This window comes from Cryptomeria japonica, chromosome 6, assembly GCF_030272615.1.
Source record: "Cryptomeria japonica chromosome 6, Sugi_1.0, whole genome shotgun sequence".
Lineage (NCBI taxonomy): Eukaryota > Viridiplantae > Streptophyta > Pinopsida > Cupressales > Cupressaceae > Cryptomeria > Cryptomeria japonica.
In genome coordinates this window covers 64,191,341-64,335,519 of record NC_081410.1, presented here as the reverse complement: position 1 = coordinate 64,335,519, position 144,179 = coordinate 64,191,341, and the positions used below count along the sequence as shown (strand labels likewise).

Below are 144,179 nucleotides of genomic sequence, written 5' to 3'. Positions count from 1 at the left end.
ACTTGTCTTTTAATACCATGATCATTGCAAAATAGGTTGAACTCATCAGATGTGAACTCTCCTCCTCTATCTGATCTAAGACATTTCAGTTGTCTTCCTATTTCATTTTCAACTCTAGCCTTGTACCATTTAAACATTTGAAAAGCTTCTGATTTTTCTTTTAAAAACATTACTGACATCATCCTTGAATAATCATCCACAAATAATATGAAATACTTATCACCATAATAACTTTGAACTTTCATAGGACCACAAAGATCAATGTGTACAAGATCTAAAATTCCCTTAGAAGTGTAGGACTTACTTGTAAAGCTGGATCTTGTCATCTTGCCCATTTGGCATCCTCGGCACATAGCATTCTCAGGTTTTTCAAGACTCGGTAGACCTCTTACTTTGTGCCTCTTACTTATCTTGATCAGATTATCAAAATTAACATGACAAAACCTTTTATGTCATTACCAGGTGTTATCAATCTTTTCATGCAAGCACTTGTTGTGAGTAGAGTCAAGGTGAAATGTATTACCCTTTGTTTGTATCCCGGTAGCAGCTAACTTTCCATTTTTGTCATGAACTTTGACAATTCCTTTCTGAAATTCTATTCGGTAACCTGTGTTGTTTAGCTGTGCTACACTCAAAAAATTATATTTCAAACCTTCAACCCAATAAACATCATTGCATCTTGCTTTATCAAGAAGTGTTATGGATCCTTTACCTCTTACTGGACATGGTGCATCATTACCAAATCTAACATAGCCTCCATCATAATCTTCTAACATAACAAACTTGTGTTTATCTCCTATCATATGATGTGAGCATCCACTATCTATAATCCAAGAATCATTTGTGTTTATGTGAGATATTAGGGCTTTTTCTTAATACCTTTCTTCATCTGATCCAACCTTTATAGCCACATAAACAACTTCCTCTATATCAGTCTCATCTGATTTATCATCTTCAGATTCCTCATCAGCAATTAAGCAGGTCTTTCTATCTCTTCTTCTGAAGTCTCGGTGACCTCTATAATGATTATCTTTCTGTCTGTCTTCTCAGTAATCTCTCTTTTCAGTGAAATCTTTGTCAGGACAGTTAGAAGCCATATGTCCAATCTTATCACAATTGAAACATTTCAAGGGTAGTTTTCCTTTATACTTACCTTTGCCTCTTGGTAATCTTTTGGCCAATAGTGCTTCAAACTCTTCTTGCTTTCTGATTTCTTCATACAGTTTGTGTACCTCCTCCATGTTCTTCCAAAATCATTCACTTGCTCCAGTATGATCTCCTCCAGAGTACTTATAATTTCTTTCATTGTAATCATTAGATTCATTCAGATGAAAAGAACTAAATGCAAATTCAATTTTATTTACCGATGACCCACTATTATCAAAATTACTTAACTCAAATGCATGTAGCTTACCAATAGTATCATCCAAGGAAACTGGCATATTAGGTATAGACCTCAATTCATTGATTGTAGAGACTCAGATTGCATAGGCAGGTAGAAGGGTTCTTAACAACTTACTTGTCACATCCTTTTCTTCAATAGTTCCTCCTGCTTCCTTGATTTGATTTACAATCTCCTTTAATCGCGTAATGTACTGGGTTATGTTCTCACCTTCATTCATCCTCATAGATTCAAGTTGTCCTCTTAGACTATCAACTTTTTCTCTTTGAACATGTTCATCTCCTCCATATACAAATATGAGCTTAGTCCACATAGCCTTCGCATCATTGCAGCCTTCTAGATCATTAAACTCAGAATCGGTCAATGCAAATGTTATTTCAATCATTTCTTGAATGCGTTCTTGCTTTGCCTTTATCTCTTCCATAGTCAAAGGATAGGTGCTCGGTGTAACAAAATCATTCTCCATATAGTATATAGCATATTCTCCAACTCTTGATAGATGTAGCTTCATCCTTTTCTACCATGTAGAGAAACTTGACTTATTCAGCTTAGGTGCATCCCTCTTATACATCTTTGGATCTTTAGCTCAAGTGCCTTTAAACTTTCCTTTCGGAGTCCAATGCTTTGATACCAATTGATAGTTCTGATACTTAATATAAGTATAGATCCAATAGCCAACAAGATGAGAGGGGGGGGCTGAATCATACAAACTTAATCATCAATGAAAACATCAGATTCAACCTTGGTAACATATATCAGTCATAGAATAAAAACTGTCAAACATGCAAACTCAAAAGCATATGAACAATATAAACCTCATAACACCAGATGTAACGTGGAAACCCAAATAGGGAAAAACCACTGTGGGATTTTGGACCCACTAAGAAATATACTCTTCTAGAGTATGCTTGGTTAAAAGCCAATCCTATTAAAGATTACAAAACACATTGTTAGATGTGACCTGGTTAAGGGATTTCCCTCAGATCTGTTAGGATCTTCACTTTGTTAGAAGTGACCTTGTCAAAGGATTTCAAACTCTCATTTAGAATGTCACTTTGTTAGAGGATTTACTTATAAGACTGTTAAGTCCACTCGGTTAAGAAATTTCTTGTTACTTTCACAAGCTAACAGTAATACAATCTATCTGCAACTTTACATCTAAAATGCTAAAGCGGATTCTTATTTGTTCAACACAATCTAGACATAGAACTATTCTTGTCTATCTGTTGGGCATCAATATTCTATTTTTTCAATAGGTCTTCAAGCTTCTGTGCTCGGTGATCACTATGTAGCATCCCTATGCTTACACTTGCCCGCATACACTGTTTATCAACAGTTCCTTATTTATAAACAATCATCTAACCGCTTAATCTCCTTGATCACATTTCCCATGATCAATCATAGCCATCAGATCTTCAATCTTGTCCAAGTTCATTGTATCTTACGATCTGAAAAATGTTTTACCCTACCTCAGAACTTGCACAATCATCTTGGAACTTGTGTTAGGGTAATACGGTTCAATCTGAGTTGTAGATCTTCTTGCCAACTTTCCATTGCCTTAGATTTATTAACAAACTTCTTCCATGGCTTGCTAATCATTGATCTGCTCCAGATCATCAGCTTCTTTCATTAAATATCACATGTAAACATTTAATGCATTATGTTATAGCTCGGTGAATACTAAACTTTACTCAGTAGACATTCTATCTTCATTAACCGACTACAATAACCTTAGGGTTTACCGACTAGGTTCCTTAGGGTTTACCAACTAGGTTCTTTACCTGATAACATAGTGTAGTATTAACCTTTACATTTTACAGCATATGTATGATGTTAAAACAATCTAAAACATCAAGATCTCATCATTGTCTGACTCGGTAGAGTTGCCCATTGAATAACTTATCCCTTTATTCATCATATTCTTTCCTGTGTCTTTACCGACTTCTTTATAATCTTCATATCATGTTTCTTAAGATATGGCAACATCATACTGAATTAGAAAATCAATTCCTTGACATCAATGACAAAATAATAATATCAAGACAGTAAAACATCTTTAATCAGTTATGTCCATAATCATCAACAACCTTCTCAATATCCTTGTTATATTGCCAACATCAACATATTCATACTCACTATCAGAAGCATTAGGAGTTGTATTGCCATCATGAATAACATTTTCATCCATTCCTTAATCAAAATTTAGAGAAAGAGGATCTAGAACACAAATAGGAGTAAATCCATCATATGTTTTCTGCAACATGATTTGGAGATGTAGGTTGAACATCTTGCTTAGGAGAAAAGGGAATCATGTCAACTGTCGGAGTCTAAGGAGATTGAGTATTTTGAGGGATAGCTTCACGAGCTTGAACATGACATCTTTGTTGGTGTTCTCTCACACAAATGATTTTGCCAAGTCTTAGTGGAAGGCTAAGAAAGAGGAGGAACACTTGAAAAAGTAGGAATGTTTCTCTCCTTGATAGTTGAAGGTTTAGGTTGAACAAGAGGATAAGTGGGCCTCTTCTCTCGATAAGAGGAAGGAGGTGGAACTGCACCATATAAAGGAGGAATATTAGGTGTAGGAAGGTGACCAGGTCCATCATGAGGAGGAGGTATAGTTCTAACCTTAGGAAGAATAATCTCGTTCTTCTTAAGAGAAGGTATAGTCACATCCATAGGAATAGGTTCATGATCTTCCTTAGGAGGGAGATTAGTTCTATTTATGAGGGGAAGAACCTCATCTTGAAAAATAATAGGAATGTCAAGTGTTGGGGATCTAGGTTGAATTAAGGATAAGATCATATCTTTCTTCCATTTTTGATAAGATTGAAACAAAGCATCACTCCTTGATTGAAGAGATTGAAATTGTTTAAGCCAAAAGAAATCACTAGGAACACCGGGGCTTCTTTCCGATGGACGAAATAAGCTATGGTTCATAGTTATGATTTCTCCATTGTGCTGAAATTTCAGATACTTATAGATTGAGAAGCAATAGTTTTCATGGAAGATAGCCAAGGATAGCCCAGCTTCACACGAAATTTCTAAGAAGAGGGTATGATAACAAATTCAACATCCATGGATTTAGTATGAAATTCAATAGGAAGGGTGATAGATCCAATGGTAGGACAAGAGAATCCATCAAATAACTTTACAACCACATTAGAATCATCATATATTGGTTTATGCAATCGTAAACTGAAAAGATACTCCTCAGTGATGACATTAACCATGCGAGAGGGATCAATAAGGGCACCACAGCAAGGGATATCCTGAACCTTTGCAACTATGTATAAAGGTCCATCGGGTGCTCTAATGGTCTCGCTAGGGTCAAATGTAATACAAGGATCCTTAGGCGTATCTTGTTTTTCTACCATATTTACCAAGTTCGGAGCCATAGAGGTGAATTCCTCAGAAGAGAAAGAATTAGGCACAATCTCAATAACGTTAAAGGTATGAGAAGGTAAAGGATCAGTGAAAATCTTAAGATTTTGATTAGGAGGAGCTACTCATTTATTCCCTTTATCATTCACACCTGCCACAGATATAGTATTGTTATCAATCAAATCTTGAATCTTATTTTTCAATGCGAAACATTTCTTAGTATTATGACCAGGCTGACGATGAAATTGAAAAAATGAATTGTTATCAAAACAAGGGGATGCAAGTTTAGAAAGATCAACTTGTTTCATAGGAGGAAGTTTGATAAAAAAAAATTCCAACAACTGAGACATAATACTATGTAAAGATTCATTCAAATGAGTAAATTGTCTTTCTCTTTGGAAAAATTTAGAAATAGGAGGCACACCTGTTGTAGCATTCACATTGTTATTGTTGATTGTATCATTGAACTTGATGAATCTTTTTGTTGGTTTGAACTTCACAAATGGTTCTTGAACACTCTCCCCCTTATCACTCGGAGCCATAGGAGAGGATTTCTCCATTTGACTCACAGCCAGTCTATAATTATAGAGTGTTGCGCACAACTACGGAAAGGAAGTAAACTCGGACAAAAGAATCTTTTCCCTGATATATTTTTGTAAATTAGAAATTAAAATTATTTGAATATCATTATCAGGTACATGAAAATAAATTCGAGCACACAAATGCTTATATCTACCAATGAAATTGGTCACTTTTTCTTTAACACCTTGTTTACAATGCATTAAATCGGTCAAACTGATTTTAGGAGCAATGTTGTTTTGAAATTGTTGGATGAAAGCATTTGCGAGTTGTTGAAAGGAAGTGATAGAATAAGAAGGCAAATAGAAATACCATTGCAAAGCCTTATCTCTTAGTTTCTTGTAAACATTTTTGCAAGCAATTTTTGATCATAAGCAAAATCGGTACATAAGGTTTGAAATGTTTTGGCATGCATAAGAGGATCACCTTTTCCATTATAGAGTTCTAATTGAGGGATCTCAACATGTTTAGGTGGCATGGCTTTAACAATATCAAGAGAAAGTGGGCTCGCAACATCAAAGGTGTGCATATTGAACTTGGATTGACTCATAGAAGCATTTTGTTGTTGTAAGGAAGACATGGTTTCAGCAAGATTGTTAATTGTCACTTCAATAGAAGAATGGATGTTATACATAGTTGAATAAGAAGGTGGTGTGATATTATTGAAAGAAGGCATGGACTAAGAATAAGGTGGTGGGACATTATGATACATAGGCATAGGTGATGATTGGGTAGGAAAAGGGACACTTAAGGGAGGAACAAAGTTGTTGAAGGAATTTCCCCCTTGTGTCACATTGATTGGTTGAGGAATAATAGAAATACTTATGGAAGACAAAGGTAAAGATGGAGGATTAAATAAAGAGGGATTTCCCCCATGACCAATGGTTGTAGGAATGACATTTTAAGTTGACGTAGCCATGATGTTGGAGGTAAAAGTAGGAATACTAGTCATAAGAGTAGTTAGAGGAATTGAAGGAATGACTTGTGTTGAAGGTTGTGAATAACCTAGGGTTTTGGCACAACTCTTGATAGGCATGACATTAGAATCAACAATATGTGCAATTCCATGCACTATATCAATTCCATTCTTATCACTTTGAATCATGCACTTAAGGCCTTCAATTAACGGAAGAGCTTCACTATTAGGGTATTATTGGGACATCCATTGTTGAAAGTTATCAAATTGATTGTCCAATGTGGAAAGTTGATCTATAGAGACCCTAGTTAAAGTTTCTTCTTCATCATGGGTTTCATCAATGGGGTGAATAGGCACATGATTAAGATGGGAACGTTAGGTCCCGGAGACAACTGAGAGGGGGGGGGTTGAATCAGTTGTCAAATAAATTCAAACCAAAAACAACTTAACCAACTTACTGCTTAATACTAGTTCGATATGCCAGTAGACAATTTTAACAGTTAATTGTTATACCGGTAAGGATTAGTGCATGCAACATAAAGACAAAGTCATCCACAACACATAACACCAATATTTGTAGGTGGAAACCCTGTAAGGGGAAAAACCACGGTGGGAAACCTTACCCACAATCAGATGATACTACTGCAAATAGTAAGTGTACATAAATGGTGTTTGCACATGCAGAAAGGCCAAGCGCCTAGAGCTCACTGCTCAATCACAAAATGGGAGTCACACTGACTACAATTGGATAGTTCAATCCAATAAGAATGTACTGCACAAAATAGCATCTACATATGTTGGATTCAGTACCAGTGTAGTTCTGATTATGTTCTCAAAAACCCTCCTTCAATCTTTAAATGATGTCTGCATGTATAGCTCTTCTTATTCTCGCATATACCTTCACACAATCCTTTTTCGCATTCCACACTTGATCTTACATCTATACCATACCCTAAGAACAATTTTAGTAGGTCGGCTCTACAAGATATTATAATAAAATTAATTTACATATCAATTAATACGCAATGCAATAACCAATTAAATATGTTAGCTTAATGCATTTACAACAATAATAAGTCATCTCCATAGCATGCCATGCTGATCTGGAAAAGATAAACCTGTCGGTGTAACTTGGACCTATTTGCCAGTAACAACAAATATGCAAATGATAATGTACCAATAAACAAAACTCCAAGACAAAGTGTCCACACAATGTCTTCGACATAACCAAGTTTTTTTCATATCATTCCAAGTGTCGGTGATCATTATATCTTGCTGGTGTACCAGATACCAGTGATTATGCATGAGTCGCTTGCTTGCTAGTGAATGTTGCTGATTCTCCAAAGTGCGAGAGTTGATAAGTGTTTAGTAGGTATTGACATCAATGACAAAACCATACCAAAATACCAACAATCTCTCCCTTTGGCATTGATAGCAACACAAGATGGAAAAACCATCAAAGTGCCATAATAGAAATGCCAAATACTGAAAACCAATAATCTCTGAAAAGATATCATAATCAGAAATCAAAATACAGATATAGAGAGTAATAATCTCTCCCAAACAACAATCTCTCCCCCTGGGAGCAACATGTGTTTTCCTTGTGTTTTTCCATACCAATCTCTCCCCCTTTAACATCAAATGCCAAAGTTCTTACCAAGCCAAGTTCATATACAAAATACCAATCAATTTAGTATACCAACTACTCCCCCTGAGAAGTAGCTTCCCATCAAAGCTAGAATAAAAGATTTCTCTGTTAATTCTGCCAGTTGATGACAATCATCAACTTCCTAAGTCTCTACCGGTGGGGGTATGACCCCAAGTTAATTTCTAAGATATTCAAAATTCTCCTTAGGCAGAGGTTTAGTAAAGATATCTGCAATCTGCTCTTTAGTATTCACATAAACTAGTTTTATTTCCTTTGCTTCAACATTTTCCCTTAGAAAATTCAGTTTGATAGAAACATGTTTGGTTTTGGAATATAATACCGGATTCTTAGATATATCAATTGATGTAGTGTTATCATAATAGATAGTAATAGGTTCCTTACATTTTACCTTTATGTCTTTCAACATTTGCTTGAGCCATAGTACCTGTGTACAATACGTTGCTGCTGCAACATATTCTAATTCTGCTATTGATAAAGATGTACAACTTTGTTTCTTACTTAACCAAGAAACTAGTCTGTTTCCAAGAAAGAATGCTCCACCGGTGGTGCTTTTTTCTATCATCCACATCTCCTACCCAATTTGCATCTATGTATGCACATAATTCAAAGTTTTCATCTCTAGGATACCATAATCCAAGATTTATAGTACCTTGTAAGTACTGAAAAATCCTTTTTACTATTGATTCATGATTTTCTCTAGGATTACTTTGAAATTTGGAAACAATACATACTGCATTCATAATATCAAGTCTGGTTTGTGTCAAATATAGTAAATCTCCTATCATAGATTTGTATCTAGTTGGATTAACAGGTGTAGATTCATCCCTTAGTGATAATTTGACATGTGTGGTCATAGGTGTGCTTACCGGTTTACAGTTCTCCATCCCATATTTCTTTAGTAACTCTTTTAAGTACTTGGATTGACTCAAGAATATACCACTATTAGTCTATGAAATCTGCAATCCTAAAAAGAATTTTATTTCTCCAATCATAGACATTTCAAATTCTTGCTGCATTTTAATAGAAAATTCTTTACATAATCCATCTTCTCCTCCAAAGATTATATCATCAACAAATACTTCCGTAACCAGGATGTCATCATTAGTCACTTTATAGTATAAATTTTTGTCTGCATTACCTTTAGAAAAAACAATCTTCAAAAGATACTTATCCAATCTTGCATACCAAGCTCTTGGAGCTTGCTTCAATCCATACAAAGTTTTTCTTAACCTGCAAACCATATCTTTGTTATCTGTCAAAGAAAATCCATTAGGTTGTTCAATGTAAACTTCTTCTTCAAGATCTCCATTCAAAAATGCACATTTAATATCCATTTGATATACTTTGCAGTTCTTATGTGCTCCAAAAGCCAAAAATAATCTGACTACCTCAATTATAGCTATCGGTGCAAAGGTTTCATTGTAATCAATTCCTTCTTTTTGAGAATATCCCTTACACACTAGTATTTCTTTATTTCTGATAACCTTACCATCTTCATTAAGTTTGTTTCTGAATACCCATTTGGTTCCAATTACATTTTTATCTTTAGGTCGGGGAACTAATGTCCAAGTGTTATTTTTCTCAATTTGTTCTAATTCTTCTTCCATAGCTTTAATCCAAAATTCATCTTCACATGCCTCATTAACCGATGATGGTTCAATTTGAGAAATAAGACATACATCTTCATTTGACAATCTTCCTCTTGTCATAACTCCTTTAAACTTGTTTCCAATTATCTGATCTTCAGAGTGATTCAATCTTACATACCAGGGTGTCTTTGTTTGCTAATGTTCCTCAGTTATTGTGGAATTCTCAGATGATACCGAGGTAACTGGATCTTCATTCTATACCAGTGGATTCAGAGTAGGTTTATTTGTCAAAATTTATGTTCCCTATTCAGAGTCTATATACCTTGAAGTTCCTCTGAATTGTTCATCAATCTTTACATTTGTACTTTCAACAATTTTCTGCAATATTTTGTTAAAACATCTATATGCCTTGCTTTTAGATGAATAACCAAGAAATATCCTTCATCACTTCTAGGATCAAATTTGCCAATATACTCATCTCTTCTGATATAACATTTACTTCCAAAAATTATGAAATATTTAAGAGTAGGAGTAATACCAAACGATAGTTCATGAGGGGTCTTACCGGTTTCACCTTTGATGTGAACTATGTTGAATGTATAAACCGTTGTACTGACTACCTCTCTCCAATCTACATGTGGTACGTTTTCTTCTGATAACATACTTCTTGTTGCATCCAAGATAGTTATATTTTTCCTTTCAACAACTTCATTTTGTTGTGGTGTCTGAGGTGCTGATAGATGTCTTCTGATTCCATTTACTTCATAGAATGTATTAAATTCCTTAGATGTAAATTCTCCTCCTTGATCTGATCTTAGACATTTGATTTTCTTACCGATTTCATTTTCTACCATTCCTTTGAACAGTTTGAACTTTCCCAGTGCTTCTAATTTTTCTCTGAGAAAAGTAACCCAACACATTCTAGAATAGTCATCAATGATTAGCATGAAATATCTATCACCTTGTAAGCTTTTAGTTCTAGTTGGACCACATAAATCAGTGTGAATTAAATCAAGAGCATTATTGGATTTTTCTGGAATACTTTTGAAACTAGCTCTAACTTGTTTTCCAAATTGGCATTCCTTACATACCGTATTATGAGGTTTGACAATTTTAGGTAAATCTCGAACTCCCTTAATAGTACTGATTTTCACCATTCAATCAAAGTTTACATGACAGAGTCTCTTATGCCATAACCAACTTTCATCAATATGTGCAATTAAGAATGTCTTTTCATTGTTATTCAAGTGAAAGATATTACCTCTAGTTTGATTACCGGTTGCAATTTCTAAACCAGTTCTATTCATGATTTTGCATTTTCCATTTTTGAATTGTAACTGAAATCCTTTCTCAACTAATTGACCAACACTCAAAAGATTATGCTTTAATCCTTCAACATAGTAAACATTGTCAATGTTATGCTTACCATCAAGAGATATTGTACCCTTGCCTTTGATCAAACAAGCTTTGTCATCTCCAAATCTCACTAAGCCTCCATTGTATTCTTGAAAGTTCAAGAATTTACCTTTGTCTCTTGTCATATGATGTGAGCATCCTAAATCAATGATCCATTCATCCTTTACTTCAACTTTAGCTGCCAAGGCCTGTTCTACTGGTTGAGCAGTAGGTGCCAGTTCATCTTCTGTTATAGCAACAAAAACCCATCCATTGTCTATCGGATCCTCATCAAAATCATCAGTCACACCTTCATCAGCAATGTAACAAGATTTGTCTTTATTTTTCTTAAATCTGTATCTGTGATATTCAGGGTTAGGCTTGTATGTTCTTCTAGCTTCTTCTCTTAGTCTAGCATGTGTATCAGGGCATCTTCAAGCCATATGACCGATCTTATTGTAGTTAAAACATTTAAAGGGTGCTTTACCTTCATACTTACTTCCAACTGGACCTTTAGGCACTTTCCTTGCAAATAGTGGTTCAAGTTCTTCAAGTTCTTCATTTTCTTTCCTGCTTTCTTCAGGTTCTCTTGCATAAAAGGATTTCCAATCAGATTTGTCAAATGATGGAGCAGATGATGTTGATGCTTTAAAGGGCAAATCTATCTTTATAGTAGCAACAGGACCAAATTCTTCAATTTCAAAAGCTGAAAGTTTTCCAATCAATGTATCCCTAGTTACTGATGTATTAGGCATTGTTCTTAACTCATTTATAGCAGTGACTTTCATTTTATATGTCGGTGGAAATCCTCTTAAAACTTTTGAAACAATTTCATCTTCACTTAAGGTTCCTCCACAACATTTAATACCCAAAACAATCTCATTTACTCTTTCCATAAAAGTAGAAATCCTTTCATCTTCTTCCATTTTCAGATGTTCATACCTGACCTGGAAGCTTTCAAGTTTTGCAATTTTGACTATGGAATCTCCTTCCTTCAGTGTTTCCAAATGATCCCAAATAGCTTTAGCAGTAGACCTATCTGATAGTCCCATAATTTGTTGATCAGATAATGCGCTCAAAAGAGCTTCTCTTGCTTTGCAATCATTTTCCTCATCTTTAGTCAAGTTGGGTGGATTGGGCTGACACTGAGTAGGAGCAGTATAACCATTCTTTGTAACATCCCAGATGTCCTTTCCAATGCAATTTAGATGTGTCTCCATTCCAATCTTCCATATGCCATAGTTGGTTGCATCAAGTTTAGGATTGTCCTTCCTGAAATAGTTAGTAGACATTGGATATCCTCAAGTTGTTAAACTTCTACAAAAGAGGACTAGGCTCTGATACCAATTGTTAGGTCCCAGAGACAACTGAGAGGGGGGGGTGAATCAGTTGTCAAATAAATTCAAACCAAAAACAACTTAACCAACTTAATGCTTAATACCAATAAACTAGTTCAATATGACGGTAGACAGTTTTAACAATTAATTGCTATAGCGGTAAGGATTAGTGCATGAAACATAAAGACAAAGTCATCCACAACACATAACACCAATATTTGTAGGTGGAAACCTTGTAAGGGGAAAAACCACAGTGCGAAACCTTACCCACAATCAGATGATACTACTGTAGATAGTAAGTGTACATAAATGGGGCCTTCACATGCAGAAAGGCCAAGCGCCTAGAGCTCACTGCTCAATCACAAAATGGGAGTCACACTGACTACAATTGGATAGTTAAATCCAATAAGAATGTACTGTATAAAATAGCATCTTCATATGATGGATTTAGTACCGGTGTAGTTCTGATTGTCTTCTCAAAAACCCTCCTTCAATCTTCAAATGATGTCTACGTGTATAGCTCTGCTTATTCTTGCATATGCCTTCACACAATCCTTTTTTGCATTCCCCACTTGATCTTACAAATAAGATCTTACATTTATACCATACCCTAAGACCAATTTTAGTAGGTCGGCTCTACAAGATATTACAATAAAATTAATTTACATATCAATTAATACCCGATGCAATAATCGATTCAATATGTCGGCTTAATGCATTTACAACAATAATAAGTCATCTCCATAGTGTTCCATGCTGATCTGGAAAAGATAAACCTATTGGCGTAACCTGGACCTATTTGTCGGTAACAGCAAATATGCAAATGTTAATGTACCAATTAACAAAACTCCAAGACAAAGTGTCCACACAATGTCTTCGACATAACCAAGTGTTTTCCATATCATTCCAAGTGTCAATGATCATAATATCTTGTCAGTGTACCGGATACCAGTGACTATGCATGAGTCACTTGCTTGCCAGTGAATGTTGTTGATTCTCCAAAGTGCCAGAGTTGATAAGTGTTTAGTAGGTGTTGACATCAATGACAAAACCATACCAAAATACCAACAGGGAAGAATTAGCATGATCCTCATTAAAGAAGTCACCCAAATTAGGCTCCATCTCCTTGGTAATTAAACCCTCGGAGGCCTTAATTATAATGCTTCATCTAATAGGGATAGTGTAGGTAGGACTAATAGTGGTAAAACTCATCCACTAGAGGGAAAATTTGAATTTTGAATTTTGGAATTTTGAAGTATAGGAACAAAGCTTACAAAATTGAGTAATGCAAAATTTAAGAAAAATAATGATTACACAATTTGAACTTTGTTGGAAGAAGAGGATGACACAATTTCCAAAAATGAAAGGAAATTTGAATTTTAAAATTAGGCCCAAGGGAATACCACTTAATTTTAAAATCAAAATTTTTAAAATCGGGGCAGACTATAATTAACCTCTCAATTTTAAAAAATTTCTTGAAATTTGAAATGTTGAATTTTGGAGGTATTTTTGATTCTAGAGGGATCAAAAATCAACAAAATCAGCCAATCTTTTGAATTTAGGCTATTAAATACAGTCATAACAGTCTCCTAAAATTTTAGGAAAAAAATCAAGGACTGTGGCAGGAATGCACATTGTCCGACCAAATTTTTTTTAAATTTTCAGGGATGAATATTACGATGATTTCAAAGCTAACCCCAAAAAAATGATGAATTTTACGATTTCTAGATGGACGAAATGTAGGTTCAAATGTAAAAATAGGACCTTATTAGGGTTTTGAAGAAAAAGAGGAATTGAATTACAAATTTGAAAAATGTCGAACCTAATGGATAGGGACGACTTGAAAAATGCTTAGAAATCTGAATTGGAATGAAGTTGATTGAAATTCACACAAAATCCAATTAAATTTGAAAATTAGGGTTTTATTACCTAACCACTTAATTGTGAAATTTGAATTTTGGGAAAAAGGAGCGAAATTGAAATTTTGAATTGTAGAAATGAAAACAAGTCTGAGAATAATCTGAAATCTGAAAATTAAATGAAAATCCAATTTTTGCACAAGTTCAAGATGATTTTTGAAAATTAGGGTTATAACAAGTAACCTCTTAATTTTGTAAATTTGATTTGCAAAATGAATAAGACAATGAGGAAATTCAATTTGACAAACAAAACAATTTTCAAATCTAAGATAACCACAAGCAATTTTTACAAATCACAAGTTCAATTTTAATTTTTAAAACTAGGGTTTTTAATTATTTAACCACTAAGTTTGCAGAAAATTTAAACTTGCAAATGAAAAATATGCAATTTTGTTCAAAGGAAAGCATGCAAGACGTCGGTTTCACCAAAATGTATTAGTGGGTGAAAGATGTGTGAATGAGAGATCAAGAGGAAAACTACCCTTTCCCTCCAAGGAGAGATGAGAGTTTCACTATTGATTTCCCTTCAAACACTTTTCACCTATTTCATTGGAAGAGGAGAGGAAAATTCACTAGATTCAACCTCCAAAGAAGAAGATATAATTCTAAATGAAATGGGAATGATAAGTAGATCCCCTATTCCTATTTGAAATGGAAAGGAATTGATCGAATTATGTAGAGAAACTAAGTGCAAAAGTGACAAAGAACTGATTATAACTTGAGATCGAAATATGGGATGAAGTTGTGCACCTGAATCTAGTAGTAATATTTTGAGACAAAGTCGCCCTACAAATTTGAGGAAAACTTGCTCAGAACGTGGCAGGAATGTACACAGTCCTCTGAAAACTCCACAAAATGAAAAGGGTTTTTTTGCCTCTGCAAATGGAGTCCAAATCTGAAAGTACGGTTGTGCACTTGCAACATACACACAGAAAAGAGAGGGAAATGGGTTGGGATTGGGGATTTGCCTTCATGTCAAACCCCAATTTTGGAATTAATGAAGTAAAGAAAAGAAAGTACTTGCAAGTAGATGTAAATGAAAGACTGAAATGTAAATCACCTCAAGGGAGGTTGTGATAGAAATGTTGATAGAAATGCTTGTGTGGAATCAAATGTTGGAATCAATCTCCTCTTCAATGGTTGAATACTTTACTTAAATGTAACACCTAGCCTTAAAGGGAGACTTGAGAATTCTCAATGCTGGAAAGGAATGATTGAATGCTTGAATGCTCTTGAATGCTTGATCTCATGTAAACTTCCCACTCATCCAACTTATCCAACTTCTTCCACCTTATCCAAATGAGAGGGAAAATAAAACTTAAATTCATGTCAATTAGGGTTAATGAAACTGATTTTTGTTACAAGATGACATCGGGGAAGTTTCCCGCTCACTGCAAAACCTACAATGCATGCTCAGGAAAGGAACCTGCCCCAAAATAGGGCAGGGATAGGGGCACCATGCCCCTATCCTGGGAGGACAAGGGTGCCACACCTTTGTCCTAGGGGGGATAGGGGTGAAATGCCCCTATCCTACCCCTTTCTCCAGGGTAGAGTGCAAATAGTGTGGTGCGGAGGCCAAGGGAGAAGCAAATTTCAAGGGTTGAGCAGTCTCTGGTCTCTGATCAAGCTAGGGGATTCGATCTCACATGCGTGAGGACCCTAATGCAATCAAAAATTGCTAGGGTCATAGTTTTATGACACTACAGTAAGGTTTTGTCCCCAATTCCCATACACTAATTAGTAATTCTTCTTGGAACATCTTGATAAGGATACGGGTAGGAAGTACTGGCCTTTGGTAATTGTCTTTTGAGAGCTATGAAATCATTCATTAATCTTTGTATTACAGGGTTGGGGGAGGTCAAGGAATGTGCACTAGAAACTTGAACCTCTCTTTTCCACTTCTCGGCAGTAATTAGGTCATCTTCTAGCTCAACAGCCAGTGTTTTAGCATCCACCAGAGTTGCTACCCTTTGTCTACGGATTAAGAAGCTTATTTCTGAGGGCATGGAATTAATGAAGAAATATTTCAAGTTATCATCTGAAGGCTTCTGATTTGTGGGAATTTAATGGACAATTTTATCAAACTTAGCCATTAAATCTCTCAGAGATTCAGGGATTTCTTTCTACAGTTGGGCCAACTGGGCTAAAAGGGAATGTTCATCTTCAGCCAACTTAAATCTAGCCTCAAACCTAGTTTCCAAATCCTTCCAATTTGTCATTACACCATTTGGTAGATGGTAGAACCATTATGTTGTTGTCTCATTTAATGTCTGCACAAATAGTCTTACTATCACATCTTCATGTTGGATGGCTAATATTCCACATTCATCATTGAATGAATTTAAATGCTCATCAGTTGAGACCTTCCCATCACCACTGAACTTGGGCAAATGATCCCTTGCTCCTTTAGGTAAAGCATTTACATTAGCACCAAGATTTAATGGTCCCATTGCAGGTCCCCAAGGATTATTAGCAGCCATCGAAAGAATGATATTTAGGAGTGGGGGATTGATTACACTAGGTAAAGCAACACCGTCTAATATTAGGTCTTGATAAATTGAAGATATAGGTGATGGAGAAGAGGGGGAAGGAGGTCTACTTTTGGCTCATCTTCTAGGTGTAAATGAAGCTTGAAAGTTTAGAGTTTGTAACTCTTGGAAGACTAGGTCAAATACTCCCTCAGGCCTCTATGACCTAGTGTATCTTGTTGGTTCCAATCTGTTCACAATTCACAATTTCTGTAAAGCAGAACAAAACATAATAATCCACAAGACAGCCCTAAATATCTTATGAGAAGGCAACCTATCTTTATATTCAACTCCCCAACAGAGTCACCAAAAATCTGTTGATTAACATATTTGTCCTTTGGATAAAATAAGAATGGAAATTTAATTAACTTTGTCCCCCTTTAAAGAACTTCATCTGCAACCAATCAGTTGGGTAAACTTAATTAAGTTCCCCTCTGAATTGTATTAGGTACATCTCCCCACTTGAACTGTATCAGGTATAGCTCTGAATTGTATCAGGTATAGCTCCACAATCCATGAAAACTTTGGTAATCATCCTGTATTTCTGAATCTACTCAAGAACCCTCTAGTTTGTCGGTGACTTAGGATCAAAGGAGGATGGTATTTGGGAAAGAGGTTATGGATTTGAACTATTGATTGCCTATATGTATTCTGCCATATGTCCCAATGTCTCCTTTAGCTCTTACTTATCTTTCTCGTCCTTCTAGGTCCGAGTGACAACTCTTTTGGTTGATGCCTCCAGATGGTAGACATTTGTTGCCCTCGTACCAGCACCTAGGATCACATTTTCAATGGAAAAGCCCTTTTATGAAGGACTCTGTGTAGTTGTATCTATATTAGGGTGAGCAATTTCTACTGTCCAATTCTTGGTATCTTCATCAAAGTCTATTTTAGAGATGGTCTTTAGCCTCTTAGCCTTTGGATTCTTCCCAGGAATCTTGTTGACCATATCGTCTATTGGTACTGAAACAGGAACTATGTTCCTCTTTTTGCTAAAAAAGGTAGTGTCCAACCAATAAGGATGTTTAGTACTGGCTCTTTTTTCACTTTGATCCTTCACTAAGTCAAAAGCAAGTACCATCATGTAGCCTGACATATCAGTCTCCTATGCCCCTAGGCCCTCATTATTACTTGTTTCCATATCAGTTATTTTGGGCTCCTTCTCTCCCATTATGTTTTCAAGGTTAGGAGGCAAGTCCAAATCCACAATCACCTTAGGCTCCTTGCTTTTTCCCCTAGTTCTAGATCTTGTAACCCTGGGTGATGGTTTCTCTTTCGATGAGACTTTGGCACTACCAGCTTCTAACTTAACCTATGAGCCACCTGTAAGACAAAGCCCAATATGTTGTTTAGATGAAACTTTTGGGGCTATAACAGGGTTTCCTTTGATGGTTAATTTTCCAATCCTCTATTGCCTTAACCATTGTTCAGTCTTGCATATGACTGGGAAGGACTTGACCCTTGTCTGATCTTGTTCATCTTGATTCTAATCAATTTCCATAATCGAGGTCCCTTGTACAGTCTGTGTATACTAAGGGTCTACCAAATCTTCTCCTTTGTCTTTGATTTCTGAGGTGTTCATCTGCAACCCAAAAGAACCTATCTGATGAATAGTGAACCAAGAAAACATTCTCTTACGTACTTCAAATTCATCGGCACAATCCACCCAGAAGTCCTCTAGTTCAGGTACATGACTAAACCCATCTCTAAGAACCAAATGCTCTTGTGCATATCCCTTGCTATCAATTTTTTGTCGGAGGACATAGTATTTGAGATTCAACTTTTTAAAATCAACTTCTAGGTTCAGTGCATCTGACATAGATTTGCAAATGTAATGGCCTAGCTCCACTAGGAATGCAATTCTAGAATTTTCCTTTCCCATAGTCTTTTTGTCATTATGGGCTAATTGCTGGCAGATTTCTATCAACACGAACCGGTCCAATGCATTCTTGGGAAGTCTCATAGGTTCACCTTCAAAGCTTTCGACCCTAATATATGTGAACAAGGGAAATTGAATGAAATAACTCGCATAGGAACTAACCAATTATTTTGCTTCCTCATACATTTGTTGGTTCACATTCCTCTGCAACTTAGCAATCAATCTGCCAACAAAAATATCATGAACTCATATGTAATAAAGTCACCTTGATAAGCAGTACAAGGTTACTCTTCCGGATCAATATATTATGCCCCATATTTTGCAGCTTCAAGAAAGAGTTCTTGTTGGTAAGTTTTGGAAATCATCTCCTTCATCTGATGATTTATTATCATGGGCCAAGAAAGGTTGGAAAGGGGTTAAGTAAATTTTCTATATTGATAATGGATCAGTGTTTTTTATTGCAATATTTCATTCTAAACACTTTAGGGATACGGCCCATAAGCATAAGGATTGGTTTTGTGAGGGGTTTCATCTTTTCACTATCCCATGGGTACCAAACTTCAAGATGGACTCTGCAATCTGTAAATTTTCCCCCTTCTAGATCTCCATTCCATCCTTGCCTTTGGAATATAGAGATTTAGAGATGATTGAGCTATTTGCAAACCAAAGTGGAATTTTCATCAAGCATGATCTAATTCCTTTTGAATTTACTCATCTTCCAGTTCGAGTATGCTTGCTTCTGGACATGTCAAAATTGCTACTAGATAACTTATCAGTTGTTTTCAAATTTGGTACTTGGAAACAAACTATCATTCTAGAAGAACCTGAAATGGTGGTTTCTCATTCAAATGCTTTGGGACATTTTAATGTCCAATGTCAACAAGATTTGCATCAAACAATCAAAGTTTGTGATGATCATTCTACATATCCATCCCTTTGTTTATTTGCCTCTAGTCTAGGTGTGGATTTGCATGACAGTCCTATTTCCATTCAACACATCCAAACTGATAACAACCATATCAATCATGCTAGGACAACTTCTTCTGAGCATTTGAACCAGTCCCCAAATAAGGAAATGCATATATTGGCTTCTGAAAGGGTAAATACACCCAATATATCTTCAAATTGGAATTGGTTAGTATCTGCACTAAAAAAAATTAATCAAAAAGAGAAAGGATTGAATTTCACCATCTTCGTATGCTCGTATGCCCCATTTGAAATTGGTAAAACTTTCGTGGCCAAAATGTTATCTCCCTCCCGAAATCTTAAGGGCATGGGTTTTTCTTCTCTGTACTCTCCCAAGAAGGTGAATGATTCCTTCTCAAAAATATCTAGTAAAAAAAATATGTTGGTTTCTAGATTGCCTACATCTAGTCAATTTGTGGAATTATTGGATGCCTCTAAGGAAGATAGTTGTAATCATGTCACATGTTACAAGAGGCTACTATAAGGACATGAGAAGTTGGATGTGCAGAGATCAGCAGATATCCTAGGCCAAGTAACCAATATCTGGCTATGTCCAACTAGGGCTACTCAAAGGTTTGAGGACCCTAAGGTGCAAATATCTTTAGTCAATTGGTTAATACATGCACTTCAATTCTCCAACTAGAACAATCAAGTTTTGACTTTCACCAATTCCTTATACTTGCATGCATCAGCTGAAATTGGTAAAACTTTTGTGTCCAGAATGATAATAGCAATTTTTTCTCATGTCCAAAGAGGTTAATACAATGGCATGAGAAACTAGATGTGCAGAGACTGCTAGATAATCTAGATCAATTAGACAATGATTGGCTATGCTCAGTTTGGCCAGTTTAGTGGTATGAGGAACCCAAGGCTCAAAAATCATTAGATAACTTAGATCAAATTTCCAATGAAATGTTATATTCAATGGGCTCCCAATTGTTTGATGAAATTATTGAAGAGGTTTTAAACAAGGATGATCAATTGCTTTCAGATCACCTTATAGTTATGTCTACAGGCTCTTAAGACTCTCATTTTGACATTCTGCCTAGTATTATGGATGTAGAGGGCAACACTCACCAACAAGATTGTGAAAGCCAACAAGATCCTCCATATGATTTTTCACAATCTATGTCAATCTCCCAATCTCCTACATGCTTCTCTCTAATATCTAATTCACCAAAACCTAGAGGGAGAAAACCAAAATCAGCCAAATTGAAAGAGGAAATAGCAGTTGGCATCCAGTCCACTTTAGATGGTAAATTCATTGTCACTAAAAGACCGAGGAGGGCATGTTGCAGCCTCCTCATCTTCAATGAGAATCATTTCATGGAATGTAAGAGGCATTAATGCCTTTGACAAAAGAAATTGAATTAAGCTCTAGCTTGATTTGTCAGTAGCTGATATCATTATGTTACAAGAAACCAAAACTTCTTAGGATACATTCCAAAACACTATTAACAAGTGGGCAAAATGGAAATCATTACATGTCCCAACCCAGGAAGCTTCAGAAGGGCTTATAGTTCTGTGGAACCCTAAAATAGTAAATGTAGAAATAGTAACCACAAGGAACAATTGGCAGATATTGAATATTCAAAACTTTGATCCGTCTTTCATGTTATTTAATGTTTATGGACCCATTAGTACACTTAACAAAAAGAGGCTCTGGAATACAATAGCAGTAGCTATCAATCAGTTTGTAGATCACAACATTATTTTGGGAGGCGACTCCAATGCTATTATCTCCCTCCAAGAGAAAAGAGGGGGTATTTATCCTCCAATAAGGACTATTGAATATTTTGTGGGTTTTATCTTTGATAATGCATTGACAGATATAGTGCCAAAAAGGGGTTTTTTTACATGGACAAATAGAAAAAGAAATTTTCACAAATAGCTGAGAGATTGGATAGATTTCTCATTTCTCAACAAAGGTTGGTACAGAATTTCCAATTTGAATAAGAGATTCTCCCTCTTATCTGCTCAGACCACTTTGCCATTTCACTGAATATCTCTCCCAAGAGTTTACCTTGTGGTCATCGGCCTTCATTCAAATTCGAAAGGATGTGGTTCAAACATCCTCATTTTCTCCCCCTACTTCGTCAATGGTGGGTGAGTGTACCATTTCATAATGGAAATAAAATGCTTCAATTCTACACGAAAATGCAGTATGTTAAATCTCAAATTAAAGTATTGAATGCTACAGTTTTTAAGAATATTTTCCAGGAAAAAGATAAGGTGGCAAAAGAGCTAATAGAATTTCAGGATCATATCATTATGCAGGGCATGGATAATGCCACTTATGACAAGAAAAAACATCTACAGACAGCATGGGAAGAGCTATGTAAGAGAGAGGAAGTCTATTGGAGGCAGAAGTCTAGGGAACTCTGGTTGAAAGAAGGAGATAGAAATACAAAATTCTTTCATCTGTTAGCTAAAGCAAAAAGAGTGGCCTCCTCAATATTTGAGATTAATGATGCTATTTTAGGTACTAAGTTGACAAAACCTCAGGAAATTCAAGACGAAGGAGTGAAATTTTTTAAAAGTTTGCTTGCTCCTCCCCTTAGTAACACGCAGTCAACTTCTAATGAACAAGAAGTCTTAGGTTTTATCCCAAATATCATCTCCCAATGCGACAATGAGAATCTCATGAAACCTTTCACTCTTGAAGAAGTTCATGGAGTGGTGTTTTCACTTGCCCTGAATAAAGCCTTGGGCCCTAAGGGGTATATGGCCCATTTCTTTCAAAAATGTTGGGATGTCATAGGTTTTGATTTGTTGGTAGCACTTGAAGAGTCAAGAAGAAGTGCTTCAATGCTGAAGATGTTAATTGTTACCAATGTAGCAATTCTGCCCAAAGTTAGAGCACCAAAAAAATTTGCAGATTTTAGGCCTATATCCTTGTGTAATACCATTTATAAAATCCTCACTAAGGCCATTTATAGAAGATTGCAAAAACTCATTCCAAAACTTATATCACTTGAAAAAGGGGGCTTTGTCCTTGGGAGAGAAGCTATGGAAGGAGCATTAGTTGCACATGAAGTTCTCCACTCTGTCCAGACTGCCCAACTACCATCTTTTATTGCTAAGCTTAATATGATGAAGGCCTATGATAGGGTAAATTGGAATTTCCTCTTAAAAGTTCTCCACAAATCTAGATTCTCTGATAAATGGTGTAGATGGATTAGAGCATGTATTTTGGGAGCATTCTTCTCAATCATTATCAATGGGACACCTTCAGGTTTCTTTGTAGCCACTCAAGGTGTTAGGCAAGGAGACCCACTATCCCCTTTCTTGTTCATCAGCATGGTAGAAGCGCTTAGTAGATTGATCAAAATTAATAATGAAAAGGGCACTTGGTAGGGTATCCTCATTCCCAATACTCCCATTTTAGTCACACACACACTCTTTGTGGATGACACTCTTCTATATGGAAAATCCAATATAGTAGAGGCTACTCAAATAAAGAAAGTTTTGGAATCCTACACATCAGTTTCAGGTCAGCATATTAATGTTCAAAAATCAAAGGTATTTATCTTCAACACAAAACCTACAATTAGCAGAAAGATCATCAAAATTTTGGGATTCAAACTAGAAGATTTACCTTGCTTGTACCTGGGTATTCCTTTCTTCATGGGAGCTAATAAATCATCTTATTGCAAAAATATTCTTGAAAGGATTAAATCAAGAATTTCAGCTTGGCAAGTCAGATGGTTGTCTCTCTCAGGCTACATCCTCCTTATCAAAATTATTTTGGCCTCCATACCTAATTACTACATCTCTGTCCTTAAGGCTCCAAAATCAGTTGACATGAAGATCCAAAAAATCATCAGAAAATTTTTATGGAAGGGTAATCTTTTACAAGAAAAGAAAATTCCATTAATTTCACTCACCAATATGTCACATGGAAAGGCAGTGGGAGGAGTAGGATTGCATGATCTCACCAAATGGAATAAAGCATTTGGAGGTAAATTGGTATGGAAAATGTACTCCAAGCCTAATGAAAAATGGTGTCAAATCATGCAAGTGAAGTATCTAGACTCTTCAAACCCATTGAGAATCCTCACCATTACTAATCCTCCAAAGGGATCTACAATGTGAAACTTTATGGTGTCCTCCAGAGAATTGGTAACCACTTATATTTCTTGGCAAGTTAATAATGGGGCGTCAATTCATTTCTGGAATGACTCATGGAATGGACACCCTCCATTAGCACAATGTCAACATCTGCAAGAAATAATTCCTATTCTCACTCATGTATGGGTTGAGAAACTCATTGACTATATCAATGGAATTGAACTACATTCAAGAAAAGCCATCTTGAAAGATTTTTTGCATATTATCACTGATATTAATCAAGAGAAAATGTTACAAAACATTTTGGATCAGAGGATTGTATTCCTTTCAGATAAATCTGATAAATTTTTTTGGGCTCCTTCCAAACAAGGTGTATTTTTAGTTAAAAATGGATGTGCAGCTTTACAACATATGATGGAACAACAACAGAACCAAAGAGCTTTTAAATTCCATTGGAATAACAAGGTTTTGCCTAAAGCAGGTTGCTTCTCTTGGTTGGCAATTCAAAACAAAATCTTAACTAGTGATAGACTAGTCAAACTGCAAATTTTGCAACCATTTCTCTGTATTCTGTGTAATAAGGAAAGTGAAATAGTTGACCATTTGTTTGTTCAGTGTCCATTTGTTCAACAGTGTTGGTTATTCATTTTGAATAGATTGCAAATTTCATTGCCTCTACCAAACACAATTTGGGATTTGTTTCAGTCCTAGCCTACTCTGTTTACCTCCTCCACCTTTTCTTATATTTGGCACATCATTCCAGCATCAGTCATTTGGTCCATCTGGTGGGAAAGAAATAAAAGAGTTTTTAGGAAAGTGTCTTTCTCTGTTGATAATTTTTTGGAAGTCATTGAAAAATTTGTTTCAGACCTAGTTAATGTTCATGTTCATGTTCATTCCCATTTTAACATTTCTTCATTATTTTCGTCTTGGGATTCTTCCATTATCAGGAATTGGTAGCACATTTTATCACCATCTAACTCCAACTTGTCTTCTTCTAATAAATTGAAATAAGGTTGATAGATCTAACATTTCATGGCAACCCCCTCATCAAGATTTTGTCAAAATTAACTTCAAAGGTTCATCAAGAGGGAATCCAGGTGACTCAGGGGCTAGAGTTTGTATTAGGGATCATATGGGAAATTTAAAAGCATTCAAATCTTTTGTATTGCCTCTAGGAACTAATAATATGGCAGAGGTGCAAGCATTATTGGAAGGAGTGATCCTCGCAAAGAAATTGGGTTACCTAAAAGCTCATGTTGAAGGGGACTCCTCTCTAATTATTAATGCTTGCATACAGAGGAAAACTTTAAATTGGAGGATCAGCTATGTTCTCGAACAAATTTGGTCTCTGCTAGATTCATTCCAAGCATTTCATATTTTGCACACTTATAGAGAAGGTAATAAGATGGTGGATATACTTGCAAATATGAGTTGTGATGGTCTTCAAGTTGAATCGATCAAGGACGAGCATGAGTTAAAGGGTTTTTCGCAATTAAAAAAATTATGTGGGATGAGACAGGGTAACCATCATGGTTAATCACTTAAATGCCATTTAACTTCACTTGCAGGAATGACTTTGAATAAAGGTGAATTAATCTCTTAGCATGGCCACATGTGAAAAATGTATTAAATTAGTCACTCGTCATCTTTGCATACATGACTACATCCTTGGCACGTGTGAGGTGTAATCCGATAAAACCTCGTTCATGATTTAGTAAAGTTGTCACATGTGAATTCTTGCAAGCAGGAAGAGTTCATAATTACAATATAGACAGTCAGGCCAGCTATTAAACATCACTTCCTCCACCTAAAAGGTATTCTTCCCTCGCAAGGTAAACTGGTTTGTGCATAACACGGGTTTTGAAGAGGGAAAACAGACAGAACTTTAGATTAAGGCTCGCTGACTTTAACAAAAGGAAGTGTTCACAAATGCACACTCCAATGAGAAATTGTAGGTGATTGAAGGTATTTTCATTGATGGCAACCTTACAATCCTATGGCATTGGCACACACTGACACAGGCACAGATACCGGCACCGGCATCGGCAAAGATGTTTACCGGCACCTTGGCCGATTAGATTTTGTTTATTGTATTTTGTATTTAATTGTAAAATCTTTTTGTAAGCCGACAAGGCAAATTGTATTAGGACTCATATAAGTATGAGATCTTGTAAATCATTTGTAAAGAGAAAAATATATGGAAGGAATGTAATAGGAAGATGCAAATATTAAGGCAGACCTTGGAATAGGGTTTTGAAAGTTGTATAAACTTAAATCGGTACTGAACCTGGCATACCAGATGCTGAATTGAAGTAGTACATGACATTGGATTTACATAATCCACTTTTGTAAGTCAATGAGACTTCCCTTTTTGTATTTAAGTAGTGAGCTTTAGGTAGTTGGCCTTCCTGCATGTGCAGGCCCCTATTCTATCAGTAATATTCACTTATTGGCTAGTGAGAAAATATTGTGGCTCACAAATCCCACCGAGGTTTTTCCCACACCAGGTTTCCTCGTTAAAAATATTGTGTTATGGTGTTCTTTCTATGTTGTGTTTACTGATCTTATTTACTACATTATTTTTGGTTTACCGGTACATTGTTTTGGCATGCAATTCATTTAATAAGTTTAGAAAATCCATTAATCGGTTAGATACTGATTCACCCCACCCCCCTCTCGGTATCTTTGGGAATCCTAACAATTGGTATCAAAGCCTGGTCCTCTATTTTCAAAAGCCTAATAGCTTGAGGAAGATTGTGACACCGGTACAGATGGAAAACTTGAGAAAGCAATTGGAAATGGCTCTTGCAGATTATGATGCAGAAAAATTGAAGAATATGAAACTTGAAGATGGTCTGAAGGCTGCACAGGAAATCATTCAAGGACTTCAGAAAAATCTCACTATTGCTAGGAACAAAAGAAGAGAACTTCATGAGAAGATACAGAGTGATGATGATGAAAAAGAAACTCTTAATAATCCCTTAAGCAAGATGAAGCAGGATAACATGGCCTTGAGGAATGAGACGCAAGATATGACTATGAGGTTTTGTAAAGACAATGAAGACCGAAAGACGAATGAAGATGAATTGGCTAGGAGAATCAATGATGCTGGAAATGAAAATATAAGATTCAATCATGAAAATGATATGTTGAAGACAGATATAATTCACTTGGAGCATGATAACACTGAACTCATGAGACAGAAAGATTTCTTAGAAAATGAGTTGGCTACTGCAAATCAACACAAGGAGAAATTCAAGAAAAGTTCAAAAGAACTTGATGACATGTTGAAAAATCATAAACCTAATGGCGATACTAATGGCCTTGGCTTTGAAGTTGGTGAAAGATTTGGTACTGCAAACAATCATGATCACAGCAAACCGGTAAGACAACCTAATGCCTACAAACTCAATGAAAAATGCTTTAACTGTAACAAGTATGGTCATAGAGAAAATTAGTGTAGATCTAGAAACTATCAGAACACCAATGCACCCACAGGTAAAATGTTCTAAATGCAACAAAGTTGGACATAATTCAGAAAACTACAGAATGAATGTAAGATGTTATGTTATGTTTGTGGAAGATTTGGACACTTATGTAATCAATGCAGAACACATACCGGCATAGGATATGGAAAAGCTATTCAGAAAAACAATGTGACTTGTTATGCTTGTAAAAAGATTGGACATATTGCAAAATTTTGTAGAAGTAAGGCATCACTGGCAAATAACAAAGGACCCTGTTTGAAAAGTAAAGAGAAGGTTGAAGAAGTGAAGCAAGAATTTTCAAAACAATGGATCAGAAAGTCAGATATGAATGTTAATGAAGCTATTCCTTCATCAGTAGAACGGAGTATCACTCCACTGGTAGGAGATTCTTCATCTAACTGAAAAGAAACCTTTTGGGGGTATGGCAACGAATTGAAAAACATGCTAATTTACCCTCGGTTGATGGTGAGAAGTTGAAATACTTCTTTACCAGCAGATATGTTAAGTTTCACTTATTCGACAAGCATTTAATGTGGTAATTGAAGGAAATTGCATTATAAAGCAAGTGTTTTGGCTCTTTTTTCATTCACCGAGCATTCAAATTTCCTAAGAGCGCAAAAATCCTGAGCGAAGGCATCCATAGCGAGAAGTGAAGCAAATCAGTCAAGCACTTATACCTAAAGGCGGATTAAGGTATTTATATCAATATCTTCCTCCTCTACACCTGAATTCATTGCAAATCCTACTATGATTGAAGTTGTTAAGCGCCCTAGGCCCGTATTTAAAATTATTCTCAAAATTGCAAAGAAAGATGATACCCTAGGAGAATTTTCAAAAATACCCAAAGGAGTTGCTTATGCTAAGGATCCTAGAATTTACATACATTGTCATATTGAAGAACTAGGAGCTGAAGAGATTATGAACATGTATAGAATAGTAATCTATGATGGTAATGGAAATGTGAAACCGGAACATAAGATAGTTGAAACCCTAGGTTTTGTGGAGATTCTTAGTATCCCTGATTTTCCAAAGGATGTTATAAGGATTGTGTTAAGTAGAGTTCATGGGGAGTTCTTTTGGTTGGATTCAATTCACAAGATAACAAAAGAAGCAGTTAGGGTAGTGACAGGCTTACCTTCCACCTGTAGCAGGCTTCACAAGACTAAAAAGGTTCCAAATGACACTGTAATGACCCTAACCGGCACAACCTTTGACAAGAGATCCTTGAGAGTAAATGATGTAAAGGATATCAATGTAAGGTTCATCAACATGATTCTTGGATACAAAGTTACACATGCCAATAGATTAAACTATGTTTCTAGCTTATGTATCAAGAGTGCCTATGACATGGTAAACAACAATGCAAATATTGACATATGTGAATGGTTGAAGGATGAACTAACAGACAATCTGAGGAAGATCAAAGGTGATAAGAAAGGTACATTCAGATTTGGCAACCTACTTGTATGTTTGATGTTATATATTACCAAGGAAGTACCCAGTATTGGTAGAAAGGATTTTGGTTTTGACATACTGGTAGGAAAACAACTTCTGGACATACTAAACAACATGGGAGATGATAGAGAAAAGAACATAAATGAACACTTTTAGACACTAAAGGATAGAATGAAAACTAGGATAAGGCTATCTCAATATATAGTAGATAAATATCAAAAGGAGATATGTTTTGTGATAAAGAAAGATAAAATCTAGATGGAGGTAGTGGTCCCAAGGACTATTTGGGTTACAAAGATGGGATATGAGGATGATGAGAACATAATAGAAACTTATGCAAAAGCCCTTCTAGAAGCCCCTAAAGAGCCAACTGAAGAAATATTTGGAAATGCGGAAACAATTGAAAGAAAAATTCAGTCACAGAAAAGAATAAAGAAAATTGAACAAATAGTTAGAAAAGGAACAAGGTAGGCTAATGCAATCAAAGAAGACATATTGAATAGAACTAGTATTAAGGAGAGTGACTTGGAAGGATTACAACCGGAAACATATCTTTCACCAGTTGGTACCTCCTCTAACAGTGAAATATCGGCAAAGTTTAAAAGGGTAGTAAGGAAAAGGAAACCTTCACTGGTACCCGCTCCTACACCTAAGAGAACAAGACAAAAACAACAGGTAGTTAGGACTCCAACAAAGAAGTTAACACCAAAGAAAAGGAAAGAAAAACAATTTGTTCCTCCACTTGACAACCTTTTGAATGAGATAACGGAAAATGGTAGCTTATCAAACATTAGCAAGTTGTATGATACTTTTAATAGTGATGAAAAGGAAAGCATTGAAAACAGTGTTATCCTACACTTGGATATCTACAAGAAATTTTTTATTGAAGTTGTAGATGACTTACCCAATGAGTTGTATAGAAGGTTAGAAGCAAGGAGAGCAGCAATTGTTGAATTGGATAAAAAGATGAAGGTAGAGAAACTACTTGCAGTTCACCCAGTGAATTCAATAGAAGAAATTGATGAACTGATAAGTGAGGCTAACCGGACAGTATTTTCAACCGGTCACTGGCATGTAGCACTAATGGCTGGTAGAGTTAATGAGATCACAGAAGAGATGGTGGATAAATGGGATATATTCTTTGTTGAGAAAGAGAAACAAGAAGAGCTTAAGTGACCAAAGACTTTTAAAGTCTACTAAAAAGAAAAGGATAAAGGTAAAGGTAAGGTAGGTGGACCTTCGAGTATAAAGGTGACAGATAACTTACCCATACCTCCTTCTGATACTCCACCGGCACAAAATGTTGATACACCACCGGCAAAACAGAGTATGGAGACAACACATGAGGACACAAATCTTGATTCTAAGGTGTTGTTTACAATGAATATTGACACATAGGAAGCTAACATTGTGGTGGATAAGGAATCAAGTGAGAAGAGAGATGTGGCAACTGAGCCACCGGTAGAAGACACTACAGTTGAGACAAATATTGAGGATACAGTTGGAAACATTGAAATTGGGACTGAACAACAAATTGAATAGAAAACTGATTCCCTGGATACAGGAATGGAAGATATCACTAGTGTAGATACTGATGTATCTACTAAGAAACCGACAACTAATAGTACTAAAAAATCTATTGAGAAACCGACTATAGACAATTCAGAGGTAAACACAGAGAAACCGGTAGAAAACACAGAGACACAATCAGAGAAACCGGTTGTGGAAAGTTCTGAGAAACAGACTGAGGTACACACTGAGAAATCAGATGAGAAGAAGGATGAGGTAAAGGTTAATGCAGAGACTATGCCACTGGCATCAGTTGAGAAACCTAAACCCTTTCTTGTAGAAATGCAGACTCAAACTGACCTACCAGAGGTCACCATAAGCAAAGAGGTTCCTCACATCGGCAAATTACAGATTGTTAAGACAGCTGGTCAATCATCTGATTCTTCACTGATAGAATTTCGGCCAACCAATGTAACAGAGGTATTGCTTGACTCAATTAATAAAATAACTAATTGCAATGCACTTGCATATAAGGCAATTGATGACACCATACCAATTACAGATTGTTAAGATAGTTGGTCAATCATCTGATTCTTCACTGACAGAATTTCGGCCAACCAATGTAACAGAGGTATTGCTTGACTCAATTAATAAAATAACTAATTGCAATGCACTTGCATATAAGGAAATTGATGACACCATACCAATTTTGAAGATGATTGTACCCAAGTGTAACATAGAGAATAAATATTCTTTAGGCCAATTAGACACATTGTCTAAGTACATAACTGGCAATCTTCTAACAATTGATCAAATCAATGAGGAGAATTTCAGAAAGAAAATGAATAAAGAGAAGGAAAAATTCTTTGAGGAAATAGTAAAGAAGAGTAAGGAACATATAGCCACATTAGTACCGGCACTAGGAAAGACAATTTTGGACTTCAAGAAATTGTACAGAGAAACATGCAAGACAAACATTTTGACAGAGGATATAGATAAAGAAATTAGCAAAGCTCAAAAGGAAATAAATGATATTGCTGACAATTTAATAGGTTCATCAGATTCAATATTGGTAGTAGAACAGGAAATTACCGGCATTGAAGAGAAAATTGAAAAACTTGAAAAAGATAAAGAGAGATTAAAGTTTAAGGCAAAGGAACTGAAATGTAGTCTAGGTCCTAAACTAGACATCATCATCTCTTTGAGAAAAGAGATTTCTCAGGCTCTTGTTTCAGGACTTAAGACACCGGAAGAAAAAATGCACATACTCACCGGTACAAGCCAAAGGACTAAAGCAGCACTAAAGTATAGTGAGAGATTCTATAACAACTTAAATTTTTCATTAGCGGAGTTATATCAGATTGTAACCAACCGGTTATAGGGATCAAGACACGAACTACACTCAATTGACATTGAATGACAGCCTTTTTCATTGATGCCAAAGGGGGAGTAGTAGAGGATGAGAAAAAGGAGTAAGATAGAAGATATCATCTGCTCAGGGGGAGCACACAGTTTTGGTAAGATTTTTGGACAACACTTTTTGGATACAATTTTGGCTTTTTCTCATGAGTGTTGCCATCAATGCCAAAGGGGGATATTTTTGGCAAATGCACACTCCAATGAGAAATTGTAGGTGATTGAAGGTATTGTCATTGATGGTAACCTTACAATCCTATGGCACCAGCAGACACCGGCACAGACACCGGCAAAGATGTTTACCAGCACCTTGGCTGACAGGATTTTATTTATTGTATTTTGTATTTAATTGTAAAATCTTTTTGTAAGCCTACAACGTGAATTGTGTTAGGACTCATATAAGTATGAGATCTTGTAACTCATTTGTAAAGACAAAAATATATGGAAGGAATGTAATAGGCAGATGCGAATATTAAGGCAGACCTTGGAATAGGGTTTTGGAAGTTGTATGAGCTTAAACCGATATTGAACCTGGCATAGCAGATGTTGAACTAAAGTAGTACATGACATTGGATTTACATAATCCACTTTTGTAAGTCAGTGAGACTTCTCTTTTTGTATTTAAGCAGTGAGCTTTAGGCAGTTGGCCTTCCTGCATGTGCAGGCCCCTATTGTATCAGTAATATTCACTTATTGGTCAGTGAGCAAATATTATGGCTCACAAATCCCACCAAGGTTTTTACCACACTGAGTTTCCTCATTAAAAATATTGTGTTATGGTGTTCTTTCTATGTTGTGTTTACTGATCTTATTTACTGCATTATTTTTGGTTTGCTAGTACACTATTTTGGCATGCAATTCATTTAATAAGTTTAGAAAATCTATTAACCGGTTAGATACTGATTCACCCCCCCCCCTCTCAGTATCTTTGGGAATCCTAATAGGAAGATTGAAAATGGACTCTACTTGAGCAACATGTTGCAAAGAGCACACAGAGTATTTGTCGTGCAACTACAGAGTCTTCTTAGTAGTGGAAGAGTGGGAGAGACCCTTCACAAAGCACATTGCAGATTTTTTTCTGGGACAAGTATTCCAAACTCAATCATACCAGATCAGAAGGAGCATCAAGCGGGCGATTGATGAAGAAATCTTATTTCCTCGGGCAAGATGGGCCATCTTTCCTTCACAACTTATCTCTATTTTCTTGTCAAATGCTTTTGACTTGCTCCAATCCCTTTCAATGCTTGATTTAATTGCTACCAAAGTTGTCAAGCATGAATTTCTGCCTGGTAATAAACTTCTCCTTGCAACTCAAAGATATGACTTGTGGGAGGGTAACGCCCACATTGGAGGTATTTTCCCACAACATTTCCTCCTTTCTAGACATGTCTTTGTGTCAATTTATGATAACACTAAACATACACTAGAGATGCAGAACTTTTCTTATATCCAAAGTGCTATGGATAGACATTGTAGGGAAATAGGGCAGGAATTGGTTACTTTGGTTAAGAAAAATTCAAACGCCCTATTAATCATGTTGAATGCCGAACCTCCCAAGGTGAATCCACTCTTGCGATCGGTAGTCCCGGATTTGAATGTTGCCTTAGGGCATGTGCTATTGCAGGGCTCCAATTAAGCTGCAAGGTCAGCTCAAATTCCACCCATAATTGGCAAGGGCATGGTGCAAGAACATCAAGATGAAAACGTCCAGCTGATGGATGGGTAAAGCAGAGGGTAAATTCAGAACCTGTTTTGATAAGCATAATTATGGATGTTGGATGGCTCTCCATTTTCAAAACTGTTGAGGATGGCCAGGTTGTCAAATTATAAGCCTACGTGCAATACTAAATATCCTAGGTAACAGGTGTTGGTCTCTTCATTTATTTCCACTGGTTTAACTGAACCGGTAGTAGAGACATTTTGTTATCCAGTTGGGTTGAACCAGTAATGGAGGCTCCTTTTGAACTGCTTAATATGACAAGCATTCTGGTATTAAATTTCTGGTATGATACATCTGGCAACCAGTTGTGGTAGCTTTACTTGGTCTCTTCCTTTATTTCCATGGGTACAACAGAACCGGTAGTAGAGACATTTTGTTCACCAGTTGCGTAGTACCGGTAATGGAGGCTCTTTAAATTTGTTAATACGAAAGGAATACCGGTATTAAAAAGTTCTTATATAATACAACCGGCAACCAATTGTGGTAGCTTTATTGTGTTCCAATAACCAGAATCCTTCTCCCCAAGTTTTCATGATATCCAGTTGTGGGGGTAGTTTTTTAAGGTTTCTTCTAGATTTGTCTTGTCCCGCTACTCTCAACTTTGGCCTCTATGAGGTTTGTACTATGGGAAGGCCCTTCTTATATCCCCGACTTCTCTTTTCATTGTATTTGAGCAAGGACATAGGGTTTTCTTTCTGATTCTTTCCTATTAAGCTCTCGAATCAGTTATCTTATTAATATATATATATATATATCAGTGGCTTGTCACTCTTGCTTAAAAAAAATATATCTCATGGCATATTTTTGCTTGTAAGTGAGGATAATAATCATAAATCATCATACCATCAACAAAAGGTTTATGATATAGGTCAAGCCATGACCTAATGCAGGCTAAGCAATAGAATAGCTATGAAGACATGTAAAAAATCTTTCTTCCCAAAATATTGCTCAAACCTTCATGTAGCCCATCCGTAATCATACTTGCCCAATCAATGTACCTATTTTGATATAAAATCACTTGGATAAATAAATACATCCAATCTTCCCAAAAGAAAGCATGTTGGCTACCTTTGACCCTATGTTACAAAATTACAATGTCCCTAACTTCCTTTATCAAATGTTCCTGGGTTAAAGGTTTTGGAAGCCTCAAACTACCCTTTTGAAATTTTAGCAACCAATTCCTAGCTATAACACTTCTATACTAAGATTTATTTTCATTAACATAGCCATAGGAAGAGGTAATGATCCAGTTTTCATAGGCTACGTGGGCAGGAATTTTAAATACAGCCATAATGGTTTCTCTGTCCATATTTAATAAAAATCCACCATTAGCATCCCCGATGCACCTGTGCTTTGTGTCATAACGATTCATACACTCCAGAACCAGTTCTGGGCATTGTAAGGTAGGTGGGAAGATAGCTGCTTCTATGAGACCACTATCCACAATTCTCTACATGGGAGAATTAGCAGGATTTCTTGCTCTTTCCATAAATTCTTCAAGGTCAGCATGAGCCAGAGATGTATCTCCAAACTCCAAAAGGGAACTAATTAGACCATTTTTGGAGGTATCGGCCTCATTCTGACAATTCTAAGACTTCAACACTATACTAATGCAAGCAAATAAACCTAGAACCACCACAACGAGAAATTGAATAAATCCTCTTTTTTGTGCATGAAATGAAAGAAATGGCCAAGATTGAACTCACCTGTCATACCCTACATCATTTTCGAGATCAAGAAATAGAAAATTACATTTCTTTCACTGAGCAGTTTGTTTTCTAATTTGGCTTCTCAAACAAGATTTAAAGTACTTCGATATGATTAGCATAAAATTTGGTGACACGACTTCCATAATTACTCATGCGTGCAAGATAACCTTGAAAAGACAATCCCTGGCGCATGCATTAATTACACATCACCTTCGTAGGATTGTCTGTCCAAGTTATGATTACTTTTCATTTTAAAAAGTTACGGCTTGCTCGAAAAAATACATCATGCCTTCCTTGATCTTTGTGCTTGTCGGAAGATAACATCAAACCATAGAACCATTGAACCGTTGAACCATACAGGTTCACTAGTTCAAGGTTCAGTCAGACAACACAAAGGACTAAGACATTCAGACTCAAAAAAAACTTGATCGACTGATGACCTCATTGAACCAATGTACCTATGAACCTTTGAACTTAAAAGATTGGTTAGACGAAGGAAAGGTTCAACTATCAATTCTTGTGACTTATAGAATAGGGTCCGAAGACTATGGCAATTACGACCATGACCATGGGAGAATTTAGAATGACATAAAGCCCTTACAAATAACATTCACAAAAAGGAACATAATGTAAAATTTGAGGGTAACAAGGATATTACAGAATTGAAAAATATTTAAATTTATATTCAAATTTTACCTTCTGCGCAAACATTGATTCCTAGAGCAGGCGTCAAAACAAAGAAAACTAATTGCTTGTAGAGTTAGTTGAAATTTTTAAAATTTGAATTCAAAATTTGAAATTCGAGCAGGATATCTGACTTAGTGCAAATGCTGAATCAGAGTGCAAACGTTGATGCATCTACACAGACATCGATCTACTTGTAACCCAAAAATTCACCTAAATTGCTTGAAAACAAGAAATCTAACCTAAATTTGTTTTTCTTCTTTTTATGCCTTTTTTAAATATTTTTGTGCTTTTTAAGCTTTTAAAACAGAAATAAATGCTAAAACTAAGCTCTAAACTAAAGAAGTGTTGACAGACACTGCGGAGGCGTCGAACGACAAGCGCATACGTTGGTTCGCAAAACCTGCAAAATGGAGGGTTAAAATTTTTAATTTAAAGTACATACATTGTTTCCTGGTGGAAACGTTGAAACAAAACAGCGGAAACGTTGATTAGTAGGCGAAAACGTTGAAGCGGGAACGTGCGAACTAAAATCACAAAAATAAAAAATGATTAACAAATAAGGATGTGGGTCCCACCGGGCGTGCCAAAATGAAGAGGGTGAAAATGAGAAAGGTAAGATTCAATGGTTATTATGCAAACAAATCAATAAAAGCATAAAACAAACCAATATACCTTACTAATTTTATCTTCTCCTTCGGATTGGGCTTGATGAAGTGGAAGATGCGCTCTTGTGCTCCACTCGTTTGGATTTGCCCTTTTTTATTTATGTGGGTTGCTCTCCAAGATTGCACAACAATGATAAGGGGAGTGGATGATGAATGCTCAAAGGGTGGATATGGATGCCATGGATGTTAAGTGGGTATTTGTCTATAGTGATGATGTTCTTGATGGATTGCTAAAGCTATGTTGACAGTATGAGATTGCACAAATTGGAGATGAGAAATGAAGGAGAGGAGACCTAATGTTAGATGATAGGACAGTCCCAGAGACACTGAGAGGGGGGGTGAATCGGTGTCTATCTGGCAGAAGAAAGATTTAAACTTATTTGCAACTTTACAACCCAAATTAATATATCAGTAAACAAATAATAATGCAGTAAAGAGAAACAAAAGAATAAGCATCAATGCACACCATAACATAGCTATTTTTGGCGAGGAAACCCAGTAGGGTAAAAACCTCGATGGGATTTGTGACCCACAATATTTATTCACTGGCCAATGTGAATAGATATTACTTGTACAATAGGGGTTTGCACATGCAGGAAGGTCAACTGCCTAGAGCTCACTGCTTAACAACAAATGGAGTCCCACTGACTACAATTGGATGGTTAAATCCAATAACAATGTACTGCACAAAATAGCATCTGCAATGTTGGATTCAATACCGGTTTAATCTCTATCTGATACCTCTTCCATAAACCTTGCTTCGCTCTGCTCTACTCTTATTCGCTCATAGGATAATTACATCAAAATGCATATACAATTCATTCGCTATCATAACCTATCACATCTCATATATCGCTTCCTTACATTACCTAAATACATTTCATAATGACCTACAAGATCTCATACATATATGAGTCTTTACATCATGTCAGCTATACAAAACAATATTATTTCAAGTCGGCTTAGAGTACCGATATAATCTGTTGTCAGTGTAGACTAGATGTCGGTGTGAATAAACTTGTAGTGCCTGTCGGTGTCGGTAGATGATGTTTGTTGCTGATGTAACCTATGAACCATGTTACTAGTTGTTTTCCATCAATGACAACATCAACTATTCTCATCAGAGTGTATAATGCCAACAGTCTCCCCCTTTGGCATTGATGGGAACACTCATGAGAAGAATCCAAAAACGGATATCCAAAATGAAGTCCAAAAACTAAGTGTGATCCCTCTGAGCAAATGATCTCCTTTTGTATATTTTTCTCATACACTACTCCCCCTTTGACATCAATGACAAAGGATGTCAAAAGAATCAAAATTTCAAAATTTACCTAGAAACATGTAATCGGTTAAGTACAATCTAGAAAATGTCCACCAAAACCAAGTTAAGACCTTGCAAAAACTTAGTACTATCAGAAATTATAGTGTTTGTTTGTCGGATCATGCCAGTGAGATAATACATTTGTTGCTCCTATGATTTTTCTCCTTTAATAGTTGCTTTAGACAACTCATTTCGATGTGTTAATAATTTGTCCAATCTAGGACCAAGCTTGTTCTTCAACTCTTGGGTTTTCATTCTTAGCCTTGCTTTCTCCCTTTCCAAATTCTCAATCTTCTCTTCATAGATTACCATTTCCTGATCCAAAACTAAAGTAAGTTCTGAAGAACCAATCATATTATCAGCTATATCATCAATTTCCTTTTGTGTTTTCCTTATTTCCTCATCAATATCCTCGGTTAGATGGTGAGGCTTACATGCTTCCCTATACAACTCTTTGTATTCCAGAATGGTGGAATTTAGTGTCGGTAACAAAGAATCAATTTGTCTTGTACAGTCTTTAATTGTCTTGTCAAAGAATGCATCTTTCTCCTTATTCACTCTTTCCTTAACGATCTCTTCATTTATTTTATCCATAGTTTGAATGTTAGAAGCAATGAATTTGGACAATATGTCCAATTTACCTATAGATCCATCAATATGATCAACTTTATATGTCGGTGCAATCATTTGCAAAATTGGTAAAGAATCATCAATGGCCTTAAATGCTAACGTATTGCATTCTGTAATCTTCTTTATTGAATCTAAAAGTACATCTGTTACATTCGTTGGTCTATAATCCATAGTAGAAGTACTAGCCAGAGTGTTTGGTTCTGCAATTTGTTTCTTTTCTTCTCCAGATGTCTGCATAGTTACCTTGACCACTTCTTTTGTCTTGTCCTCAACCTTACTTTCAACCTTACTTTCTGTCTTAGTATCTGTCAATTTAGATATATTTTGTTCATGCCCTGTTTCTGTTCCATTTTCTACTTCTACTTTTGTTGGTATTTCAGTGTTAAGTTGAGTATCATCAGGGATGGATTCTCATTTCTTAACTTCAGTTGTTTCCTTGTCCATTACAATATTAAAATACTGAGTGTCCACATTCATGGTAAATGTCTGACTCGGGATCAACATTATCTTCTTTTACTTCCTTTGACTTATCTTCTCCAGACTGACTATCTGTTTGTGTCGATGCCTCTGAAGTTATTGGTGGGGTGTCCTGTGCTGGTGGTAGTAGATTATCCTTAACTGTGATATTAGGTATACTGCCAATTTTGCCTTTACCTTTATCTACCTTCTGATATACCTTAGTAAATGACTTATCCACCTTTTGTTTGTCTTTCTCTTCTTTCTTCTCTCTCTCAACAAAAAATATGTCCCACTTATCAGTCGTTTCATCTGCAATTTCTTTAACTCTACCAGCCATAAGACTAACTTGTCCGTGACCACTCACAAAAACAGTTCTATTGGCTTCAGATATAAGGTCATCAATTACTTGTTTGGAATTAACAGGATGCATAGCTAATAGAGCTTCTACCTTTAATTTCTTATCAAGTTTCATGATAGACATTCTCTTTGCTTCTAATAAGTACAAATCATTTGGTAGAACATCTATTACCTCAATAAGGACCTTCTTGTAGATATCTAGATACAAAATAACACTTCCATCTATAGTTTCCTTATCCAAATCTTTAAAAGAATGATAAAATTTATTTGCATTGTTGAGGATACCATCTTGGGTGATTTCATTGACTAACTCTTCCAGTGAAAGAGTATTCGATTCCTTTGGTTCAGATTTCTTCTTTGGAGTAACTTTCTTCTTAGGACCACTAGGCTCTCTTACAGCATGTTGCTTCTTTCGGAGTGTCCTTGATTTCTTAGGAGATGGAGCAGGTGCTGGTGAGGGTTTTCTTTTCTTTTTTTCCACCCTTTTGAATTCAGTTACCTTACCACTGTCAGAGTCAGATGAGGTAGCCATAGGAGAAATATGTGCTACCGGTTGTTGTTCTTCTTTTCTTTCTTGTTCAGCAACATCTTTCATCGGATCTAGTTTCAATAATTCCTTCTTGACAATCTCAACAAACTTAGAGGCATCTTTCATGTCCTTTTCTCTTTTCTTTCTCTGCTTCATCATAGCAACACCACTCTCTATAGTTTCAACATTACCAAATATCTCCTCTGTTGGTTCTGGTGGAGCATCTAGGAGTATTTTAGCATATGAATCCAAGATGTGTGAATCCACCTCATATCCCATCTTTGTAATCCAGACAGTTCTAGGTCTAACTGCCTCCATCCAAATTTCATCTCTTTTGATAACAAAGCATATTTTTTTATCATACTTATCTACAATGCTTTCGGGAATACTTTCCCTTTGTCTCATTTTTTCTTGAAAATTCTTGAAATACTCTTTTACCAGTTTGTCACTATCAGATCCCATGTCGGTAATTGTCTCCTTTATTTGTTTTCCAACAGAAATATGATAGGCAAAATCCTTATGTCCAATACCGGGAATCTCCTTTGAGATGTAAAGCATTAAACACACAATCAGATTTCCAAATTTAAAAGTTCCCTTCTTATCTCCTTTTATTTTATCCAAATTCTCTAGCAATTCATCTTTTAACCATTCACAGATGTCAATTTTAGTATTATTCAAGATCATCTCATGAGCACTATGAATGCATAAACTAGATACAGAATTCAATCTGTTAGTATGAGCAACTTTATAACCTATAACCATACTTGCATATTTAACATTGTTATCTTTTATATCATTGACCCTAAGTGACCTGTTGTCAAATGTAGCTCTGGTTAATCTCATAACCTCTTTGTTTGGAATTTTCTTTTTCTTATCAGGCCTAGTACCGGTAGAAGGTAAACCAATAACAACATTAATTGCTTCCTTAGTGATCTTAAATACTGAGTCTAACCAGATAAATTCACCGTGAACCCTGCTAAGAACATAGCAGATGGTTTCATCTGAGAATTCTGGCATATGGAGGATGTCAATGAACCCTAAATCCTCAACAATCTTGTGTTCTGGTTTAACTACCCCATGTTTGTCAGTGATAACATTTATGAACATATTCTTCAAATCTTCAGACCCTAAACTTTCAATGTTACAATGTATGTATGCCCTAGGGTCTTCAGCAAACGTGACCCCCTTCGGGATTCTAGAAAATGCACCAATGGAGTCATCCAATTTTGTTATCTTAGGAATTATTTTGAAAATGGTTCTAGGTCATTTTATGTTCTCCACAATGGTAGGGTTTGCAACAAATTCAGGAATGGAGGATGAAGAAGCCATTGCGTAAGATAAATACCTTTTAGCTGAGAAATCCTTGAATGCTCTGAAAAAACTTTGTTGCTTCGCCTTTGGGATGCCTTTGCTCAATTTCACTCTCTTTGAATGCTTGAATGCTTGGTGAGATGAAATGAGAAGTTATAGTGCCTTTATAACCAAAAAGTTAACTTACAGCCGCAATAAATGCTTTGTCGGTGAAGTGAAAACTCCACATATCTGTCGATAAAAAAGAATTATAACTTCTTACCATCAACCAAGGGTAAATGCATGATTTTCAATTAGTTGCCTTACCCCTAAGGATTATTCCTTAGTTAGATGAAGAATCTCTTGTCAGTGCAGGATTGCTCTATTCTGTCAGTGCAGTGACAGATTCATCATTCCTCTGATCTCTCTTCCTGATCCATTGTTTAGTGAATTCTTGTTTGATTTCATTCACCTTTTCTTTACCTTTGTCATTAGATCCTTTGTTGTTTGCTGGTACACTCTTTCTTCTACAAAATTTTGCAATATGCCCAATCTTGTTACATGCATAACAAGTTACATTGTTTCTTTGAATAGGTTTTCCATAACCTTGATCGGTTTGAGTTCTACATTGCTTAGATAAATGTCCAAATCTACCACAAACATAGCATTTCACATTCATTCTGCAATTGTCTGAGTTATGACCATTTTTATTGCATTTCGAACATTGACCGGTGGATGAGTTTGTATTCTGATTATTCCTAAATCTGCATTGATTTGCTCTATGACCAAATTTGTTGCAATTAAAACATTTTCCATTGAATTTATAAGCATTAGGTTGCCTTATCGGTTTGTTGTGATCATGATTGTTTGCAGTTTCGAAACTTTCTCCATGTTCAAATCCAAGTCTAATTGTTTCTCCATCAGGTTTCTGACTTTTCAGCATATCATCAAGCTTATCTGAACTCTTCTTGAATTTGTCTTTGTATTCATTTGCAGTGACCAACTCACTTTTCAAAGTGCTAACTTGTCTCATAAGTTCCTCTTTGTCATGTTGCATGTGAATCAAATCTATTTTGAGCCTATCATTTACATAACTGAGCCTTAGAGATTCATCTGATCTTTCATTAAGTCTTCTGGCCAAATCTTCTTCATTCCTCTTTCTATCTTCAATATCCTTGCATAATCTCATGGTTAAATCTTGCATCTCATTTTTCATGTTATTGTTCTCTTGTCTCAATTTCTCTACAATATCTCTAAGAGTTTTCTTTTTTTCATCATCTTGGTTTTGTAATTGCACATGTAATTCTATTCTCTTATTCTTTTCTATAACCAGGTTATCTTGAAGTGCTTTGATGAATTCCCGAGTTGTTCTAAGTTCATCTTCCAATTTGATATTCTTCAATTTTTCTGCATCAAAATCTTCAAGAGCTCCTTCCAACAGTTGTCTTAAACTTTCCATCGGTGTCGGTTCCAGAATCTTCCTCAAGTTGTTAGGCTTCTGCAAATAGAGGACTAGGCTCTGATACCAATTGTTAGATGCTAGGACAGTCCCAGATACACTGAGAGGGGGGGTGAATCAGTGTCTAACCGATAGAAGAAAGATTTAAACTTATTTGCAACTTTACAACCCAAATTAATATACCGGTAAACAAATAATAATGCAGTAAAGAGAAACAAAAGAATAAGAATCAATGCACACCATAACACAGATATTTTTGGCGAGGAAACCCAGTAGGGGAAAAACCTCAGTGGGATTTGTGACCCACAATATTTACTCACTAGCCAATATGAATAAATATTACTTATACAATAGGGGCCTGCACATGCAGGAAGGCCAACTGCCTAGAGCTCACTGCTCAACAACAAATGGAGTCCCACTGACTACAATTGGATGGTTAAATCCAATAACAATGTACTATTCAAAATAGCATCCACAATGCTTGATTCAGTACCGGTTTAAGCTCTATCTGATACCTTTGCCATAAACCTTGCTTCACTATGCTCTGCTCTTAATCGCTCATAAGATAATTACATAAAAATGCATATACAATTCATTCACTATCATAACCTATCACGTCTCATATATCGCTTCCTTACATTACCTAGATACATTTCATAATGACCTACAAGATCTCATACATATATGAGTCTTTACAATACATCATGTCGGCTATAAAAATATATTTAGAATACAAAACAAAATTATTTCAAGTCGGCTTAGAGTGTCGGTATAATCTGTTGTCGGTGTAGACTGGATGTCGGTGTGAATAAACTTGTAGTGCTTGTCGGTGCCGATAGATGATGTTTGTTGCCAGTGTAACCTGTGAACCATGTTACCAATTGATTGCCATCAATGACAACATCAACTATTCTCATCTGAGTGTATAATGCCAACACCCAATTTATAGATTTGAAAAGGGATGAATGGACGGTTGAGATTGAAAGATGATCAAGGGTGGAAATTGAAAGAAGGTGGGGACATGGATTGAGAGGACATGGTGTGGAGACCAAGAGATTTTCCATAAAGGCATTTCTTATCTCCACACTTCACAATGTACATGGGGAAGATATCCCAAGTACATTGGGAAGACAAGAAGGAATTAAAAAATTTCTTGGGGGATGAACAAGAGAATTAAAAATTCTCAAATAATGGAGTGAATAGGGAAAGTAAATGGGAAAAGGAATTTAAAATTCCTTGGGAAAAGAGAGTGCATGGGAGAATGAGAATTTTTTAAATCCTTGAAATGACCCAATTAGGTGCATTTAAGGTTGGAAGGTAAGGAGGGGACAAGTGGACAGCCATTTATGGCTATTGGTTGACTTGGTGGCTAATCATAGGGATTAGCCACTAGAAAATGATTAAAAATGGAATTAGGTGGGTTAATGAGAAATTAGGAGACAAGTGGGATTTGTAGGAGGATTTGACAAGAGGAGAGAGAATGAGTGGAGGAAATAAAAATTAGGAAATAATGTTACATAGGCTTCTAGAAGAATTAATTAGGCTAATGAAGAATTAGGGAGAGTGATTTGTAGGAATCACATGACTTGGTTAATTAATTGTCAGTAATTAACTCAGAGGGGATTTTGAAGAAATAATTAATTTGAGGACTTTAGAAGAATAGGGAATAATCAATTTATTTAATAAATCAATTATTAGATTATAGTGATAGGATTAATTAGATTAAATTTAATTAATTCTTAGAGGAATAAAGTTAACATAATTAAATTAATTAATTACGTAGAAAGGATAAAATTAATTAAATATTTAATTTAATTAATTTTGGACATCTACAATAGGATTTATCTAGGGGAGATCACCTCAAATTGAGAAGGGTAGCCTACAAATTAGAGGTATGCAGTCTCTACCAATATTAAAGATATGTAACAACCTCTACTTATGCCCTCGAAGGGCCCTTACTCCACCTCTCGTCATAAAAGTTAGCACCTGTACCCAACTTAGCACTATAATTGGAAAAGAGATTCCTAATTAAGAATACTTGTAGATCACAATTAATTGATGTGGGAGTCTATTACATAGAGTATTATAGGTTTGGGATTAATTTCACAAACAAATAATAATTACATATAACCAACACAAGATGACATAGACTAAACATGTACCCTTAAAAAAATACTAACTACAAGGTAGTCAACTCATTCACTTCCTTTAGGTCACTATTTAGAAGCACATTGTGTATTAAATAAAAATTTTCAGGTTTTTTTAATTCTTTTATAACCTTCTAATTCCCATGTCGATCTCATCTAAAACCTGTCGAAGAGAGATGGTCAAACTAGTTGGGAACAACCTTAACCCTGGGAGAAATCCCCCCCTAAACCCTCCCCCTATGGACTTGATCTCATAGGGGCACCCCTCACCCAAGGACCACTAACGCCCCCACTTCCAAATGGGATCAAAGTCTCATAGGGGGAGGGTTAGTGATCCATTTGGAAGTGGGGGCGTTATTAAGGCTTTATTAAATAATATGTCTTACTCCAACAAGCTTGCCTTAAATGATTCCCAACAAATTAATAGTGCTAAACGACAAGCTATAAATTTTGACACACTATTCCCAATTTAGCAAGCCTAAACTATAATGCCTTATTTTAGTATAATAACATTAATAAGTCTTGATTTTTAGTTATAAATACATATTAAACTCCATGAAACTTATTACCCTTTTGGGACATCAAATACTTCTAATTGAGGGTCAAGAATAACTTACCTTTGTCTAATTTCCCATGCTTAGTTGACCAATATTATTATGTCTAATAATTTCCTAAAATATTGGTCTAATAATTTCTTAACTTGAAAAGTTTACCAATCACATATACCCCAATATAGGAGTATGCCACCATTTAGAGTTTCTCAAAAGGGATGAAATGCTACATTTATTAATGCCAATGCATATGATAATTATTGTATCATCTTATGTTGAGGCCAACAAGGCAGAGAGTTAAATATATATTTACCTTGACCTATATTAATACCCACTTCATATCCAATCTTATCAAATATGAGTAAAGTATCATTTCTACCCAATAGGTTTTCTTTTTCTAATTCTCAACCATTAATAATATTTCACTTAATGTCAAGCCTACTAGAAGCTCTTTGTAATATGACACGATCTAGTTTCAAGATAAAGGTTAAGGCCCAAGACACTTTTTTTAGCTATGAAATATAACAATATGGTTACACAAGCATCTTATGCCACTATTGGCTATAATCTTTTGAGATGGTTATGACCAATATACTAAGTTCCACATATAAAGAAACATGACCATCAACAAAGTATTTTTAAAAGTAATGTCATGAAATTAATATCAATGTCTTTAATATCTCTATTTATCTTTAAACATTTGACCATATGCAATACAAAACAAGAGCATAAGTGCTAATATACATGTATCAAAGAAGGCGAGGTCATGAAGTTTATAACATTGTCAAAATCTTAATAGGGTGCATAGATTTATAAGTTTTAGTTGATTGCTTATCCGCATTCATGATTTTAAAGTTCAAGACACGGTTTAGAGTTCTCAAAGATGCATAAGCATATTCTTATTTTCTACAAGCATAATAGGGAACCCAAAATAAATAAATAAATGAGTGATAACCTTGAATTACAACCATAGTGTTCTATGTGCAAAATACCATGTATGTCTCTTAGTAAATATTTAATCGTTATGAACAACATTGGAATATTAAGGTCACGCCATTTTATGAAACTATAACTTTACTCATGTCATCCTAATTGTCTCTATTCATGATCCCAATGGAAGTATTACAATTATTGTTCATACAACCAAGATCAACAAGTGTTGAGAGGGGGGTGAATTAGCATATACTAATCTTAATCATATCAAACTTCTTAAACCATAACATCTATCCAAACCAATGTGCATGAAAATAAATAACAGAAACAACAAAAGAATCCACACAAGAACACCAATATTTTTACATGGAAAACCCAAACTGGGAAAAACCACAGTGAGATTCTAAATCACAATATATATTAACTGTTTACAATGATTTAAGTCACAAAATAGGGAGCTCACTACTCCAGATTTGCAGGTTAAGGCGCACTGCCTTAGGGCAAGATACAGAAGGACTTGCTCAATTGAAGAACACTTCTTTAGGGCAAGATACAAAATAACTGTCCAGATACAATATTAAAAATATTGAACTGCATAAGAAATGGCATCTATTAATATGTGGATAACAGTTCGCGGATCACTACTCATCTAATTGCTCTGCAACATTTCTAGACCATTGCTTCGATTCACATTCACACCATACTTCACATATTCTTCACCATAGATCTCTACACTTTTCTACATTGCTCATTCATACCTAATATGTCCTTTATATATCCATTGTATCAAAAATAATCTCTACTTGGTCGGCCAAAAAGAAAATGTAACATGTACATAATGTCAACCCAAAATATTTCATGCAAAAGGTAAAGAAGATGTGTGAGGGTTCATACCAAGTCGGCACACATTCCAAATATCACCAAAAGACTTTACACAGAACCACTCCGATTAAAAACACATAAGTCGGTACAAACCAATCTGATTAACCCAAAATATCTTAATGTAGACCAAAAACAAAATAAGCAATCCATCACAGAAGAAGCACAACAAATAATAACAAGTGATCCACAACATCCTTAAAGGAATATCAAGCTAAGGAAAGTAGCACATTCCTCAAAACTGATCATAGGCAACAATGTCACTCAAGAACAACCATCCAATCAACTGGAAATCTAAAATCAAAATACCAAAAACATTTTGCAATAGTCAACATAGCCATCTGAAACATATACAATGCAAACACATATTCTGAACTATAATACTGTTCACCAGAATAGTCAGTAGCAATAACAACACTACTTTCAAACCAAACAAAGAACATTAATCTACCGAAAATACGTCATGTCATCAATCTAATCCAACGAAAAAACACAACATCAACTGCAAGAACATGAACTAGAATAAACTGCTAGACAAAATACACCACCATACACTTCTATTATACATCACTTCCATACCATGAACTAGTAACACCAAAAATCACAATACTACCAAACCATAAGAATACATCTCAATACATCACAATACATCCAGACCAACAGCACTAACATCTGAATCACACTTACAGGTTTGACATCAATGACAACAAAGACGTGTAACAAAATATTGAATAGCTTTAAATATGGAAAATTATATCTTAGTGGATCTTGGATTGTATCATTCTAGTTACATCATAGAAAATTAAAAGTAGAATGATAGATAGCATTTCATTGTATTTCCATCAAAATTTACAAATTAAAAGCTTGATAAAATTCTTGTGTCAAAATGCACTTCAACTATAAATTTGCAATTATGATAACATAAAGATGATTAGCACAATGATGCTAAGTGTAAATGGAATTCAATTACTGAAAGATAATGAATATTAATTTATGTTATTAGTTATTTATTTATAGATAATTATAATTTCAGTAATATCTTTGAGTATATAAAGTAATAAAATTTTTGATTCATCATTATTCTCTTCTATATTTCATATTCCTTTAATTCACATCACAACTTCTTTGGTGATCGATTTCTAATTATCAAAATTATAGAAATGTGAGTCTATGAAAATTTTGTTTGTTGCTTCATTATATTGTAATCCGGGATTTGAACTCAAGTGTAGTGGAGATAGATTTGAAAAGGCTTTACAAAGCCATTTTGATTCTTTATGCCAATTATAAGGAAGGTTCATATTACTTGTTTTATTTTTTAAATTTATTTCTCAAAGAACAATTCAAGTTTGAAGCTATAGAGACATGGGAGACATAAGTAGTTAATTGTTTTGTGTATTAAGTGGCTCCAACCTTAATAATGTTTATGACATTTTTTTCATGAAGGCAATGAATTACATTTGGGAAGCACAGGTTGAAATGAAAGTTAATTTTATGTGTTGAAACAAAATAAATTTAAAAATATTGTTTGATTGTTATTGATCATTGGAATTTGTATCTATTATTGAATCTACAAGAGAAGGTGTGTGTTTGGACATTTGTAAGGATTTTTAATAAAGGAAGGCTAAGTTGAAGAGATATAAAATGCTTGTAAGAAGTTTCTTTTGGAATTATTGGTCAAGCCTTCATAATAGAATCTACTTTGTATGAAGATGTAATTTTATCTGTACATATTAAATTTGACAACTCGAAAGAAACAAATCAAAAAGAAGAATATTGAATGCTATTTCAGCCTAATTTTATGCAGTTATGTGCTCAATATATTTTGCTATGACAAGAGATAAATAGATTGCAAGCTTAAACATATGATGCCTTAGCACAAAAGAAATATGTTGAACAAGATATCTGAATGGAGTTGCTAAACGTTTGGTCAAATGGGCTTCTGGTCATAGGAAGGGCTGATATATAGTGGATAGGGGGCAATTATCGTCAGCAATGTCTCATTTATTGGATACTTTAGTGGATGTTGACAAAGTTGTGTAATTTTTTCTCTGTTGGGAGTGTGGCCCTTCTTTATTTGAATGAAAAAAAATTTACCCCTCTTTTAGTTAAAAATAAATAAAATGAAGTGTGGCCTTGGTTATGAGAGTTTTGTTGGGTCCTATGTTCCAAAGTGTTTGAAACCCATCAAATTTGTGTCTAGAGGTCCTACGAATACATGTCAAGTTGGATCCTTCTCTACAAGTGTTATATTGATTCAACCAAAATTGTATTCCTATTGTGTTCATCAAGGTCATACATCGTTTTCTTGTTTTGATCTACAACCCTATTCTTCATATAGTCAACATATTCATGATTATTTTTAGTGTTTCCAAAAGAAAGTGCAAAAATCTATGTTATATTTTGCTAATCTTTTGATTGTTAGTGCTTGGGTAGACATCAAATGGTTCATTAGATATTGCAATTGTGATATCTTTGACAAAGATTGAGTTAGATGCTCCAAATAAGGCTATGTTGAGTGTCGTTGAATCTACTATTGTTGATAACAAGGATATTGGTAATGTTTTTGGTAATGACAAAGACTGAAATAATAATGTTGGTGATGACAATGTTAATGGTGATAATAAGACTGATTTTGCTCATCTTTAGAGTATTATGGATTCCTTTTATGTTCAAGATGTCTTTGGTTTGATTTTTATGATTTACTCTAATGATCTTGATGCAATTTTTGTAGTGTGTTTTCCTTGCAAAGGGACCTTTGTTGGTATTTGAGTATCGATTTACAAAAATAAGCAATATATACTTCAAATGTTCTATTGACTTGTTAATTCTATGTCATTGTTGTTTTATTCCAAATTTTGTGTAAGTTTTGATTAAGTAAAAACAGGTATTTGAAAGGTACCTGAACCTTTTACAAGCCAGGAGAACAGAATAGCATAAAAAAGTGCTTGATCACTTCAAAAAGTCAAAATGAACCCACCGGAAGGGCACAGCTTAAAACGTCATTACATAATTACCTAAAACTCGGAACAAACAGCAATAGGAAAGCAAAAGACAGCAAAGAGACAGAACCAAGGACAGCAACTGGAACTAAATACTATTCAGGATCTCCTCAGCGTGAACAACCATTTGTTTCATGTTGTTCGCTGAGGTCTTCATATCCTCCAGCTCACGACCTTCGATGTCGACCTTATTCTTTGTGTTGGCTCTGGTCCTCCTTTCATGACCCTTCTTGTTCACCTGCTCTTTATTACCTTCCTTCTTTGCATTGTTCTCGTACCTGTTGATAAAGATGTTCATGTTGTCCACCGAAGATTTAAGAATTTGGAAATTTTGATCAGCAAGCTGCTTGACATTGTGCTCCAGCTTGTCAATTTTGCTGCCAAAATCTTTCAGTTTGTTGTCCATTTCCTTTCTATCTCCCATCTCATTGACCTTTTTCTCCGTGGCTAAGATTTTTCCAACCATACATTCAATAGCTTGCGCATTATGCAGAACGGCCACTAACTCTTTAAAATGCTCTGCTAAGGGCTTGTCACCAACTATAATTCTTGCCATGGCCTGTGTATCTGTTTTCAAACTATTAATATCCTTCACCAAAGTAGTGATGGTCTCACAGAAAGCCTTAATAGTATCTTTGTCACCACTATCACTTTGACCCCCTTTTTCTTCGTTATGTAGTCTAGTGGTTTTCACGGTCTCCACGGTTTCCAAATTATCCTTAACCGGGTTACCCTCCCCTTCTTTGTCCTGACTATCAATCCTCTTATTATCATCATCCTCCTCCTCAGACTCAACCAGAACATAATTGAGATCAGAATTGCTACCCTTTTTAGTGTTCTTTTATGAGCCTTCTTTCCAAAGGCTTTCTCTTTCCTCTTTTTAACAGGTTGTTCCTCAAGGGAATTAGTTTCAGAGTCCGATATTTCAGATTCCACAATAATCCTCCTCTTCTTAACCCTAATCCTCCCTTTTTTGCTAGTTTCTTCCGACTCTCCCTTGGTCTCAGAATCAAAGTTGAAACCACTATCCTTATTTTCCGTAGTCTCATCTCTGGCATTTTTGCCTTTAATAGGCTTTTCAATGCACTTCCCCTTTAGCATTTTATAAACCAGGACCATGAGCCCCTGGTGGAGGGCATGATCGCCTTTAGGGTCCTTCTGGATCTCCTTTATAGTATGATCCATTGAACAGGCCAGGTAATAGGGAAGGCTAACCCTTTCACCATGACGGAAATGGTTAAGAAGGACGAAGTGATGCCCATAAGCCCTAGTAAACCTACCATCTAAGATAATATATTCAATAGAAGCAAATAAGACAAACCTCCATGGCCTGCAAATTCTCTTCGAGGAGTGGTAGGAGTTGTCAATTTTGATCATCTTTCTTCTCTCACCATCCGTAACAAGAAACTTGTCTGCAGCCTTATCTGATATCCCTCTGTCCCTGTAAAATTTCATACCCTTGGTAGTCATCCTCGTGGCCTCAGCGATAACCTCTTCATCTACATTCATCATATGTGATCCAATCAGAACTTTTCCATTTTTCCAGTTCTTGATGAAGTAGCTGGTAATTGTGGGGTCCTTCCTATTCAGTCGTTCCATGAAAACATTGAGCCCCCCTACTGAAGGATACTCCAGACTTCTTCGTTCTTTCTCCATTTAGAGCAGGATGCAGGTTCAAATCTCTTCTTGTTTCCTCCCATTTTTCCAGCACCTTCCTTGCAATGCCTTCTCTCATTTTGATAAATTTTCCTTTGGTTTCTGTGGTTATTCTGTAAGAGCGCCCATAATCCATGCCAAATAATGATGATATGACACCTATTTAATAGCTCATTATCTTCAAGCAAACCCTGCATCGAAAAAGGCAGAAAGGTCATTAGAAATAATGATTAAAAGTACCGCGTTGCCTTGTATAGCTTCGGTCCTGATTGAGCAAGGATTTCATTTCACTTGCAATCTCCTTTTCACCATAACTAGTGATGATGTCTCCCGATTGGCAAGCCAAGTTGGCTGCCCAATCAGCACAAGAGTTGGCCTCCCTATAAACATGTGTAAAAACACACATTTCAAACTCTTCGCTGATTTTCCTTGTTTCTTTAATAGCATTACTAATCGACCATGATGGTGATAATTTCATATTTAAACAATTGATAATGTTTAAGGAGTCTCCTTCACACCAAACTTTAGTGCATTTGGCTTCTTTAGCAAGGATAATCCCATGATAAGCCGCCATGGCTTCGGCAACATGGTTGGTCTATTTTCCTATAGGAATACATTTTATGATTTTACATATTCCCCATTCATCCCTTAGGACCACTCCACATCCTGCAACCCCCGGGTTTCCCTTAGAGGCCCCATCAAAATTGATTTTCATCCATCCCCTAGGTGGGTTGGTCCATATCGCTCCCTCTTTAGGGTTACTCTGGATACTCTCTTGAGCTTTTAATCTCCATTTTTTATAGACAAATTGATCCTCCTTAGTGTTAGGATTATCAATACCACCTATAATATTCATATTTTCCACTATGCTTCTTATTTTTTCAAACACAATGCTAGCCTTAGTATACTTTTCTCTGAAAATCCTATCATTTCTCTCTTTCCATATACCCCAGCACATGTGTGGTAAAGCAATTCTCCATAGCAAGGTAGTAATTATGTTTTTTGAAGGATGATGCCATGACTTGAAAATCTCCTGAATCGAGTTGGGGAAGCTCCAACTGATATTGAATTGATCCAGACAACTTCCCCAAACATCTGCTGAGAAGGGGCAATGAAAGAGCATATGATTTATTGTCTCCTCATTCTGCTTACAGAGTGTACAGAAACTTGGTATGCTGATACCTCTTTTTCTTATATTCTCTGTTGTAAGAATTTTGTCTTGGAGGGCTATCCAAAAGAAAATGTTGATCTTGGGGGTAAGGCCTTTCACCCATGCTTTAGCCCAGCAAGGACTTTCCATGTTATTGTATTGTTGATGATAAAGAGATGCCACAGTAAAAGTACCACTAGCAGTGAGTTTCCAAATTAACTGGTCTTCTTCTTCAATCCTCACCATTGAGTTCATGACTTTGTTCAAACTACCCAAAGACTGATCCACTTGAGATAAGTCTTTCCACTGTCCATCTTTCCAATAATCCTCCACCTTGGTTCCAAATCTTTCCTTGCATTGGTTCTGATATCTATTCCACTCAGGGTTTTCATTTAAAGGGATCTCCATAAGCCAAGGATCCTCCCAGAATTGAATAAGATTCCCTTTCTCCAACTTCCATTTTGTACCTTTGATAATTAAGTCTCTAGTCCTAGAAATATTTTTCCAAATATTGGATCCAATTGGGATAATCTCTGCTTTGAGGAAACTTTGAAGATTTGGACATTGGCTTTTATATTTGTTGTCCCATATTTTTTTCCACTCTCCTTGATTTCTATATCCTCTCCAAATCTGCTTAGCCATAAGGTATTCATTTATGTCTCTTATTCTTCTAAGGCCCAGACCGCCTTTATTCATAGGCTTACAGACCTTCTCCTAAGCAATTAAGTTCATTCTCTTCTTCTCCTCAACCCCTGTCCATAAAAAGGATCTCTGTATTTTTTCAATGGCCTCAGCATACTTAGTAGGAATCTTGAACAGACTGATGGCATAGAGAGGGATACTTTGAAGAGTGGTTTTTAGCATTTGAATCTTACCTGCTTGACTGAGTAGAGCTCCCTTCCATCCAGACAGCTTTTTATGGAATTTATCCACCAAGGCTCCCCAAAAGGTATCCGGAGGATCTTGACCTAAAGGGAGCCCCAAATAGGAGGCAAGCAAGCTACCAATTTGGCCACCCAGAATGTTACTAATTTTAATCCTCCTTCTCTCCGGGGTATTGATAAAATAAACAAAGCTTTTAGACCAATTTATAAGCTGACCAGTAGCCTCTCCATAGATATCCAAAGCTTTTTTTAGTCTTCTAGCGTCCTTCACAGTGGCTTTTCTCATTATTATAGAATCATCAACAAACTGTTGAAGAAGGTTTCAAACCACAAAACTCCCTTTTCTCAACCAGTTTTCCAATACATCTCCCCAAACATTCCGCCATGATGATAAAGATCACTGGAGATAGGGGGTCCCCTTGCCTGAGACCTCTTGAGGCTTTAAAGAAAGGAGAGGGGGAGCCATTCATTAGCACAGAGAAGGTGGCCGAAGAAACAAGTTGCCTGATAAGTCCAACACTCCTAGGATTAAAACCAAAAGTTGAAAGAACGTCCATCATAAAATCCCAATCCACTCTATCATAGGCTTTAGAAAGGTCGAGCTTTAGAAAAAAACCTTTTTTTTAAGAAAATGCCAAAGAATGGATATTTTCATGAACAAAGATGATAGAGTCGAAAATTTGCCTTCCCGGGACAAAACCACTTTGCTGAGGCGATATAATGGAAGGAAGCAAATTAAGAATTCTAGAGGTAAGGACCTTAGAGATAATCTTGTAAAGAGAGTTGCATAAGCTTATAGGTCTGAAAAGATCCATTGAATCAGCCCCCATCTTTTTGGGTATAAGAGCTATAAAAGTACCATTAACTTCTTTCAAAAGTTTTCTAGCACCAAAAAACTCTTTCACAGCTCTGGTAACATCATCTCCAATAATATGCTAGTACATTTGGAAGAACATGGGAAAGCCATCCGGACTTGGGGCTTTGCTGCCCTCAAAGGACTTAACAACTGTCAGAATTTCATCATGGGAGGGAATGGCAGTTAAACGGTCCAAATTTTGTTTAAGTTATTAGTGATGTCTTTGGACATTGTTTGATTCTAAATATCGCAAATGTTTGGATGGACCACAAGGCAAGTCCCAAAATTATTAATATCTCTTTTGATTAATATTTTAAGATTGCATATTCTAGAGTTTTAAACTCTGCAAATAGAGATGAGATGGCCATGCATGGTCATGATTTGTAGTGAGAACCAATTATGGAGTGACTCACAATGCTCATATGTAATTTGATCATCTTTGATTGGAGTGAGCACCAAAAGAGTGACTCGTGATGGTCACCTAGAGGTTGATCATCATTGGTTGCAGAGTGACAACATCAATTATTGGAGAATGCAGATTCACCATTTATTGGAGATGACCAAAGAGAGACCACGAGTCAAAATAGTGTTGCAATGCATATTTTGGAGCTTTTTCTTCAAGATGTTTCATTATGGGAGAAGAAAGCATGGAATAATGACAATATTTTGGAGCTTTTTCTTCAAGATGTTTCATTATGGGAGAAGAAAGGATGGAATAATGACCAATTTTTTTCCAATGTTCATATGGGGAATGAATATAAATGTAATTAATTGTTTGTTTATAAGTAGTTGTTTTCAGTTTTACTCTTGAATCTACATATTAACCACATCGTATTCCTAAAGATAATAGAAATATGTAATAGAAAAGGTTGACTCGTCTTCTCTTCTGTATTTCTTATTCCTTCAATTACCTAGGTTTAGAAAAAATATTACTAAACAAAAACTCAACTAAAAAAATTAAAAACTATAGACTTCAAATAAAAATAGAAAAAAAAACTGATTTACTATTTCATATCAAAAGTAGCATGCTGAGATAAAAACAAAATTGGTACATAGAGAGCCAATCATTTTTTTTAAAAAAATTAACAAAAAAAAACACAGAAAACTGTGTGAAAAACAAATGGGAGGCCATGCAGTTACTAGAGTATAAACTAAAATTGAAAAGCCTCATCATTCTTTAAAATTTAAATTCTATAATAAATCTATTCAAAGTAAACTTTGAGAGAATATTTAAAATGCCCTAATCTCAAAATATTTGGTCCTACTAATTAATGCTTTGTATTTTCTGCCTCTTAACAGCAAAAATAACCCAAAAAATAAATCGTAACCAATTTTTTTTAAAATTCCAAAAAACTAAGGAAATGGCATGGCAAATGCAGCGCACAATAGTTTGAGACCAACTGGAATTTTTTTGAGTGTAACTGAACAATTCCTAGGATTATGCAACAAAATCCTCTTCAAACTTCATATTGAATTACGTCTTGCTTCTGCTCAAACGGACCAACCTACAAAACCATTAAATTAATTACTGATAGAGCTGCAAATTAGGATATAGGATTTGAATAAACCAACAGAAAACGTAGAAAAAAATCCCAAGTAGAAGCCAGCAATGATCAATCTGAACATTTTTTAAACTTCGCTTGCATTCATCTTGTGGGCAGCTTATTAATAGCAAAATATATAACATTAGAGAATGGACAAAACCATAAAACATTGACATTACTTCATAGATGATCAATAATTCTTCTGTTCAAATCCAACATCATGGAATTTGTGGAAACAGAGTCGCTTAAAGCAACGCTCTATACATTCTAAAAATCATTCCACTGAAGACCTTTCTGACGTACATTTAGCATTACAGCCTTGTTTCACTCCCTTCCTATATAAGTTGAATAAAGCTAAAAATTACTCCATGATGAAGCCTATTTCCCCACAGATTAGGTGCTAAGATCTGTTTCTCTGTTTTTATAGCAGTTAACTCTGCCAAAGATTACCATGTGTACGTTGCACATTGTATGCCGACCACCCCTAAGATGAACAGTTATTCCCATTTTTGAAAGACAGCCTGCATGCAAGTTCCCTCATTCAGATATGCCAAAGTACTGTAACCAATGGGAGCTTAAACAGAGAAAATATTGAGCAATTAAGCCCACCATTTTATTGTTGTTGTCAACCTTGAGTGTTCAATCATCATCATAGGCCCCTTCTCCCGCTCCTTATTTCCTCCTCGTTCTTTTGTCTTTCTGATCCTGGAACCAAACCATTGCGCTCAGATGACTTGTGCCAGGGAGTATAAGTAGTCGACCATGACCGGCCATTTGATCCAGCTAGGGCCATGATGGCATCTGCCTGATTTTATAGATGAAGAAAAACAAAACTGTTACTGGAAATCAAGGTAAAGAAATCAAAACAATGTTTTACTGATGCAGCTTGAACCAGACCGCATTCCCTGATTGTAACTAACTCATGTCCCCTTTGCCAACAAGAGAAGCCCCATCCCAGTTCAAGTAGTTCAAGCTGCTAGATGCATAGGTAAGTGTGCTGCAGAGATGCAGTGAATGTTAAATGTAAAATCTGAATCAAAGAACTAAGATTCCCCATTCAGATACCCAAAGAACTGAGATTTTAGCAATAAACTGCAAGAAATGGAAAATTTGAAGCAAAGAATTGGGAACCAGACAACAATGAAACATGTCTTTTTGTATAGATAGATAACAATTTTCTATGTGATATCATAATTTAGCACCTGAACAGATAGTGTAATAAAGATTGAAGCTTTTCAACGAGGGTACAGTCCATCCACAACCAAATTACAACATAAAATGTATGCCATGCAAAACTGCTAACACAAATACCACACTAGAGAAAATGAGAAAACTATATTGAAGAAAGACCGGCCGAAGAGATATGCAGAAGAGAAATCTGCTTCTTACATTCACTATCAGAAAAATACATCTACGCCAAAAGGACAACCAATTTCAACTTCATTCCTTCTCATATAGAATTAGCTATATTTGCATGATTGAATTGCCAATAGATGACTAAAAAGCATGAGAATAAAGTTTCGGAATAGACAAACTTACTTCTACATGCCCTGCCACAAATACAGCACAATAGATCAGATGCCAACTTTTCACTAGTTACAGAACTGGGTTACTCACCTTGACAGGTGGTACGTCATCAAAAACATGGGCTTGTCCACCATAAAATACAGTCAACTGACGACTTGCCGATGCAGCAATCTGATGGCTGGATAGATAGACAAAAAGAAACGATTAAGATTCCCTCTATACTCTCCTACTTGAATTCTCAATCTGGAAACCCAATAAGAAACATTCAATGCCAACATAATTGGGAAAACTATTAATGAGCAGTTAGAAGTTTTTACATATGAAATATTCTACCTTTTCGGAATGCCGGGTTCTGACCCTGCACTTTGAGATGAGAATTTTGTTCTTCCTACTGAAATTCCTGGCATGCCTGTACTTCTGTCAGGAGTTGAGCTAGGGACATTGTTTATGAGGCTTCCTAAATTAGAGATTTGTAATCCAGTTCGGGAACCTTCATCCGCTGCAGGCCTAGACAAAGATGATGGCATGCTAGTAATGTCTCCAGATGCACTAGAATAATTCATATCGGGAAAGCCTCCACATTGCCTTAAATGGGAATGACCATAAGCTGCCATATTCAATGAAACGGGGCGCTCCAACTTGTTCACTGCCATAAAATCAGGCTTGTGCATAGATGACTGCAACAGAGTTGAACAATTTGAAGTTTGCTTGGGTGGCTGCATAGGCATATGGAAATCATCTAAAGCTGTTGGAACATCAAAAAGTCTTCCTCTCTTTTCATCCAGGCGAGATATCTAAGATATATGAAATGCCAGTAACCATAAAAATAGCATTACATGTCACTTTCAAGCAATTTGCATTTCATATTAAAACAGCTTTAAACTAAAAAGCCATTCAATTTCAGACAGGAAGCAAAAACATGCACGAAAAAGACTACAACGAAATATTAAAGTAAAACACATGCTAAAATTCCAGTAATTCAAGGCACATATAAAATGATTTGCAACAAGCAAATTGAAAAAGACATACCTTGGATCCACGTGAGTTTTCCAAGGCGTCTACACTGATCTGAAGCCGATCTTGCAATAAATGATTACTGTTTGAAGTTGAGGAATCCCTCTTTTTCCCAAAGGACCTACTATCGACCTCTTGTCTATTAAATGAACCCCTGTCACCACGTGGTAGAAGCCCGACACTATTACCCCATGATAACCTCTCTGCAACAACAAGAAAAGCATTAGCTTGATTTAGAAACCAAAATAAATACAATAAAATTCAAACCAAGTTGAAAATAGGCATATATTTGTTTCCACTTTCACAAATCACAACAATATTGTTTGCTCTACAGTGCTACACGCAATGTAACTTGAAAGATCCAAGGACCATAATATCCATGTTGTATTGACCAACTTTGCAGAATAGGTAACTTGAGTCCATTAGTTAGAAATGAGAAAAAAACTAGGTAATTTTGTTCCTCATTCTAAAAAAATCCAAGCACCAAAATAGCACTTTAAGGGCTTGTATTTTTTCTTGTCAAAAAATTTTCTGAAGGAACACTTATTTCATTCATCATTCAAATTTCAAACAAGGTATGATGAATATGGTGCAGTTTGCTAGTCCAGACTGAAAACATGTAAAGTTGTAAACGGTACTTTGTTTGTTGTAGTCTTCTAGTACTCGTGTTAAACACTTTCCTGACCAAAGAAAGTATTATGTGTCACTATGTACCATATATAATTATTTATTCAGTTGATCTATTTTTCTGAGTAATGGTAAGAAAACAAAATGTAGTTTGTACATAATAAAGCACTGCTAACTTATTAGGAGACAGATACAGATACAGATATGGATACGGCTATTTCCCATCAACCCCAGGATATGTGAAACATTATGAATGTGTACATACAACAATGTGAAAAGTTAAAAAATATACAAGCATATGTACAAAGTTTTAGAGATATGATATTTAAAAGTTGAAACATTGTTGGATGCATAAATTATCTGTCTAACATGTCAATAAAGGTAAACAAAGTTATGCAATAAGTACTACTGATTTGTTCACAGTAAGTTGTCTCTGACCACCTTGCCAATATTCATATTGCCTAAGCATAATGTCAAGTTACACGATCAACAGGTAATTTAGTGACCAATAAGAGATTGTAACTATGTGTCATATAAATGTTTACAAGGTTGACTGCAACTGGAACAATGTTATTAAAACTCATGCAACACAATTAACATCATAATAACTTTGTCTTAATTATGTCTACTGTAGATAGAAAGCTGTTTCTGGACTAAACTGTGTCCAAGATTTTGGTATCAACATTTTGGATCACACTCTGTGATCCATCATCAGGATAAAAGAGCCAAAAGAATCATAATAGGTATGAAGTTGCAGACCAGAGTATAAAAGAAAAGGGAAGTGAAAAAAGGATGCACATGGATAGAGGGAAACAGAAAATCCAATAAAAACCAAAAGGAGACCAAAAATAAAAAGAGAACAAATAACAAGAGAAAATTTAAAAACTAAAGAGAAGAGAAGATAAAGACAAAGAAAAGAAAAACTAAAAGAAGGAAAAGTAAAAAAAATTAAATAAAATCAAAACAAAAGACAAACATAAATAAGAGATTAGATAATAAAGGCAAACCTTAAAAATACCCATAAAATAAGAAAAGTATCAAATTGTAAAAAGGAAATCTATATATAAAGGGCATACCACAAAGAGAAATAAAGAAGATGAATAAATAACAAATCAATCAAGCAAAGCGAGGACAAAAATATAAAGAAAAAGGAAGAAAAATAAAATTAAAATAAATAAGAAAAATATATAATAAATACAAACTTAAAAAGGCCTACATTAGAGAAAAGAAAAATAAACAAAAAATATATATATATACACATATATATATATATAAAATAAGCATCCATAAAGGTAAAAAATACAAAGAGTAATTAAGCTATATATATATATATATAAAAGAAAAGAAAACACTAAAAAAGTAAAGGGATGAATATGTATAAATATATGTGTACATAAAAATGTATACATATACCTATACATATACAAAAAAATAAAAGAACAAACCCAACCAAAACCACATCTGAATACAAAAATTATAAACAAAGGTGAAAGGCAAGGAAAGGACAAGAAAAGACAAGGAAGAGGGGAAAGGGAATAAACGAGGGAAAGCAGAAAGGGAAAGAAAACAAGAAAACTAAGAGGAAGAGAGGAACAAGCAAAGAAAGAGAAAGAAACAAAAAGGAAGAAGACACAAAGAAGGCAACACAACAAGAAAAAAAGAAGAAACAACCAGGTAAAAGAGAAGGAATAGGGAGAAAGTACTAGGGAGAGAAGGGAATCATGGGGATAGAGACCTAGCAAAGAAAGCACCGAGGAGAGGAGGAGAAACAAACCAGCCAATGGGTTGGGGAGAAGGAGAGAAGCATGAATACAAACAGGGAGAAGGAAGGCTAATTGAGGTTGGCAAGAAGAGGCCGAAGCACTAAGAAGTTGAGGTTGGATGGGTGATTGAATATTTCATTGGCTTCCTTGAGTTTTCTTTTGAAGTTGTCTTCTTTGAACAACACTTGGGCACTCTCGAGGCAAATATGGTGTTTGGTCAAGAAGGAATGGTCAGCAAGCACTGATTCCAGAATCCGCTCATGTTTGATGTCTGCACTATGTTCTTTGATTCTAGTGGAGAATGAGTGTCCAGTTTCTACTATGATCATTGCATATTATCGATTTCTTTTTTGAACAAAGTTTGAAAAGGTTCTCAACCCATGATGATTGAAAACATATCTAGATAGAAGATACTCAATTTAAAACTATCTCTGTTGTTAGCCAAAAAACCTAGAGAATTTTTATGTGAGAGAACTATGTTACTAGGTTCTGCTGAACCCCCCCTCTCCCCACACCATACCTGTATAAGCCCAATTCGGAGCTGAAATGGCTGTGGGTTCCCCCAGGCAAACCCAGGCTAACTAAAGGGCCACCCAGCCAAAAGAGTGAAAAAAAATGTCTTTTTTGACATTTTTACAAACAAAAAACTCCCAAAGGCCTAATTTCACTCTAAAGTGACGGCAATTAACTTCTTTTGCTTCATTTCACAAACACAAGTGAGTAAAACGACAATTTTACTTCCAAGCTGCCATTGTTGTTTCTTTAAGGTTGCTGCATTTACTTCAAAGGTGAAGGCTATGGGAGACGAAGACCTACACCAATAGCAGTGAAAGAACTACACAAGAAAGATTTATCCATAGAAGCAAAAAGCTGGAAAAAATTGCGACTAAATGTGATTTCCAAAAAATCAAACATCTCAACAATTTTATCCCCGATTTATTGTAAAATAATGACTTCAGGGTCAACGATTTGTAACAGTTTAAAATCACAATTAATCTGCAAAAAATTGCGTTGAAAATCACAACTGATTTGGCAAAACATCATGTCCCTTTCTCGTGAATCCATGAAACTCTAAAATGTGCAAAATTGCGACAGATTTGATTGGGCATCTTCAAACAATGAAATTGTGATGGATTTCAGATACAGCTGCAGAAGTTGTTGAAGGCCTAGCAACCAAATATTGAATCTATACATTGTCTGCAAATGTTATAGTGATGTCAACGTGCCATTTAATGTTTTGTCTTTGATCTTTTAGAAAGGTATACTTATAGTTCAGAGAAACAATATCAAATATCATTAATTGCTAGTTTCAAATTTGCCAGATCATAGCAGAGTTAGAGGTTGCCCAAAGTAGTTTCTGCTCTCCTAATTTGCATCTACATATTAATTCCAGATTTAGGCATCTATTCAGCTGGCCTTTTCTGTTTACAAGAGCGCATACCTCTATTTTAAACAATCAAAGATTTCAATTTTCAAGAACTCATATGTTAGGTTTTTACTCTCATTATATTGGTAGGTTTTGAAGCCTCACTAGAAATATATCAACAAGACACATCATTAGAGATAAATAAAGAGTAAGAGAGGGTAACAAAAAAAAATTGTTACGCTTTGTAGGGCCTACAACTACTTGGCCTTCTTGCTTCTGCATTCCCTACCTTTTGCCTTCTTGACTCAGTTTCATATTTACTTTTGATCCAAAAGGCAAATGTCCAAACAAAGAGATGAATCACTGCCTATCCTTTATTTTCTTCTCTTGCTTTATTGAATAACATCTACTCTTTCAACAGCTTACCTCACAATTACTATACCAGCAAACCACCTAAAAAGAGGTATAATGGGAGCATCTGATGACACTATATAGAACCTCTTTGACAACATACAACCACGATTGAATGGCTTCCTAACAGTGGGGGTTATTGCTAGCATTGTAGCTAATGTGGGGAATGTGTATAAGAGCTTGTATAGTCATGTGAAAGCTCACCTATGCACAATTATGAGCTTATGAATAAGACTTTGCCTAGAACCAAAAAGGTTGCCAAAGCAAATAATTTAATAAACAATAGGATGTACTAAAGAACAAGAGTACACTGACATGATAAGTCAAGATGCTGAACCATGCCCACATGTATCTGTTGATGTTATGCATTAAGTGCAATTTCAATTAGAAACCTTTGAGCAGCAAAAAGGAACTAAAAACGAGGAAAAGATAGGAGATGGCCGCCATTGGTGGAACTGGAGAGTCGTCTTCTTCCATTTCTCCATTTTGTCCATCTTCGGGTATGGGTAGTGGTAGTCACAGTGTTAGCATGGGGCCTAGGCTTTGTGCATCTAGGTTAGATTCATATATTTTGTCACACACTACTTCAGGTTCCCAACTGTCACTTGAGAGGATGGGTTGGAACAAAGATAACATGATGCCACTAAAAGTGCAAATGGAGACTTTTGGCTCTAATCCACCACTCCATTCCATGCAACCACATAATCCTTTTTTTTTGCTTTAAAATATATAGCTTGATTTTTTGTCTCGTTGATTTTTTATTTTAAGAGGTATGTCGAATTCAATTTAAACTCTCAATTTTATGAAACTTATTTTATTTTATTTATTTGTGTTAGGTCTCCTTATTGGCCAAACATGGTGGATGCTATTACTGCTTGTAGGGTGAGGTTCAAAGCCCCTTATGATGAGGAGATAAAGGGCCCCATTTTCTTTCAAAAAGTCAATAATGTGAAAGCCACAATTGATGAGAAATGTGAGATATTAAGTAAGAAGGAATGCACCCTCAAGACTGATGGTTGGACGTGTTGATGTGTTTTTTAGGCACATGCGAACACAAACTAAAATACCTTAAGTATCTTATCCTCTCTTGAACGAAATCTCTCGGATGCTGAAGATTAGCTTAAGGATCATTCGAGAAGACTCCAAGGTTCATGAATGTAGGGTCACTACATGTGGATAAGTTCAGTTGATCATGTGATTGCTGGTATCACAAGGGGACTTACATTTGAATGCCTGAATGTTTGATTTGCTGGAACTTAGGTCCTATCTACTTGATTGGAAGATAAAAAAGAGCAAAAGAGATAGGGTTTGAGAAATCTACACTAGGACCTAGAATGTAAGAAGATGGGTGAATGACTATATGGAATCCTACTGAGTGAGGTCTCACCATCAAACTGAACAATTTGACACAAGCTCAGTGCAATCTTCTAAAGATGTTCAAATCATTACCATCAACATTGATCACCATTCAAGTTAATGCATAAGATATGGACGTATAATGATTCGAAGTTAAGCTCATATCATTCCAGTTGACCACACAAAGCTCACTTACAATTAGCAAGAGGCTAGTGGTATGGACAAAACGAATTCCACACAAATTCATTCAACAATTTCTTCCATTCAATCTAATCAACATGAAAATAAATTGAGAAGCAAAGACCATGCGAGTTGTTGAAATAACAAATCAAATTCACCATAACTTCAATGAAATCAATTGTTCTTTACAACAAGGATTTGACAACAATCTTTGCCTTCTCCAAATCTAACTTCTATTCTAATCACTATTAGCTAACTATTCGCTATTAACCTTTACAAATGAAGAGTTTGAGCTTTATATAGAGAGTTCATTTACAATGAATGGGGCCAGGATTTTACAATGAAACCCTAATTAGGGTTTGTTACAACAAACTCTCCTTAGCCAATTAGAAAATTGCATTCAATGAGAGTGGACCAATAGATATCAAGGGTAGGTACATCGGAGTTTGTGCATCCATGGGTTAGCTTGGTTCATTGAATCAAAATGCGTTGATGTTGACCTCTCTGATTGGTGGAAGGGATGACTGGGCTGCCACCTCAATCTTGCACTTTGTAGACTTGATTTGATTCATCGTGATGAAGGGATGTTGAGAGATATCTCTTGATACTCTAACATTATCCAGTTTGTTTAAAGTGATGATGATGATGAGAAGCAAACTTTGATTAACTCTTCTGAAACTATCTACTTCTTCAATCATGCTCGCTGTAGGTCTTGTGATGACTTTAGTTGATACTCCTTCGTTTTTTTGACATACTTGATGAATGATGCAACTGGTCGAATGTAGCTCTTAATTGTACTGACTTCGATTCTTGGATTCCTGAAGGGAATTCAAGATTATAAAACATTCTCTCACCATGTAGGTTATCCTTCCTTCATGCTCTAGTGTTTGCTGATGAAGCTTCTTGAAGAGGTCCTCCTTGTATCTTGTCCTTGGTGTTGAAATTTTCTCCTTGAGATCTTTGTTACAATCTTCCTCCAACCTGGTCCTTTTGATCTCTTTCCTTACCTCCTGCAAAACAAACAATTGAGCATCAAACACACATGATTTATAACCTTTTCATACTCCCATTTCGACTTAATCTCTTATTCTATATGTTGCAGGTCTGATATGTGTTTCTATAGGGGAGATCGCTCATTTTGATAACTGAATTCGCTATCTTTGGAGTTTGTTAATGATGTGCTCCCTTGCAGATTAAATTCGCTGTCTTGCTGAGCAGATTAAATTCGCTGTCTTGCTGATCAGATTTGCTAATGATGTTGATTGGATTCCTTGCCTTGCTAATGAAATTCACTGTTGAAGGAAGAACCTGCTGTGAATTAGTGATTGGATGAATGCTTTGAGTCTTCCCATATAGGTGTCTTAATGAGGAGATGTGTCCTTTTAGGGTGAGGCCGACTTGATCTTTGAGCAAATGTAATTGAATTTATTCCTTCAGGGCAGCCAACTTGAACATTTTCCTTTTGAATTGGAATTATGTTTGGAGCTAAAATACATTTGAATTGCTTGCCATGGCCCAAAAGAGGAAATTCGCTCCTAGATCAAGGCAAGGGACAAGAATCAAGGAAATTTCGCTCAAAATTTGAAGCAAGGGACATAATTTTCCAATTTCGCTCTTGACCTTGGGCAAGGTACACATCTTTGACAAATTTCACTCTTGACCTTGGGCAAGGTACACGATTTGGGTAAACTTCGCTCTATTTGGTGGCCAAGGTACATGGTCTTAAGATGAAAATTCGCTCCTAGATCAAGGCAAGGGACAGGAATCAAGGAAATTTCGCTCAAAATTTGAAGCAAGGGACATAATTTTCCAATTTCGCTCTTGACCTTGGGCAAGGTACACATCTTTGACAAATTTCACTCTTGACCTTGGGCAAGGTACACGATTTGGGTAAACTTCGCTCTATTTGGTGGCCAAGGTACATGGTCTTAAGATGAAAATTCGCTCCTAGATCAAGGCAAGGGACAGGAATCAAGGAAATTTCGCTCAAAATTTGAAGCAAGGGACATAATTTTCCAATTTCGCTCTTGACCTTGGGCAAGGTACACATCTTTGACAAATTTCACTCTTGACCTTGGGCAAGGTACACGATTTGGGTAAACTTCGCTCTATTTGGTGGCCAAGGCAAGGTACATGGTCTTAAGATGAAAATTCGCTCCAAGTTTTAGGCAAGGTACATGGTTTGAACAATTCGCTCTCAAGCTTGGACAAGGTACATGGTTTGAACAGTTCGCTCTCAAGCTTGGACAAGGTACATGGTTTGAAAAATTCACTCTACTAGATGAATAAGGTACATGTTTTGGAGAAATTTGCTCTAAATAGGCTGCAAGGTACATGGTTTGGAGAAATTTGCTCTAAATAGGCTGCAAGGTACATGGTTTGGAAAATTTCGCTCCATGTCCTTAGCAGGGTATGGGATCCAAATGAGAAATTAGCTCCATGTCCTTAGCAAGGTACATGATTTGGAGAAATTTGCTCCATGTCCTTAGCAAGGTACGGGATTCAAATGAGAAATTCACTCCATGTCCTTAGCAAGATTTCTCCATGTCCTTGGCAAGGTACGGGAGCTAAATGCAAAAAATTTCGCCCCAATTAATGCTTGGACTTGAAGTTCGCTCTTCCTCTTGAGTTTATGAAGTTATCTTTCAACTCCAAATCTGCTCTCACATCTTTCGCTCTTCCACTTCTAAACATAAAATTCGCTCTTTGATCCATGCACTTGGAATAACTCTTAAACTTTGCCTTTGAACTTGCTCTTAAAATAACTCCTTCCTTTGTACTTAAAATTCTCTCTTGAAGGCCAACACATGAAGTTCTTTTTCAAAACGATGATGCCCAAATCGAACTTTTAAGGAGTCAAAATATACATTCTATGCCAGATCAGTGACTGAAAGGATTAAAACCATTTGTGTGAGTTGATCAGATTAGATCAATCTTTGATTGTTTTTGTTGACACAAAGTCAATTGGTGTTTTAGCTTCCATTTGCATTGGCTTATCCCTCTAATCAAGTGATGATTGCCCTTCCCTGCTAAGACAGATCGGTCTTTTGACTTCTTTTGCCTGCAATGATCTGATTTATCAAATTTTGCTTGCCTTCACCTTTTGAATCCTCCCTGATTTGGGGCGGCCATCTATCTCCTGCAATTTCAACATTTTAAATTACAGTTATTACATTCTGAGAATCACGGAATTATAAAATCTAATAGCTATTTTGATTTCCAGCCTTAGACTCATATCCTAGCCCTTCATTAAACTCAAATCATGTTAATACAATTTCATCAACAATAGAAACAAACTTTGATAATTGAAAGCCTTAGAAACGAACCAGCCTGAGGTAATCACGATGTTCAAAACTCTACATGTCTGCTCCAAACCTTAGTGTTGTTTGCTCGAATTCCAACTGTTATCACAAAAGCTTGCACCCTTGCTAAACTATCAACTCAGCAACCTTGTGAAACATGGAAACAACCCTGAAGTGTGGGACCTTGCGCAAGGGGGTTGAATCTCCGGAGAAGGCCGGCTTCCTTCTCATTCCAGGTGTAGGTGTTGAACCAACTCAACACTTCAAAACTTACTACTAAGCCTATCCTAGCAACTTGCAGAGGCAAAAGGAAGAGAGAATTGCTTGGAATAAAAGGGGGTGATGCACCAAGAAGAGATTGTTTCTCTCCCTACCGAAATGACACAAGTAATTAACCGAAACACCCTGAAGGTGCACAACTTTTCAGTTGTATGAGTGACCCCAATGCATATATGAAGGTTAGAATTCACTGAAGGCCAAGAGGAGAGAAGGATTCCCACAAGTCACACTCAAAAAAACCAGTTAACACAGCATATATGAAGAGAAAAAACCACAAGACATACACCTATGATGGAGGTAAGAAAGCATACACGGCATACATAAGTTGAAAAGAGGCAAGAATGGTGATTTTCAATTAATCATAAGGCCAAAAGCCAATCTTACAGTTGTAGAAATGCAAAAATTTACAAGTCTTCAAGAGAAGAGAAGAGCATAAGAAAGCTCAAGGCAGCATGGAGAGAACCCTTTACGATGAGGCTTAAAAGCCATTATATAGAAAATGGTCACAAGGGTGATCATGACCCCTGCATGTCAGTCTGGAAGTGCACGGAAGTGCATGCACTTGACTTGTACATGCAAGCAACCTAGACATACCTCCAAAGGCAATTTTGAGGAAGGTGGATTGACTAACCTTCCAAAGTCAGACATGACATAAGTCACCCAACATGGCCCCGTAGCTCCCTTGATGGAAATCCTGCCAAAAACATTAAATGCACCCTTGTGGCTCCGCAAAAAGAAAAATGCATAAGTCACCAAGTTGTTGGAGCATTAAAAGCCTCGAGTGTCGATCACGCCATCCGAAAGTGTTGCCTGTCGAAAGGAAGCCCGGAGACTTCGGAAGCTCGGACTCTCGAAGTGAGGAAGACAAGGGAAGAACCTCGAAACCTCGAGGTTCCAGAGTTCCGGAGGAACTAGAGAGAGAAAGCAAAAGGGGAAGGAACTTCGGAACCTCAAGGTTCCGAAGTTCCGGAGAGAAGAAGGAAGAAGGACGAGGAGGGAACGTCGGAACCTCAAGGTTCCGGGGTTCTGGGAAAGGCAAGGAAGGGCACTTAGGAACCTCAGGGTTCCGGAGTTCCGGAGAACTACTCAAAGGAACTTCGGAACCTCGGGGTTCCAAAGTTCCGGGAAAGAGAGGAAAAGGAATAGGAGAGAGAAGTGGAACTTCGGAACCTCGAGGTTCCAGAGTTCCGGGCAAAGGAGAAGCTTAGGAGAAGAGGCGAAGGAAAGGAAGGCTAGGACCTTCAGAACCTTGGGGTTCCTAAGTTTTGGAGAGGGAAAGGGAAAAGGGACAAGGTAACTTGGAACCTCGAGGTTCCGGAGTTCCGGAGAAAAAGAGAGAAAGGCTAAGGAGAGGAGACGAACTTTGAAACCTCGAGGTTCCAAAGTTCTGGAGCAGGAAAGAAAGCGGCTAAGGCAAAGAACTTCGGAACCTCAGGGTTCTGAAGTTCCGGAGTAGGAAGAAGGCAGAAGGACGAGGAGGGAATGCCGGAACCTCGGGGTTCCGGGAAAGGCAAGGAAGGGAACTTCGGAACCTCGGGGTTCCAGAGTTCCGGAGCAGGAAGAAGGAAGAAGACAAGGGCAAAGAACTTCGGAACCTCGAGGTTCCGGGGTTCCGGGAAAGGCAAGGAAGGGAACTTCGGAACCTCGGGGTTCTGGAGTTCCGGAGCAAGAAGAAGGAAGAAGACAAGGGCAAAGAACTTCGGAACCTCGGGGTTCTGGAGTTCCGAGAAAAGGAGAAAGAGAGGGCCAAGGGAGGAACTTCCTCCGGACAAGGCAACACATCACACCTTATGATTCTTCTCTCCTTTATCAACTGGGGCAGCGCTGGTCCATGGAACGTCTATGATCGGTTCTCACTGATGGACCAAGGGTGTCATTAAATGACAACACCAACCTTAATGCTTGCCCAAATCTTTCTCTTTTTTCTGCTCTCTCCTTGTTTTGATCTGATAGGCGGAAATCTGTCTTTGTTTAGGTCTGCAATACTAGCTTCAATGCATGATAATACCCCCTTTTATATCCAGTGCTTTATTTATGAGACACATCTTTTACTCCCAAGGCTAGCTTGTTTATTTTATTGGTGCCACACCTTGCCTTTATATTTTACCGTGGATTTAAGGGGCTTGAGCATGTGTCATAATGGTGAGGTGGATACTAAAAAAAATGCCTTAAAACCTTCTCTCCATCTTAGAATTTGTTGGGGCCCAAGCAATGATGTGGCAAGGCATGTGAAGACTTCTAAAACTTCCAGCTTTCAAGTTTGTGGGCCCAAGTAAGATGTGGCATGGCAGGTAATTAAAAACACTTAATATCTCCAAGCTAAAGCTCGGTGGGTCCCAGCAAAGAGTCCTTAAGAAAAACCAATTTAATTCTCCATTTTAGAGTGTGTGGGGCCCAAAATGTGTAGCAAGGATGGATGAAGAAATGTGAGGTGTTGGAGAAAGGCCACGGGTGAAAGGGAAGTAGAGGATGTTGGGGAAAGGGAGACATAAGGGATATGGATGTGGGGAAATACGTAGAGTGCTACGGTGGGGGTAGGGAGGTATAAAGGATAATGGAAGGAGTTGGTATATGGGGAGTAAAGTGGACCAAGAGGTATATGAGGTAGTGGAAGGGTAAAGGTGGGGTAGACTAGATGAAATGAGGGTTGGGTAGGGTGGTAGCTAAAGGAAAAGGGTATGATGGTAGTGTTGATGTGTGTTTTATGCACATAACATTTCAGAATAAAATACCAAAGTAATTTACCCTCTCTTGAACAAAATCACCTCAGATGCTAAGGGTAAGATCAACTAAAATGATTCCAAGGTTTCTACATGTCAGGTCTCGACAAGTGGGTACTCAATGGTCGATGTGAATTGTTGTGTTCACTTGGTGACTTGCACAAATGTTAGGATTATCTTCTTCGATCATGAAATATGCGGAATAGGTATGCTGACAACTTAGGATTAAGCAATGTAGTTCCGGACTTAATTCTTACTAAAAAAATGGGCAAAAGGAATAGGGTTCAGCGAATCTATTCTAGGCCTAGGAATGTAGGAAATGATGAACAAGTTTAGTGGAATCAAACTAGGCAAGGTCTCACAAATAGGTATTGACACAAGCTTAGTGCAATCGTCTAAGGTATACTCAAGGATTTTCCGACTATCACCATCAAACGTTGACGCCATCCAAGTTGATGCTTGTCAAGGGACGCATAATAGTTGAAGTTAAGCTTACTCAAATTTTCAGTCGACCACACAAGGCGCACTTACCAGTGGCAAGAGGCTACTGGTATGGATTAAGGATTCCACACAAATATATTAAACAAATCTTTCACTCAATCTAATAAACATGAAAACAAATTCTAATCTAACTTGGAGAAATTGAGAACCATGAATGCAAAGACAACATTTGAAGAGCAAAATCACCAACAATTTAACAATGATTTAGATTCAAATAGCTGCAGCATATACCAACAATCCTACAAAAACTCTCTTACAAATGAGACAAGGAGGTATATATAGAGTCTTTTACAAAATGGATGGCCAAGATTGATCCAAGATCAACGGCCAAAATCATGCCAACAAAACCCTAGAATTGCCCTAATTAGGGTTTACATCAAAAATGGCGCCACCAACATATGGCCCAATAAAAAGATACCTAGTCATCAAATAGGGAATCTTCTAGAAGATTCCTCCCTGCATCTCCCTCTCTCCTAGCATGCTCCAAGAATCTAGCCAATACAGAATCTAACTCCTCCATGGAAATGCTAGGTAAGGTATCTTGTTGCAAATCAATCACGTCCAATGAATCCGAGCAAGCATCCAAAGTGTTCTCCCAATCTGGCATGAGCTTCTGCGAACTATGAACATGAATCAACAAAGAGACCAAATCATCTATCTGACTCTTCTTCAAAGAGTCCAACAGACAAAAATACATAAGCTTCATCTTTTCTCTTAATTCGGCTAAGTGTAAACCACTAGCATCACTAACATCAACACCCAATAACTCCTCAATTGAGGCAAGGATCTTCATCTCAATGTCCTGAATCAATCCTTCCATCTCTATACAACTTAGCTGGGCATTCTCATAAGTTGATTTCTTCACGACCAATGAACAATACCAACCATGGAAATCGTATCTGTCTCCACTGTGCACAATGTTATCACTGATCAACGTGGACTTGGGAACCTTCTTCAAAGCTCTGAGGTGTGGAATAGTCTTCTCCTAAATAGGCCGGAATTCTTCCCAAACTCTCTCCAAATACTGGATTCTAAACATGAGCCCTGTTGTCCTATCATATGCCTGGACAAACTGAGTAAGGAAATCATCCGCCTGTTTTCTTGCACTATCAATCCACTTTTCCACCTCCGAGAATGTATCTCTCACTGGCTCATAGTGTGAATGTAGTCCATGATCAATCGCAATAGGGGAAATAAGGGTGGGATTCTAACGCCTTATCCCCGCAATATACTCTCTAAGTCTGATATTCTCATCTCTGTACTTCTCCTTCTCTTCAATTTCTCTATCTAACCTTGCGCTAACCGCCTTAAGGTTATCACCAACCTCCTGAAATTCTTGCTCTCTTGTAGTACGGCCAAGGGCAACTGAAGTAATCTGGAAATCCATAAGAGTAGCAATGTCCGCTGTCACACCTCCAATAGGAACAGCCACCTGCGCAATCTGCATTCCTGTCTCATCTCTAGCTATGTTCGACAAAATCTCAGCTCTCTTGGGTTCTTTCTCCTTATTGCTCCTAGCTAAGTAGTCGTCAATGTTATCAATAGGTTGTACCTCTATCATCTTACTCTTTTCCATACTTTTCATCAGCCAATCAAGAATAGTGGCCATCTCCATACCACCATCGAGACACATATCTCGATCAAGTCCTCTCAATGTCGAGATAACATCATCATCATCATCATCATCATCATCACCGGGATTACTTTTTGTCAAATCATATATCTCATTTCCCAAACTAACCTCCAAAAGGACAGTAGAGGATCCCGGCTGATCATCATTCTCATTTGGTGGAGCAGATGTGGCTATGGCATGTAACTCTTGAATATTCTTTGGTAGTATCACTATGTTGGAACATTGTTGGGTTTCCTTATTCTATTCTGTTATTTCAATTTTCTTAATTGATGAGACATTGAGAGGTGGTGAAGGAATGATAGTCTTTTGTTTCTTCTTCTTGACCTCCTCAATCTTCTTCCCTCTGGCCTTGACTCCTCCTGGCGTGTTTTTCCTTCTCTTGGGAGCTTGACTCTCTTCATCTGCATGAATCCTGACATCATTGAGAGTCCTCTGATCATCTTCGGAAGTAGATTCTTCTGGCTTCATCTTTTCATAAGTGAAGGAAACACCCATATCAACTTATTCATCTAAATATCTACCCATGTACGGGAGAAACTCAAGACCTCTCTCATCAATACATTCAAATCAATCTCTTCTGATTCTGACCAATTAGGCAATAAGATTGCCTTCTTCATTTCATTTTTATACTGTGGATGTGTATGATCCCTGTCATCTAACACCTGATCGGGAATGAGAAAAAGTCAACACTTCCTCATGAAATCCACTGACATTCTAGACCACATTCGTCTCTTCACTGCCTGCTTGTCCATCAGGTTGGCCCAATAATCTTCTATGTCTACCTTGTGGATGAACTTCTCTCCCCTGATCCTTCCAACTTTCTTATCTGTATCAAATCTTTCTCTTTTCTTGAAGGTTGCAAATCGATAGAATGCAAGCTCCTCACTCGCAGTGCTGGCAGCTAAGGCAAACTGGCAAACCCCAAACGTCTTCCCAACTGAAATAGGGAATGTCATGTTTGTCATGTGCTTCTCTCTCTGAATCAAACTCTAGAAGTTGTCTCACCACTTCCAACAAGATCATTATGTCGAAAGGATGCTTAGGAAGCCTCTAGGGTTCGGATTGAAACCCATGAATCCTAAGGTACGTGAAAGTGGGGAACTGAATATACCACGATCCATATTTCTCTATTAGCTCTGTTGCCTCCTTGGACAATCTTCTGTGGATTCCGCCTTGCAGCATCCGTGTGATGTACATTGTGAATATGTCATTCACTCTCTTATAGTCTTCAATTCTATACATGTTTAGCTAGGGATAGCACTCATGACTCCTGAATTGTCCTTGCCCATTCTCGACTTCACCTCTACATATCAATCCTTTGTATGAAACAAACCGTGCAAGCAGGTATCCGTATACCAAATAGGAAGTCATGGCGAAAGACTTGGACCGCTCTACATTCCTCAGCTAAAAGTCCAGATTGTCACTTATGATTCTAGACCAATTTATCAATGTCCCTCCAAGACAATCCTGGATGAAGTAGAACATCCATCCATCGAATATTGCACCTTGCGGCATCCCCATCACTCTGTTGAGTGGGAATACTAAATCACTATATTCCTCTTTGAAGTCTGTGCACATGAGTGTCTTGGGAGCCTTGGAATGATGAAGCCTAGGCTCAATCATCCACTCTTTGTTTATTATATTCTTACACGCATCCATCTTCTTCGTGTACCACTCTTCATGTCCATCTTTAGTTGCATTCTTCATATCTGCTCCATGTGGGATTCCAAACACTTCAGCAATCGCATCCTCAGCAAGGTAGGCAATGACAACGCCCTTAGGAGTCTTGATCATTTGCGAGCGAGGATCAAAACATCGTGCACACTCAAGGATAAGCTCACTGCATTGTATGGATTGTGGAAACCCAGCAGCTTGAAATATACCACTCTTCATAATGTTTACATACGCTGGGGAAGGAATCTGATTTCTGACTCCGAACATCCGTTGTCGCATCAAGTTCAGGTTCAGGAAATGCATGTTTGTATCCGTAATCTCCTTCCATTTGGATAACATCTTGGATTCTGGATAGAATCCAGTCTCCAGTATCTTTTGTTGTTCTCTTCTTTCCTTAAATCCGGACTTCGACATCACACCGGATCAAGAGTGACTAGGGAAAGGTGTGAAAGGTTGTGTTTTCACAAAAAATTATGTCTAAAGACACCTTCCGCAGTCAACAATGGAGGTCACAAATCTAAAGACAACCTGTAGCTATACAAATTAGCCTTTCAAAACAAGTTGCAATTATCTAAATGTGCATAAATTTGATGGGAAACAATGAAAGCAAGTGAAATCCGGGAATAATGGTATGGCTGGCAAGAGTTAAATTTTCTGAGGACAAACAGCCATGGCGAAGTTGCAAACCTATAACAGCCCTCAAATGGTCAAGTGATTGACTGAAAATGACTTGGAAAACTCTCCCAAAGGCAAATCGTTGAAGTTGGAGCTGGCTGGCAATGAAAGTTTAAGTCTGAAAATAGATAACCAGCCAACAATGGAGGCTGAACCAACTGCAACAATGGTGTCAAGACTCAGATCTGAAGCAACATCAGCAAGTAGGAAATAATGGTGACCACCAAACATGAGGTAATCCACCCAAAAAAGGCACAAAACTCTTGCTAAATCAAAATCGCATTTTTTCAATCATGGCGCCAAACACTTAAGTCTGAAAATGTCTTCAAAATTTACTTCAAACTGCACACAATCTGCACAATGGAGGTCAACCAGCAAGCAATGATTGTGGTGTCAAAGAAAATCACCAAAATTTGTCAATACCAAAATCGCCACCCTTCACCAAAATCGCCAAACACACCAATAATAGCGCCAAACTTGGAAAATCGTGGCATTAAGCCATTAATGGCAGCCACCAAAAGGTTGCTAAACTGGACAAAATGGAGAAGAATGGAGTCTTCTACCAATCGCTTCACCAAAACACTTCACCAAAATTCACCAATAAAAGAGAAAATCGCCTTTGCATGGAGACACCTGGCAAACTCAAATAATAAAATAATGCTAGACTCCTCTCTTTAAACTTGCTTCATCACCAACTTTCACCACACAAGCAATGTGGCATAAAACACTTGTTCTTATACTTGCTTGGGTGATACTGATTTGCTTCTAGAAGGTTGAAAACATTAAATGCTTATTGCAAATCATTTAATTGTTTTTTAAATTTATTAAATAATCGTTGCTTTATTGAAAAACAATTAAAACAAGACTCACTTTTTTTAAATATTGCAATTTAAATCAAAATTTGAGCCACTTGGGAAAATCAATCCAAGTAGGGATTTAAAAATCCCATCAAAATTATTTAAAACGTCAAAATATTCCCCATAAGGGAAAATCGATCTTAGTATGGACAAAATTTCCCAAGAAAATCCATCAAAATGCACACAAAATGGGGCTAGGGGAAAATCGATTTGAATGGAATAAAAATTCCGGACAAAAATCACTTTATACATTCAAAAATACCCCTTGGTGGAAAAACGACCTCATTCTGGATGAAAATCTGGACTCAAAATCATGAAAAGTACTCTAAGTGGAAAATCAATACAAGTTTGGATGAAAATCTGGACAAAAATCCTCAAAAACTTGTCACAAAAGACTTGGTGGAAAATCGACCCAGGTGTGGAATGAATGCAAACGTCATCCGCAACCTTGTCCATACCTCCCTAGTGGAAAAACGTGGGTAATCAAGATAAATCCTGACACTTAGTCAAATTTTATTGCTTCTAGGGGAAAAACGACCCTAGTATGGATTCAAAGTGGTGGAAAAATGGAGCAAGTATGGATTTCAGGAGAAATCCATGTCCAGTCTAGATTCTGAGAGGGGAAAACCATGGGTAGTCAGGAATATGAGGGGAAAAGCGCCCCTCATATGGAATTTTGACCTTTTAACCCTTAGAATATGGATTTTAATCCGGAAAATGATTATTTTTCCACTCCTAATCACTTAGAAACTTCGAAACTTAATAGAACTCAAATGGACTTAGGCAAATTCATCAAAAATTGGAGCGTAACACAAGGGAATCCATCGGAAAAAAGTGCGAAATCAACCTGAATAATTCTCTAGGAGCGAGAAAACAACTCCAAAAGGTTTGAAAACACCTTAGCACTTAAAATTACCGATGAGAACATTTAAAAAAACACGTTAATGCTCCAAAAGGGTCTACACTTAGACAAAAACTAGGATCATTTTTTAAAAAATCTCAATTTTTACATGCTTGATCCTATAACCTCAAAAACCCTAAACGACACTAGGCATGATCAAAACTCCGAGATTTGAGCATGGGAAACACAAAATTGTCCACTAAGCAGCCAAAAACCTAACCTAACAACGCAGAAAGCAGGAAAAGAGGGGGTCCCTGTTAGCAATGGGGTGATGTGTGAAAAGGTCACAACAGGTAGGTAGAAGGGCAAGGGGTGTGGAGGGTGGAAAGGGAGTGTGGTTTGTGTAGGAGATGGGGTAGGATAGAAGGTAAGCATAAGGGAATAAGGAGGTTAAAGGTAAGGTAGGGAGATAGGAGGTGTGGTAAATGGAAGTTGGAGGTGTTGGTGAGGGTGAAAGTATAGGCACGTGTAGGTGAAGGGTAGGGGATGAGTATGCTAGGATGGGAAGAGGGTTAGGTAGATAAAGGTATAGGTTAGAAGGCGGGTGGTGAATAAGATGAAAGGGGTGATGGAGAATGGAAAATGAGAGGGAGTGAGGGAAAAAGGAAATGAAAGGGGAGGTGGAAGATAGGAGAATGTGGTGATGGCAAAGGTGAGGAATGGAGATGGGAGTGATCGGGTTTGGGCACCCACTGACAGAGCTAGGAGAAATAGGTCGAAGGCTTAGGAGGGCAAAGGAAGTGTTAAACCTCACTTCATCCTTAACAAAGAGACTTGATCAACCCCTGAGCAACTACAAAAAAGAGGCTAATAGCAAAGACTCGACAACTACCAACAACTAAGCTAAGAGGACTAACCTAGAAAGCGAAAAAGCGAGGGTCCCCATTTGCGATGGGGCGATGTCTGAATACCTCACAACAGGACGGATAGAAGAAATAGAACATTGCTATTTTTTCTTGTTTCTTCCCCAAATGATTGTACTTCCTAAAATGCATTGATTTGGTGATTAAGATTTTTAATTTATACTTTATTGAATCATTGATTTTGTTTCTTTCTCAAATGGCACAGTGTTCATAAAATTTATTGATGCTTCGAGAAACACCAAAAATGTTGAATTATTTTGTGAATCTTTGGAAGAAATATCGGTTGAGGTGGGTGAGGAGAATATGGTGCAAGTAGTTAAAGATAATACAACAAATTATGTTGTTGTGGGTAACTACTCATGGATAGACACCCATCGTTATTTTGGACTCCTCATGTTGCTCATTCCATTGACCTGATATTGGAGGATCGTGTCAAGAGCCGAACAATCAAATGATGGTTTGTTATCATTACTTCCGGTTGTGGGCCTTATTATAGTTGTTGAACTCGTTAGAGTAGGGTCCCCTCCTTCATTAGGGTAGTCCTTCAGCCATCCTTTTGAACCTCCGAAGGCCGAGGTAATGAACATCAATCCCATTGGGGCCCTTATCCTACTTCTTTCTCGATGGACCACTAGAGTTAGGCCAATCCAACTTCTCTGGACAAGCTGTTGTTACCCAATGAAGATAGCAAAATTATTCACAATCATATGTGGTCCTCAACCTAATGAGACAAAAAGATTTATCACATTACAATCCTTGCTTTTGGCAAAGGGATCTTTGAGGCACATGTTTTAAGTGAGGAATGGACTTCCTCATCATATGCTAAGACCAATGCAAGGGTTGAGATGGCTAGTTGGATTTTTTATGACCAAATATTTTGGGTACTAATCAGGAAGATCGTAAAGGTAAATCTACATTATATTTTTGTTCATATTTTTAAATTATTTGTTTATTTTTGTTCGCACTGATGTAAATGTTTCACAATAATTGCAATTTGCAAAGTCTTTAGTGGTTCTCCTACAAGTTGTTGATGGGGAGAAGCCTGCAATGGGCTATATATATGAATGTGTGTATAGGGCCAAGGAAGCCATTAGATCCATTTATGCAAGATTTGAGGATAAATATCACCCCATTTGGGAAATCAATGATAGACAATGACACTTCCAGCTTCACAAGCCCCTACACATAGCTACTTATTTCCTCAATCCGACATTCCAATTTCGCCCTAATTTCAAGGCAAATTAGGAGATTCTAAGTGGGCTTTACACAATCATAAAGAGGATAATGCCTCATTTTGGTGTTGGGGCACAAATAATCATCAAGATTGAGATCTTTAGACTTGCACAAGGAGATCTCTTTGCACGAGATATATGAAAAGCAACTCAATCAACATTGTAGACAAGTAAAAATCTATTAAGGGCATAATTTAATGTAATGTCCCCTATTTGAGATTGCCCAAAATCTTGCTCTAAAATCACAAGTTCCATTAAAATAAGAAATATAAAATAGTTACTAGAGCTATAACTTTACCAATTAAGCAAGATAGATCCTGGTTTAGGTCCTGTAGTCATGTTAGATAATTCATAAGACCACTTTATTCCATTAGGGTTAGGTTTTAAAAAACAAAAAATTGCATGTTTAGTCCATTGAATTAATGATCATTTGTGCAACATTAAATTATATTGAACCTAATTAATAGGCAACATACTTAAATTTAGTAATCCATATTGTAGGGTTGAATGAGGGAAACATAAAAGGGCACCCAGAACATCCCTCATCTAAGCCCAAGGGCATAACTTAGCACCCCTTGGCCCCAAGTGGTAGGCACTTTGGACATCTAGCATTGGGTGGTCTACTTAGTGGGGGAGCCCATTTCTGCCTTCCCTATTCATGTTACTTCATTAACACACATAAAATTGTGTCCACCATCAATCAATGCATAAGTTGGAGAGGAAGCTGCTATAGGGTGCCCAAAACACCTCATCTAAGCCCAAGAGTGTGTCTTTGCACCCCTTGGCCCCAAGTGGCAGGCACATTGGACATCCAACATGGGGTGTTCTACTTAGGAGGAGGTTCCATCTCTACTCTCCCTCTTTACACTCCCTTACTAACCTTGTCATGATTGATTGCAGCAATAGACTAGATATTACATATTATTGCCTGTATCTAATATATGGGAGGTTATGTAACAAATATATTATCATGTTGCATACATATTATTGCATATATTGATATGTGATAATTATGTATAAAACATTATCATACTGCATACGACAAAGGTGATTAGAAAATCAGATTGCTTTTTATGATTGCTGATGATTTGATCTAACTGTTCCTTTTCAGATGAGTGTAGATTACATATAAGGTTGCACTTATTCGATTGCCTGATTGGATCTTGCTTGTTCTCCTTCCATTCCTACATATATTCCCCTTTCCAAATCTGCTAATAATATATTTGTGTCTGCTGTTTATACTCAAAATTCTGCATTTTAGAATGGCATCCTATATCCTCCTTTCTGCCCTTTCTATTTCCTCTAAATAGAATTATCTTACATTGTGTGGCTTATCTTTCTTACCACATTTTATCCCCCCTTTATACCACATCAAAAGGGTGCGATTTCTCCTAGAGAGGTGACCACTTCAGGAAGGTCGGACTAACCAACAAATATTTTATTTATTTATTATTCTGCCTAGATTGGCCTCCCACACATCCCAATCGCTTATTATTAATTATAGACCTTGGTCAGTCCTTAGCCTGGGTCAGACCTTTGCAGGAAAATACTATTACTTGCCTAAAAGTTTATTTATATATGGCTAGACAGGGCATTGCTTCCTTCACGGGGACTTCAGGTTTAAAACACTGCAACCTAGGTCTATAATGGGATCATGACATTTAAGTTTAAAAATAAAATCTTTTTTTTTAACATTATTATTAAACATCAAAACTTAAAGTTGTACAATGAAATTGATTTTTCTTTTTTTCATCTCAAATTGCATGGTGGGAAAGTGGTTGATGCTAAGGTACCAAATATTTAAATGATCGTAGTTTGAGTCTTCAACCAACCATGCAGTGCTTCAAGTTGTGAGCACAATTGGAGTATGTTTGAGCACATACACTCCAAGAAGTGCAATAGACAGTCAATGCAAAGGTTGAATGGTCTAGCTTATGTTCATTACAACCTTCGCCTTCACCACAAACAAATGTTAGGCAGTGACTTATCACCCATCACACTAGAGGAGGTTGACCCACAATCAAATTGGATCACTGAGGTTGAGGATCCTGTCTTTAGTGATGAGGACCTTGATTGGGTTGACCAAGTGGATACAGAGGCAAAGGCAATAGCTATGAAAGAGAGGTAGGATAGAGCAATAGCAAACACCTTGAATGTTGGTGTGTGTGTCACTGAGACACACGCAATACCATGGCTGCATCATCATCCAAAACCTATCTTAGACTCCTCCGTAGAAGAGCCGGTCAAACAAGTGAACAATGCACACAAATAGAAGAAAAACAAGGAAGACAACAATGGATATCAAATGAAATTGCACAAAATAAATGTCAAGTATAGAAAGAGCCACCAATATATGAAACCTAGTCATGTTGTTGAACACACCAATATACTAAGGAGGGGGGTGAATCAATGTATCTTCAAATCTCTTAACTCTTAACTTTTAAATCATTCACAAATCATTAACATTAATCTAAAAGCATGCAAATGATAAAAGCAATCACACAAAGCACATAACGCCAAGATTTACATGGAAAACCCAAGATGGGAAAAACCACGGTGAGCAAGTTGCTTGGATCTACTACCCAAATCCAGCATCACAAATGAATCAAAATTATTACAAATACTTTGAAGGCACCAACCTTCAGGAGACACCAATCCCCTCTACCAAAAAAATCTAATTTAGGGCACCAACACAAAGAGAACACCAATCCCCCTCCAACATCAAAAAGGGGACCAACCCAATACAAATCACAAGGCTAGTCTACAACCTTGACAAAACCAGACATACCTTTATCTGAAATATAAATAAAAGTTTTCAGGATGACCCTTCGTAATTCTGCTTTGTCATTTATGGAAATATAGTTCACACACTTTGCTCAAAAATTCTCCTTTCCCTATTGCAATGACTAATATTTCATAATCTGCACTTACAAGCAATATTTCTATACCACAACACTTTGCTCTTTCATGCATACACATTCAACTCTCTCTCATGACTTCAACATAGTGCATTGATGTATTTATATAATTCTCTATTTGCACCGTTTGAAGGTCAGCCAAGAATAAAACTAAATTCATTCTTAACATGTCGACCTATGAAACTTCCATACTTTAGCACAAATGAAACAAAAATTGTTACATTGAAATTGTGCATTCATCTTGCTGGAATCATATACTAGCTGCTTTGATTCGTCAAACATGTAAGCCAATTGCAACAATCATTGATTCCCCATGACTCATCACAATCATGCCAATCAAAAAAAAAAGAAATCATTTTGATCATGTCAGCCTGGTTATTGGTTTCCATAACACATCAAATTTGCACCAAGAAATAATTCATAAGATAGCCATTTTACTAGTTTAAATCCAAGCCATTGATCTTAGGACACGAATCACCATCATTGGATCACTAGAGGTCCAAAAGAGTTCCATCAAAGCAACAAGCTCCAACAAAGAGAAGACTTTCACAAACTGGTCATTGGATCGTTGGAAGTCCAAGGAGGTTCTATCGATATGCCAAGATCCAAATATGTTATCGCTTCTTTGTCATTTGATCATTGGAGGCCTGAGATAGCTCTAACGATAGAAGTAGTTCCAACGATATCACCTTTATGGCTACTTTATCTGAGTTGGCATCAACGTCAAATGTCATCTCCATTGTTGGATCGTGGTAGCCTTTTAAAGGTTCCAACGACAAAAAAAGTTCTAGAGAAACTTGCACACATCGACCACACCTATACATATGTCATCATTGAAGCTCTAGGCCTCATGAGAGCATCTAAAGAGCTCCAACGATCAAGCGAAGATTGGATCCTTGTAATGTTCCCAGTTGGGATTGGAATATTTGGCGTTCAAGTCCTGTAAACAAATGTTAGTACACAAGCAATATGAAAGATAATTAAACATATATATTTATGCTGTGCAACTATAAAAGAAAGAATGCTATACGTTATTCTATATATTTAACTAATTTATGGTTATCTATAAAAAAGGATACAATACTCAGTTGGATCTTACCTGGATTGTGCCAACCCTCTATTGAGAAATATTTCTCAGTTAGGAGCAACCCAGGATGTCGTCCTCTGAATGACTCTATTTGGGATCTCTATTAATGAGTGAAATCGTTAATGTTCTCAAAGCCTGGCAGAGATCCCACCCCTGCTCAGCTTCTCTATCTCTAACATATGCATATGGTTAACCTCTACAATATATATATTGTCTCTAAGAGATTCCCTATGAATCTCTCTCTCTCTGGATTCCTCTTGGAATCTGGGTATTCAACTCTGTTCTGAAATGTTTCAATGATCCCTAACTCTTATAAATTGTCTCTGTAGTAATCTCTATTTCCTCTGTTTTAATTCTTAGTGTATCTCTACAATCTAATGGTGATTTATTATTTAACATCACTACTATATATATCGCTCTTACGATATAATGCTGAATGTGTCTCTGTCCCTAGAAGTGTCTTTATAATTCTAGGTGTATTTCCATTATACTAATTCTGAATGCATCCCTGCAACTTGATTCTAAATGCATCTCCTATTAATCTAGAATGCTATTTACCGGTTTCTATTAAATTACTATTGCGGTATATTTCGAATTCTATTTATTCATGAAGTATCTACTTTGGTTTAGGGCGAACCAATTACAGATTGCTTGCTGGTGGCGAAGCCTGGATGTGTTTGGTGCATTCCTCTACTTCTGCGACTCGGCTCCTAACGTAGCTATCGTTGCCTGTAAGCGGGAGCTACAGGCCATACGCGTCCAAGTGTAAATTCGCATCTTTTTATCCGCCGGTGTTAGACGCACTATCTGCTATTAGTCTTCCACCCTCTCCGTCCTCCCTCCTCCCCTTCGTGTATCACCGATGCCGTATTCATAGGCATCGTGAGATGCTTCCTCTGCGATAGTGACTCCCGGGCATGGCTCTTGGTTTTGCTATGTCCAATGATATATTATTATTTTCATAATACTAATTATTATTTATTACTTATTTTAAATAACAATTAATGATTTATCAATTGGGGGTCATTTCAGTCCTTCCCTCCCGACTTTGCTTGTCCTCAAGCATCTTAAGAGTCTCTTCCTTCTCCCAAGTAGCATCTTCATTGGGTAGTCCTTTCCATTTGATTAAGATTTCCTTCACAGTTCGGTTCCTTAACCTTTTTTCTCTAGTATCAATGATGACTTCTGGTTCTAGACGAAGTTGTCCTTCATCGTCAAGTGGGGGTAATGTTTCACATGGTACCACGTGTTGTCCCAAAACCTTTTTTAATCTGGATACATGAAATATATTGTGAATCCGGCTATTTTTGGGAAGCTCTAATTCATAGGCCACTTCTCCTACCTTCCGTGTTACACGGTACGGTCCATAGAATCGGGGTTTGAGTTTCTCTGTCCCATCCTTTTTGATGGATGTTTGTTTATATGGCTGCAATCGCAAGAAGACCAAATCCCCTATGTCAAATGATCTCTCCACTTGTTTCTTGTCTGCATAGAACTTTTGCTGATTTTGGGCATGATGTAAATTGTCTCTGAGTGCCTTCATGAGGTCAATATTCTTTTGAATAAATTCTTGAGAGCTAGGTACTTTGCTATCTTGGGTGTTCAACCCTCCAAAAAATGGGGCCTCATAACTGTATAGTGCTTTGAATGGGCTCATCCCTATAGACAAATGGTGGGTGGTATTATAACAATATTCTCCCAGATGCAACCATCTTATCCAACTTGTTTGTTGACCCGTGACATAGTTCCTTAAGTACCCTTCTATCCATTTATTTACTATTTCTGTCTGCCCGTCCGTCTGGGGGTGATAGCTGGTGCTTGGTGTTAATGTTGTTCTTGCTAATCTGAAAAGTTCTTGCCAGAATTTGCTAAGGAATTTACTATCTCTATCGCTTACAATGTTCTGAGGAAGCCCGTGGAGGCGGAAAACTTCTCTAAAGAATAGTTCTGCTATTTGTTGTGCTTTAAACTCTGAAGCGGTAGGGAAAAAATGAGCATATTTTGTGAGTCTGTCTACCACTACATAAATGCTATCTTTCCCCTGAACTTTGGGTAATCCCGTTATAAAATCCATAGATATACTTTCCCATTTCTGGCTTGGGATGGGGAGTGGTTGTAATAGTCCTACCGGATGTGATAATTCTATTTTATTCTATTGACATGTCATGCATTCCTGTACATATTTGTAAACGTCCTCCTTTAGTCCCTTCCATGAGTATTTTTCTCTTATATGTTTGTATGTTTTATAGTACCCTTGGTGTCCGGCTAGAGGGCTATCATGATACTCCCTCAGAATGGTGACTTTTATTCTAGATTGAGGGATCAAATATACTCTACCTTTATAGAGAATAACACCATCCCAAACTCTGAATTCTTCACTAGGCATCTTCCCTTCCATGATCTCGGCGGTTAGGGGGTCTTTGACGTACTCTGCTATTATATCCTTTTTCCAATCCTTTGTAATTTTAGTGATAGTGTTGATGTGAGGTCCTCAGGATAAGGCGTTTGCAGCTCCGTTATTCACTCCCTTAACATACTCTATATCAAAATCATATGCTTGGACCCTACTCACCCATTTTTGTTGTCTATCATTTAGGTCCCTCTGACTCAGGAAGAAGCGCAAGCTATTATGGTCTGTTTTCACCAGGAACTTTCCACACACCAAGTATTGCCGAAACTTTGCTAAGGCGTGCATTATGGCCAGCATTTCTTTATCATAGATGGAATAATGTTTCTCTGTTTCTGTGAGCTTGCAGCTTTCGAAGGCTATCAGGTGTTTCCTTTGCATAAGAACAGCCCCTATTCCTTCCCCTGATGCATCACACTGTAGTTCAAATGGTATGGAGAAGTCAGGAATGGCCAATACTGGGCATGAACTCATGGCTTCCTAGAGTTGTTTGAAGGCTTGTTGGGCTCTGTCACCCCATGAAAAAGCTCCCTTTTTGGTCAAGTCTGCGAGTGGCGCTGCTATCTTGGAGAATCCTTTTACGAATCGTCAGTAATAACTGCATAACCCCACAAAACCTCTAAGTTGTGTGAGAGTTTTGGGCTTGGGCCATTCCTGGATGGCTCTGATTTTCTCTTCATCCACACTTACCCCTTCTGCATTAATTTTATGCCCTAGGTAGAGTATTTCCTTAAGACCAAACTCACATTTCGAGACTTTGGCATATAGTGATTTTGCCTCTAGTATGTTCAGCACTTCCTCAATATGTTTGAGATGTTCCTCCCAGGTTTTGCTGTAAATGAGAATGTCGTCAAAAATTATGAGAAGAGACTTTCTTAATTGTTGTCTAAAAGTATGATTCATACAAGATTGAAAAGTGGCTGGAGCGTTGGTAAGTCCAAATGGAAGCACTAAAAATTCGAAATGCCCATAATGGCATCTAAAGGCTGTTTTTTGCACATCTTCTTCCCTCATTCTGATCTGATGGTATCCTGAACTTAAATCAATCTTGGAAAAATAACAAGCTCCATGTAGTTCGTCCATCAGCTCGTCGATCCTAGGGATAGGATATCTATTTTTTATGGTCTTTTTATTTAGGGTTCTGTAATCAATACACATTCTCATGGTTCTGTCTTTCTTTTTGACTAACACTATTGATGAGGCAAAAGGACTGCTGTTGGGCTGAATGTGACCCATTTCCAATAGCTCTTTAATGGTTTTCTCAATCTCCTCTTTAAACTTGTGGGGGTGTCTATAAGGTGTGGTGATCACTGGTTTTGCTCCCCCTTCTAATTCAATAGAATGTTCAAAACCTCTTTTTGGGGGAAGGCCAGGTGGAATGTCTCCAAAAACCTTTTTGTATTTTTCAAGGATGGGTTGGACGTCTATATGAATTCTCTATTCATCTGAAGGAGCTTTACCTAGTATCATACATTGGGCTACCCATTCACCCTGATCATGTCTAAGGATTTGTTCAATTTTATTACAAGACACTAGCTTGAGACACCCATCCGGCATGCCTTTTAAGATTACTTGTTTCCCTTCATGCTCAAAACATATCTCTAAATTAGGGCAATCCATAACGAACCGACCTAGATGATTTATCCATGGCATTCCAAGGATAACATCGTTTTGTATGTTTGCCACAAAAAAATCTCTTTTGATTGTATGCTTCCCAAAAGTGATTTCTACTTGAGTGACTATTTTTGTACACTGACTTATGGATCCATCTGCAAGGGCGACCTTAAACCCTGGGAAGTTTTGGGTTTTTAATCTTCTTTTTGCCACCAAGTGTTGGCTAATGAAATCATGCGAAGCGCCTGTGTCCACTAAGGCAATCACCTTCTGTCCTTTAAGAGTTCCCTTAATTCGAAAAGGTCTATTCATATTCTGAGTGATGACCGCCAGTGATCCCTCTATTTCGTCGATCTTAGCCCTCTTGCTAAATTCTTCTATTTGATTTACTCTGCCTCTCTTACATTGATGCCCTCTTTCCCAAGGCTCTCTACATTTGAAACATAAATTTTTCTTCATTAATTCATCCCTCTTTTGACATCTATGTCCTGTACTCCAAGGCTCCATACATAAATAACATGGTTTCTCTACATTGTTTTTTTTGGAATCATCTCTTCGGTAGGATAATTTGGAGGGGTAGATCTTTGTCCTTTCTTTGGATTGGTTAGACTCAACCCTCCTTGCCTTCCTGATAGCCTCGGCTAAATTTTGGGGTTCGAATGGTTTCACTACATTTTTGGTTAGGTCTTTGAGCCCCTCTACAAACATATGAGTTAGCGGTTTCTGGGATAGGTTTGGAATCATGACAGATAGTTCTTGGAATTTGCTAATAAATTCATCCACTGTGCCTATTTGTTTGAGGAGCACTAATTCTTGAAAATACCATTCGGAGTCTTTTTTGTCAAATCTACTGGTAAGTTTTTGAGAGAACTCCCCGTAGGAGTTAATACTTTGATGTCCTAGGAAAACAAGTCCATTATGCCACCATTCATGAGCCGCTCCTTCTAGATGGAGAATTGCAAATTGGAGGGCGTTCTCTTCTGTCATGGGGCTTAGAGTGAAGTAGGTATTTAGTTTTTGTAACCATGCATGGGCTGTGAGTTTCCCTGATCCGTCAAAGTTGGGAAGGGATACTTTATTCACTTTGTGTTGGAGTTCTTTATTTTTATGCTTCCTGGGTGCTTCCCTACGCTTGTCTTCGCAAAAATCTCAAAAGGATACCACTTCCCTGATATAAAGGTCTAGATCCGCATATGCTCTTGCAATGTCCTCGGTGCTAATTCTGTGTTGTTCCACTCCTTCCTCTTCCCGCGGTGGTTCCTCTTGGGGTAAGAATTGGGGTTGAGGTACTCTGGATGTTGAGCTTTCATTATTATTCTCAGAATGATTAGAGCTAGTATCCCTTTTTTCGACGGTATGCCCTTTATTGTTTGAGTTCCCCATAGATTTCAAAGCTTCTAGGAGGGCTTGATTGGATTCTTTCCTTTCCTTAATCAGGGTGTGATTTGTTTGTTCCAAGTAAGATCTCACCTCATTGGCGAATTCGTTCATGTTGGGTTTCTTTTTCCTCTGGTAGACTAACATAAACTCCACAGGATGGCAAGATTATGCTCTGATACCACTGTAATGTTCCCAATTGGGGATTGGAATATTTGGCGTTCAAGTCCTATAAACAAACGTTAGTACACAAGCAATATGAAAGATAATTAAACATATATATTTATGCTGTGCAACTATAAAAGAAAGAATGCTATATGTTATTCTATATATTTAACTAATTTATGGTTATCTATAAAAAAGGATACAATACTCAGTTGGATCTTACCTGGATTGTCCCAACCCTCTATTGAGAAATATTTCTCAGTTAGGAGCAACCCAGGATGTCGTCCTCTAAATGACTCTATTTGGGATCTCTATTAATGAGTGAAATCATTAATGTTCTCAAAGCCTGGCAAAGATCCCACCCCTGCTCAGCTTCTCTATCTCTAACATATGCATATGGTTAACCTCTACAATATATATATTGTCTCTAAGAGATTCCCTATGAATCTCTCTCTCTGGATTCCTCTTGGAATCTGGGTATTCAACTCTGTTCTGAAATGTTTCAATGATCCCTAACTCTTATAAATTGTCTCTGTAGTAATCTCTATTTCCTCTGTTTTAATTCTTAGTGTATCTCTACAATCTAATGGTGATTTATTATTTAACATCACTACTATATATATCGCTCTTATGATATAATGCTGAATGTGTCTCTATCCCTAGAAGTGTCTTTATAATTCTAGGTGTATTTCCATTATACTAATTCTGAATGCATCCCTGCAACTTGATTCTAAATGCATCTCCTATTAATCTAGAATGCTATTTACCGGTTTCTATTAAATTACTATTGCGGTATATTTCGAATTCTATTTATTCATGAAGTATCTACTTTGGTTTAGGGCGAACCAATTACAGATTGCTTGCTGGTGGCGAAGCCTGGATGTGTTTGGTGCGTTCCTCTACATCCGCGACTCGGCTCCTAACGTAGCTATCGTTGCCTGTACGCGGGAGCTACAAGACATACGCGTCCAAGTGTAAATTCGCATCTTTTTATCCGCCGGTGTTAGACGCACTATCTGCTATTAGTCTTCCACCCTCTCTGTCCTCCCTCCTCCCCTTCGTGTATCACCGATGCAGTATTCATAGGCATCGTGAGATGCTTCCTTTGCGATCGTGACTCCCGAGCGTGGCTCTTGGTTTTGCTATGTCCAATGATATATTATTATTTTCATAATGCTAATTATTATTTATTACTTATTTTAAATAACAATTAATGATTTATCAATTGGGGTTCATTTCAATCCCACACACAATCTTGCACAAGCACAAAACAGATCGGAATTTGAACCCTTTTCGAAAACCTAACCAAGTTTCAAAACCATCTCTTAAATTCATGCCTTCTCTTCTTCAATTGCACACACTTTCTTCTTTGTCGGGAATCTTGGCAGAAATCGAACCAAAACCTACAACATGGTTCGAGAACCATGCACAAAATCCGACATCAAACCATTCCAAGAAATCCACTGAGTGTTGAGCACATTGTCAAACATTCTATCCGAACTCGAACCATAATCCGAAACCTATTCTGAGAACCCTGTCCAAGCCTGACAGCTCACAAAACAACTAAGTGTTGAGAACCTTAGTAATCGGAAACTCTGTCGGAGTTTGAACTAAAACCTAAAACCAGTTCTGAGAACCCTGTTCAAGTTCGAAACTCTTTTCCCAAGCCTTTGTCAAGAAAATACATGGTTTTGAGAACCTAGGCGAAACCTGATGGTTCTGAATCATGGTCCAAACCCAACCAACACCAAAATAACTAAGTGTGGAGCCCTGTGACAAATTAAAATCAATAATGGCAACACATTTTGTGAATCCTTTGACATCAATGACAAAACTAACAATCACTTCTGAAACTAACAATCTCCCCCTTTGTCATTGATGTCAAAACATGCTCAACAACACTTCAACTCAACATGCACTCTATTCATTCGTCGATCTCATCTATCTCTACACTATACCTACACTCCCCCTTAGATCAGCAACTCTCTTCTTCTCGCTGCATCCTACTTTCTGCATCTACATGTCTCTTTTTTTGTATATCTCTCCCCCTTTCTTCTATCAATCTCTCCCCCTTTGACATCAATGAGAAAGGGCGGCCTAAAACTCTACCTTCCAAGGTAAAATGATAACATTCCCACGCTCCTCCTTGGCAGATGCTCTCCTTTGAAACGTTTAAATAGAAGAGAGAGAGGTAACAACCCTAGCTTCCGTTGAAGAAGCTCAAACATTTCCTTGGGAAGGGCTTTGTAAATATGTCTGCAATCTGATCATTTGTAGCCACATATTTGTTACCAAATCTGTTTGGCATTGATGTCAAATATTAGAGTATTTATTTCATTTCAGTATGAATGGTTTGTGGACACTGCCAGAGAATTTATTTCATTTCACTATGAATGGTTTGTGGACACGTTAATACCTTATAGTAATCGCTTTTGTTCTCATAAAGATTGCTTCATATGCTTGTCTTCTGAAGGCATATTTGTTCCCATCATCTGGTATTACAGGGATGTCTGTTGCACGTGGTTTTTGTTTTTCTTTCCTGCAGGATATTCATCGTCAGGCTTCTTCAACCTCAGAAGATATAGTGACATGATGATATTTCATATGCTATCATTAATCTCAGGTTTGACAAAATCAAAAGATTCAATTTCTGATTTCAAGTCAAGAAGTTTGATTAGATTGGCTCTTATAATGAATGATTTGTATCGATAGAACACAAGCAGTTTGTAGTAGGTTGTTTAACTGGCTGTTGGTTCTAACCGACATGATAGTTGTAACTCCTTATAACCGGTTATGGGTAAAGCTTTCTATCAATAGAAAAAACTTATATAATATGTGTTGGTGTCAGTATTGGTTGTGTTGTTGAGTTTTTGAAAGTTGTTTCAGAACATGTATTATTCATGTTAAATTCTCAATAAATTCAGTATTATATCTGAGGAATGACAGAAGGATGTGCATTATAAGTCAGACCATGGAGTCAATTCTGGACAGCAAATGAAGTTTATGATCTGTTGAAAGCAATCTGACCAAGTTCAGAATACTGAAAGTGTGTGAGGTATAAAGCATTTTTGCAAGTCATTTATTCCAACAAAATTTAATTAGTATTTCAAGTGTTCACTGAATATTTGATTCTAAAGTTGGAAAAAGTCCGGTGCTACAGAGATCAACATATTTTGTTTCTGGAATAATATCAGATGATTGCAAACTGTGAAGTATTTATAACATTTTTTGGAATGATTTACCTGAGATTGTGGACAGAATTTCTAAAGTTGTTAATTGTGATATCTCTGTCAAAGCATATCCGATGATAGTATTGAAATGTATAAATCAGACCAAAGCATTTAAAGGATGATAGTGCTCAGTCAGTAGCATTTGTTTTGATATATTTTCAGTGAAATATCAGATTTCAGATTGTAAATCAGAAAAACTTGTTTGTGACTACTTTAAGGTTGGTGCCTTAATAGGTGTTGATTTGGTGCTCATTTTGTAAGAGTTGGTGCTCTTAAGAAAGGAGTTGGGTAACTCCACAGGGTTGGTGCCCTTGAAAAGGTTGAATCATTTCAATTGTGGGGCTGGATTAGGGCAGTTGATCCTAGCAGCATTTCTCACCGTGGTTTTCCCAAATTGGGTTTCCACGTAAAAATCTTGTGTTGTGTGTCCTTGTAGTTGCATCTCTTTCGGTTACAGTTGCTATATCTTTCAAATTTTAGTTTGAAATTGATAAAAGTTTTTGGATTAAAGATTATTTAAGTATTAAGTCTACTACTGATTCACCCCCCACCCCTCTTCCTCCCCCCCTCCACCCTGCTCTCAGTAGTAGGTTAGTGTTCTACAATACTCCAGCCGAACCTCTTGGTCTGCAATTTTTTCTCTCAGAAAATGATATTTGATCGATATGTGCTTTGTCCTGGAATGCATCACTAGATTCTTTGATATATTAATTGTGCTGGTATTATCACAAAGAATGGGAATTGATCATCATACCCACCTTGATGTCTTTCAAGGTTTGCTTCATTCACAGTAGCTGTGTGCAACATGAAACAGCAGCAATATATTTTGCCTCAAGCGTGGAAAGTGAGATTGACTCCTGCTTCTTACTATGCCATGAAACCAATCTGTCTCCTAAAACGAATGCATCACAACAATTGCTCTTCATGTCATCAACACATCCTGCCCAATCAACATCTATATATGCATGTAAACTGAAATCATTACTTCTGAGATACCAAAGACCATAATCCATTGTCTATTTCAAATATCTTAAATATCCTCTTAACAACCTTCACATGTGTTTCTTTTGGAGCAGCCTGAAATCTTGCTACCATGCACACTACTTGCATGATATTAGGTCATGAAGCAGTTAAATACAGCAAGCTTCCAATCATAGACCTATACAACATCTGATATGCTAATGGAGATTCATCTTCTTTCCTAAGTTTACAGACTGTCACCATAGGCATACCAACATGCTTGCAATCTTCCATCTGAAACTTCTTCAGCGTCTCCTTCACATACTTGGTTTGACAAATAAATATACCAAGGAAAAATGATAACTCACCAAGCATGGACATTTCAAACTCTTTTTGCATTGCCTCTGCAAAGTTCTTGGACATTTTGTCATTACTTCCACCAAAGATAATATCATCGACATACAAAACTACTTTCAATTGATGATCTTCCTTTGATTTAATGTATAGATAGCTATCAGCAATACCTCTTCTAAATCCTTGTTGCTGTAAGTATGAGTCCAATGTAGCGTACCAGGCTCTTGAGGCCTTTTTTAATCCATACAATGCCTTCTTTAATCTGCATACAAAATTCTGATCTGTATTTGATGGAAGTCCAAGTTGTTCGATATATACCTCTTCTTCAAGATTACCATTCAGAAAGGCAAATTTGACATCCATTTGATATACTTTGAAACTCTTGTAGACTGAGAATGCAAGAAACATTTTGATTGCTTCTAGTCGTGCCACAAGTGCAAATGTTTCTTCAAAACCTATGCCTTCTACCTGTGTATAAAACTTGAAAACAAGTCTTGCCTTGTTTACTTCTCCATCCTCATTTAATTTGTTCCTAAATGCCCATTTAGTTCCAATGACATTCTTGTCTTTGGGTCTAGGAACGAGCTCCCACATCTCACTCTTCTCAATCTGCTTGAGTCCTCCTTGCATGGCTTCAATCCAACTAACATCCTTGCTTTCTTTTGAGAAGTTCCTAGGTTCAATTATGGACAATAGAGAGAAATTTTTCAAATTGAGCTGAATGAGTACTCTTTGCAGCCTTTCTTCTAGTCTAAATGCCTACATCTTTATCTATTTGTTCTTCTGGATGATCTCTCTACACATATTTTGCAAGTGACTTTGTATCTTTTCTTGCAGGCTCCTCTTCCATGGGCTCAATACCAATTGTTTTTGATTCATCTAAGTCATTATCAGCCATTGAAACGTAGTGTGAATCTTCATCAAATTTGACATGTATGCTCTCAACAATCCTTCATAGTCTCAGGTTGTAGTATTTGTACACCTTGATTCTTGAACAATAACCAACGAAATATCCTTCATCTAATCCTACATCAAACTTTCCAAGATTATCATCATCACATCTTATGTAACATTTACTTCCAAACACCCTGAAGTGACTCACTGAAGCGGATCTACTAGACGAAAGCTCGTATGGCGTTTTTTAGCAGTTTACTCTCAGTTGCAAACTATTATGAATGTAAATTGGTGTGTGAACTGCATCCTTCCATAACTTATCAGATAATTTAGACTCATTCAGCATTGTCCTTTCCATCTCTTGCACTGTCCTATTCTTTCTTCCAACAACCCCATTTTGTTGAGGTGTCCTTGCAGCAGAGAACTCTCTTAATGCCATTTTTTTAACAATATTCTTGTAATGTTCCTTTTATGTAAATGCCCTAAATTTTGCCCTAAAATCACAAATCTAGAATGAAACAAGGGCAAACATAGTTCGGGATAAAATCTTCAGCCCGTACGGGTAGGTGAGTTGGCTTGGGCGGTGGGTTTGCTCCCCATCGGTCTCGGGTTCGATTCCCTCTCAAATTTAAGAGGGAGGACTGGTTGCCAGCTCTGGATTCTCTCCCTAGGGGACTAGTCTCGCCTCAGTTCACCCCTTCCTGGCCCCAACTTGGCAATAAAAGTAAGCCCAAGGTAAGGCAGGTTGGGTCGTTGGACTGGGTCGCAGGGATACCCCTGGCGTACTGAAAAAAAAAAAAGAATAAGATGAGATAAGCCTATTTTTTTGAAACCCACAATAAGATTAGGCAACAATGTAGATATAACTCGTGAAATACATCCAATTCTAGGGTTAGGATACGTATAAAGCAAAATCAACAATCACATGTAAACTCAACCATAATGAGGGTTGAGTTGGAAGACATGATGAGGTGCCCCAAGTATCCTCTACCCTAGGCCCAGCAGCAAGACCTTATCCTTTGTTGCCTCATGTGGTCCTTAACCAATGGTCCTCAACCATCATCATGAGGTGGCATACCTAGTGAGGGCTTTACACCGTTCCCCTCCATGATATCAACCTCTCATCTCTTATGATTGATTCACTTCAACAATTGATCCATGTGGAGATAGTAGGGAAGCTACAATAGGGTGCCTTTGACCCTCAACCCTAGGCCCAAGGTTAGAACCTTATCCTCCTCGGCCTCATGTGGTCCTTAACTGATGGTCCTTAACCATCAACATGAGATGGCCCGTGGTCCTTAACCAATGATCCTTGACCATCTTTACGAGGCGTTGTGCCTAGTGATCTCTCACCGTTCCCCCTATTGTGTCCCTTCCTTCTATCACAATTGCAAACAATGATAAATATACAAATTATAGTTTCATGATACTTTCATAATCAGAAGTGCCACCCATCTTCCTTCAAATATAGACTTTTCTTTTGCTTTCCATTCTTAACCTTAAAGTCCTTGGACTGATTATTACTTTCTTTTTTGCGATTGCATTGAGATGCATAATGACCTACCTTACCACATGTTGTGTTGCAAACATGCATGCCCCATTGCAAATGGGAAACCACACTTTTTGCTCAATGGCTTAGTGTTTTGATGGTTTAGTTTAGGTTTGGCAATAATTTTGAGATCTCCGACCTTAGAGATGAGATGAGGGGTTTGGTCTTGTCAAGTCTAGGAGTGAGTCAAGGGTTGAAATCATGAACTCGAGTCTTGTGTGAAAATGAAGAATTGTGGGTAGGAATAGATGAGGTTTGCAAAAAGGTGTGCAGTGTTGATACGAATTGTTAGATTGCTTTGCAATTCCTAATGGAATTGCAAGCATCATATGCATTTCCACTTCAAATTGTCTGATTAAAATTGTTGATCACCTTTTCATTTCTATTCAATGTTGCACGATTAAGTCCTAATTTCCCCTTTGCAATACATGACTCCTCTTCATTTCCAACCTACATTGCATAGAGTCCTTGGATCTTCGCTATGTAAATGCATGCATAGGTCTTAAACCCACTGGGAATTACATGATGAGATTGCATTTCTACTGGAAGCAGTGATGAGTTTCATAACAAACAAATGCAATCAGGTAGGTTGCAAATACAAGAATGGATGAGGCTGGCTTGAGATAAAAGCAATGTGAAGGATAACACCCTTTTTAAAGCGATAAGGATGAGAGCAAGCCAACTTGACGTGCAAAGAAGTGAATTTACAAGTTTCAAATGCAAGACACCCCATCAACCCCGCCATGCAATACATAAGCACATGTGATTTCCACCTTTCATTATGCATAAGCTCATAAAATTTCCGACCCCCATTACATGGACCCATGAAATCTCTGAAAGCTTGTACATGGAGATCCCAAAACTCCTAGCTGCAATACATAAAGGTGTGAAAATTCTGATTTTCATTACATGAAGAACAGTAAATCCCGAAAAAGCAGTACACAAGCAGGTGTAAATTCTGATTTGCAATACAAGTGCAAGAGAAAACCCCACCATAAATATATATATATATATATATATATATATATACGTCAATAAAATTAAATAAATAAAGAACTGGATCAAAGATTCTTGCAAATGTGGTGTGAAAATTGCCCTTCTTTCAAAACAAAACACAGCATGATCAAAATCATAAAAATTCTGCTCAATAAACCAAAGAACTTTTATGCTGCTCTCCAACTGATTTATTTGTCCTCCAAAAAAAGTTGCCGACCTCCTCTCATCCTTCAAAAGCATATGGAGAAAACAGTTTTAAACTTCAAATGCACATTAATAACTGCCAGCAACTCCTTTTCCATCTTCTAATGCAGCCCAGAATCTCTTCAGCTCTAAAATACCATATTGAAATTCGCAGGCACAAAAGTCGTAAAACTATTTGATATTGAACTCACAGATAACATAGAATATGTAAAATAGTATTAATGCTCATCAAGATGATTACATTGTTTATACGATGGCTTATGATGCCTATACATCTGCACGAACCACCTAACAAGTACCTGTTGATGTGTATTTTGTACACAATCATACACAGAATAAAATACCCAAAGGCATCTTATCCTCTCTTGAATAAAGTCGCTAACTGCTGAAGATATCGCAAGAAGGATCAGTTAGGATGACTCCAATGTTCTTTTTAGTAGGGTCTCTACGTGTGGATAAGCTCTTTGTGGTATGATGTGATTTGCTGGAATCACAAGGGGACTTACATTTGATGCCTGAACTTCTGATTTGCTTTGAATATTGCTGGACACAGGATTTTACTAGCTTAGATTTGAAAAAAATGAAAAAAAGATGAGGGCGAAGAGAGGATCTAATCCTAATACTAAGAATGTAGGAGCAACGATTGATCTTTGATGAAACTCTAACTAGGTCTTGTTTTGACATCGCAGGACCATCTCCACAAGGCTAGTGCGATCTTCGAAGGGAAGCTTTATGATGTTCAAATCATCACTGCAGGCATAGACACCATCAGGTTGATGCATATCAATGAAGAAGCGACAATTGAAGTTAAGCTGAAGCTGAATGATTCCAGTTGACTACGCAAGGCAAGTCTGCAATCAACAAACTGCTAGTAGTATGGATATACGAATCTCACCATCAATCAAGCACATTTCTTCCACTCATCTAATCATAAAATCAAACATAAGAAGTATAAAGACCATGCAAATTGTCGAATCGACCCATAAATTTCACCATTTCTTCAATGAAGTTACAAGTCTTTTACAACAACATCTTGGCAACAATCTTTGCCTTCTCTCTCTACTCTACTCTAATTGCTATTCTAATCACCTTCTAACTACTTTCTATCTTCTAACTGCTTCAACTATTTACATACTATCTCTAACTATTCTAATTAGCCTTTACAAAATGAAATGCTAGGGCTTATATAGTGCCCTCAATACAATTCAATGGCTTAGATCAATTCGAGATCAATGGCCAAGATTCAACAATGAAAACCCTAATTAGGGTTTGTTACAACCATTACATAACATTTAATGCTTGACCAATGAAATAATTGTATTGCTTGGACACATGTCCTCTCTAGAAAAATCGACCAATGGATAGCCGGGGGGTAGGTACATCGGAGTTTGTGCCACCTTCCATGAGTTAGGTACATTGAATCTGGAAATGCTGAGGTGGACCACACTGACTGGAGAAGTGATGACTAGGATGCCACCTTGTCTGACACTTGTAACTTGGTAAATATTCAACTTGGTGTTGTTGAGAAGCTAGCTTTAATTAATTCTTCTGGAACTATCTGCTTCTTCAACGAACCCTTTGCTTTGACTACTTGTGTCCTTGATTTGCAGGATGATGATGTACCTCGCCTTGAAATGCTGGATTGGAGGAGGCCGCCCTTGTCCTTGCTCGATCGTCCTTGAGGAGACCGTCCTTGATCTGGCTTGATTTTCTTTGAGGAGAACCTTCCGACTCGTAGATCTTTCGAGCTTGGAGTCGCCATCTTGATACCTACACAACATTTCAAAATTAGTAATATATCTTGAAATCTAAAAATTAAACTTTAAAAGGAATATTCAAGATTTTAATTAGGAAACTTCATGATAAATCTTGAGTTATCATTTCCTAATTAACCATGTAATACTTAGATTTTTCCCAAAAATGCTTAAAAAAATCAAACCTTGAATAAGGGTGTTAAGATGATTTTGCCATACCTCTTCTTGAGAATTAACTCTAAAAAATAGATGAATTTTGGCTAGGCAAAGTGTAGATCAAAGCTCTCCCTTGGATAAAATGCACCTCCTTACTTAATTTCACCACCTTGAGGACTTCAACGCTTTGATAGAGAATTCGCTCCACTTCTAACCAAATTTGCACTCTTCCTTGGATGGAAATTTCGCACTTTTCCTTGTCTTCCAAAATCGCATGCAAATGAATGATTAAATGATGATTTGAAATGCTTCAAAGTACTCTCCTTATATAAGCGCTCACCTCTTTAATTACCTCTAGGCCGACTTGAAAATAAGGCAAATAATAACAAAAAATTAAAATAAAAGGAGGCCGACTTTTGTATAAATATAAAAATAAAACCCAAGCGCTCTCCCTCTTATTTAATTAAATTAATAATTAATTAATTAAATGCCTTCGTAATTAATGATTTTTAAAAGGCTAAATTAATCAATTAAATGCCTTGTGCGCACCCATTAAATGCCAATTTTAATTAAAAATATCAAGGTTCATCGAAATTTAGCATTTAATGCATCATAGATGATATTGGTGCCTAGGCATGGCAAGATAATGGACATCAACAAGATCGCTCTGGTCCCTTGGAGAGGGACAGGAGCGCCTTTTCATCTTAGCCTTACAATTTCTTGTTTTTCACATTCAACACTTCATCCTGGACGCTAAAAATGGGATTTTCATTGGTAACTTTGAGTTTGATCAATTCAATCTTTGGAATGAATGCTCCTTAGAACCATTTTCGCCCTGGTCCCTTGGTGAGGGACAGGAGCGATTTCACCTTTTGCCCTTGGTTTTTGTCTTTCAAATCGCCACTTCAAGTTTGGAGGCAAACAATGATCTTCGTTCGTCCTTTAATGCATGTTCAACCCGCTTCTTCAAGGCAAAAACGTGCTTTCCCAAGATTTTCGCCCTGGTCCTTGAGTGAAGGACAGGAGCGCGCCATCCACCTCAAACGCGAAACTTGCTTTCCTTTTGCCCAAAACATGCCTTGAGGGAAAATCGCTCTGGTCCCTTGGAGAGGGACAGGAGCGCCCTTTGAAAATAGCCTTGGTCCCTGGGTGAGGGACAGGAGCGAACTTGTCATTTAGGTTGGTTTTCTCCTTTGTGGCCCACTTAAATCATATTCAACGGACAGAGCACACTCCCCTTGGCCTCTTCCAATCGCAAAATTATTTAAGTCTTGTGAGGATAATGCAAATTTGGGATTCAAGCTCCGGTCCTTCAGTGAGGGACAGGAGCGAATTTTGCTCTCTAGGCCAAATCGTTACAATTTTCATCAAAAAATGTCTTGGCTAAGGAAGATATCATCTTACTTCATGCTATGAATAAAAGTTCGAGTCCAAACAAGGTCTAAAAATGTGTATATGAATAAAATCGCTCTGGTCCTTCAGTGAGGAACAGGAGCGAATTTGACCTTCTAGGCAAAAACTTCATCATTTCATTGTTTTTGATCAAGTCTGGATGCTCTATCATGCTCATTTCGTCCTTCACCATGCCTTTGATGTCTCAATTTGTCCAAACAAGGTCAGGAATGACTCCACTAAGCTTTTTCGCTCTGGACCCTTGGTGAGGGACATGAGCGATTCGCCTTGGACCCTTGGAGAGGGGTAGGAGCGCTTTTCGCTCTGGACCCTTGGAGAAGGACAGGAGCGAAATTTGATTTTTCGAACTCTCTATCAGGACAATTTTAATGGAATATAACATTTAAGTATAAGTCTAGAAGACTTATACTTTAAGTTATATTCCATATATACTTTCAGGATGTTTGAGAGTGGTTTCAAACCTCCAGGAGTTATATTGCAAAATCTAGTTTTTTGAGGTTTTTCAGTTTCCAGACTTAGTCAAATTCAGGATCAGGACATTCCAGACTTAGCCAAATTTCAGGATTAGGACATCACTCAAGCCGGACTTGCTTATCCATGTGATCACCTGGGCGACACTCAAAATGCAAAGGCTAACTAACAAAACCCTAAAAGACCTAGAAAACAAACCCTAAAAAGCAAAAAACATGGGTCCCCATTTGCAATGGGGCGATGTGTGAAAACGTCACAACAGTACCCTACTCAAACTACATTCAGGAAATTCAAGCAACTAGCATTATTTATTACTATCAAACTAAAAACTATTTATTTATTTAACTAGCCTATTAAACACACCTATTTATTTCTTGATTTAACTAGCCTATATACCATATGATCTAATATAAACTCCAACACAGAAATAGTGACTGTATGTTGCTTTCAAAAATTCATGTTCATGGTTTTTCCAATAATAATCTATGTTGAACATTAGAGGATCTGCATCTCATCCCTTTTCCAAGTCACCTCCAAATCCACTAAATTCCTCCATGTGTTTTGAGTGGAGCCTACTCTACCTTTACACCATCTTAGCCCTTTCGAAATGAATCCAACCACTGCTGCTAAGTTTGAGCCAAATCTTAAATATCTCAACCTAAGGGGTACGGTCGTCCAATCCTAAAATGTTCCAGCCAGCTCGCTAATCTTAAAATGCTTCAGCCAGCTTGCTTAAAATGCTTCAGCCAGCTTGCTTATCCTAAAATGCTTCAGCCAGCTTTGTGAGAAAGGGATGTACCAGTCTATGTTTGCATCCACTCTCCAATAATTGCCTCTTCTGCTCTATGTCATCATCCTGCTTCTGCCCTATTGTGTTCAACATATGAAGAGATGCAAAACTGTAAGTTATTGTGTGATGTTTATTAAAAGGAGAACCACTTTATTATATTAAAAATGACAAGTGGAACTTCTCAGGAATCAACACCTCATTACCAAAAGGCTAACATCAAGAAGTGAAAAAATGATGCTTTATGGAAGATTATTTTATTTCTTTTCTCATAACTCAGAAGGCAAGGTTCATGTGAAGAGAAAGTATCATTGTTTGGCATGGAGCACGTCACATCATACGTTGTCCCACCTACTAAGGAATGCCCCTAGATGCTCGGACTGTTCATTAAATAAAATTAGTACTCTAATGGCCTAAAGTAGTGAAAATAGTTAGGCTGAATATTTCATTATAAAAGTGGTGAATGATGCAAAACAAGGAAAGTTCAACATTGCATCACAAGCCAGAAGCCATTAGTTGCAAATTATTTCCCTCCTCTTATATGCATGTAGATATCATTATCACTCAAGGGGAATATTTGCTGATTTGGTCTCACCTAAAAACAAAATAGTTGGCACTGATGTGGGTTACATTTCTTTCAAGTTGATTTCTCTTCTTTCTCCCAAATCCATTTTTGTGCAGATGACGAAATGTTCCAGGCAACAAAAAAGCATTTAATCACATTATCTTCATCACAATGAGAAAAAGGCCCAACCTTCCCTTGTTTCCAATGGTAAGATCATTGCATCCAGCTATCCCCAATTCTCATTGAATCATGAGATATGAAGGCAGTTACTATTAGAAGGTGGTAATTCTAGACCAGCAGATACTTCCTCATACATCTTCCAGCAAAACTAGCCACGGAAAACCAGATTCTTTTGTCAGTGGTTTGCAGTTAACAAAAAAGTATAAAGATAATGATGAAAAACCTATGTTACCCCGAGTTTCTGGGACGGCAAATTTTTTTGCCAAATTTGGGGAGGGGGGGGGGGGGGGGACGGCTATATAAAATATAGCGAAAATTTTAAATATATAGGAAAATTCTAAATGTTCATATGAAAACATGGATAAAGCATGCATATATACATCATATTCATATGAAAACATGGAAATAGCATGTGTATGATACTATGAAAACATTTTAGAATGTAAACTTTGAACATACAACATTGTCAATAGACTTAATACTCAATATGCACTCATAATTCAGAATTTCAATTCATTCACATTGTCAATATGCATATCATAATAGATATTAAAGAAATAACATACAAAATGCCCAAAGGCTACACTGCTGCCATATTGTTTCATTGTTAATTATAAGTTTATATTGTTAAGTTTTAAGTTTTTAATCATATATATTATAAGTTTATATCGTTAAGTTTTAAGTTTTTATTTTTTAACTTACGAATTGATATTTTATTATTTTGATTTTCTATTTATAATTTATTATTTATTAATTTTAAATTTTTAAATGTTTAACAATTAATTTAACAATTTAATATTTTCTATTTATAATATGAATTAATTTTAAATGTTTGATATGAATTAATAAATTTTAAATTTAATTAATGTTGCCTTTTAATTTTTTTAATAACAATTTGAATTAATAGGGGCCCGTGTTAGAAAATTAAAAAAAAAATCGAAAATACGAAATTTTTTATTTTTTTAATATTTTTTTGATAGCCCTAGATGTGGGGGGGGACATTTGGCCATCCCCGGGACAGATTGGGGACGTCCCCAGCCGTCCCCGAGACATACGGACGTCCCCCACAGCTAGGGCAGATGTCCCCCCGTTTCGGGGACATCCCCTCTAAATTCTGGCAATTTGGGGACGGAGGGAAACGTCCCCTGACCATCCCCAAGTCCCCGAAATGTCCCCGGGACTAGGACAGGGGTTTTCAGGCCGGGGACGCATCCCTGGGTTTCATAGTGAAAAACAGAACCTTTTTCAAATTTCTAGCCTCTTGCAAATTTTAGAAGGTATCATTCCCATTTGTGTTTTCCTTGTGGATCTCTGCATTTGCACTCACACCCTCCATTTTCTCCATTTATCCATGTACTTATCAAGATAAGTATACTGTGTTGGAATGATGTCCTCAAAATGAAGAACAAAGGAAACCTCTTGTTGTCTCCTCAACCTGATAATAGAGATAACACGCCCAAATGCATGTATTTTATAGCAAAAATTGCCCCCTTTTATCATAGTCATCATTTTCCAGTTTTCAAACTTGCAAAGAATAGGTGTTTGAAAGCACAAGAATCAATCTCTCACAACAATTTATGAAATAAGCATTTTATTTAAATTTCTCAAGAGTGTGCATTCATCATGACACGCCATCACCATGATTGAAGGTTTGTCTGTTCATGATGCAGAATCATGGTTTCAGAGATGGGCACATGTAATAGAAGAAGTCAAGATCATATTCTACTGCCATTTAAAGTCACATTTTGCACCTCTCTACTGTTGTGGCATCCTATAGCCCAAGGAACAGAACATAATAGATCCAAAATCTGCTCAAATTTGTGTCAAAGTCCATATTGAAATAGTATGTATCAAGAAAATGTCCAAGGATTTGAGGGGGAAGAATCTTTAGGTTGTGCAGTTCCAGGATTAAGTCATTTTCACATTTGCATATCATTGTGATAAATTAATTCATTCATTCATTATTGAATTAATTACTACTAAGAATGCAAATGTCTCATAATTTGTGCAATTATAGTGGGTACAAGTCAAGTCTTAAATGATATGCCTTATCAAATAATAACTATGCAAGTGTTATTTAGAATGTGCATCAGATGGTAGGAGTGGTCAAGTTATGAGTTTGGCCTTAGGTGAATGATTGAGTTAGGTCTAGAATTTATGAGGTGGTTAGGCAGCTACTTGCAGAATGCAATGCATTGCAATTAATGACATGAAACACAATGAACAAGGATTCTTCTTCTCTCTGACTTTCAAGGGCCTGCAACCTCTGTGACTTCTTCAGCAGATTTGTATACTCTCTTGAATGTGAATGGAAGATGCGCCTACATCATGTAAGAGATACCGTTGCCTTGATGAGAAAATATTTCTGTTTTTTAACCACAATCAGTTTTACTAATTATTGAGAAAGTGTATTAATTTCCTTGCCATTATTTCCAGCAATGCACAACCATTTTAGTTGTTACTAAACTCTACACTATATGAGCTTCAATGGTGGACTTTGAATTGCATGTGTGTATCCATCATTAATTAAAAGACATTGAACTTACTAGAGATTTTCCTTTGTTTCCTACACGTACAAATTACACAGCCAACTCCATCTGCAAATTGGTCATAGGAGGAGACTTATTTCATTCTATATTTCTCCAGATTCCTAGCCGGTCCCCTTTGTCTATCCCTTTCCCCTTTTCCTTTTCATTTTTTTATCCTTTTGTACTTCCAGGTTAGAAGTACAGAAACACTAAAATAACACTACAGGACGGGCGTCAGCCCTCTCAAATATAGAGGTTGATCACTTGTTCTGTGTGATTTCTCCTATGGCATTTTTTTATGCATGAGTCGAATAAAATCCAGCAAAGGTCTAAGCCAAAAATATATGTTAACAATGTTTTGCGACTCTACTGGGGAATACATGATAGGGATACCTTAAATTCAAAGATTCTATTGGTGGAATCAACTGCACCTCCCACTGGAGCGATGAAGCTATGTTACAATGCTATAAGCCTAATGGAGAAGCTTAAGGAGCTTGATTGACTATGTGAAGCTGCATCCAAAATACAAAAAGAGTTGGCAGACAGTAAGTGGCAAAAAGATAAAGTCAAGAGTTTAAAAATAAAACTTATACAGCAATGTACATCAATAAACTATTTGTGGATGAAGGAAAAAATGAGGTGCCTTATATCCTTTTTCTCCCTAAAAAGAAATTCCAATCTTTTGGAAGTCATCTGAAATCATTTTTGATGCTCAAGTTCAAATAAATTTGAAAGAGCAAAAACATTAGTAGCAAATAAAATAAGGGGCAGAATTATTTCCACTATAAACATGGCCACATACTTTTGATCCACAGGTTCAACTAAAAGCTACAGGAGGAGAGAATTCATAGCTGCAGAGGCAAAATGAGATAAACTCTTCACAAAGGGGCCTTTCAGGCTTTGACATTGAAAGAATACTTATTACAAAGCTAGACTAGATTAATGCAACTTCAACCATCAACCCCTATAAGATTCTAGGAAAATAACATACGTACTATAATGCTGAAGAAATTCTTTTATAAGAAAGAAGCAGATGGTCAGGCTGTAAAGCAGTAAGTGTGCACCAGCTGTCACCAGCTGCTTCTGAAACTAGGTACTAAGATTCTTACCACCTGTCTGATTCTTATTAATATAGTAGTCAGGTCTTTCCTTTCGTACAACAAAAGAGTAGTGTTTTCCACTATTGCAGTTATTAATTTTCCTGAGAGGAGCAGCAGTCTATATTGTGTAGGGCCACAACATCAAAGTCAAAGTCGTCTTCGTTGGGGATGTACAGATAGAGATCATCATGGTCAGAAGGGCAATGCCATTCATATGGGGCACATGGATCATCATCTGGCTCATCATAAAATAGGTCCACATCATACAGCTATATTAAGGAATAACACATTTCTCGTGAACAAATGATCTTGATGAGCAAACCATCATATAAATGCTAGAACTTTCTGGTAAAAAATATGCTCCCAACTGAGTATTTCACTGTAATCCTTTTTGTCGACAGGATTACCTCTGATTTTAGATGCCTGCAAGATCATGGAACAGGATGCACCACCATGGAGAAAGGTTTTTATGATAAGGGAATCCAACATTTTACTCTTTTTGGATGTAAAAGTGAATATATGAGACACATTATCTCATGAGTTACTTCAGGGTCTCAAATCTTGAGATTTATCTATTGTGTTGATTGATTCTAATTGTCCTCCTTTTTCAAATCTTAATTCAGAAAAACAATAGTCAGAGAATGGTTTCCACGCACAGGGTCACAGACCTTATCTTAGTATATTTCAATTACAGAAAGGGCGATTCTTGCTTTTGGAGAACTAAGCAACAGGGGCCATTTGCCTGAAAACCCTTCATTTTCCTGGTAAGCCATCATAAGAATCAGCCAAAGTGATCTTTGCCAGGGATGTGTTCAACAGTAGACTCAAACCTCACAAACTTCTGCTGCCACCCAAATAATCCAAACCTGAGCACTAAAAATAGTAAGCAGTATTTTGAATGTGTTTGAGCAAGGTTGCCGGTTCCACTGCAGGCTCAGGTTCGGGTTCGAGGGTTCGGTTTGCAGGTTTGGGCAAAATTTGTTTTGGGGGTTGGGTTTGTTTTGGGTTTGTCCATATATATATATATATGAAATATAATAAAATTATTAATATAAAGATTTAAAATATATAAATATAATACATGAAATATAAAAGTTATTAATATAAAATATAAAAATATAATATATGAAATATTAAAAAATATTAAAATAAAATATATAAATATAATAATTGAAATATGTAAATATAATATATAATAACATTAATATTAATATTAATTTTATTAGCCACAATTTCAAAGGTGAGGGCTAGGCAAGGGCGATCTCCAGAGCTCTTGATGTGCTTTTCTTCTCCACAACTTAGTTGACGATGTCGGATATGGCAGATCATAGGGGATATGATGGAATGAACGAACCCACTATGTACCGGCCCCGAACCCGAACCTGAACCTGAACCTGAACCCAGTTTGAACCGGACCAAGACCTCGGGGGTCAAGGGGAAGGACTCAATAATAGAGTGTTTGAGTAATACTTGATAAATAACTAGAGTTTTCGAGTCTTCTGAAAAAAATTGAAACCAACAACACTTCAGGTAGAAAATATTCAAAAGAAAATAAATGGTAAAGAAGATTTAGATGGAACCCCTATAAGACTTTGATGTTTTGTGTCTCTCAAATCATTGCAAAAGGAAACTAACTCCTTGGAATATGAATGAAGCTACATCATGAAGAGGCTCATGAAGCATTGCTAAAAATGCTAAATAAGCCTCTCTTGACACAGTGCATGATTTTTGGATAGAGAAGATGCTCGCATCTCTACCTCTTCTTTTGCTTCCTATGCAGATTTTTGCCACGTGGTGATGAAAAGATGCAGGTTTATGCAAAGTGTGTGATGTACGAATTACAATATAGGCCAAGTCACCTCTAAACCTCTTTGTAATCTTGAAGCCTTATAGCTTGCACTTGCAAGAACAATTTCAAGAGAAATTTGAAAAGATTGAAGAATATAAACAACAGTCAAAAGACATTCATCCAAGTGCTTAAGCACTCACAAGCATGTTGTATCCATAAGAAATTATGTATCGAGACATGTTTTTTACCAAAATCCTGTCATTTCTCGATTGTAAATTGTAAATCATACTTGTATGTTTGTTCCTAGTAGTTATCAATGTTGCCATTGTCATTGTTATTATTAGCATTTGCAGGGCCAATGAGAGAGTTCTCCAATGTATAAAGCAAAGTGAAGAGGAGGACTAGGACAGAAACAAAAGGCAATTGAAATTCTAAGGTAGGGAAATGGTTATCAAGGTTCTTGGAGCACATCTTGACCAAGGCAAAGTTCTTTTGATTTCTTCAAATCAGAGAAAGGTGCATAAGTGATGTGCAACATGCCTAGGAAGGAGTACAAGTATCAAAGACAAAAACAATAAAGAATGGTACATAGTTGACCTAGTTTTGCTTGAGGAGATCATTTTTGGTGAAATTTATGTGAAAAAGACATATCGTCTAAGGACTAGCATTTGTTTTCATCCTTCCAGCACCTACAAAAATTTTCATGGGAAATCTTATCATTTCCTTGACCCTTCTTTCAAAGAACTTCAAGATGGATGATTTCTCATGTAAAATTTCTTCATCATGAGCTAGGTTGAGGGCACTAACACTAAATTCCATAAGTGTCCAAGAATAAGGTTAGATTCAAGTCACCAAGATTGCTTGGTGAGACATCTATGGTCCTTAAGGTTGCATGGCTTCTTCAAAGGAACTACCATGGTCAAAACAAGTAAGCACTATGAAGAGCAACTATTAGAATGGCTACTTTTCGTTCATGATACTTTCAATAACAACTAATTTTAGCCATTGCTAGAAGATCTATTCAAAGATAGCCTATTTATTCTTATTAGAAATCTATTATGAAGATTTCTAATTCAGTTAATGTATTTAAGCACAAATTTGTATTTTAAGCAAAGTTGCATTGACACGGGCATGGTATCGGATACGGATACAGATACGGCCATTTTTTAAGACCCTTAATATGGATACGGCTAGATACGTCATTCATAAAAAACACATACACATATATTTAACACAATTTTCTAAGTTATTTGAGGAGATTTTCATTACTTCAAAAGCAACATAGACACATAATTGCTACAAAAATAATGACAGTTGATTTAACATTTTACAACATGCAAAAATAGTAGAGTTGCATTGGAAGATAACCCAAAAAATGGGTCACTGAAATAGAATAACATTTCATTTGTCTTTCTCATTTGGTGTAGGTTTTGTTTGAAAATGCATGAATGAAATTTTTTTAAATTAAATTTAGGAAGATTTATGTCAAATTTTAAAAAAATCAAATCACATAATATCTAGCATGGTTGGAAATCAAGGTTTGCGTGGGTACAATATTCGACATCTATTCGAGGTGTATCAAAAACGTATCCGTTTTGGATACGGGGATACGCGTGCCCAAGGAGGGTGAAAGGAGTTTCCGGCTACTCTGATTTTAAGGCGTGCTTTCTGTGCAAGCAAACTATTCTTAGCATAGGAACTACAATTACTTTTTATTTATTTCTCATGCAAACTGCCATAAACACTTCAACAAACAAAGCTTTTAGCACTTATATTTTAGTCCACGGTGATTGTTACACCTATTTTCCATTGAGATTATTGGTCAGGTTTTTGTGTAATCTTGTATATGTATTGTTTAAATAAATCAAATAGCTTTTATTAAAATTGCAAGCTTTTTATTGCAGATTTCATCAGAGTGGTGATTGTGGCTTTGTATGTGATTCGTTCTTTCAATTTGCTTTAACTTTTGTATGCAATCCAGTTCTAAGTTTTGTGTTGTACTTACACTTACCCATCTTTGCTTAGCTAGAGAGCACAAGCATTTGATAGCTATTGCATGTGTTTACTTTAAAGAATAGGTATTTAAATCTCTCGTCTTGAAAATAAGTATTGATAAGCCTTGTGCCCTAGCCCAAGAACTAGAAAGATAGACCATTTCTTTAATTTGTTTGCAATGCATGCTCTTAATCCATAAACCGAAATATACATATTGTAAAATGCTAGAGGCCATTTCCTTAGGTTCTAGAGTTTAATTTTGCTGCTTGTTACAAGGGAGTTTCACCATCTAATTTAAACAAAGGTTTATCCTTACACACTATTCCATTTTCTGTTGCCCTGGAAGGGACAAATTAAAGCACTATCAATTTTTGGCACCCCATGGTGAAACGTAAGAAGAGAATTCAGCCATCAATCTGCAACAGTGAATGAACAATGAACATTCATGGTACAAAATATAAATTCAAATGCTCCAGTGCTTCAGCCTAGTTTAAATTGGATTGAACAAGATCAAGAAGAGAGGTTAGAAAGCTTCAGGCATTGGATAATCAATAGAACAATAACTATAATCCTCCTCCTCCTCCCTTACCTTGGATGACAATATCAGTCCTTTGGCCTATCAGCACATCATGTGCTTGCTTGTGTTCCATGGAAGGATTTTCCCGACTTCTTTATTTGATGGGCATCAAAATCCAAACAAGCATATTTCAGCATTCACATCAGCATGTGGTATATTGTTTGTAAGCTCATCAAGACATGCACTTCAAATTGCTCGTAGAGACTTGGTTAGAAGTGCTGCAAATTGGTTCCATCATTTTTCTACGAGATCAATCACTGATTAGGGATCTATGCATGAGAAGTTGAGAACTCTATAGCACACTTCAAACCAGCTAAGGGTAGTCATATCCTGTTTGCTCAACATATATATGCCACAAAGGACAATGATGAGTGTGTAAGAGGGTTGTTGCACAATTCAATTGAAGTCTTCTCTAAGGACCACCTCAATTGTTTCATCAATGTTCTCACACCTACCAATGCCTTCCTCCCCAAAACAAGTCAAGCTAATGAATTGGCAAAGATACAAGACCATGCCATAGAATTGTAGGACAACATGATCAGGACTAACAAAATCAAGAAAGGTTCAATCAAAGCCACTAGATTCATTGTTGCAAAGAGGGGTTAACGATTGTGACAATTAAAAAGCGACAATTGCTACAAAGTGTTCATGTTCACTAGTATCAACCTCCTCCAAGGCAAAACAAGCCCTCAATTTGCTAATAGTAGTAGGCCCCATTTACCTACTCCATAAACATGTCTAAATTTGGAATAGATTGTCCAATTTACTCTCGTTGCATTAGCTTAGCAAACAACCTAGTATTTGTTTTGGGTTTCACGGTATGATTTGCCTTAATAAATTCAAATTCTTGATATCTTTCTCAAATCATGGCCTCATGGTCAAAACTGAATCTTAGCAAGAAGAAAATGGCTGATTTTCAAAGGTCATGGAAAATCTTGTGGGAATGCCCCCAATTGCAATGCCACCAACATGTGTTGTGGTTGTACCCTTGAAGGGTGGTGTTGATGTGTTTTTCATGCATATGCGAACACAAAATAAAATACCCAAAAGTACCTTATCCTCTCTTGAACAAAGTTACTCAAATGCTAAAGATTAGCTTAAGGATCACTTGAGATAACTCCAAGGTTCTTATATGTCGGGTCACGACATGTGGATAAGCTCAATGGTATGATGTGATTATGCTGGAATCACAAGGGGACTTACGTTGAATTGTTGAATGCTTGAATCGCTAGAACTTAGATCCTAATTACTTGCTTGGAGAATTAAAAAAAGGCAAAAGACATGGGGTTTAGGGAGTATTCTAATCCTAAGAATGCAAGAGAAGAGTGAATGATTCGATAGAATCCTACTGGGCGAGGTCTCACCATCAAACTGAACAATTTGACACAAGCTCGGTGCAATCTTCTAAGGGATAATTCAAAGATATTCAAATCATTACCATCAGGCATTGATTATCATTCAAGTTAATGCATAAACAATGGATATATAACAATTTGAAGTTAAGCTCATATCATTCCAGTTGACCATGCAAGGCACTCTTACAATCAGCAAGAGGCTAGTGGTATAGACAAACGAATTCCACGCAAATGCATTCAACAAATTCCTTCATTCAATCTAATCAACATGAAAACAAATGAATTGAGAAATAGAGACCATGCGACTTGTTGAAATAACACATTAATTCACCATAACTTCAATGAAATCCTATGCTCTTTACAACAAGATTTTGGCAACAATCTTTGCCTTCTCCTAACCTAACTTCTATTCTAATTGCTATCTGCTATTGAACTATTCTCTATTCTATTCTTCTAAACTATCTATTCTTGGACTACACACTATTTTATTCCTCTATTCTATTAACCTTTACAAATGAAGAGCTTGAGCTTTATATAGAGAGCTCATTACAATGAACGGCCAGGATTGAATCTCCATCAATGTCCAAGATTTTACAATGAAACCCTAATTAGGATTTGTTACAACAAACTCTATTTTGGCCAGTGAAACAGTTGTAATGATTTGACACGTGTCATCTTTAGAATATTCGACCAATAGACAGTGGGGGTAGGTACATTAAAGTTTGTGCTCCCATTGTTGAGCTTGGTTCATTGAATCCAAACGTGCTGATGTGGAACTCCTCTGATTGGTGAGTGGTGACTGGGATGACACCTCGATTTGTACCTTGTGGACTTGATAGATCGTCATGAATGAGTATTGAATAACATTGCTTGATACTCAACATTATCCAGCTTCAGCAGTGATGATGATGATGATCTTCTAACTTCGATTAACTCTTCTGAAACTATCCTCTTGAATGTCTCGATCATGGAGGTGCAAGGTGTAGATGTTGACTTCCTCTTAGTTTTGGATGCTAATACTGCCTTGGAATGAACCCTTGATGTCAAAGCTGCTTCTTCACTCTTTTGGAAATTCTTTCTTTGTGATTCTCTTCATGCTATTAGCGTTGTGGATCAAGTCCTTATGTAAGTGAATCCTTCTTGTGTAGTCACATTCCTGGATACCCTTGTGCTTGCCTATGAAGTCCTCTTGAAAACATCTTCCTTGTATCTTGACCTTGATGTTGAAATTTTCTCCTTTGAATACTTGTTTCAATCCTCCTCCAACCTGGTCCCTTTGATTTCTTTCTTCACCTCCTACAAAACAAACAAATGGGTATCAAGCATACATGATATATACCTTCTATATAACCTCCTAATTTGATATAATCTTTGTTTTTCTATGTGTTGTAGGTCTAATATGTGTTTCTATAGGGGAGGTTGCTCCTCTTGATAACTGAATTTGCTGTCTCCTTGATGAATTTGCTTCTTCCTTTGTGAATTTTGTTGTCACCATTGATTGGAGCCGCTGCTTGCTGATCAAATTCGCTCTAGGAGAAATGATTGTTTCGAATTGGTGACTAAATGATTGCATCTAGTCTCCTTATATAGTGTTGATGTGTTTTTTATGCACATGCGAACACAGAATAAAATACCTAAAGGTACCTTATCCTCTCTTGAATAAAGTCTCCGAATGCTGAAGATGTTGCGAAAAGGATCAATCGGGATGACTTCAAGGTTCTTTGTATGTAGGATCTCTACGTGTGGATAAGCTCTCTGTGGTATGATGTGATTTTGCTGGAATCACAAGGGGACTTACACTTGACGACCTAAACGTCTGATTTGCTGGAATCACAAGATTTTACTAGCTTAGATTTGAAAAAAAAAAGGAAAAAGGACAAGGTCGAGGAAAGGATCTAATTCTGATACTAAGAATGTAGGAGCAATGAATGATCTTTGATGAAATTCTAACGAAGTCTTGTTTTGACATCCCAGGGCCATCTCCACAAGGTTAGTCCGATCTTCGAAGGAAAGCTTTATGATGTTCAGATCATCACTACAAGCATAAACACCATCAGGCTGATGCATATCAATCAAGAAGCGACAATTGAAGTTAAGCTTAAGCTGAATGATTCCAGTTGACTACACAAGGCAAGTCTGCAATCAACAAACTGCTAGTAGTATGGATATACGAATTTCACCATCAATCAAACACATTTCTTCCACTCATCTAATAACATGAAATCAAATTTGAGAAGTATAGAGACCATGCAAATTGTTGAATCGACCCATAAATTTCACCATTTCTTCAATGAAGTTTTACAAGTCTTTTACAACAACATCTTGGCAACAATTTTTGCCTTCTCTCTCTACTCTACTCTAATTGCTATACTATTAACTGACTAATTCACTATTCTAACTATTCAATCCCTACTTTCTATTAGCCTTTACAAAAATGAAGAGTCGGGGCTTATATAGTGCCCTTAATACAATTCAATGGCTAAGATCAATTTGAGATCAATGGCCAAGATTTTACAATGAAAACCCTAATTAGGGTTTGTTACAACAAACTCAATTCTGACCAATGAAATAATTGTATTAATTGGACACATGTCTTCTCTGGAATATTCGACCAATGGATAGCTGGGGTAGGTACATCGAAGTTTGTGCCACCTTTAATGAGTCAGGTACATTGAATCTGGACATGCTGAGGTGGACCAACCCGACTAGAGGAGCGATGACTAGGATGCCACCTTGTCTCATACTTGCAACTTGGTAGATATCCAATTCGATGATGCTGAGAAGCTAGCTTTAATTAATTCATCTGAAACTATCTGCTTCTTCAACGAACCCTTGCTCTGACTTCTTTTGTCTTTGATGTGCAGGATGATGATGTACCTCGCCTTGGAATGCTGGATTGGAAGATGTTATTCCTGATGATGCTTGATCGAAGAAGGTCGTCCTTGTCGATGCTAGACTGGAGGAGGTTGCCTTTATCCTTGCTTGATCTTCTTTGATGAGGGTCCGCCAAGGAGTTGATCTTCCGACTCTAGAGTCGCCATTTGATGCCTACACAAAAACTTAAAATTAGTCTTTGAGCATCATACCTTAAAGCATGAAATTTAAGACCTTTCAAGGGTATAACTTAAGATATTAATTTGAAAAAGACATGATAAATCAAGAATTACACATTTTCAAATTAATTATGAATGGAAATTGGATTTTCAAGACTTAGACTTTACAATATTGCTACGAAATCACAATAAGTCTTGAATAAGAACTTCAAAAAAAAAGATTCTTCATACCTCCTCCTTGAATGCTTAACTACAAAACCTTGAAAAATGATGAAAGAAGACCGGATTTTAATGGACAAGGCTTATAGATTATAGTCCTCCCTTGGATGAATTACGCCTCCATTAGCCTTCAAAAATGAATTTCACCTTCTTTAGTCTCCACACTTAGCAAAAAATCGCCTTCAAACACCTTCCAAAATCTGGAAATTATCCTCCAGCTTGCCCAATTTCGCACCTCCAAATATGCTCTTTGAATTCGCATGAGAGATAATGCAAGAATGATTTGAATTTGCTAAAGAACCTCTCCCATTATATAGAGCGCTCAGCTCACCTCTTGTATCCCCAAGGCCGACCTGCTAATAAAGAGGTAAAAAATAAATAAAACCTTTAAAAAAGGTGGGCCGACTTGCCAAATAAAGGCAAAATAATGCCTTGAGCGCTCATTAACAAATTTTAATTCAAAAAATTAATTTTAGACGCCTCCAAGATGTCCCTTTTGATTATTTCAAGGTCAAAAATTAATTTATTAAATTAAAATGCCTTTAATTTAATGCGAATTTGATTTAATCTTTCCAAAGGCTTCGAAGTTAGCAATTTTGGGGGAATTTGAGGAATATCAACGCTTGACTAAGGTATCAATGAAGAATGCCAATAACTTCGCCCTGGACCCTTAGCAAGGGTCAGGAGCGATTTTTCAATTTAGGACTTGAATACCCCATTTTTATAAATCCAAAATTTAACCTAGGCATTGTAAATGGCATCTTTTACTAGAGTTTGGGTTTGATTTCACTTGAACTTTGGAAGAAAAGTGCATTTAGGGTTTCTTTCGCCCTGGACCCTCAGCAAGGGTCAGGAGCGATTTTTCAAATTTGTGGTTACTCCTCCATCATTTTAACCCCAATTTACCTCACAAGGTTAGGCAATGATCCCTTTCATTCATCTCATCCAAATTTGCTTTGTTTCTGCAAGGTGAAATAAGAGATTTTAGGATTTTCGCCCTGGGCCCTCAGCAAGGGTCAGGAGCGAATTTTGGGTTCTAGGCATATTTCTTCATGCTTTCAACTTGAAATCACTTCTAAGGCAAAGAACATCATGCCTCCCTCCCATCGAAATCATAAGATCTTGTCTTAATTTTGCAAAAAAAGGGAAGAACTTAGAAATTTCGCCCTGGGCCCTCAACAAGGGTCAGGAGCGATTTTTGCAATTTTGACTAAAATCTTCATTTTTCCAACTTGAAAACTCCTTTGCAAGGTAGGTTCTCATCTTTTATCATGCTTTTGACACTTCATTTCAACCAAACCAAGCAAGAAAGCCTCCTTCTAAGCCTTTTCGCCCTGGACCCTCAGCAGGGGTCAGGAGCGAATTTTGCAATCTAGACTCAAAATGTTTCATTTTTCACCTTGAAACCTCTTTGACATCCAAAACTAAGCAAAAACATCCCCCATAAAATTTTCGCCCTGGACCCTTAGCAAGGGTCAGGAGCGATTTTTAGGTTTTCAACAAAGTCCTTCATCTTTTCAAATTGAAACTTTCTCAGGTGGGTAAAGGGAGATGTCCTTGTTTCATCTATGTCCAAAACTTGACTTTTTTCATTGCAAGATGAGAGCTATTCAAAATTTCGCTCTAGACCCTCTGGAAGGGTCAGGAGCGAAATTGCCTTCCTTGGCCAAAATTCATCAATTTTCATGCCTTCAAATCTTCAATTGCATCAAGTGACGTACAATCTTCCTTCTGGGAGACCCTGCACAAAACAAGTTAGCCAAAATTAGTGAAAAATAAGCTCATATAAAATTTTTGCCTTGGACCCTCAGCAAGGGTCTGGAGCGAAATTTTCATTCCAGGCTAAACTACTCAATGTTCAAGTTTCAAACCACTTCACAAGGCAAAATTAGATGGTTTTCCAAGTTAGGAACAAGTTTTCAAGCTCAAACAAGGTGGCAAATGAAGTCTATGATGAATTCGCTCTGGACCCTCTAGAAGGGTCAGGAGCGAAATTCCTCTTCCAGGCTAGAATCCATCATTTTTTCCAAGGTTTTCAAACATTTCCAATTTTCCCTTCACAATGCCTTGCAAGTCAAAATTTGGTCAAATAAGGCAAGAAATGAGTCCTAGGTTGATTGTCGCCCTGGACCCTCTGGAAGGGTCACGGGTGAGATTCGCTTTGGACCTCCTGAGAGGGTCAGGAGCGAAATTCGCTTTGGACCCTCAGGAAGGGTCAGGAGCGAAATTTGACTTTTTGAACTCTCTATCAGGATAATTTTATGGAATATAACATTTAAGTATTCTTATACTTTAAGTTATATTCCATATATACTTTCAGGATGTTTGAGAGTGGTTTCAGACCTCCAGGAGCTATATTGCAAAATCTGGTTTTTGGAGGATTTTCAGTTTTCCAGACTTAGTCAAATTTCAGGATCAGGACATTCCAAACTTGGCCAAATTTCAAGATTAGGACATTCCAGACTTCATTTCAGGGTCAGGACATTCTAGACTCCATCACTTATCAACTTGACCTCACTCAAGTAGAACCTGCTATCCAGGTGATCCCCTTGGCGACACTCAAAATGCAAAGGCTAACAGACAAAACCCTAAAAAAACAAAAAAAAAAAAACCTAGAAAGCAAAAAGTAGGGGTCCCCATTTGCAATGGGGCGATGTGTGAAATGGTCACAACATATAGGTGTCTTAATGAGGAGATGTGTCCTTTTAGGGTGAGGCCGACTTGATCTTGAGCAAATAAAATTGAATTTTCTCCCTAAAGAAGGTCGACTTACCACTTAAAAATATTTTTTTTGGTGCCAAATGTGCTTGAATTGTGCTTGCAAAGGCCAAAAGAGGGACTTCGCTTCCAAAAGGGGGCAAAGGAAGGACTTTTCGCTCCAAGAAAGGAGCAATGGAACAAGAATTTGCTCCATCCTCAAGGCAATGGAAATAAAAATCGCTCCAAATTAGGAGCAATGGAAGTGGTAAGAAATTCAATTTACTTAGCAATATTTCATCACTCTTACCTTCTTATCCCTCAAGATCATTATCTCTCCCATATGAAATGCTCAAAATTATCATCAAAATGCTTTAAGGGAGATTTTTGCTTCCAAGAAGGAGCAAAGGAAGACAATTTCGCTCCCAATGAGGAGCAATGGACGCATAATTTGCTCCTAGAGAGGAGCAAAGGAAAAAAAATTGATACTTAACCAGATTTTCATCCTCCTCTTCATTCCATCAACTCACTCCATACGTTTTTAGTCATCCATATGTGAAAAATATGCCAAATTAACCTCAAGAATTGTTTTAAAATCAACTTCGCTCCTATTCATGAGCAAAGGAAGAGCATTTCGCTCTCAATGAGCAGCAAAGAAACAAGAATTTGCTCCTAACAAGGAGCAATGGAAATTTTTGGGTACTTAGTCAAATTTTTGCTCTCCATTAACTCAAGTCATCTCTCCATATGCAAGTGTTGTCAAATTTTCTTCACAAAATGTCTTGAAGATGTTTTCGCTCTAAGATTGGAGCAATAGAAGTTTATTTCACTCCTAATGAGGAGCAATGGAAGCAAACTTTGCTCAAATCTAGAAGCAAAGGAAGTCATTGCAATTTGGATACTTAACACAACCTCTTTCACTTACCTTCATTCCACTAACTCAAACCTTTAGTCTTTTAGCCATCCACATGTGAAAACATGTCAAGTTGATCCCAAAGGAGGCTCTAGAATCAATTTCGCTCTCAACCAAGAGCAAAGGAAGCAAATTTTGTTCCTGAGAAGGAGCAAAGGAAGTAAAGTTCGCTCCAATCAGGGAGCCAAGGAAATTTTCTCACACTTAGTCCAATTTCGCCCTTCATCACTTTGGGTGCATCAAATTAACCTAAAGAAAGGCTCTATAAGGCAATTTCGCTCCTAAACTTGGGCAAAGGAACACAAATTCGCTCCTAACAAGGAGCAATGGAAGAGATTTTCACTCCTGTCAGGGAGCAAAGGAAGTAGTCCTCAAACTCACCACTTAGCTTGATTTTATCGATTCCTTGCCTTTGCATCAACTTTAGACCTTGTGATTTTGCCTTCCTAGTGTATAGATGTGTCAAATTAGCCTTAATGAAGGTCTTGGAGAGAATTTTGCTCCTAGTGAGGAGCAAAGGAAGTGAAATTCGCTCCTAATGAGGAGTGATGGAGATGACTTCCACACTTAACCTTATTCAAGATTCTTGATCAAAGATTGAATCCTTTGCTCAAACTAAGGTGTCACATGATGATTAGAAGCAGCTTTAGGTGATTTGGAAACCCTGGAGAGGATTTCTCTCCTAAAGGGGAGCAATGGAAGCGAAATTCACTCCTAGAATGGAGCAAAGGAAATTTTAGCATACTTAGTGAAATTTTGCTCTCGGACCTCACCTCTCATTGAAGTGTAATTGGGTCAGTTGGAGACTCAAGAAAACACCTGCATAGTCGACTAGGCTTGGCCTAAGGGGCTCCTCTATCAAACTCTTGACTTGACTCCTCATTACTTCATTTCACACCTCACAAAAGGGCTATTCACCTAACTCCTGGCTTCTTGACCAGCTATACATCTCCAATGCAAAATTTAATAGCAAAAGACTCACACTATCCTAGAAAGAGGAAAAAAGTGAGATCCCCATTTGCAATGGGGCGATGTGTGAATACGTCACAACAGGTAGGACTAGAGTTGTCCATTTCACAAAAATGAGTTATGATCATTAATTGCTTTACTTTGGAGGCACTAAGGTGTTTGTGAGAAGGATTAGGCAATGCTAGAGTTAAGAGGAAATGGGAACCTTGGATAGGTGTGGAGAAGGCTTGTCGCATTAATGGGCGACAAGACTCAAAGGAGTCATGAATATCACTAATTCCACCATACATGCCATTTTTTTTGTTCCTTCAAATTTCTAGTTGCTTTAGGCTATTTAGTTCATTCAACGGTACACATGAGGTGGTCTCGGCATTTGTCTTGTTTGAGGCTTCTTGTAAGTTTTTGTTAGACATGGCTTGAACTATGAAGTGCAATTTTGGCTTTCGGGGCCTAAGGAAAATTTTAAACAATTTATGATCATTATGTTGTGTTTGGCTTCTGTAAGGTTATTTCATCGTTTGATGAGGGTCTCATGTTCAAATTGCCTAGCATTAACAAAGTTACCAAAGCTGTATTCAAGAAGGAAGCTAGTATGGAACTTTGAAGGACGTCGATTCCAAGTTGCTTAAAATAGGATAGTAGGTGAATTGGTCATACCATTTGAGGGGATCTCTAGTTAGGGATTTGGCAAAAAAAATTGTGACAACATATTGATTTATGGTAACTGTTGTCATTTTATGACACCCTTGGTCCATCTATGAGAACCAATCAGAGATATGTTTCATGGACCAGTGCTGCCCAGTTGATCAAGGAGAAAAGCAGGTGAAATCATGGTTTGAAGTGTTGCCTTGTCGGAAGTTCCTTGGCCCTCTCTTTTTCTTCTCCAGAACTCCGGAATCCCGAGGTTTCAAGTTTCTTTGCCTTAGCCTCTTTCTTTCCTGCTCCAAAACTCCGGAACTCCAAGTTTCCGAAGTTCCCTTCCTTCCCTTAGCTTTTCTTCTGTTCTCCTCCCCCGGAACTCCGGAACCCCCAGGTTGGGGGTTCCGAAGTTCCTAAGTCTTCAACCCCGAAACTCCGGAACCCCCACGTTCCGAAGTTTCTAGTTCCTCAACCTCGGAACTTCGGAACCCCCAAGTTCTGAAGTTCCTAAGTCTTCAACCCCAGAAGTTCCTAGTTCCTCTAGCCCAAAACTCCGAAACCCCCAAGTTCCCAAGTTCCTTGTCCAACTACAGTGACTCCGGTCTCCGAAGTTACCCCGGAACTCCGAAAACCCCAGGTTCCGAAGTTCCTTGTCCAACTACAGTGACCTCGGTCTCCGAAGTTCCCCAACTACGGTGACCCTGGACCCCGAAGTTCCCCAACTACGGTGACCCCGGTCCCCGAAGTTCCCCAACTACGGTGACTCCGGTCTCCGAAGTTACCCCGGAACTCTGGAACCCCCAGGTTCCCAAGTTCCTTCTCCAACTACGGTGACCCCGGTCCCCGAAGTTCCCCAACTACGGTGACCCCAGTCCCCGAAGTTCCCCAACTACAGTGACCCAGGTCTTCAAAGTTCCCCTTCTCTCTTTGACCCTTTCCCTCTCTATCCCGGAACACCGGAACCCCGAGGTTCCGAAGTTCATTTGAGCAGTTCCCCGGAACTCCAGAACCCCAAGGTTCCGAAGTTCCTTCCCCTTTTGCCTTCTCTCCCTAGTTCCTCTGGAACTCCAAAACCCCGAGGTTCCGAAGTTCCTTTCCTAGCCCTCCTTTCTCCTATCCCAGAACTCCAGAACCCCGAGGTTCCGAAGTTCCTTGCTCCTTCCCTTGTCTTCCTCACTTCGCGAGTCCGGTCTCCGAAGTCTTCCAAACTTGCTTCTGGCTTGCAACACTTCCGGATGGCGTGATCGACACTCAAGACTTTAAATGCTCCGACAGTTTTGGTGACTTATGCACTTTTTTTGTGTAGCCACAGGGGTGTATTTAATGTTTTTGGCAGGATTTCCATCAAGGGAGGTACGGGGCCTTGCTGGGTGACTTATGTCATGCCTGACTTTGGAAGGTTAGTCAATCTATCTTCCTCAGAATTGTCTTTGGAGGTAAAGCTAGGTTGCTTGCATGTACAAGTCAAGTGCATGCACCTCCAGAGGGGTCATGATCACCATTGTAACCCATTTTTCTATATAAGGTTGTTAAGCCTCATTGTAAGGGGTTCTCTCCTTGCTGCCTTGAGCTTTCTTATGCTCTTTTCTTCTCTTGAAGACTTGTAATCTTTTGCATTTCTGCAACTGTAAGATTGGCCTTTGGCCTTGAATTAATTGAAGATCACCATTCTTGCCTTCTTTCAACTTATGTATGTTGTGTATGCTTTCTTACCTTCATCATAGGTGCATGTCTTGTGGCTTTTCTCTCCATATGTGTTGCGTTAACTTGTTTTCTGAGTGTGACTTGTGGGAATCCTTCTCCCCTCTTGACACTTAGCAAATTCTAACCTCTATACATGCTTTTGGGGCCACTTATGTAATTGAAGTTTGTGCATTTCCAGGGTGTTTCAATTAATTTCTTGTGTCATTTCGGGTGGGGAGAGGAACTATCTCTTATCTTGGTGCATCACCTCCTTTTATTTCAAGCATTTTCTCTTCCCTTTACCTCTGCAAGTTGTTAGGGTAGGCTCAAGAATTAGCTTTGAAGTGTTGAATTGGTTCAACACCTGCACCTAGACAGAGAAGGAAGTCGGCCTTCTCCAGAGATTCAACCCCCTTGCGCAAGGTCCCACACTTCGGGGTTGTTTCCATGTTTCACAAGGTTGCTGAGTTAATAGCTCAGCAAGGGTGCAAGCTTTTGTGATAACAGTAACCCATTCCTTAGATCCATCATAGATGATGGTAGGACTGATAGAACTAAAGTCAATGGAAGCAATGTAGGGTACTAAAGGTTTGTTTTTTAAGCTTTAGGGATTTTGTTGTTAGTGAGTGATCAACGGAGAGGATGACTACCAGTACTTGCATGAGTGCAATGATTTCCCTGTCATAAAGGATTTGTTGAGGCATAGAAGAAAGTTGGAGCATTTATTGTTGTCTTTTGAGTATTCAATTGTTGATGGTTGTTTGGACTTGGGTAAAGCAATCCACAATTTGTAAGAAGGCTCAAGTGATGTCACATGGACTAGAATTTAAGGTGAAAGGAATAAAGTATAAAGGTGTGGTAGATGTGGGAGGCGCAATAGAGGTGGCGAAAAAGGAATAGATCACACATGTAATCCTATTAGATTGTATGAAGAGTTAAGAAGAGGAATTGGTGAGCAAGTCGGTGCAATCAAACACCTCTTTGATTGGAAGGTTTGTCTTGGTATCACTATTGTGCTCAATGTTGGTGATTCTATTGTGATCAAAAATATTGGGAGTTGCTTTGCTAGAGGCTCTAACTTCTCTCTTAGGAGCACTAGAGGATGCACTGAATTTCTTAGCGTAAGAGTTTTTTACCATATAATAATTTAAAGTCAACAAACTAGAATTCACTCCACTAGATGGTTTTAAAGGTGGCAACAAAATGGACATAGTCCATGGTAGGGATAGGTGAGTAGACTTTGAAATTTTTCAAAGGAGGAAGCTTAGCAAGAATGTTTTGGAAAGAGAGTTAAAACCAATGGAACTACTTGACCTTAAGGGGAAATGAATCTACACCTACCAAAAGTGAAGGTCAAATTCACATTAGATTCACTAATATATATATATATATATATATTAAGATGAAGGTCTCTAAAAAGCACCCTAGAAATAGGTAAAGGAAGAAAACCTCTCTTAGTGGACACACAACAATGTCAATGTAAGGATACAAACTAAGCTAAGGTTCCTCTATTTAGGGTTCTATCACAAGACCAAACAATACCCAAGTACTAGAACAAGATTGAGAGCATAGATAGGATGGCCAAGGCATGGCTTTTCTACCATGAGTACATCCAACCCACGACAACATATTTGTGCCCTAACTGAACCCAAGAGAACCCTGATAGATTCTTATTTTTATCTATTTCAAGATCCTTGGTCAAATGATCTGTTTGCAAGAATGATTCAAAATAGACTATTAAAGGACCAAACATTCTCATTTTGAAAGCAATAATATACTATGAGGACTCTTCTACATCCACAATAGTACCATATTGTTCGATCCAATTTGTCCTTCAGCCCTATGAAAAAGTACATGTGGGGGCTTTGTCCTATTTCCTCAGTGGGTAGTGGGTAGCATTGTGTTGATGCATTCAACTTTGTGTTGTCATCTGATCAACGTCTTGTGGTTGAGGACGAAGGCTTGTGAAGGCAAAGGTAGATGAGAATCATTAAGGTAAAGGTAGAAAAGAATCATTCATTTGCCATGGGTCAAGCTTTTTGTAGATTAAATTCATTTCTTTAAAAATGTCACCTTTATTTTCATTGATAGACAATATAAATAAATGAAATTAGAAGAGTTCGATTTTGTTTGTCTAACTAATTTAAAGATAATTTATTCCTAAAATTGTAACTAAAATCATATTATTAATAATTAGTCATTATAAAATCACATTTTTAATATTAATTGATTTATTATGTATTTTGATATTTATTATTTATAAAATTATAAATTATTTTATATCAATAAACATGTGGACAATTTGGATGCTTTATTGTTTTATCGTATTAATTAATCCATTATAGATTATTATTTATATTCATAAATTATTTATTTATTTTTAATATATTTATATCTATTCTAAATTGAAAAATATAATTTATACTTATTAATTTTTTATATGCATTTAATATTGATAAATAAATAAATATTAATAATAAATATATGATTTTATAAATGTTTTTATTTGGTAAAATAATAAATATTAAATATAAAATAGTTATTTTCATTTATGGTATTAATATTCATATATATTACAAAATAATATATACGTATATGTATTAATTTTATAGATATTTATATTATTATTATGAATATATATTATTAATTAGTTTATCATAAAGTTATTGTTAATAATAATAAGTTAATTATTTATTTTATATATATATATAAAGCTATACTTCTACCCATACCAAAGGAGAAAAAGTATGCCATACTGGCTCCAATACACGAACCCCAAACCTCTTCTCATTCATATACCAAAACAAGCAACTTAGGATACAAATAGTCAATATCCTATATGTAGAATAGTAAGATGAAAGGGAAAATGGTTAAAAAAAAAGCAATAAAAGAGCAATATGGCAATAATATAACATTTAAGTGACAAATAAAATGATAAGCAAGAAACAAGAAATCAGACCATATCAATGAAAGTGAATAGGGCTCAAGATATTTAGCCAGAATCAACTTGTAGGCATGTTAACCCTCACCCTTGGCTGAGCACTTGTGGTTGTGAGTGAAGTCAAGACATATAGGTGAAACCCTAGTTGGCCACAGCTAGATGCAGTGAAGAATTAGACTTAGTTGACCAATATTCTACTACCACTATTTATCTTCCTTTACATGACATACTCCTCTGTCTAAGACATCCACAACAAAACTGCATGTGAGCAGAGCAAATCAGATCAATTGATATCTTATTTCAGAAATGGCAAAGGGTATCCTATATAGAGTGTTTCAAACTTAAAAATTCATTTCCAAGAATGAAGAGCATCACCAACCATCAACCTAGCCAAGTCATGGCTGGTAATTTTCAGCAGACAGAGGGTGATAAATGGGACAGAAGAGAAGGCAAGGTACAACAAAAAAAAAAGATAAATGGTAGAATGAGTCAAATGCCTTGTTGCATGAATGATGAGGCATAAAGGATAGGAATCCAAGGCAAACAATAGCCACAAAAGCAACCTACAACAACTCCTTGTCAAGTGCTCAAGCCAACACAACCCCATCTCGAATTGGGGCAATGATGAACTACAAGCCAAAAAAAAGGGTATCCTATATAGAGTGTTTCAAACTTAAAAATTCATTTCCAAGAATGAAGAGCATCACCAACCATCAACCTAGCCAAGTCATGGCTGGTAATTTTCAGCAGACAGAGGGTGACAAATGGGACAGAAGAGAAGGCAAGATATAACAAAAAAAAAAGATAAATGGTAGAAGGAATCAAATGCCTTGTTGCATGAATGATGAAGCATAAAGGATAGGAATCCAAGGCAAACAATAGCCACAAAAGCAACCTACAACAACTCCTTGTCAAGTGCTCAAGCCAACACAACCCCATCTCGAATTGGGGCAATGATGAACTACAAGCCAAAAAAAAGGAAAAGTGTTAGTATGTCATTTTCAGGTGCACACAAAGATTGCTTTTATATTTAAGTCTCGCATTAGTTCCTATGAAAAATGAAATAAAAGATGTTTTAGTGTTGTTTCCCAAAAAAAATCTAGATCTGATGACTCCTATGTACATACAAAATTATACACAAATGTCTGTTGTGTCCATTTTCTTTCCCACTACCTTATGGTGCACTTGGAGTGGGAGATATAAGGTGATCAAAGTGCTTTCTAGCAGCTTCTAAATGATTGCAGCTTGGTTAGAATGTAGGTGAGTTCACAAAGAATCATTGGCATGTATTTCGGCAAATGTAAGTGATCCAGCATCTCTTGCAACCACACTGCTTCATTGACACTTAAGCTCATCCAATGAAGTTGGCCTCTATTATTGATTCGGAAACACTATTCTACTTCTTTGAAAAGTCAAGACCATGAGGTTAGTGAATGTCCCATTATCAAGATCTAGCCTGAAGTAGAACTATCATCAGATCTGCCTGTAAAACATCCATGTGCCATAATTCTTTGTGCACAAGTACAATTGAGCTGACTCAATATGTACTCTATTCACGAGTTCCTAAATTAGTTGTTTGATTTTTTCATCCTCCAAGAATGAATCACATTAGACGAAAACAGCAGGAAACGGTGGTCATAGAATTAGATCAATAGCACGCATTACCTAACAATGTTTTGGCACTCTAGTTGGGGAGTGGAAATGATCCTTGTTTTCCTCTAGTACTTTGTTTGACTGTTGTTTTTATCCTAAAGAAGTTGTAGTTTCAGCTGGTACCACAAAGACGTCTTCCTTATGTTTAGGTCTAGCCATTAAGAGCACAAATTTCTTGCTACAATTTGCCAACTTCTTGTACTGCTTAGTGCTATTGACTGAAATTTTAAGGACTACTACTAGCATGTGATATCCATCTTGACCAACATCAACAACAATATTTCTAGTGTTTAATTCAGAGATTTCATTATGCTGATAAAGATATGGTTAAGAAAACATCGCATACCTCTAATGGCACAACATCACAAAAGATTTCATCTTGAAAGGGTTGATTTTGCACACAGAATGACACTAATGAGTGATCCATTCTTCAAACCCAAGTTGAACCATCCAAAGTCATAGGGTGCAGGGTGAGGCATCAGTAGCACATTCTATCTCTGAATTGCTTCCATTGAAATTTGCTTATGAATCCCTATTGTCAATTAAGTGTACTAGCTGCCCCTGGACCCATATATGAGAAAACAATCTTTCTACTTCTTCTGGATCAGAATTGAAAGATGATGCTGCCTGCACATTTTTTGCCATTGCACGAGGCTCAAAGTCTGTGATCTGCTTGCCTTTGTCTAGTGCCATTGTGGTAAAACATGATACTCATATCCGTGCAACTAAAGCTTACCATGCATGTCATTTCTCATTTCAGTGATCATTGAAATTATGTGTGTTGCATCACTTATCATTCTTGGATTTCTTCTTTTGTTCTTCAAGCAATGTGTTCTTTTAGAAGTGGCATAGTGGTCAATTTCCTTGTGTGGAATTCAACTTCATTCCAGACTAGAGAGTTTTTGTTCTGATATTTATATGCAGACTAGTCAAATGATTTGGAATCATCATCCTAGGTCCTATATTTGGCTTTTGCTTCAAGTTTATATGCTTTCATAGAGGTTAATCTTTGTTGTAACATATACTTCAAGAAGAGATTTTGAATGGAATCTTAGACACACAGTTTAGAAATGAAGGTATAGAAGGTATTCATAAATTCTTGGACAAACTGATCCAATCCTGACACAACTGAGAAAAATTCAATGAATTGACCATCACAGTTACCAAAAAAGCATTAGGTTTCTCTCAACATGTCAACAAAACCAGGCCAGTTTTTATATGGGTACTGCAATGCTCAACGGAAGGAATGTGTTTTTATAGATGTGTTAACTTTTAGAAGCATAAAAGTGGTTTTCAAGAGTCGGAGGAGGAACTAGCAAACATCTATTAAATTAAGCCAATTACCAAAAGAATCAACATCTATCTTGCCTCTAGAGATTGGACTATCCAAATTTATTTGTAACTCGTACAATGTTTGGCCACCAAAATAATTTTTGGTTGACGAAGACAACAGGTCTAAGGAAGACTACACCCACTACAAGAGTTGTTGGAAATAGTCAATCATCCCAACGTTTTCACATTCTAAGTGTTATGTTAAACCATCTCTTTGTTTCTGCAAGCAATCTTATATCATCTTCTAGTTCCATGTCAGTTCCAACATCTCCAGTGTTGATTTTGTTGGGGTTGAGTGAAGCAACTAGGGAAGTAAGAGGAAGAATCATAAATTTTGAGAACAACCTTTCAATAAGCAGACCTCATGTAAATAGGATACAAATGCAAAGTGAGTAAGATGAGCGATTCAATGCTGTAATACCATTGATCCAAATCCCAGGGATGATATGGAGAACAATGCACTATAACAAAATTCCATTGTGTTTATGAGCACAAATAATTTAAGAAGAAAGGAATCAACAGCAATCAGAGTGTCATAACAGACAATAAAAAAGAATAGAACATCATGCTACAATTTTAGTGGAAGATTACATTAAAGAAGATGATGGAAGTTCTGTACAATGATCCGGTGGTCAGATACATCAACCAAAACTGAACTAACTAGTCAACTATTCTGAATAGCTATGTGCATTATAAACAAGTGAAAAAGAAAACAAAGGGGTACACCGGCCATTACAAGAAAAGTAACCACATGTCTTCCAACAGTCCATATTCTCCATTATGTCACTTTCTAAAAATACCACAGAAGAAGTGTGCAGAGTAGAGCTGATACTATTGGGGATGTGCAGTATCAAATGCAACAAGTTAAGCTTTGCAGTTCTGAGTCACTCAACTTCTGACTGTGTATTCCTGAGGCAACAACAAAGCTAGTGGTGAAGACAATATTCAATTTGGAGAAATGCTATGGTACCACAAAATTATCAAAGTTCTAGATTCTCTTGGATCAACTCCACCCATTCATCACCTTAACCACCTTCTTTTGTTTCCTTAGTGTTGCCGCTATAGGTGATTCCATTACTCGATGCATTAAAGGACCAGTCGATTGATGAGAAAGAGTTTCATATTCTATTACTCTATTTTTCTTCATGTGGTCCTTCCAATGAATTTGTTGTATCCATTTGAACCTACTAATACTGTATGTGTGAACATGAGATCTGTTGGATCTGCATATATAATGAAGAGTTGGTGGTGCATCAACAAATATTAGCATTTCTATTCAACATTGTGCACACCTAATCTCTCATGTCACTTTGATAAAAGTTTATTTTCTTGCTCTGTGTCAAATACAAAATGAGAAAGGGACTGTGAGGTCAAAATTTATTATCTGAGGTTATATATTACCTCACTGTTCATACTTTAAGTTAATATTTTTTGTATACTTTAGCATGGTTTAATTTTATCTATATTCAGATGCTAGGATTTTTGTCAATAGCCTGTCACACATGGGCTACAATATAAACAGCTTTTGTATCTGCCCGAAGCACGGGGATTTTTTCCATGGATTGCCTTAAGATTGCCACCAAAGAAGCTCCCCAAATTAATAACATATTTTAGGGACTAGTAAAGATGAAAGTTTATTATTTGATGCCTAGTCTCTAGGACTGCTAAGCAAATTGTGATGGAGAATTATAAAAGGGATGGAGCATGGCTTTAAAGCCTCGTATCCCTCCTCATTCTTACAGAATATGTGGTTTGAGCCAGGGTGGTATTGTTTGGAATCAAGTAATGCGATGGCCAGGTTTACTATGTGTATATTGCTAAAATCAAAAATCACAATTTGATTTTTTCCCTTTCTTCCTAATCCTAATAATGTCAATTTAAATTTTAAACCATGTCTTAGTTTTTTAAGGAGAGGACCATAGATTGGGATTAAACTAGAACCCAACACAATTATAGATGAATTTGGAAATAGGCTTTCCAATTTTGTGATGAATAATGTGATGCAAGAACGGGTTATGCCATGTTTCCAAGGATTTAGGGGAGGAAATGCAAAAGAAACACCACTTGAAACTCTTGTGAAACTTTCACAATGAGGAAGAAGCCCTTCTTGTGAATAAGGATAATGAGAACCTGCCCTATCTTGAAGGGCAATCACTCTACCTTCCTGATATATGTTTATGGTACCAAAGTGGCCATCAACCAAGGGCATGATTGGCTAGAGAATGATTTACCAAACCCTGCATCTTTTCATAAAGAGGAAGTATTAGTTCAAGAAGAATCTCAAGGATTCAAACACAAATCATATGACCTACCTGGCTCCCACAAATTGTGAAGCAAAGATTTGATGACATTTGAGGCAAGTGCATTTCGCAATGAAGGCTTCACATTTTGCCAAATCAGTGACAATTATGTACATTTTCAAAGGCACTCTCAAAAATATTATGAGATTCATTAGCAATATGGCTTCAACAATATGGATACAAGCAGCAAGGTTAACAATCCTTTGACCACGGAAATGTTAGCAAAGATGAAGCTTCCCCTTTCAAAAATAATTGTGGCTGTTCAATGCACGGAGCTAATTTGGTCCCTCCAAACAGTCCAAAATTGATCCTTGAAAGGGATGTCTAGGGTGCTGTGACAACTCACGGATGCATCATCACCCTAATTTTGAACAGCTACTGTAATACCAATAGTAGAGCATCCATGGACCATAATCTATCACTTTTTTATGTAACAGATCTACTGTCCCACATAGCCTTAGTACTAGTAAACTTAAATGCTGCTTTGTCTTATTTTTTAGCTATATAGCTCAAACTTAGCTTCAAAATATAGTCTCCTTCCTTGTAAATATACATATAGACAGAGACAGAGACAGAGACAGAAACAGAAACAAAGACAGACGGACAGAGAGAGATTTACCACCAGTTTTCTGGTTTTGGCTAATCATTTTTGTTTTTAGGAACCTATGGGAAGCCTAACTTCATCAAATCAAATAAATAAATACCCTAATTTTGATCAGCTGTTATAACACCAATACTACAGCATCCAGATTCTATCATTTTTTCATGTAACAGATCTACTGTCCCACATGGCCTTAGTCAGTACTAGTAAGCATATATGTTGCTTTGTCTTAGGTTTTACTTTTTAGCTATCTAGCTCAAAATTGGCTTCAAAATATAGTCTCCTGTAATGTCCCCAACCAAAAATTTAATATTGCTCTTAGATCTGGAAAATAGATTCACAAATATTACACAAAACTTCACCGAAAACACCCAAACTAGTTAGCTACTTTTGCACAAAAAGGGCTGAGTTAAAATGGAACTTTATAGAACATTATTGAAAATGATTTTTCTGATATGTGCATCCTTTAATTAGGTCTGAAAGTGATTATTGCAGCAGCAACATTAATACATTCAATCTCCAATTTATAAGCAAAACCCACAAAAACTATTATAACCAAATACCACCAGTGTCATTGTAAACACCACAAACTGATATTGTTTGATTTACTAATGGAAAATACATGGAATATGATCTGATACAAGATTAACAACAGCAGCAAAGCCCTCAAAACACATCTGGAATTACTGCAACAATATTAATGAAGCCCTGAACACACACAAAGGAAAACTGCTGAAATCTTGAAGCTCCAATGCAACCTATGAATGAAGTTGCTCTATGTGAACAATGGGGTTTCATCCAGTATCCACCTGAAACTTATGGGTTTCCGTCCACAAGCTATACATCTGAAATCTTGAAGCTCCAATGCAACCTCTGGATGAAGTTGCTCTATGTGAACAATGGGGTTTCATCCACTATCCACTGAACAATGGGGTTTCGTCCACTGTCCAATCTCCAATGGGTTTCCGTCCACTGAAGAATTTTGCAGAACATGAAGTTCATACCATAAGAAATTGAGAAGTAGAAAATGGCATAAAGATCCCTTTTCCCAAATATGCTTCGTATTTATCTTGTCCTTGGCCAATTTGGTGGGAAAATCATAAAATAGAAATATTACAAATTTCCACTCCACTCTTACTTTCCAAATTTGCACTTGATGGGAAAATCATTAATTAGAAATATTTTAATTTCCCACTTCACTCTTGCTTTCCAAATTTGATCTTGGTGGGATAACCATTAATTAGAAATATTTCAAACTTCCCACTCCACAATTGGTAGGAAAGTCATAATCGGAAATATTTTAAACTTCCCATTATGGCATAAAATCCAACCTCTGAAATGGCCCTCCAAAATGTTAATTAATATTTAATTGTCCCATTAAATTGGAAATAGTTGGACAATACTATATATTAAATCAATTAATCTCCCTATAGGAGAACAAAATGAAAATGTTTGACAAAATCCAATTTCATAAAAAAGGGGACATGACATCTCATTCCTTGTAAATATATATAGAGAGAGAGAGGCAGAGACAGAAAGAGAAAAAGACAGACGGACAGAGAGAGATTCACCACCAAACCGTATGTATGTACATAATGTATATCTATGTATATATGTGTGTGCGCACACACACATATACACATATATATGCATAAATATACACTTGTTTGTATGTATATATAACATATACATATGTAGTCCTGTTACATTAGTAATGTACAGTATAGAAAAGATGAGCCATAATATCCATCATTTAGATAAAAGGATATATTAAAAAAGCAGCACCTTTTGTTTCAAAAATATCTAGTTAATTCCTTGCATGCTCGACTCTACAAAACTGTAAATATTAATATCACCATTTGCAATAATGCACTAACTAATAAAAAGCGTGGAGAACCTAACTCTTTCCTTGTAAAAAGAAAAAACTTAGATAAAGACAATCTCATTTTCCCCATGCACATGAAAGCTTCAAGAACCAAATACCTTATGAGCATGTGAAATTTCATCAACCAACTTGGCATCAAACAGTAGATAAAAACTTGACAAAATATATGAGCTCCCAATATGCTTGTGCATGTTATCAGCAGTCTTCTGCCATCCTTGAGGCTTTCCAAAGAAACCCACAAATGTCTTTCTTTCTCTAACATACACATAATAGTAGAAAACAGAATCTCAAATTTTACAACTCATTTGCATTGGTACATGTGAGGAATTTTCCTTCAAATATAATTAGCTTTCTAAGAAAGTATCCATGAATTTAAATGAGAAAAGAAATATGATTTTTAGAAGGTTTCTTCTTTCTAGTGGCTTAGTAGAGAATGCACAAGAATCTTTGTCTATGGAATTTTAAAATGTTGAAAACTAAGCTGATAATTTTACAACTGATTCATTATAACATTTGCAGCAGACATACAATGCAGGATATACAAGACACTGAAATGACACAGCGGGCTGGCCAAGAAATGTAAAAATGCACCTTCCAGTGGCATGCTGAGTATTAAACATAAAGATGGCATAGCTTATGTTATGGGGAAAAAAACATGTAAAATTATTATTTTTATAATGCTATAATTTGCATTCCCAGTTCCACTGACAGAGAAAAAAGCATGCTAACTAACTCTGTCCAGTGGAGTATGGTCTACTGGTATGACAAGAGCCACTACCATGATGACTACCTGAGCTGAAACCTCACAGGACCTACTTCCTTGCAGACAATCCAGTTGGGCGATCAAGTAACCAACTATTGAACAAGGCCAATTTCAAGTCTCAGAAGAATTTTAATGGAATTAAATCCCCCAGGGAGTAAAAAGAATGATAACTCTCTCCAGTGGACCATGGTCTTCCGATATGAGAAGAACCATTACCATGATGATCACCTGAGCTAATACCCTACTAGGCCTATTTCCTTGCAGAAATGGTGTGGTGATCAAGTAACCCACACTACTGAACAAAACAAATTTAAATTCTCGGATGAAATTTGATGGAATTAAATCCCCCAGGACACAATTTATAAGCCAAAAGGTATATTGAGTTGGACAGTGTCCTGCAGGTATCTAGCATCTCTCTATTAAACTAAAAAAAAATTAAAAATTAAAATTAAACTTAAAAAAAATTAAAAATTAAAACAATTAAACTTTTGGATTAACATAACTACTATATGCCCACGGATAAAAATCTCACAGGATACAACAATATTGTGATATGTGAACACTTTTCCAATAGACAATGTAAGGAGCAGAGAATAAGTTGATTGCTAGAAAACCACCTGAACTGGGCTCTGAAATACTAGGAGCCGTCATCGCAAATGCTCCAGCAAGAAGTGGTGGAGCTGAACATGATACCTCTGGCCATTCATGAGTCGCTGATGATGCTTTGGCAGACAAAATCCTGCTATTTTTCTCCTCAAATGCTCTGCCATTACTGGGAGCTGTACTTGATGAAATATGAGACAAAGACCCCTCTGTTTGCTTTTGTTCATTGGGGCTTGTACCCAAGAAGTCATGGAATAGAAGTTGCCCTTCCCCCGCCATTATAGAAAACTAATACCAGAGAGCATCATAAGATCCTAATACTCATTATGTGCAGAATCATCCCACCTGAAATGTTGATAAACTCCGATTATTAAATTAGGTTGTAAAACAATAACCTAGATGCTAGAATGCAATTCTGCAAAATAGAGTATCTCCTCGAAGTTCTATTTCTTTTTATGGGAAATTTCACAAAGATGCAAAAGATGTTTGTAGCTATAGAACTTGTAAAGTTTTAAAAGTAATATAATGATCCGATTTCATACAACTTAAAGGATGGTTGTTTCGAACGACATACTGTCATTCATAAGAGGATGGTTGTTTCAAATACACGTTCTGGCACTGAAAGATAATGGAAGTACTCAATCCATCATGACACCGTACTACGACAGAACCGCTATATTTCTATGGAGATGAAATATAGGGAAAAAAGCAGCATGATAAAGTGAAAAAGGCATAATTGCCAATGGGATGGGTTCAAATGGTAAAAGAATTAGGATTTCCAAAACAGAGCCTGATGCTTAAATCCCAAGTAAACAAAATAAAGCACTGGAATTGGATAAAATGTCATATCCAGCTTGCTCGGTATGGTAGAATCCAGCAGATAAGGCTGAGCCCAACTTCTGAGGCACTTTGACAGAAGACATACCCCTTTGTTTGTGGCATCTAAGGCAAAGCTTAAACAACAAGGGAAAGTTTATCAAACTGAAAAAGAATGTAGAGATGGCAGAAATGCTACACCATAGCAAGTTCTAAATGTATCAAAACATAGAACAAATAGAATGTTACCCCCACAAAGGAAATTTACAAAATTGAAAAAGAATACACACAAGGCAGAAATTTTACAGTCAGCAAGTTCTGAAAGCATCAAATTGAAGAATGTAAGGCTGAAATGTGACAACATGGTAAGCCTAACAGGGTTACAAAAGAAAATCCATCAACTGTTAGAATAGAACATGCATAATAAGGTTAACTTAATTTTATTTTATTTAAATATTAATGTCCACTAGTAACCAAGAATGGCCAATAAGACAGAAAATTTATAAGGTCAAAGTACACAATGGAAGTGCCAGGTAAACCTCCTTTAAAGTAGGACATAAGCGATATCAAACAAAATCATAACACAACAAAAACTAAAGTGAAAGTGAAAAAAACATTAAACAAAATAACGCAAAACTCTGATACCTAAGAACCAAAGCTCTGTTAAGCAGCCACTCTGCTGCCATGAGAGGTTGGCAAAAAGTTGGTAATGGGGTTGAAGCTAAGACTTATTCACAACTTGTATGCCATAATTCATTTAGTTAGTTTCATTTGTAGCAATAAAGCTCATAATTCTGAGAGAAATATGCTAATCTGATTGCATAAAACTTATGGGAAGAAGTTTCAAACAGAAGCATAATTTAGTATTGACATTAAGAGCAAAGTTGTAACAACTTAGGACTTCCAAAAACTGAAACGAAACAAAACCAATCGTTAAACAACAAAAACCTTAACCTGCTATGCCGTACAACCTAAAGCTATGTCAAGTAGCCACCCTCCTTAACTTTGAGGTTTGTGGTGAAACTTCTCCAGGGCTGCCGAGATGAATCTCATAAGTGTTTTTTGGTTATATAGTTTATAATTAAACTCTAGAACGTTGAGAAGAATAAAATGATGATCTGATAGCATAGCAAGAGTTTCTATAGAGAAACATAGCTTAGAATTGTCATGAAACACAGAGTTGTAAAAGCCGTGAAAACCTGGAGTTCAGTTCAAGTGATAATATGAGAAAAAAAATTCAGATATGCAGGGAAGCAACACTGTACTTCTCAAATGCAGGTCCAAACAGGCAAGGCAAGAAGAAAACTAAAGTGCATTCCTCAACTCCAGGCCCAGGTTACTCCACTACTAAACCTCCAAGCCCATTAATACGCTATACCAAATGGCTGTATTTCGCAGAACCCATATACAAAACCCACAAAAAAATCCATGAAACCCTTCAGAACCGAACACCCACAACCAAGCACTCCAATCCCCTAACAAAAACCGACTATTACCTAGGCGCCATCATGAGCCCCAGCATTATAACCATGAAAATCCAACATTTTCACCTTTCGCCACCAGAGTAGGCATCATCAAATATTTACTATAACACCCAACTGACCTTTTGATGTTTTGAGATCAACAAAATTATTCTCTGTCCTCTTCATCAACGTTCAGTTTACAAAAGTGCTTTCACAAGTCACTGATTAAAAACTAAAGTTGAAAAAAAAACATATAAAAAATGCAATGTGGTCCAAAAGTAGTCTACCATGAGAACAAATATTCCATCAAAAGGCATGTTGTTCCCACTTTGTTTGTTAGTACCTTGGCAGGAATCTGAACCTAAACACTAAATACAAACATTACCCCTTAACCCCAGGTTAACTTTTGACAAACTGGGTAGTAGATGTCATCGTACACTACACTTCCATAGTGAAATTTAGTGGGTGAGAGAAATTTTAGGTGCGTTTTATCTAGTATTAATTAGGTATGGGAAAGACAGAAATTTTCAGGGATGATTCCGTTAGAGATGTTGGAGCACTTATTTCATTGCATTTATTGTTCTTACAACCAGAAGATTTAGCCAATGTTTGGCACAAATGATTGTTTTTTTGCTTTTTTAAGTGCTTTCTATAACGAACATATTCTATCCTTGTTGGGAACTATTGTGCTTAGAAAATGTCTGGGTTTTGTCCCTTGAAGAATCAAACTGCACGGTAGAAAATGACAGTCATTTTAAAGACATAGAGGGGGTGAAAAGAAGTGTGATTTGCCCAAAAGCTTATGGGGTACGAAAGAGGCTCTGTTTTTCAATGATGGGATTTGCTGATTGTGATACCCAATACATATGGCCGGACTTTTTCATGTACAAAATATTCTCCATCTACATACATAATTCATGCTTATTGACATGGCAAACTAAAGTTTACTCTGAAAGCGATATGATTAGCTATATAATACAATTAAAAAAACATATGTGAAAGGAAAGTTCACTATAATTAAGGATAATATTAAATGGTTATGTGTTGATATTTAATTTATTTTTAGATTTAGTATTTTTTAAAAAAATTTAAGAATTTAGAGGTGTCTATTTTATCAAATTTATCTGTTGTATGATCTCAATCATGTCCTAGCTTGCACTCAGCAGGACTTGATCTTTAGTGGGTTCATTAAATACCAATCAACTTTATTCAATGAATTAAATTTACATAAACAAAAACAAAACAAAAAATTTGATTTTTGCGTTGACTATTTCTAATATCAACCAATAGAAAGACAAATAAATGACAATTTAACAATTATCTAAAATATTTAAGTTAATAAAAGAAACACAAGTATTTATGTCTTGGAGAGACTAATAAAATTATTTTTAAGTTAAAAAAAAAAATTATATGGAGAGAGAGAGACACAGAGAGAATTGTTATATGTAAAAATTTGGATCTCAATTTTCAACTAAATTGGTAGAAAATTTAGACATAGCAAGACAAAAAAACAAAAAAAGTCATTTATTTTAATTTTGATTTTTAATCTGAAAAAATTTAGAATATTGTTTTTTTTTGGTGGATTTGGGTAGAATTTTTTAAGATGTCATTTTTAAGGCATGTCTTGATTATAGCATTGCTTAAAAACAATCTAATATTCAATTATCTAAATTTTGATAGCTTGACGTAATATTTGTAGAAGTTTTGGTTGGTGACTAAAATTAAAATAAGTTTATCACATAAAAAAGAATTTTAATCAAACTAAATTTGATAATATATATCTAATCTTGTGATGTTCCCTTTTTTACTTATAATCTAATTAATATTTAAAAGACAACATTAAATAGATAACCACCATGAAAATTTATAATCAACTATTATATTTGATGGGCTCCCAAATTTTTTTTTAATTGCTACATTTTGTCTTGCTATTTTCGAAGAGCTACTAAACTTTCTTACATTTCCATGGCATTTTCCTAAATTTATTTTAATATAAAGCACCAAACATAGTTGTTAATGTTTTGATGAAACATTTACATGTGTGCATGGTTATTGATTAAAATGTGATAGAATAGTATGATTAATCATGATGAATAGGTGATCATTCCACTTCAATGGAGCGAAAAAAAGGCAAGGGAGTGCAAAAAATTGAAGGGCAGATTCACGAGGGCTTCACTAACTAGGCAATATTATATCACGTGAATTCATATTGGGGGGTTTAATATCTCAAAAATGAGGGTGCAATATATTGCCTATAGGTGAAAATGGGGGAGCTTTTAATTCAGGTTGTGTATTGGGAGGGGGTGAGAAAAAAGGAGTTTAGGGCAGTTTTTTTGAAAATGGGGGGATTGTTTAGTATGCCATGAACGCATGTTTTATAACCCAAGTTCACCAGGTGAAGCCTCTGTGGGCAGATTATACTGTCAGCAACACAGATTGGAACTTTCAACCATTCCAAAATTTGCCATGGTGGCAAATGTGATCCCACTAAGATCAAGTTAGAGTCAACTTGGCAAGCATTCTGCAAAAGGACGAAATTACAAAATACAGAGGAAAGACACCGTCAGGAAGCAAGATGGAAAGATGGATCGCCTGTCAACAGGAATTTGTTTGCCCCTATATCGGGACAACTCTTACCAAAAACTGATTAGAGATAAATCACAGACAGTAGACCAAATTGTTGGGGGCTAGGAACATCAAATTGGACAATCAATCAAGGAGCTCCCAAAAACAAGCAGCAAACAAATAAGTGTTGGCAAGAGACACTGTTCTAGAAGAGATTAGTGCTTGAGGATTGTTTAAGGGTTGTCATTAATGGCAACTCAAATCAAATGTGTTATCTAGTATATGCAAATTCACTTTACTAGAAGTTTTGCTTAAGTCTGGAAGGTGGAACACAGTGTTCGGCAGAGTATGAGTACATTAAGAAGGACTCGATTTTGGGTGTACATTTTTGTTTGCGGTGGAAGAGGTAGTTGATTCAATGATTGGAATTGCTTAGTCCGCAATCCTATCTTTCAGTGTTGATTCTAGTGCAAGTTTGATGATCCGATAACTGGTATTTCAGGAAGAACAAGGTTATTTTGGTGTAGCATGTTATGCAAAATCTTTAAGATGATTTTTTTGATTGGTGTCGTGTTCGAGGTTGTTGTGCCAACTTGATTGAACCATATAATTAATTTGTTTTGGTCCACATGTATATGTGTAATCGGATTGAGCTGACTTCTTGTTACACGTTTCATCTTTTTGGAGTCAACATATGGGTGACCTAATCAAGTGTTGCAGATATATTAGACCAATTTGTATGAGCATTTTGGTGATAGGTGTGAGTATGTGAAGATTGTGTGAGCGTCTATGCGCTATCCTTAGATTGATGCTCAGGTATATTACAGAGCAGAGCATAACAAAGCAATGAGTCAAAATAATGGAAGAAGACTTTTTGTGCTTAACCGGAACTGCATTTTGGCATTTGTAGATGTTATTCATCAGTTCAAACAATTTGTTATCTTTTGTAATCATTTGTAGGACAGTGAGTCCTCTGGTGTTGTAGTCCTCCTTTGTAATTGAGCAATGAGCTCTAGGCAGTGTGCCTGTGCATGTGCATTCCCCTTGTAATATTATTATACTCCTTATCACAGTATTATAATATTATGGGTCTCAATCCCACCATGGTTTTTCCCTTTCTAGGTTTCCACGTAAAAATTCTGATGTTATGGTTTTGTGCTTATGTGTGTTGAGTTTTTGCACTTTGTTTTTATTCATTTGCATTTGGTGGTTTAAAAACCAGTTAAAGAAAGTTATAAATTGCAGAACACTGATTCACCCCCCTCTTAGTGTTCATTGATTCCAACAATAAGTAGTGGCAATAATGGAGAACATGAATCAATCAAAGAAAAAGGAAGGTATGTCCGAGGCAAAAATAATTACAAAACCATGGTTATCTCCTCAAAAACCCTAGGACCTATATGGGGACGCTTTGTGGAATGTGGTTTCTTCATCAAATGGATTGGAGGACACAACCAAAGGGAGGCAATTGTGAATTGGTTCTCAACACAATTAGAAGGATGGGTAAGCGTTTGAACCCTGGAGAATGTTTTTTCCTAATAGATTGCATAGACAAATGTTTAAAGTAAATAAATTTTATATGGAAAACCCATTTCCTATGAGGGGTTATATTTTTTATCGAATGGATTGGGAGCCCAACTTTGATACAATAAACCACAAACCTAAGAGGTTTCTGAAATGGAAAAAAATTTTAAAATGCCCTCTGAATACTGGAGTTTGCAAGCTTTATAAAACATTAGAGAAGCACTAGGTTCCTTCATAGGGATAGAAGAAGAATTCTTTTGTGGGAAACCATGTGTGGAGGCCAAAATCCTAGTTGATCTGGACAATGATTTGAGATACTTAGACAATTTTGAGATTATAACTAAGAAAGGAAAATGGAGACAAAGAATAGAAGTGGTTTTGAATGAGAAAGGAGGAAGATGCATCCTAGGGCATTGGTTTCATGCTAGTAGCTCAAAGAATATCAAAGTTGATAATGAAACTAGATGGAGGTTTTTTCCCCTATTCCATTGAATAAAAATAAGAAGATCAAACTCTACAATTTAACTCAGATAATCTAGATATGGAGGAAGGACAATGGATAGAAATTGACCCAATGATACTGGATCCAAGGAAGGAGGAGATTCTCAACATCCCGATGGATTATCAATCAGAGCTTAGTAGGGATGCTGAAAGATTAAGCAAGGAAGAGTTTCAAAAAGAAATAGATAGAAGATTGGTTGTTAAGCGAGATGAACTTAGCCAACATATCTTGGACAATGGGAAAAATGTAATAGAGAACCATAAGGAAATCAAGAATTTGGCTCACATCCCTATGCATAAAGAGGAACAAACAGAGCTAAAAGGCAAGTATTTCAAGGATAAAGTTGGGAGCATTCAAAACATTAGAGAGTGTAATATGAAATCAGTGGGCCCAAAATTGGAAGCAGTTAATGAATCCCTTGGCATCAAACAAACTATACAACAAGAAGATGAGGAGATTGTTAAGGAAAAACATAAAGTGATTAGGCAAGTTTTGGATGTCATGACCCGATTTAGAACCATAAGTTTAAGATTACTTTAATTTGCTAGACATTGATATTATTGACATTTGATATTATTATGCTAATAAATGTGCATAACGATATTTTTAGGTGATGTTATTAATGATGATATTAAATGATATTTAATGCTATTAGTGACTTTTAAGTTTTTTAATGAAATGATGATTATAATATGTTTTTATCATGATTTGGCGTTTTGTCGAGTGTAGGGTGGTTGCAGAGTTGACCATCGAAGGCGAACATATGACCGAGGAGGGGTCTCCTAGCTCATCAGTAGCAACCCATGGAATGGGACCCTATGCAAACACAAATTAAATAATAATAATTAAATAAATTAAACTTAGAAAATAAAAAATATATCAATCAATTAAATAAATAAAATATAATAATTAATTTATTCAAAAATTTAAATTATTAAAAATATATATAATAAATAAATAATATTAAAATACAATAATAATCATGCACAATTTTAATATTAAATTAGAAAAATAATAAAAGATTAAAATATAATTTAAAATTTGAAAGCCAGGATAAACTACCTGTAACTAAGACTTCAGAAAATTAAGCTTAGAATGCATAAGTCATGCATTCATAATTGATTACTACAATTCAATTATGCTCACTTAAACTCCCCAATTTACCTTGTTTTTGTCAATTCTAATCCATGCATTTAGTGATTAATTCTTCAGCCAGAAAGCATATAAGGAATTAGAAATCATTTGAAAACACACACAGAGGAAAAGATTGTCACCAACTCTCTGCATATTGGAAGCCCTCCACATTTAGGAAGCCACCACTCCCTCTTTACATTTTTAAAGGTAAAATTCTTTTTTTAATTGTTATTGTTCTTCTTTTCCTTATCATGTTCTTTTTTGCAAGTCTGGATTGAATATTTTGATCAACTAACAATATTTGTGCTGAAGAAAAATGGTGAAGGATTATTTTATCACACCCTCCTCTCACATAGCCACAATGACTTCAATTTTATTGTGGATTAAATCCCCCCCCTCCCACACACTTCAATCTTCTATGCAACAATTCAAACTGAAACATGGCATTACTGTATTTTGTTGGCCTCAACAATTACCACTTATCTTCCTCTCAATTCTACCAGGTTGGAATCGATCTCATCCTGAATGATTTGAGGAAAGGCGATTTGAAAGTTTAATGTTTGGTTTCAAATAAGGGAAGTCGTCCTTTTTCCTTCTCTCTGTTATTTGTTTCTTTATTTCTTACTGCAGAAAAATCGATATGCTATGGGGCAATTTAAAGTTGTTTTATTTATTTTTGGTTTGTAAATTCTGGAAACCAACTCCCTTACTCCTCACCGTATTTTCTTTTTTGTCTGGTAGTGTAGGTGATAGGATAAGGGGAGGGAAATCTACATATTATTTTTTATTTTGGTTATGGCTTGACATAAAAAAATTAAAAAAATAAAAATACCTTCCCTCTCTAATCGAATTCCTCTTTGCAGGCTCATTTATTGTTGCATGGCATAAGTATGGGATTCAATTTGTGTTAGACAGCTCAGATAATCGGTGAACAACTAAGAGGGGGGGGGAGGGGTGGGTGAATTAGTTGTTAACAGATTATAGAACTTTAAGCATTAAAACCTTATTACTGGAATAGCAGGAATAACAATTAAGCACAAATATAAACCATGGAACATTTACTAACCATCCACAAAAGATAACACCAAGATTTGTATGTGGAAAACCCGGTAAAGGGAAAAACCACGGTGGGAATCCTACCCACAGTCAGATCATACTTCCGCAGTAAGTATGTGATTACAAAAAGAGGGGTCTACACGTGCATGAAGGTCAACAGCCTAGAGCACACTGCTCATCACAAAAGGAGCCTCACTGACTATAAAATAAATCTAGACTACAATCTGAAAAGAAGAGTGAACTGCAAGAATAACATCTCCTATGCTTGAATACAGTTCCGGTTAAGCTCAGTACCGGAGGTCTTAAACCTCTTTCACCAACCCAATTCGATCACCTATGATTGACCAAAACCTCTTTATATGATTACAACCTTATTCACACACAGATAATCCTATATCCCAAAAACCCATGATCTACAAAGAGATCTTACATCAAATTTATACCAACCCAGGACCTAAACAATTACATCGACCACCTAAAAGATAATACAATAAATTCATAACATAAACCCGCAATCCAATGATCAACCAAGTCATCCTAAGACCGAAACAACATAATCCAACTAGAAACGCATCGGGATCATCCACCAACATGTTACATAAACCATTCCATAACCTAACAAAATTAGATAGCATTAGGTCCGGTCTGAAATGCAGCACCACTGATCAAGAGGAACATGAAAAATATAACCAACAACATCCCAAAAGCCATCTAGAAGCCACACCAACACCACTTATCAAGTGCATCAAAAGATCTTCAACAAAGCTTTGTCAGTAAAACCCTTACTGGTGACCAAAAGGCATACTAGAGAAAATGATAGCTCAGTCATCAAATCCCGAACCAACTGATCATGATACATATTTGAATAGCATGAATGATAGATCCAAACCAATTCCACAAACCAAAGCATACTAGAGCATACCAGATCAATATCATAATCCAATCACTCTACTGGAACCTACCAGAAACTGGTAAACAACCAAAACAGCCGATGTTGCCATCAATGACAAAACATCAATGCAACACATAATCAATTCCTCCAATTTGCCAACAATTTAAAGATTTTTTTTGATGAATTGTTTAAAAACCACACCTTTCACCCTCTTTCCATGATTTTTGCCTTCTGCAGACACTAACCCCAAAATCGTATTTTGGCATCAGTTTTCACCTCCCATTTGGCAAGTCAATTTGCAGCATGATCTAGTTTGGTTTTCAAATGGTTTCCAGCATCTATCTAAACTTAATTCACAAGGTACTTGGATTGATTAGTTACAGTCAGAATTCACTTGGCTGAGCCCATTGATCTTCCTTTCTTTTCGTAATATTCTTTTTATGGGTCGGTTTGCCTCAACTAACTCGTGATGTATGTGTCTTGAATTCAACTTGATTTAATTTTCTATCCTTACTAAATCACCAATTTATATATTTTACATTATATATATACTTATGGGATGTGTTTATTAAATTTTATGAATAGAGGTATGAATTAGAAAATAAAATATTGAATATAATTAACTAGAAGGGAAATGTTGTCTATGATGGATGAAATTTTGGAAAGAGGTGCTTGATTATGGGTTAACTAGAGAAGGGTGATTTTCTTTTAACCTACCCCAATAGGGTAAAATTGGCCAATAA

The 144,179-nt window shown here is 36.7% G+C and overlaps 1 protein-coding gene across 9 annotated transcripts; it reads right to left on the bottom strand.

Moving 5' to 3' along the window:
- Positions 1-56,077: 56,077 nt before the first annotated feature.
- Positions 56,078-136,102, bottom strand: LOC131064208 (protein TIFY 8). Of its 9 annotated transcripts, none has more exons than XM_057998272.2 (7): positions 135,904-136,033; positions 133,499-133,829; positions 58,484-58,671; positions 57,788-58,248; positions 57,545-57,632; positions 56,537-56,732; positions 56,078-56,448 (listed from the first exon to the last, which is right to left on the bottom strand). In XM_057998272.2, exons 2-6 carry the CDS (start codon positions 133,761-133,763, stop codon positions 56,577-56,579), a joined length of 1,158 nt encoding a protein of 385 aa, XP_057854255.2. In that variant the 5' UTR covers positions 133,764-133,829; positions 135,904-136,033; the 3' UTR covers positions 56,078-56,448; positions 56,537-56,576. The 9 variants fall into 9 exon arrangements, with proteins under 9 accessions (XP_057854255.2, XP_057854250.2, XP_057854257.2 ...); XM_057998267.2 differs by having other exon boundaries at positions 135,797-135,973; XM_057998274.2 differs by having other exon boundaries at positions 56,558-56,732; positions 135,797-135,973.
- Between the last annotated feature and the right edge of the window lie 8,077 nt (positions 136,103-144,179).

Excerpts from the sequence above, each read along its gene's own strand:
- LOC131064208 (XM_059207154.1), bottom strand. The coding sequence starts at position 133,763 with ATGGCGGGGGAAGGGCAACTTCTATTCCATGACTTCTTGGGTACAAGC. Across the intron at positions 58,672-133,498 it reads TATTTCAGAGCCCAGTTCAG|AGAGGTTATCATGGGGTAAT; the intron begins GTGGTTTTCTAG and ends TTGTTGTTGCAG. Across the intron at positions 56,733-57,544 it reads ATGACGTACCACCTGTCAAG|GCAGATGCCATCATGGCCCT; the intron begins GTGAGTAACCCA and ends CTATAAAATCAG.